General features: G+C 37.2%; 1 pseudogene; it reads right to left on the reverse strand.

Annotated features, from left to right (window-relative positions):
* Positions 1–51,870: 51,870 nt before the first annotated feature.
* Positions 51,871–102,125, reverse strand: LOC119868865 (annotated as a pseudogene).
* Positions 102,126–144,179: the final 42,054 nt, after the last annotated feature.

The following is a 144,179-nucleotide window of genomic DNA, read 5'->3' on the forward strand; positions in this document are numbered from 1 at the left end:
GTAAAAAATAAAAAAAAAAAATACAAGAAGTACTTTAAGGCCAGGACTACTAGACATTAGGCATTCAATCAGCAAGTAAGATAATGAAATAAAAAAGCTATTTTAGAAGATGCATACTTTAATTCTACACCCAAGCAATGGTAAAGACAAATATTTCAAGCATGAACTCAGAAAAAAAAAAAAAAAAGAAGTATTAGGAGACCAATGGCCCATTCATGTTCTATGTTATCTTTTTTATCACGGACAGAATAAACACAAACCTGTGTGAATCTTTGGAGACAACTTGACTACCCTTATAGGTAAAATATTTTCTTTCTGGATATGAAGGTAACCATGCATGCCTTGTAAAAATTGTGAGAGAATGTGTAAAGGCTGGTATTAAGGGAGAGAGATAAGATGGCAAAATGATGAAATAGAACCAGCTATTACAAAATGACCATTTCTGGCTCAGATGCATTTTTCTCCCCATTTCATTTCCAAAATTGTCCCCTTGTATCCCACTTTCTCTTAATTTCATGCAGCAGGGTTAGAGATCAATAGATATTGCTTTATAGAACATTCCTTTGTTGTGTGAGTATACAGCAAAGGGAATAAAGGAATTGGACCAATTGGGAGGTCAAACTTGGTAGCTCTTAGAGCAGAGTGATTTGGCTCTTTAAAATATGTTGTTCAAGGGGAGTTTATAAGGTTAATTACTGGGACATTATATCAAGCAGATAATTTTGGGGGGAGGACTTTATTCTATTATGCATATGTGATGATGTTCTAAAATGGATCAGCATTAGCTGCTTGTTACTTGGTTATCTATCAACATTTAAGAATAAAATATTTTCAGTTGACAATGTTGATCCAAAGATGCCTGCAATTTATAAAGGAAGGCAGAACACTGGTAACAAGTATAAAATACCATTGTATTTTTTAGCATGTCTAAATTTAAAAAAATAAAGCCTTCCCCACATATATTGGTTAGGAACTTTGGATTTTAACGAAACGGGTGACTCCAGTAACTTCCAAGACTGGAAGGGAAGGAGTGGTTATTATAGGACCCAGTGGAAATAAGTCTGGCAGGAGACTCAGCCATGCAGCAGGGGCTCACAGGGGCCCAGGGAATCCTTACAACTAGTCCTCATAGGAAAAATAACACAGAAAGCCGGAAAGTTTGTTGACTAAGAAGAGCTCCCTTGGAAGTTGAACTACTGCCTGAAAATACTAAAATAAGCAAACTCACAAAGCAAAAACACCCAAACAAACAAAAAACCCCCAAAACCAAAACAAACACCTCAACCCTGAAACCATCCTGTCAACTTCTGATTGGTTATTTCTACAACCAAAAGAACTCTATTGAGTTCTTTCCTATCATGGTGTATAATCAAGGTAGGGTTAAGGGCCTTTAATAATTTTAAGGGGTACAATTTGTGTGTGTGTGTGTGTGTGTGTGTGTTTAAGAGCTACAATTTGTACATTATCTAAGCTACAGATGACAAGTACAAGTTTAGTTACATAAGAGCAGACACAGTTGTTCAGCAACAAATCTTTGTATGCATGTCTGCTATGTTAGACACTGTCCTGCGTCCTAGGGATGCAACCAATAAACCTTGGGTAGAGGACCTTGGGCAAAGCTAAACCAATCACATGATTCCAACCAATATATGATTTTTGTTATCTCCTGCTATGACCATTTTCAGGGGCTTAATTTCTTTCTTTCTTTTTTTTTTTTTTTAAGATTTATTTATTTATTCATGAGAGACACAGAGAGAGAGAGGCAGAGACCTAGGCAGAGGGAGAAGCAGGCTTCTCGCAGAGAGCCTGATATGGGACTACTTGATCCTGGATCCTGGGATCACGGTCTGAGCCAAAGTCGGTCGCTCAACCACTGAGCCACCTAGGTGTCCCATGGGGGCTTAATTTCTTCCTTGCCTGTTTGGAGAGTGAAGTTACTCAAAGACAAGTTTTTTTAGTTTACATACTTTGTTTTATCTCCATTGTCAATGTATTATTATTTGTCAAGTATTGCCATTAAATGTCCTTACACAGGCACTGTGTGGCTTCTCAGCTTCCAGGCATCATGTTGCATCTTTTATTCTTCACTGCTATTACTTTAAATCGTGGGCATCCCCATAATGAGTTTTCTTTTTTTTTCCCTGACCCTTAAAGAAAACCCTTACATAATTTGCTGAACTCTGATCCCATTAACTTAAAATTTTAGTTATGAAAGGTCAAGGTGTTATAGTTGTCGCTTTTCTCAATCTTAGAAATATATGAGGTCAGCTTCATTCTCTGCCCCCAAAGGTGCATGTTAGTCAAAGCAGTATAAAGTTTGATTTTTTTAAGCCACTTATAATAGATAACTGGTTTAACTTGAGTATTCATTAAATTGATGGTCGTATATATGGTCATAAGCATGCCTGAATAGTTCAAAGTTCAGTGCTGGATGAGATGGAGTCCTAGAGTTTCTGTGTATCTCAGACACCATGCTAGGCACTAGAAGAGGAAAGATGAATTTAATACAATTCTAAAAGAGGAAGTCCTCAAAGAGTTTTGTATATATTTTTGATATCAGATAGTTTGAAGGACTAATAAGTGGCAAAGATTTTGCCTTTGAGGTTTATAATACGTCATTTAAAACTCTTCCTAGTGAGATATAGAAGTGTGTGGGATATAGACTGTGGAGTAAGTATAAGGGCTTGATGAAGAAAGACAGTTATAAGGGAGGGATTAAAACAATAAAGGCTGTATATTTTTCTTGTGAGAATAATTCCTTTCTACAAGAGTCTGGTTAAAAAACAAAACAATACAAAACCCAAACTGAAAACAACTATTGAAATGAAGATTTGAACATTTGGATGGGGATCCTATAATTTGTGGAAACCCCACATTTACATAATGCTCAATTGGAAGCTAACAAGGAAAAAAAATGTTAGGCAAGTGAATTATCTTTACAGGTTAATAAGACTGCCAGAAAGCAACTGAGAAAGTACTTTCAAGAGGCAAATTATTTAACATAATGACATTTCTTTTCATGCAAACCAAATTAATTTCTGGAATTACATTAGAATGCACTCCCCCCTCTACCCCCTTTACAAGTTTTCAAGCTAAATTGTGTTAGATCCAGAAAAACACTAAATAGCCCTCCTGCCTATCTTCATGAGCCTTTAAAATGAAAATGTGTGTGAATGAGAGTGGAAAGAGTGATGACACAAACCAAGAGAGCTAGAAAGTCGATCCATATCAAGGAGCAAGCATAAGGTCTGCACTGTCAGTAATTAGCATTCATACTGGGAAAGAAATTACATATTAATATACTGTGTGTTCTTTTATTAGGTGGCTCATTTTTTAACAGTGACATGCCTGTGGACAGAAATGTAATCCTTCAGAGAGATTTAAAAGGTTGGGTCTACATGCAATTCACCACATTAATCATGTGTTAGATCCAATAAATACCCATTGTGGGGTTTTTGTATTCATCAAGAGTTCAGAAGCAGTAACATGTTCTGTCCCCGAATTGTAAGAAAATAAAAACTGAACTAAAAGAGGAGGAATGAAGGACCTGGAGAATCAAGGAATGTTTCTTATTTATTTTCAAAATCTGTCTTCTATTTCTAATTGAGGTTAAACTTCAGACTAATCTTAGAGTCATCCATCTGGCTGATATGAGAGGTTTGTTGTTATTAATTAGTGTAGGAGGTAGGATAAACCAAAAATGTGTAACAATATTGGGAAATAATTTTAAGGATTTACTGCTGTTTAATCAGTGTTTGAAAGACATTTTTATGTCTGTTCAACTCTTGCTCCTGTGTATTGTATAATGCGTGGCAGTAAGAGAGAGAGAGAAAGTCTTTGTTTCTGATTATATAACACATTCCCACAGAAGCTTATGGTGCACTGAGTGTATAAGGCTAATCGTCTTTAAATGCTGTGGTGCATTTTCTGAGAATTAAAATGTATAAGGGCATAGGACTCCCTGTATAGTTTATCCTTTAAAAGATACTAACAGTGGAAATAGATCTTAAAGCACTGTTAATGAATCTACATTGTAGTATTGTTTAAAATAACATGATATGAAGCATGAATTGCATTCATACATGAAAATGAAATCTGAATGCATTCTGCTAATGGAAGGCAAAAGTCAATTGTCATTTAGGTCACTGTGTGACGGTAGGAAATCATTTTAATGAAGCTAGCCCTGTTCAAAACAGTTTGGATCTCAGCATATAAAAGAATATGAGTTCCCAAACAGGATTTCACTGGAGGCAAATACTATCAAGCAAGCAACTCAAGTGTACAGTAAAAGCTCCCACTAGCAAAAGGTTGAATAAGCTTGAATCAACAAAATAGATGGTTTTAAGTATTTTATTCTTCACATTTTTGATGACTTTCAAAGTAGTACCCAGCTGCCTGCACTGTGTGAACTTTGGGGGAGAATTATGCTCATCTCAATCCTTACAATAGTTAAAGACTGTGCTCCGTTTAACTAAGATTATACTCAAAGATAAACAATGGAGAACATGGAATTTTCACTGGAGAAATCAAAGGCTGGAGTGTATTAATCATGTCATTACTTAACAAGGTTTCCCTCCTCCTCCTCTTCTTCCTATCAGAATTTCTTCATCAATTCCCAATTCTACTCCCCGCCCTCCTTCAAAAATTGGTAACTAGACTATTAAGAAATGAAATCTTCAGCAAGCCTAAATCTTTGTGGAAGATTTAATGGTAATAGGGACTGCAGGTTCCTACATTTACAATATTTTTCAAAAGACAGCAAATTTTGGCAAGGAACTAAGAAAGTGCAGTCCTTAGTTCAATCTGCATTTATTCAAGGCCGTGCTGTATGCCCTTGGGCAATCAGAGAGTTTTGGAATGTGTGCCAAGTGTCATGTTATTGAGCTTGCTGCTGCCATCGGCTTCTCTTACCCAGGAAGGCTGTTGGGGAAGATGATGACTCCAGGGAAATCAAGTCAAGTTTATTCAGCGTTCAGTCTCAGGCTATTGGTTAAGGAGACAATGGGAGTTCTGGATACAAAGTCTCTTCATTCCTCATCTCTTCCTTTTCTCCACTTGGAAGAGGGAGACAGTTGAATCAGCATGGTCAAGTCTATTAACATGTGAATACAAAGAGGAAGAAAATATGTTCATAATAAGCCTGTGTATCAAAACTTTGCAGTTATTTTTTATTATGTAGATTTTGTAGATATGTTTTTGTTTAGGAATGGAGAAGAAAAAAATGTATTCAAAGTATACAACACTATCATATGCAAAATATATGGGCATTGCTGGGAGTTCTGCTTCCCAGTGCTTCTGTGGCATATTGGAGTTCAAAATATGTACATTAGTATACAAGTTAAAAAACTAATCAAAAAAGAGACCACCAACAGGCTTTCAATCCAGCTTAGACCCTGTGTGGTCATTTGCTCTTAGGGAAAGCTGTCTGACCTTGTTTGGCAAATTACTTTAATTCCTCTGTCTCAGTCTCCTCATCTGTAAAATGGAGGTGATAAAATTAATAGCATTTAATTGGATGAGGTGAAATATCTAAAGAGCTTAGCCTATTAGAACAAATTAAACATTTGTTATTAATAGTGCTAAATATTATAATAAAAACCAAATCATTACATTTAACTTTTATCTAGGTTGCTTTGTTTTGCAATAAAAGCTTTATGATTCTTTTTTCTGTCTGTCTGTCTTCCTCTGCACAAGGATGTTTCCTGTTGCCCAGCAATTTACATTAGGACCTATAGATGAAAATAACAGAGATTGAGTGTTTCACATTAAAACAAAAACAAAAACAAACTACCATTTTGGGGCCAGACTTGCATCTACAGGGCTTAATAAGGAGTTTAGAATTACCATGAGCCACCATTCCAGTCACCCTTTTTTGAGCCCATATAAAAAGTTTGGAGAGTGTAGAAAGCACCTTTAGGGTCAGCCTTGGAGCAGTGGTGGCAATGTGGGGGCAATATGGTATACTTACCTCTGTGCAAAGCCTAGCAAAAGGAGTCTTTAGATGAATCACATGGGAAGTTTAGGGACACCTACGTTAAAGGTCTTTGGCAGAGTTTTCATGGACTCTTTGAGGACTGTGTTCCCCAAATTTGGTAGTATAATGATACTTTAGTTTTCTGCAAATATCAAGTAAATAGCATGGGAGATAGCTGAGCTTGAACTACTCGAACCATATTTAAGGGAGCTTGGCAGCAAATGAGGGTGGGCTGTATCACAAATGGAGGATACTGAGGTCAAATGTAAGAGATTGAGCTGGACTCTCACTATAGGGAACTATGCAGTGAGACAGCCTGTGTGACTCTCTAAGAATGTATACATGTAAACCAGTACACAAGTGAACCAGCAACTGGATTCCTACCACTTGGAGGTTTTGACTAAGGGAAGCTGTCACACCAAGGGAGGAACTCTTAGCTATAGGGTATTAAGCAAGGGAACATTTGCTTTTTATAACATTTGCTTTTTCTACCTGCACCCAGCCGTGTGAGAGAGAAGAAGTGGTTGTGTTTCCATCTGTCCCCTAAAGCATGCTAGAGTTACAGAGATGAAAGATCAGGGAACATCCACCCCCTGCCCCCCACTTTTGGTGTCTTACATTAAATGTCTGGTCTACATGAGGGATGGCAGGAGTTGGAGGTTTTTAACTGCACTGTTTTCTCTATCTCAATACAGTGGTACTATCCAGAAATTTGCTTTCACTTCATAAGGGTAACTATATGCCCTCATAATTTTTGCTTTAGAGTTATATCAACTCTTCGGCTCTGTGCCACAATGTAGTTTTCAGGAACTTTTATTATCCAATTATCCTGCAGGAAATCATGTTGGCATACTATAATTAAGGGCATGATGCTGGTAGGACATGTAGAACAGATGCCTTGAGAAGATACATGACTGCTAGAGGATCAAAGAGAAATCTCTCAAAATACAGGGGTCTACAACTTCAGTGAAATTTTTGAAGCTCTAGTGGTCTGCGAGATTTCTGGAAATGCTTTCAGATTGGAAAGATGAGTCGCTAGACTTTTCTCTCCTCATCGATAAACCAAAAGTCATGCTTGAAGGGCTTCTTTGCATCTTGGGAATCAATATATACCACATATGACTCATTTACAGAAGCTGCTGGGGTGTTTTTTGTGGTGTCTAGAGAAAAAGATACAATTCCAGCTGGTCTAAACTTCAGTATAAGCAAGTCTTTCAACTTTCACTGGTTGGTGTATCCAATCAGTAGTGGTCAAAGTGTCTGAAACAAATTGAAATGTTCATTGGAGCCTGTGGTAGACAGAAGAATCAGAGTAGAAATACCTACAGTTTTGGAACAAAGCCATGCTTGTTGTTATTGTTGTTGTTGTTGTTGTTTCCAGTAAATAATTATTGTCTCTTTGAAAAACAGATCTTGCCTTGTTAATGGACGCTGACAGAAACTAAAGTGTGACCAAAGACTCAAAGTGACCAAGCAAGGGCATAACCATGCAAGCTGCCCGTTTTGAACTGTGTGTTATCTGGATCACAAGGCATAAATTTGGAATGCTCAGCAATACTCTTTTGTCAATTGAAATGAGATATATAGGACTGGGCCTGAGTGGATAGTGAAGGCAAACTAAGATGTGTGAGAAGATGATTATACTTCTGGGGTATTTGTTAGATCCTTCAGTCTCCTTTCTCTCAAACTATATTTATAGCATCCTTGTGGGTTCCTTACAAACAATTGGTTGAGAAAGAAAACATCTGAGCCTCTTTTATAGATGACTTTAATCAATATGATGGCATCGTTTATGTGTACTATGATATTGTCTTGCAATAGTGCCTTTGAAGAACAATGAAATAAGAAAATTTTTCAGTGAACAGAGTTTAATAATGTACATCATTATCTAACTTCAGAAAGGGAGTATGTCCTGAGATAAGTATGTATATTTATTCCTGGACAGTAGCAAATGATTTTGTTAGATGATCAGAGATTTGGAAGGAATGAGTTTGGAGGACTGGTGACAAAATTTGAAGAAGAATGGAAGTGAACCTCTTGGGCTTGTTTTATAGTATCTATATCTATTTATATCCATACCTATATCCTCTATCTATCTCTATATCTATCTATATCTCCGTCACCTCCCATGGGCTGTTCATAAGAAGAACCTCATTGAAAAGAAGGCTGTTAATAACAAGGACAAGATCATTTATCCATGCCTGTCTGCAGCCTTCTTCCCTAGCCATTTTGATATACCTTTTTTATTGGGCTCTTGAAAAAAAGTTGTCATGAGTGAAGAGGATGGTGGCTATGCATGAAGTTACCAGGATCTCTTGCCCTTTATCAAATCTCACTCAGCTACTCTCACTGCTAGTGTCAGAGTTCAATTCTGAGTTTCTGATAAAATATGTCCCTGGTGGTCCTGCTATTATTAGGGGAAGTAATATGTCTCTTAGGAATAGACAGATATTGTGGATTTTAAATTTCTTCCTATTCTGGCATGTTCTTTCAACATTCATAGCCTTCCTTAATACTTTATACAGCATTATTACAATCAAAACTGCTTCTTACTGGGGAGCTCCCATCACAGTGAAAGAACAAAGGCATAGTCTTTACAGTATGTAATTGTTTACAATGAAAGAAGCAAGACAATGGGCTAATACCTGTGGTAGTCACAGGATTTAGTATGTTCTCCCATCATCTAGAACCAAGAAATAGCCTATTGGAGATGCAGCTACAGCATTAGCTAGCAGATAACCTCTTATAAGTTTAAGGTACTGATCTACAGGTTGTGTTTTATGTATTCAATGGCCAATACATGGGGTTATTTCTTCAGTTGTTAGAATACTCAGATCTAGACACAAAGAGTAAAAGAGGGAGGGGTTATATCTCTGTATTATGCCTATTGATCCATTTATAAAAAATTTCCTAACTGTCCCTGTGATTCTGAATTTTAGTGGTTTAGAGGTCTTCTACCCACACAGGCAATATTTCCACTTAGCATTACTGCTGTTGTTCCAATAATTTGGAAGCTAAGATATTTTTAGTTCTTTGTTCTACTGGAGAACATATAGAAAAGGGGCATGGTGTTGGCCATGATGGTTGATCCTGATTATCAAGGTTTAAATATGGTTGCTGCTACACAGTGGAGAGAGGGGAGAATGGAGGGAACCCAGATTTTCCCCTGTGCTTCTTATCATATAAAGCCTGTCAGTTTAAGACTTCCCACAGTCTGGACACGAAGGTGGCTCAGTGGTTGAGTGTCTGCCTTTGGTTCAGGTCGTGATCCTGGGGTTCTGGGATCGAGTCCCACATTAAGTTCCTTGTAGGGAGCCTGCTTCTCCCTCTGCCTATGTCTCTGCCTCTCTCTATGTCTGTCATGAATGAATGAATGAATGAATGAATCAATAAATAAATCTTAAAAAAAAAAAAGAATCCCAACAGTCTAAAGTGCTGGTTGCATGCAAAGCAGTGATGGAATGGAAAGTGGGAAAAAGAAATAATAAATACAAACTGTGGCCTTATGATCATATACAGAAACATCCATCTTATCTTTCTTGCTGTGACCAGGACTTAAAACTGTGGGTCTGGGAGTTTGTATTATTATTCCCATGTATTTGCTACTTCTCCCTGGGGAGAGAAAACAAATTTTTCCACCCCACTAACTTCAGACTTACCTATTAATGTCTTTGGTCAGTGAAAAGTGAGAAGTGATATGAATTCATACTAGCAGAAATTTAAGTTAGTGTATGAGTCTCTGTATTTTCCATTCCATTTGCCATGAGATCAGTAATATTTCAGATAGAGGGTATCGCAACAACATGGATTTCAAACATTTCTTGGAGAGAGTTGCAGTTAACCTATAATAGATAGGTTAGTGTGAATGAGAAATCTTCATTGGTGGAACTCCTGAGGTTTTGGGGTTGTTTGTTATTGTAGTGCAATTGAGTCTATCCTGGCTTATATGGTGTATTTTTACTAATCTTAACAATCTAAAATTTTTTTAAAAGATTTTATTTATTTAATCACGAGAGACACAGAGAGAGAGAGGCACAGGCAGAGGGAGATGCAGGCTTCATGCAGGGAGCCCGACGTGGGACTCGATCCAGGGTCCCCAGGATCAGGCCCTGGGCTGAGGGCAGCATTAAACCACTGAGCCACCGGGGTTGCCCAACAATCTAAATTTTTTTATATTAATTTCCTTTTCCCAGTTTTCTATGAAGAGTGTGTTGGTAGTGGTTGACTATATAGGCAAGCCCACGGGTTATAGAATAATAAGATTGGATCAAATAAACCTAGATGAAATACCATTATCATCTGGCAATTCTGTACTCAACTCTAGATACAATAACTGATAATGGTGTGGTTAGCTGATGAGTATATATTTTGGTTATATAATAGTTGTATGTTAGAAGGGAGAATGCTAGGAGGTGGATGTTTAAATATGGAAAGAAGGATATATTTTGGGGTTAGGCAACTAAAAAGGTAGATTGTGATAGACATTTGCCATTTTTTTTCAGTTGTCCACATCTAAACCCACTCTCTATGTTTGTAATTTCTGTGAGCATAGTTGGGTCTGTCACCAAGAAACCTGAAAATTCCAGAGTAGCTCTCCCAGCATCTCTCAAACTATGTGCATGATCATATGACCTGAGCTCCATCATTTAGATGCACAATGCCAGACTTGGTTTTCAGAAAGGGGATTTGATAAGCCAGATTTTTTATTTTTATTCCAACAATATGGTAAACCTTTAACTAAAGCGTGTCATTAACAGTGGAACTTAAGTTGCTCTACCACCTACTGGCTTTGTATCCTGGGCTAATCACTCAACCTATCTGAACCTCAGCTCCTGGTCTGGAAGTTAAGGATAATGAGAATATGTCTGCATAGAGCCTGTGTGAGGAAAAAAAAAACTAATAATGCATAATAATACATTAAATGAGACAATGTGTGAAGCAAGGGCTGACTAATTGGGAGTTTAGTCATGCAGACAAGCAGGGATTGTGGGGAGTGCTCTTGAGAGTAGTGGTGACAGCAGCAAACCTGGGTTCCCAGGGCATCTGTTGCAGTGATGTTAGCTCCAGCCTCTGCTGTCCATGCCAGCTGTGGGGCTGTTTCTTTACTGGATGAGCTCTGTGATATGATGAGACAGTACCTCTGCAAAGGTTCAGCATGGTTCTCCAGCCTTCCTAATGATGCTGTGAACTGCCAGTTTTTTTTTTTTTTTTTTTTTTTTTTTTTTTTTGCCAGTTGTTTTTTAGTAAAGTCCTGCTTTGCCATTATTGCCAAGTCTGGTTTTGTTGCTTGGAACAAAGAGCTTTTGCTATTTTAATAGGCCTGCCTGGCTTTATTTCTGATGGTTAAAAAAAGCATGAATTTTAGAAATCAGACAAATCTGGTTTGAATCCTCCTGTGTCTTTTTACCAACTTAAGTGACTTATTCAAATTTCCTGAACTCTTTGAGCTTCTAGCTTCCTATCCTTAAATGTAGATAACAGTACTTTATAGGGTAATCATAAACTGAGTTAATATGTATTAAAAATGCCTATCACTGAATCTTACTTTTTAAAAACAAATTTATCTAGTATTTAAGAGAGAGAGAGAAGAGAGAGAGATGGAGCGGGCAGGGGGAGGGCAGAAGGAGAGGGAGAGAATCTTAAGCAGACTCCCTGCTGAGTAAGGAGCCTGACACAGGACTCTTTCCCACAACCCTGAGATGATGACCTGAGCCAAAACCAAGAGTTCGAAGCTTAACTGACTGAACAACTCAGGCACCCTGAATCTCACTTCCAATAAGCATGTAGGCAGGTGAATTTCTCCTCCCCTGCCCCCAACCAGTATAGCTGCCTTTGTCTCCTTCATGATGGAGGTTGGGCTATGTAAAATTATAAAATAACTATTGGCCCTTATATTGGGATGAGTCATAGAATCTAGAAAATGATATGCCTTTCAGAGGACATGAAAAATAATCGAAAAGGAAATTTCTCTAGCTTTACGCTTAACTGAGTAGAGGAATGGGGATAACATAGAATGAAGTGTGTTACATCTTCAGTTGCTTTTTGCTTGCATTCAGTGGTAATTGAGTCTGCATTATTTGTAATTTTCTGCATTATTTGTGTCAAGTCCATTAGGCAACTACATCATTAGTATCATATTCACAAGTGTTATCATGTAGTCACACCCAACAGGCACTTAATGGAAAAATCCAACTTTGAATCATGTGGGTGTTTTCTTTCTTTCTTTCATCTTGCTGATGATGCACATGCCTATGCTTGCATGCCCACAGATGCACACACACATGCACGTATGCACACATCATAAAACATATCGTATATGCCATGGTATCCTATTTATAGTCAAAGATTTAGCTATTGAGTGTGCCCAGGATAATGATTCAGTAAAGGCACATTAACTCACTTACTTTGAGTATTAGAAGTATTTTATTTGCTATTTTATGACTATTTTTAAAGGCATTACTTTAGGGCAGTAGTTTTTAAACTTTAGTGTGTGTAGAAATCATCAAGGAGATGACTAAATATGCAGATTCCATGGTCCACTCAAATGAGGTAGTATTATTATAGCTCTGCTTCTACAGTGTGGAAACTGAGGAACATAGAGGTGAAATTAGATTTGGCCACAGTCACTGATGCAGTCAGAATTTGATCCCATGTATTTCTTATCCTGACTTTATAATTCATAGAGCATAAAAGCAGAGTACTGTGCCCTCTGGCAGATAACTAAAAAGAAAGCCAGTTTTAGTAACTTTTTCTTAATCTAGTGGCCCGGGTAGAATTTGTTGGCTTTCATATATCAATTAGATCTTTGCTAATTTTCAATAGGGAATGACAGTTCATATTCTTTTACTTCTGTTTCTTCTATTGTTATACCTTTTCCTGAGCAAATGAAAACAGATATGAAATAACAGTACACCAAAGCAGACACTTGAAAGAATAATCACTTAAAAGCACTTGCTTATTTTCCCAGATCTGTCAAACCTTTCCATGCATTTAGGATTTAGGACTGAGAAATAGATCCTTTGGGACTGTTAAGGGATTATGATCTTGGGAAATTAATCCATAGTAAAAATGTGTTTACAGTGCTTGGACTTTCTTAAACCTTCATCTGGAGAAAATTTATGACTCTTCTCCCCTCGACTGCCTCATTTCCAGTTTTTTCATTACCATTGAATGCTTTCTATACACAATGACTTTCCACATGCTATCCTACTTAATCCTTATAGCATCCTGCAAGGTGGATACTATTCTTCCCATTTTATAGAGGAGCAAAAAATGAGTTTAGAGAGACTAACTTCTCAAATATCACACAGCTAATATTTAGCAGAGCTAATTTATAATTATTGACTCCAGTTCCATTTCACTCTAAAATCTGTGCCCTTAACTAGCAACACTAGTTATTTAACAGAATCCTGGGTTTTTATATTCTTGGGACAAGCCAGTAATAAATTCAACAATAGCAATCATAACAAAAACCTTAAACAAACAGATTTTATATCCTCCAGCATGTTATGGAGTTGCTTTACGGAGTAGAAGGTTAAACTTCAGTGGAATGGGAAGGTTGAGATCTCTTTATGACACAGTAACTGTTCTCATGGCAATGACAAAATGGCAGAAGAGTCGCACACAGGTGACAGGAGCCCTAGCACAGCACTCTGTTTGTGCAACCTTTATTAAATGGAGCCGTTGGCTACCACCTGCGGTTTTGTAGTTGTGCCTCCCACTGAGCACACATTTGATCTTCCGATTAATTAGGTGCACCTTGGCTAGAAGCCCACGATCAAGCATACATATTTCAAAGCTTAAACTGGGTTCCTCCTAAGATGAAAGCAGAATGTTTCAAAGTGCAGCATAAATCCTCATGTCATCTTCTTGGAAAATGAATGACATTAACAATATTAATTTATTGATAAAATAAAAAACATTATAAGGAAACGATGCACTTCAACTTTTACTTCTAATTTGTATTTTTATGACAAGATTTTTATTGGAGTAAAGTGGCGGTGATCTTTTTGAGGAGATCTTTAATTAGAACAGATTAATGTTGTCCCTTTGGCAGTACTAAGTAAAAAAATTGAACTCCCAGAGATATTGTCTCTAAAATGCTTAAAAGTCTATCCGCATTCTTTCTGAGATAGAGACATTGCATTGCTTTTAGTTTTTCTTAAAATTATTCAATATTTTGTAGGACAAGTAAGATTTCCCTATTTAATTGCTATTCTATCCAAAAGCAGTGTCACCAAGCTTCTTATTTTTTAACAGGTTCCAACTGTCTGAGTTGCCTGTTTATTCTCCCTTTCTTTGACTTTTTTCCAAACATGTGTCTTTCATCTCTGCAGTGATCAGCAAATAACCAGACAAGACTGTCTCCTCCATCTTACCCCTTTTCTCCGTGCTAAGGTAATCTCAGTGTGTTGTGTTTTCCTTTCTCCACAGTGGCTAGAGTACTGCCAGCATGTAAGACACTAACAACTCATTTCTAATCTTCAGCCACATAATTAACAGCAAGATGAATAGATAAAACAAGGATTCATTTGCACAGCCTCGGTGGCTCTCTTTGTGTATTATCTAGGAAGGATGATCTATATTTTTATTTTCCTGCTCATTTGCTTACCTTAATAGAGTAGCCTGACAAATGTGTAGTAGCAACCAGACATTTGCTCATCAACTCTGTGGTATAGATCATTCTTTGTTTAAACTAGTCTTTGTGGAACTGATAGATCCAATGGGGGCTTGCAGAAAACATCCACGAAGAATATAATTTGAATTGTCCTGTCTATCACCTCTTATCAGTTGTCCTTAACAAACCTTTTAGATTTATCCTTTTAGAGTTTTCATTACTATGTTAGAAGAAACTTACTAACGTAAATGCATTCTTGTTATAACAAGTGTAAAAAAAAAAGCCTTTGTAAATGGAAAGCTAATAATTCTCTCTGTTCCCCCATTTCCTTAAATAGAATACCAGTGCTAACAGCCAAGGATGCATTTATATTTCCATTTCCATGGATACATACATACACACATATATAAAAATATATAATGTATATATATATCCATGTTTTAATATTTTTACAAAGCTGAAATACTATATGTTATTCTTTACAGTTATATTTTGTTTAAAAATATAGCCATTCAGAAGTTGCCATTGCATAGCCAGGCAGTGTTTTAGGCACTGGGAATATGATCAGCAAGATGGATAACGTACTGTCCTCGTAAAGCTTATGTGTTAGTGAATCATGGCTATTCCTCAGGCCAATAGACACAGAACCGGATGATTTAACAAATGACTTCATAATCTTATAAATTTCCTTCCCTACTGTTAGATAACTACATATTTTCCACTTCTATAGTTATTGCCATTAATGCTATATTAAATGTCCTCATATAGATATTCTTATGTACCAGTGCTTTTTTGCTTGATAGAGTAGATTTTTCAGAACTGGAATATCTAAGAAAATAAACACATTCTTATCATTTTCATAAACATTATAAATAACTTTCCAAAATGTTGTATCATCCTTAGGACCAATGCTTCTGCCATTCAGGCATCCTCCAAAAATATGGAAGAGTGTGCATTTTCTTTCATCCAGGATAGTAGCCCTCTTTTACAGTTCACAAATTGCATTTGTGAAGAAAGGAGTACATTTTGAATATAATTTACATTTTCCTAGTTAGTAGTGAGATGGAGTAGCTTTCCATGTTTATTAGCCATTTGCTTTCCCTTAGACTCTTGTTAGATTTTTTCTCTGTTTCCTTCTTTTTTCTTAGTTTCTTTATATATATATATATATATATATATATATATATATATATATATATATATATGACATTCTAACCCTGTATGTCTTAAATGTGTTGCAAATATTTCTCCAAGTTGATTTGTCTTTTTATTGTGGTTTTTGGCATATTTTTTCACATAGAATTTTAAATTCTTCATGTAGTCAAATAGGTTTAATTTTCCCTCTATGATTTCCAGGTTTCCTCTCTTACTTAAGAAATTGTTCCCTAGGGACGCCTGGGTGGCTCAGCGGTTAAGCGTCTGCCTTAGGCTCAGGGCGTGATCCTGGAGTCCCGGAATCAAGTCCCACATCGCGCTCCCTAGATGGAGCTGTGAAGTTTCATGGAGCTTCTAGATCTTCCCCAAGTTCTATAATATAATCAACGGGGGTTAGGCAGCAATTGAGAATATTGAAATGTATTGGTGACTTCACTGTCATCAGTTTCTCATTAATGGAACGAGGAGTCAAATGCTATTCCCTCAGGGCTAGTAAATGATGATACCAATGCTGTGACCTCACTTTCTTCTGATGAAATTTCTGTGTTAATAAACATAATTCATGTGAAAATCTAAATTCCCTTTAGTTTGTTCCAAATATAATAAAGTAGCTTAAATTTTCTCTTATTATAAGGCTATATTGCTTTTAATCAAGTAAACATTATCTAGGGGCATTGCAAAGGCTACAGTTTATTTGTTTCTAACATGCCTGCTAGATGATTAAATTGACATTCACAATTTCAAGCTCACCACACCATAAAAATGACATGCAAGCTGGGTACTGGAAAGAATGAAAAGCCAGCTTATTCTCTCTTGAAGACATCGGCAAGCTTTATATATCAAGAACCCTTCAACTCAGTAGTTCTCAAAGTATGTGCTGTGAAATACTAGATCCAGAGGATGTAAGTTACATTAGTTTTATATACAAAAGAGATCCTGTGTCAAAAAGTTTGGCAAATGTTAGGTCAAATATATTTAAATATGGTTTTTACTGCAGGACTTCTCAGAGCCTTTGGCATACTTGTATGGATTATAGATCTCCAGTAGAGGAATATTATATGCAGTGTTTCTCAAACAGAGCTGTTGTTTCTTACTTTGGAAATACTATTCCAGCCTATTCTTTTGGTCATCATAAGCTTCTGTCTTTCCCAGTAAAAAGAAGATACAAGTATATAAAAAGAATAAGAATAACCTAATTGTCTGAATTGAATTAGTTTGGTATTTTATAGGGAAAAAATTGCTGATGAAAATTACTGGTTAATTATTGGCTTTTTGCATGACGTCTCAGTGCAAAGTTGTCATACTTTCCTCGGCTTACGACCCATTCTGCTTTTACAGTCGGCACTAAGTGGTCTTCTTGATGATGGGTCCAAAATCAAAACAAATCCCTTCCCTTCCAAAGTTGTACTCCCTTCTGTTTTGTTTTTTTTCCTCCTGAGGGGACCTTTCTAGATATATTATGAGCATTGAGTGGTTATGGGAGCAATTGCTTATTAAGGTTTATATTCTGTTATTTGAAACCTATTTTGCTGTGGTAGGGAAAACTACTGTAGGAATCTTTACTTAAAGGGATGGTTTTGCTTCTTTATTCTCTTAAATCAATATTATAATAAATTCTGTTATCTTTTGAACTTTATCTAACCCAATTATATCCTCCTGGCAGTCAGTTGGTTGAAAGTTGGTGCTTTTCTTTTTTTTTTTTTTGAAAGTCGGTGCTTTTCTGGTGGAGGTATTCACTGGTTCTGCAATTCAGCATTTTTTATTTTCTCTCTAGAGGGATGTTGACAAGTATGTTCCAATAATTAACCTGACCATCTTTGTTACTTAAATGATGGCAATAGTAAGTTCATGAGGAGAAGGTGGACTGACTATTGATATGCCCACCAAAACATACCAACACTTACTGTATTTTAGTATTCCTATGAAGATAAGTACTGAGGTCTAAAAAACCAGTAAACTATTTTTTTTCTCTTCTGTTTCCCTCTCTCTTTTCCCCCTTCCCTCTTTCCACCCCCTCCTCCCTTTTTTTCTTCCTTGAACTGTGGTAGCCCCACAACAGTTCATTAACCTACGACTGGGATGGCAACTTCAGTAGAGAAGTTGGGAGAGGGGGCAAGTGTAGCATTAGGGAAGCAGTGCGTTGGACATAGGAAATTTAAGACATAGGTGCCAGTTCCTCATTTCATTTTATAAGTATAAAGAACTGACAATGGTAAACATTATTTCATATCTATTCTCAATAGAGTGACATAAAAAAGGAAAGGTTCTGTACTATTTTCTCTATATTTGCTACTTAGAAGAAAATTTGCCAGCTTTACTGGCAACATGTTTATTGCTGTCATTGACAAACTGCCCTAATTGTTCTTAACTCCCTTAGTTTTTCTTGTCCGTAGACACCATCTATTTAGACTACTTTCTTCCCCTATTTTAGTTGTCTTTTTTATTTGCTCCCATGAAAAATTTTTTAAAACAAAGATACCTATTTATATTTCAAACACAATTTGTTCTATGATTTGTTTTCTTTCTTAACTTAAGAGCCAGCAGAATATAGGTATGCATAGCATCTATGAATAAAAGGGATATTTTATATTATCTTATTAATTCATAGTGATAAGTCAGGGGTCAGGAAACTTGGGTTCTTATTTCGGTCTCTGCCTGGAACTTACTGCTTTTTTCTTTTTAAAAAGTCATCGGCACTAATAATTTTTGGTCTGTTACATCTCGTAGGTCTACACAACTCATATGTAAAACATGGTTGGGGCTAGAAAGTATTATGCTAAGTGAAACAGGTCAGAGAAAGGCAAATACCATATGATTTCACTCGTGTGTAGAATTTAAAAAACAAAACAAACGAACAAAGGAGAAATAAAAGACAGACACACAAACCAAGAAACAGACTGAACAAGAAACAAGAAACTCTAGAGAACAGACTGATGGTCATCAGAGGGAGGGTGGGGAGGGAGGACGGGTGAAATAGGTGATGGGGATTAAGGAGATAACTTGTTGAGAAGAGCATTGGGTGATGCACAGAAGTGCTGAATCACTATATTGCATGCTTGAAACTAATATAACACCGTATGTTAAGTAATACTGGAATTAAAATTAAAAAAAGAAAATGTCAGAAATGACAGTATGGTCTTCTGAAAATAAGATAAACTAAATGTATTTTAAATATAGATAATTTGTCTTCCTTTAATACCATAAAAGTAAAATTACAATAAATTCCAATTTCAACATGCTAAAAAAAATGGAATGCTGAGTATAAAAGTTGTAATAAGATTCTAATAAAAATCTTACCTGTATTTTGCTTTGTGTAAACACATTATTTATTCATCACTTATTTATCAAGTGAATTCAGTGCCTAGAGTGTGCCAGGGCATATGGATACAATGATAAATAATATAAATTCCTATCTTGAGGTAACATATACTGTCAGGAATTTCTGAACCATCAACTTATAATTGTTATAAGAATTTTCCTGATCTAATTTTGTGAATTCATGTATATTTTAATAGTTTACTCATTGTTTCTTTTTTATTGTTTAAGTTCATTTCCTTATTTATTTATTTTTTGATTGGAGAGGATAATAGAGGTTGCATAATTTAAACATTAGGTTCAATATCCAGATAATATCTGGATTTCGAAGACTTGTTCATACTCTACCTCATTGCTATTAATGAATACCAACTTTGTTATTTATTGAGCACTACTTTTTTCCCCTTCAATTTCTTATATTTTCTCTTTCATATTTTGAACTCACTCTTTAATTTTTTTTTTGACAGACTTTGATACCTTTGGCTCAACCTGTCTTCCTATTGATTTTGTTTTCTAACTATCGCAAATTATATATTTCATCTGTTTTTTAGCTTCAGTGGAGAATTTTAGCTTTCACTCAATAATGTTTCCTTCAGGAAAATAATTATATATTGGGTTGATTTTTTTTTTTTTGGTCAAGGTATATGATAAAAACATATAATAAAACATTATAGAACATTTATATGATAAAACATTTTATATGACAAAACATTAGTTAAATGTTTATGGAACTGATTAACTGTCCATGTAATTTGCTTTCATTTCTCTGTGTATATGTGTGATTGTATGTGCAGCTTACAACCTCCATTTGCCAATATAATCCTGTGATAGATATTTTCTAAAGGTCATGCAACACACATAAACTAAATACATCACCATGGTTTTATTTTATTTGAAGACACCCCTTGAAGACTTAGAGGAATGTGCATGAATAGTTTGAAAATTGTTGCTTTAGGAACAATTTCCTCAAGAGATCATTGACTTTGACAGAGTCTTTCATTAGAATTAGGACAGTCGCCTTCAGTTTGCAAAATGTATTGGTGTGGAAATTGCCACATTGATTCATATAATAAAAAATTTGTAAGACTGACAGTGAAGACTGACAACATCTATTCATGGAGGAACAACTAGACACTAGCATTATTTCTTATACTATCCAGGAATATTTTGGTTGCAAATAGTGGAAACCCACGTGGGACTAAATTAAGCAAAAGATGACTTCTTAAAAGATAATTTTGAGAATGATCAGAAGTGAAGAACAATCAAGGTTTGGAAGGCAGGAGTTTGGGGAAGTTCCTCAGGGATTTTATTAGTTGAGATATCAGCTCAGCTGTTTTAATAACATGGCTCAAGATACAAGATTTATTTATCTCTTATGTAAAAGTGTGAGTGAGTAGAGTAGGTTTGGAGGGAGAAGGTAGCCTGATCTACATCATCAGGAGTCCAAAATTCCTCCTCTCTAGTGACTCCACCATACCTAAGCATGTTCTATTTTTTTTTCATGATTTATTCTGGATTACTTCCTGTCAGGTCTAAACTCAGATCCCTGGGATTAGGAAAAATGGGGGAGCAAGCTATTTCCTTATAAAAATGTGCCACAAAAGTTGGTCACATCAGTTTGACTCACCCGGTGGTTTTTGTTTGTTTGTTTGTTCTTTGTTTTTTATCTGCAAGCTGGGACTTGACTATTTTTTTTTAAACTTATGATATATATTATATATATCATAATATATATATATATTTATTTATTTGAGTTCAATTTGTTTTTCTTTCTGAATTTAGCCATGTTGCTACCAGGGAGGCTGGGAATTTTAGTCTCTAGCTGATAAGCCATGTGTCCCATTAAAACTTGAGAATTCTGTTGCACTGAAAGGAAGAATAAGAGAAAGGATAGCAGGGGTGAATTGCAGTCCCCACCACAGGACTTAGAATGTTTGAACATAATCAAGATTCTGTCTTTGCCACTTGCTTCTCCTTCTATCAATGAGCTTATTCTATCCTATTTTTACTACACGACATAGAGCAGAGGATATGGTTGTCAGTGGTTCTATGTTTATAGTGCCTCAGCATCAAGATCAGTACAATCTTTTAGCAGGTAGGTTCAACTATTTTTTGGTGCTTGTCACATTGCCGAGGAAGGCCACAATTAGAGAGGATGTGGGGTCTCAGGAAGGATAACATTCTTGACTTTAGCAAATATTTTTTACATACCCATGTGTCAAGGCAATGTTCTAGACCAGGGCCAAATTTTATCTGCTACATGATTTTTAAAAAAATAGGTTTTAAAATACTCTTTTATTAGAACATAGTCATACCCATTTGTTTACATATTGTCTGTGGCGGCTTTTGTGTTACAACAGTAGAGTTGAGTAGTTGTGACAGAAATACTATGTTCTCAAAGTCTAGAATATTTAGTATATGACACTTTGTAGGAAAAAAGTTTGCTGACATCCGCTGTAGATGTTGAGGATACAATGGTGATCAAGACATGCAAGGTCTCCATCATTAGCAGAAAATATACGTAGGATTTTCCCCTTGAGATCTAGTTTTTTGGGTGATTGCTGCTTCTGATTAAGGTGTCTGACAGAGCAAATGATCGATTGTTTACTATCTGCAAGGGCTTTCAGGTCTCTTTGGGATAGCCCTACATAACGTAGTATGTCCATACAAGGAGGGTTACAGCATTGCAACCCTAGGGCAGTGTCCTTATAAATTTACAGAAGAGATTTCACAGTCCTCAAATTACAAATTTACAGAAGAGATTTCACAGTCCTCAAAATAGCCTTTGTACCTTTGGTTATGTCTTTTACTTGGCTTCTGGTCCTTTTTGGTCCATGCATAATTCAAGTTATCATTTTGTTATATTATTTGCTCACATTGCCATTTTCTTCCTTCTATTTTCCATATGGCTTGTTCCATTTTTCTTGATCTGTATTCTCATGGCATGTGGATCATTTTGAAAATGGTCATGTCACCTGTGGCTAAAACAGTAATATCCTTTTTCTTTCTCATTTAAATATTTCCACTCTTACCATTTTGTTCTTCATTTTTCTTAAAATTTTATAGAAGTGAATTCAGAATGTAGAAATTCTTTCAGTTTGATTGAGGTTACTCATTACAGGTCTCACTCAATCTGCAAAGTAATGCAGTACATTAGTTTAACACTCATACGCCCTCCACTGCAGGATGACATCCCGCCAACATCTGATTATAAGTATCAAGATTAGAGCCTTCCTGTAACACAGCCACTGGGAGTTCTGAACTTGTCTGCCTAGAAATATGCTGCCATCAGGAGGTAGATAATTAATATGAGCAGAAGTAATGAGGTAGGGGGTAAAGGTCCAAGAGCCTTATGGCAGGAAAAATTTATGATGGGGGAAACTTTATAATGAGAACAAAGTGTACATTAGTAAATTTATCAAAGAGTTGAAATTGAAAATCTGTTGAGTATGGTGTGTGCTCATTGACTTCATCTTTAGTCCAATCAGGATGGAGAGGCTTACTGTGGCCTCATTTAGTTTATTAGCTATCAGCTTATTCTTCTCGACTTTGTACTTGACTCCCTCACTCCCTTCCTCCTTCTTTCTCTTCCTCCCCCTCTTCCCTTCCTTCCTCCCTTTCTTCCTTCCTTCCTTCCTTCCTTCCTTCCTTCCTTCCTTCCTTCCTTCCTTCCTTCCTTCCTTCCTCCTTCCTTTTTTTCCCTCCAGCCAGTCTGTCTTCTACCTTCCCTCCCTCCTTCCTTTTCTCTTTTCCTCTGTCCCTCCTTCCCTTTTCTCTCCCTTCCTTTCTTTCCCAAGTAACTATGGAGTGCTTACTGTGTGATAGGTTCTGAGCAAGATACTACTGGGAACATAACTGAACAATCAAGACATAGTCCTTATCCTCATGGAGTTTTTGGTTTCACAGGAGAGACAAACAATAAAAAAAGGCAGTTATTGGAGGGGACCATAGAAGTACATGCCAGGAATGAATATATATATATTTTTTTTAGTTAAAATTATTTAGTAATTATATAATCACTTTTTTTATTAATATGAATTTCATTAGTTCAGTGTTTTTCTATGAATGCCAATGAACTTTCTAAACGACAAGGTCAGAACTCTATCCAAGAACTGTAAAATGATCACCAGGCAGTATAATCATGGCCTTGTATCATTAAGTTGGTGCTTTGACATTACAACCAATTAAAACAATATCTTCTTTTGAGAAAACTCTGGTTAGCTTTACATTATTGTGTATAGTAAACTTGCAAATTTCTTTAAAAAAATTTTCAAAATAACTCAAAATTGGGCAGCCCCGGTGGCGCAGCGGTTTAGCACCTCCTGCAGCCTAGGGTGGGATCCTGGAGACCCTGGATCGAGTCCCACGTCAGGCTCTCTGCATGGTGCCTGCTTCTCCTTCTGCCTGTGTCTCTGCCTCTCTCTCTCTCACTCTCTCTCTCTCTGTCTCTATGAATAAATAAATAAATAAATAAATAATCTTAAAAAAAACTCAAAATTTTTAGGTTCCCCCAAGATTCTATTTCTTTGGCAACTAGTTACATTTGAGGGGCAGTTCTTGTACTTTCCAGTATGATCACTAGAGAGGTGGGAGGCTGGTGAATGCATCAGAGAGTGTGAATATGTCTCCAGAAATTGTTGTTGCCACTGATTACTTTTACCTAAGCAAGGGTGATGATGGCTAATAATAATACTAGTAGTAGAGATAGTAATAAATAGATCACACACCCACAGTGCTAAGTTATAAGTGCATTACATATACTAACTCACTAACCCTCACACCTCTCTCATCAGTTCCATTTTATAGATGAAGTTACTGAAGCCAACAGCTGGTGAGTGACTGACCTGGGGGATTTGAAAGCCAGGCTCTGGGGTACCTGTAAACACTATGTTCTACTTTCTCTGACTGCTGCATAATGTAGAGGGGTTTTCTGTAGTTAAGAGAAGAGGACAATTTTTGGAATTAAATGATCTGAGTTCTAATATCAACTCTCCATCACCATGCCTTTTGCCTTGGTGTACATAACTAAATGGAGATACTGAGTTATATTGACATTTGAAAAAGTATGTCCCTAGACAGTTTCTATAAAAAAAGGGCTTAGTAGTTAAAGCAGCTTAAAAAATGCTGCAAAGTGTATTCCTTTCTTGGCAAGTTAGAGTGTTCCAAATGTCCTGTAGTAAGGATAACTATCTAACTTTGAACCAATTCTTCTTAAACTTTTAACCAAAGGATGCCCTTTGGGAGAATAATGAAGGACACAACACATTTTAACACACTAGTTGTTTATGAAACTGTTTTCAGAAACTCTGAACCATATAATCTTTAATGTATCCTTCAACTTCAAAATTCCCATGACTATAAATACCAATTGTATATCTATATGCATTTTCTAGTCTATTTGTATTGACCTCCAGTGTTGACACCAAACTGACTGAGAGTTTGATGGACCCATATAATGTGCAATACTGTGGGTGGAAAGTACACTTTATATTCTTTGCAAATAAACACAGCCCAGTAGTATCAAATTTACAGTTTGAGGCCCTTCCAACTGGTTTTCTGGCATGTATAACTTATGTTCCCCATCAAGCTAAAGTAGAACCTGCCATAACCATAGCTTATTAGAAGGTTTAATGACAATAATTTTCTGTTGAAGTTAACTGATTTATAGTTTTGTTTGCAAATGGGTGTACATTGTAACATCCCTACAGTCTTGGTGTTAGTAATATAGTGTTCACAATGTTTGTTTCACCATTCATGGAGTTTTCTGCAAAGATCTGTCTCTTTAGCACAACAGTTTTCTTACTTTTTTTCCTAGCTGTTTCAGGATGGTTAGTTTAGAGCTATAACTTTAGCAGGTGGAACTTACTGTTCTTTGTGTATTTGTGAAAGCCCATACAGGGAGGACTTTCCTGATTTCACTGATTGAACTGTAGCCAAAGTTCAAGGCTGTAAACAGTACACAGAATTGCTTTAGACCAAGTACATTGAAGCTTCTTATAATACAGATATTGAGGGACTTGAGAATCTTTTTCAATTTCCACCCACCATCAAGAAATAAGAAATTGGAGTTGGTAGAAGAGTTCATCAGCACTTAAAGTGGTGAAATTGAACTTATTCAACCTATTATCCCCAAGTTTTACCCACAATCAAGGAGTAAGAAATTAGCCTTGCTAAGTAAAAAAAGTCTTTCTGCAGAATTGAAAAAAAAAATGGGCAATTTGACAAAGTGCCACTGTAATATGACAGGTCAGCTAAGACCTTTAGAAATGAGACACTATATAGTATAAATGAATTCTACTGGGGAAAAAACAGAAGAAGAAATATCTTGTGCAGAAACACTGAACTGGGTCCTTTTCTCATATAAGAATTTTTAATGGCTCTTATATAAGCATTGAAAAGAGACTCGATGGGACCAGTTGGCCTCTTTATGGAATTCTCAGCTGGCATACTCTTCCAGCTTTCAGTCAAAAATGTAACCACTAGTGACTTAAATTGAAATTCTTGACAGAGATTTCACGAAGTGTCTTCTCCTTCTTTGTTAAATACGAAGTACAGATCGTTAGCTGACCAGAGGCCCCTTCCATTTAGGATATTCTTTTCATTCATGGCAGGGCTGCCTTATGGTGATTATTCACCTGGCTCTATGGAGGGTTGGTATATTAAATTGATCTAAGAAAGATTAGTCATGTATTATCATAATCTGAAAGTGGGAGGGAGCAGAAATATCTCACAGAAAGTTACTGTCAAGGGAATTCTTTGGCATGATAGTGCAAGTAATCGGAATTCCATTTTCCTGCTCCATTACCTTCTACTTGCGTTTTTTCAAGCCAGCTACTCCACTTCTTATAGCTTCAGTTTTTTCATCTATAAAAGAAGAATTATGAAAATGCCTCCAACCCCCAGCAGGGGTTTTTATCCATTGTCAGGATAAAAAAAAGCATATTTGAAGCACTGGACATATTATTGTCATTCCAAAATCTTTGGTGAGGTTATCAGTGGCTGCAGATTCAAATGGTTTTCATAGCGTTTGTTAATTCAGGGAAGTGTAGTATTTTCAGTTGGTTCTTCAGCAGAACTTTTGTAGATCCTTCGGAAAAAAAAATACCACATTTTTTTTCCTGAAAGATAAAGCCAATGTAATTGTTGAAATTGTGGCAACAGCAATTCCCTCCATGGTTATAATGTTTCATTGTACCTAGGCTCTTAAAGTATGTCTTTTAGTTTCAGCTTATCATGGTTTAAGAACATCAAGAAGAGGAAGAAGAATCAGCATGAGGTTGATGGTTGAGTGGCAACTGTAATTTTCCATATAACAGAATCTCTGCTAATATAAAAGCTACCTTCTGGTTATGCAAAAGTTTAATAAAATATAGGCACAAAGTGGTGTTTTCTATTTGACAAAGAAAAGTGCAGTTGCAGAGTTTAGCATGTTGAGTTTTTCTTTCCGAAATCAACCACCTAAGGACCAAGGAATATGATTTAAAACAGAATTTCTGTGCATTCTTTTTTGATTGAACAAAACAGCTTGTATAGCTAAACTGGGTAGCTGCAGTGTAATTTGGTAATGTTTCTATTTGTTGAAGAAATGCTGAATGTTTGCAGGAATGGCAAGAAGCAAAACAGAGCCCTCATCTGTATGCAACATAGTCATAACATAAAATTATGAGCTCTGAGATATGATTTCTGAAAAGATTGAATTAACATTGTGAAATTAGAGCCCCCTCATTTACATAAATCTGGGGAATGCCATTGCATGACAAAGCTAACAATTTATTTGGCAATAGTGAAGAGTGAAGTAACATAGCATTGCATTCCATTCCATTCCATGGATCTGGCTCCTTGGTCAAAGTCAGGAGTAAGAGTTCACTCATTGTAGAAGGACCTGGGAGTCACTGTAGTTCAGATACCACTCCCAACTCAAAGCTTAGCTGAAGTGAAAAAGAAGTACCTTAGAAATGCTGTTTGAAAATTGATGAGTTAGTTGTGACATAAAGCTGCTTGAAATGAAAATTTCTTTGGGAAAGGAGTATAATTATCTGTTCGACATAAACCTTTGTAGCCTTTTAAGCTAACTATAGTTACTCCCAGGGGACCTCTGATTCCTTGAGCTTTCAAGAAAAAGAACCTGATGAGCACTGGTTGTTATACACAACTGACAAATCATTGAACACTACATCTCAAACTAAGTATGTAGTTAGTTTCAATTAGCCAAACATAAGTTGGCTAATTGAATTTAAATAAAAAAAAAAGATAGAAAGAAGAAAGAAAGAAAGAAGAAAGAAAGAAGAAAGAAAGAAAGAAAGAAAGAAAGAAAGAAAGAAAGAAAGAAAGAAAGAAAAAGAATCTGACCTGAAGGGAATTAGCTTTCATTTGAAAACCAATAATCTGCTGACATGTTCCCAGGTCATGTGATCATTTTAAATCCAGAAAATCTTAGTTAGAAAAAAAAATCACTTATATTTACAGAGGCAATAAGCTGGTATCTCTTCTCAAATAGCTGATATGTTATACTTAGGACCAAGTCCTTCCTTTTGTAAAGTTCTCTTAGTTTCTTAACTAATTATTAAGGGTGCAGGAGTAGAGGAGCAAATAATGAGCATGGAATGTAGAAGATAAAATGACAGTCATAATGTTACACTGTGAAGATGGAGGAAAAAAGGAGTGAATATGATAAGAATAAAGGTACATATGGGGGTCCTCTGGATTTGAGAGATCAGCTCTGTAGGGTTGGGGTGCATTGTACATAAGAGATAGGATACATCCCAATGCATGGCAAGAAGAGTTTGATTAGGGTGGTGATATCTGAAAAGCCAGAAGAGATTGATCCAAGTGGGAAAATGTGTCACTGGAATGAAAAACATTGAAGTTGAAAGTGAGTCTAATTCTTGCCCGCTGAGATGTTCACTTCTGCTTTCACCTCAGACAATTGATGTTGGTACTATAAGGTCCTATTCTACATTGAACTTTCTCCTATAGCATGAATTGTGTTTTCCCCATGGATTCTTTTTTACTGCCCAGGGGGCTGGGGCAATCTGTGCAACATTAATAAAAACAGAAGTTAAAATTAATAATTAAAGCCAAAATTTCTCTTCCTCCTGCCAAAACAATTCCTCACCATGAAATTAACAATTTAGCAAACAAACACCAAAACATAGCATACAACTAATAGGGATTTGGAAAACCATAGACTAGAGGTGAAATGGCTGATTTGCTCATTGTATCCTAGGTAAACTTGATTCTAAAGACCTGAATAAATTATAGTTTCACATTTTCTAGGGTGTGCAATTTATAAGTAAGACATTAAATACTGACAAAAGCCCTGAGCGCTATAGGAAAAAAGAGGATGGGGCAGTTAATTTTTAGCTGGAGGAAGGGACAACAGGAAAAACTCTACTGAGAGGGGGACATTAGAGCTGGATATTTAAGGATGAGTATGATTCTGTTTGTTAGGGAGACAATGAGTGATAGACATTTTAGGAGAGGAACCAGAATAGGCAGGGACAATGTATGAGTAACATATGAGCATTCATGATGCATTCACGGAAAACTAAGTGGGTTGATGTGGCTAGAATAGAATTTCAGAGTAGGGGAAAGGGCTAATGGAAGTTTGAAAGGTACGTTGGAGTTCTATTGTAAAAGATGATTGCAATTAAAGCATGCTGTTGATTTGGGATTTCATTAAACACTCAAAGAATTTTCAGAAGGGCAGTGCTCTGATCAGTCTCTGTAGAGTAAAGGATACATCTGAAAGGGTACAATCTGGAGAAAGGGATATGGATTAAGAAGCAATTGTTATAGTTTAGATAAAAGAATATAAAGGCACAGTGAAGGAGGAAGGGAATAGATTTGAACAGTATTTCATTAGGACAATCAGTCAGGCTTGGTGATTGACTAAATTTGGAAACCAAGTTAAAGAAGTAAATCCAAAGTGACCTTGAGGTTTCTGTCTCAGGGAACTGGTGAGTGGGCTAGTCATTTATAAAGATAGGGAGTGTAAGTAGAGGGAAATAGGGGCTTAGGGGAATTTTGAATTTAGTTTTGGACATGATGAGTTTTTTTGTTTTAAGATTTTATTCATTCATTCATTAATGAGACACACACACACACACACACACACACACACACACAGAGGGAGAGACACAGGCAGAGGGAGAAGCAAGCTCCATGCAGGGAGCCCGACATGGGACTCGATCCTGGGTCTCCAGAATCACGCCCTGGGCTAAAGGCGGTGCTAAACCGCTGAGCCACCCGGGCTGCATTTTTGATGCATATGGGATGGTTAGGTAAAAACTTCCAGTAGGCAATTAGAAGGTGGATTTGGAACCCAGGGGAAATCAGAGGTGGAGAATAGATATGGATGTCATTTATATAATAGTTGAGACCGTGCGAGGTAATAAAATCACCCAGACAGAAGGTGTAGACAGGTGTAGAGAGGAAACAGAAGTACATAAAGGGAACAACCTGATGAGCATCCGACATTTGCTAGACAATCTAAGGAAGAGGAGCCAGGGAAGGAAATTTAAAAGAGGTCAGAATAAAGTAATGTTTTGGAGAGTAATATAGAAAAGAGTTTCAATAACAAGGAGTGGTCAATAATGACAGATAATTGCAAGGAAATCATATTGGATAAAAACATGTTTCTATTTTCTTACCTACTGTGCTCAGTTGCCCAGTGGGCCATGACTAGCTCATACCATTCATGTCTGTGAAATAGAAAAAGGTCTTGGGGAGCAAAAGTGACCGTTGTGTGCATAAGACAAATGAGACCCTCGCACGGATTGAAGGCAACCCCTAGAGCTTGGCAAGCAGCGCTTCTCACTCCTCTTTGCCTAAACAATCTTATGTAAGACATCACTGTGCAGGGTCCATGCTACAAAACTGTATGTGGCTCTGGCTAACTGGGGCAGAGGCAGTAAATTGAATGATTGTAGATCTGTACAAGGATCCAGGAGAAGGAGATGGAGGAATTAAGGTGATACTGAACATTTATCTAAAATGGTTGCCCCTGGGTCCAGGAAAGATTGGGAATAATGTAAAGACAAGAAGAGACTGGCTGACTTGAGAAAATGAGGTAGGAAGTCAATAGAGAGCCTGATGAGATCAAAGAGCAGAGTTTCTAAAGATTGGTAGGGGTGAAAGAATTGATTAAAAGATCAATGGGAATGGATTCTGGAGCAGAAGTAAGGGTTTGAAGTGGAGGATGTCATGAAATGATGGGGTCAGAGTGTTGGGTGGTTCGTCAAAATATACATTGAAATGACTCAAGATGACAGGAGGCAATTGAATATAAAAGACAACTGTGATCCTTAAGTAATATGAAGGAGAGATGGGGAGGGGATGTCAGTGACAAAGAGCTTGGAATGACGTTAGTGTTAGTATATATAACCTGTTTCAAAACTTTAGCTGGTGCCTGAAGCTGAAAAAGCAGAAAAATAACTTTTTTCCTGAATGACTGGTTCAGTTTATAATTTAACAACTCTGAGTAACTAAAAATTCTTACTCTGGCTGTTTTTTGTTTGGCTATGAGTAAAACACAATAGACCAGAGAAAGGAAAAGGTAGAGGAAACCATGGAATTAAAAGTGACAGCCAGAGAGGGAGGTGGCTTTAGGAGAAATTAAAAGTTTTATAGTTATAATAAAAGAATAACCAGTTTTAAGGTGTACATTTTTTAAAAAATTTATTTATTTATTTATGATAGTCACAGAGAGAGAGAGAGAGAGGCAGAGACATAGGCAGAGGGGGAAGCAGGCTCCATGCACCGGGAGCCTGACATGGGATTCGATCCTAGGTCTCCAGGATTGCGCCCTGGGCTAAAGGCAGGCGCTAAACTGCTGCGCCACCCAGGGATCCCTAAGGTATACATTTTTTAATAGCATTGTTCTAGGTGACAAAACTGAGAGTGGGAATCTTGTGCTTTTCTCTTTGGAGGGTTTTCCAGCTCAACTAGACTTCTTGACCAAAATATCCCAACTGTAAGAAAATCTGGGACAATCCTGAAGCTTATTGCTCAGAAGATTTGATATTCCAACAACATTATGCTCTAACCCTTTGACTCAGTGCTTGAGGACTTCAAATACCAGTTTGCAGTTCCTCTTGGAGCAAGATCTTTAATCTGAATCTTTAGTTTATTTGGGAGAAATGAAAGCCTTGAGTTTACCTTGTCTTTCAATAAGGCACACACCTGAACAAAGCATTGATCTTAGAGAAAAGGAAAGAATGTAAACATATTTTTACAATCAAATAAAATATTATTTGAAATTGTTTGTCCCTCTCTGCTTCTTTGATCTTAAAAATGTCACGACAAAACAAACAAAAGAAGTGTCAAAGACCTAAATTATTCCCTTGTGTTCCCTAATACTCAGTGGCATACTAGTAAAAATAGTTCTGATAACAAATTTAATTTCTCCATTGCTATATACCTCAATATACAACAAAAAGAGCTCTCTTCTGTCCTTGGACTGGAGGAAATGGATGGATTTGGCTAAGTGAGGTGTGGACCTTAGTTGGGTTGTGGGGAGCTAGCACTCTGGAGAGGCAAGGTGCCACCTGGGTTGGAAGGAAGAGCTGGAGGAAAGCCCTTCCAGGAACACAACCTTTTTCAAAGTTGGATTAAGTAGAAGTCCCATCTACTGTGAACTGTGTTGACTTTACCCCACTGGCTTTGATATACTAAGTAAAAATGAATTAGAGGTAGCCTCTTCAAATTACATTTAATGTAGAACTATTTAACATAATACGATATTATTAAAGATATTAAAGATTGAACGATACCAACTATCAACTCTAGTTAAACCCAGTCTTTGTTACACTTACATATTTCTTTGAGATTAAGACAGTTTAAGGTTAAGGTACCACCTATCTAAGTGGGTGTTTGCCCTGGATCATTAGTTTGCCTGCTAAGTATTGTTGTTTTGACCATTACAATGGAGGAGATTTCATAAGAGACTTGTCAGAGTGAGATTCAGAGCTTTTGTCCAAGGTTTGACCTTCGAGCATTTGGAGAGTGAAGAGATAGTCATGAAAGCTCAGGGTTCTTACTTAGGGTGAATCTTAATATGTTGTTTCTAGATATAACTAGTGCACGTGCTGGCTCTGCTACCACCGTTTATCTGGCTGCATATTTTCCACATATACATATTAGACAACTGTAATCTCCTGGAGTTTAGAGGCAGAAATCCCCCTCCCCTCCTATCTCACATACTATAGCCCCTGCGGGGCAGGCAGGGAGGTGTGGTATTTTTCCATGGCCAGGCTGGGGTGGGAGAAGTTTCCTTCAGGTCTGACTCTTTCAGCCTCTAGGGAGAGATCCCAAGGTTCCAAAAACAAACAAGTCATTTTCCAGGAGTTTTTCATTCCACTTTTTTGCTGCCTGTTTCCTACAACCTGGAGATCTGGGTGCATATGCTATTGTTTTTGATACTAACATATGCAGTGCAATTACTTATTTACTAGGCTAAGAGTACCTGAGAGGAGATTCACTTTAGCCTTTTCAACAACTATTATAGTGTTTGTTACCAATAGATGTTTAGTAATTTTACCTAATTAAATTTAATCCCATTCCCATCCCATTCCTTGAGAGGATGGAGCTGAGGAAGAGATGATAATGATGATCACGATAAATTGTTGAAAATTTGCTATACTCTAGATGCTGTTCCAGGTGTAAACATACTGACCTATTCGAACTACAATCCTATAAAGTAGGTTACTGTTTCCTCCATTACAGATGAGGAACCTGAGGCTGATTAACCTGGTTAAGGTCATTTATCTAATAAGTGATAGAATAGGTCTGCTTAGATTGTCTGGCCTCAAAGTACAAGGTTCAAATTCTATGCTACATTGTGTCTCAAGAGATGGAAGGGCTGGTTGGAGAAAGTAGATAAACAACTTCAGTTTTTCCCCCCACATAGATTATTGTCCCATCTCCCCTTTCCCCCCCTATATCCAACTTTTTTTCCTTAGCATGTGACCTTGATCAAGTCCATCCTACCTTAAATAAACGTGCAAACTTCTCTTAACTATATACCTCTCTGTAGTTTTGCAGTGCCTTGAGAAGAATAAAACCTGTTACTTCTGGGCAACTGATTTTCCTGAGCTGAGACCTAGAGAATGTGTCTGATCAATCTTCATGAAAGGATGCTTTGTGAGATGGCAGACAACTGCTTTGAGGATATGTCCACAGCGACTGTATTGTGGTGCTTGTTCCTATAGGGTCTTTTAATGTGTTTTTAAATTATATGGACAAAGTGTTCACTAAAAACACTTATAAGGTGAAATAAAAACAATGTGTTCTGAATTTTTAACTCCCTGATGGTTGCTTGAACTGGTCCTGTGTCACATATCTAGACCTATGATGCTCCGAATGGCTGGAACATTTATTATTTTACCACTTGTTTGGCATTCCCGTGTAAATGCCAATGCAGGCCCTTAAGTTCCTGTTTCAATGAAGAGCAAGATCAACTTGGGAGATTCTCCTGGCTACATGGCATCCTCCATGCAATGGAATCTAGCAGTCTGTTAGGCAAATATAACTCAGAAATAGGATTTTTCATATTTTTGTATCCTTCAAGATTAAAATAGCAGCTGAAAAGTCCTCCCACCAGTTTCCTTTCCATCCAAACACAATACCAAGATACATGTCTGTATGTCCAAGGAAGAGGAGGAGGAAAAACTCCTCAGAAGACATTGTTTGCTGCTGTGACCTTCAGATGCTAAAATAAGTGAAGAGATTTATTTTACTTCTTCTTTTTTTAAAAAATATTTATTTATTTATTTATTCAGAGAGAGAAACAGGCTCCATGCAGGAAGCCCGATGCGGGACTCAATCCCAGGTCCCCAGGGTCACACCCAAGGCTGCAGGAGGCACTAAACCGCTGTGCCATTGGGGCTGCCCTTTATTTTTCTTCTTAATAAGAAGGGTAGATGTAGTTGATGTGGCAGCTAATAAGGAATATTTGAAGGCAAGGAATTAATGAAATTGCTAGAGAAAGAGGCTCTGATGATTCTAATTTTAGTGTGTTTTTTTCCTTTTTAACAAAATATAGAAAGAGCAGGCATGATTTGGACATCTATCGAATTTCTCCTAGACTCTTGGTTCTGTAAGTCTGGGATTTTATGATTTATTCTTATTTTTCTCAAACAGGGTAGATGGATGTTTGGGAGCAAACTTTTACGAATACTGTTCATGGAAGGTTCACTAAACTCCTTTTCACTTAATGATACAAAGAGAGGAAAAATATAACTTTTCCCTGGTAATGACTTCCCCAGTTAAGAAATGAATTAAGTAAGAAACTTTCCAAATTGTCATCCCAGATGAAACAAACATGGTAGAGTACAGTGACTCTAATGGATGCTTTCCTTGAACCTATGAAGGAACCTGTATTGGTAACCTATTTGGAAGAATGTTGTATGAAAATGGAAAACTTTTTTGTAGTTTGTTTAGTTAGAAGGCATAGAAGAAGCAGGAAAATGTCGACCAGAACTTTACATGCCAACTCACCGTTAATGTAGTGATAATAGTTGTCAATTAAGAGATCATGTGATATAAACGGATAGATTCAGAATACCTGGGTTTTAGCCTTAATTCTACTACTGACTAAATCTACTATTTTGTGACGTTGGGAAAATCACTTAACTTTCCTGGCACTGAATTTCTTCATTTATAGAATAAGTGTTGAATTAGATATCTTCAATGGGTCCTTCCCAACCTAAACTCTCATGTTTTTCACTGAGATGAAGATTATAATAATTTACACTAGTTAAACAGTTTATAGTTCAGTAATTTAATCTGCAAAAGTGAAAAAATATAATAAATTAGCTTAAACTGGCAAAATTAGGTAAATTATATGCAGTATAAATAAGCTTTAATAAATTGGAAACCAATCTTGTATTACCCAGTTAGGGACACTGCCACCCATATGTTCATAAAAACACTTTGGTTGTTTTATTGTTCTCTCTGGCAGTGCCAATCATAGTTAGCACTAATTAATGAAATTCCAGGGTGCTATTTGCCAGGAGGTTCATGCAATGGGTGAAGCAAACTACAGTGGCAAAGTTTCCATCATTTATATTGCCGTGACAATATTGGCTCAAGTTTCAGAAACAGTAATTCCAGCTCCTAGTCCCTGTGAGAACAAATGTAGATTGATTTATGTTCCCAGCCTCTCTAGCATATTGTCAACACTGAGATGGCTGCCAGAGCTCATCATACAAGGTGCTGACATTTTCTGGGAATCTGCTTGCTTTTACACATATTCTCTCTAGTACCTCACATTTGCACACATTTCTGTTTTTTTTTTTTTTTTAATTTTTTGCTTTAAGACTTAAGGCATGGATTATTTATATTAAAAGCAATCTAACATTATTAATCTAGTTTATGCCAATACAAAATATTTTAGGGTCAAGTCATGCTCAGGAAAGACCATAAACTTTTTTTTTTAACCCATGTTGTTATTACTATCAACATCAATTTAAACTTAATGGCTTTCTTTAGAATCATGCTTCCTTTTTGGAACTTCTCTGCCACACTTTTTCTGGCTTATTTCCCACCTGTGTTTATCACGTGGGACCTCTCTATTCGGGTCCATTTCTCTTATCCCAACTTTCATTTTTATTGTGGCAAAGCCTAGGTCTTTCGGGCTCTGTGGTTGCTCTCTGGTTCTAGCCATAAACATAGACCATCATATATATTGATTTTTTAAAAATTATCTCTGGAAAAGAAAAAGAGCCAGATAATTTAATTGATTGTTAGGGTGAAAGATAAACACATCAGCCTAATTATGTGGTATCATCTCTGTATGGGTGATCAAATTGAATAGTTTCCTCAGTTGTGTTGTGAGAAATCAAAGGTTATTATGTTGCAGATTTCCAGAACTTTTTTTTTTTTTTATTTATGATAGTCACAGAGAGAGAGAGAGAGAGAGAGAGAGAGAGAGAGGCAGAGACACAGGCAGAGAGAGAAGCAGGCTCCATGCACCGGGAGCCTGATGTGGGATTTGATCCCGAGTCTCCAGGATCGCGCCCTGGGCCAAAGGCAGGCGCTAAACCGCTGCGCCACCCAGGGATCCCTCCAGAACTTTTTTTTTCTTGGAAATGTAAGACATTTCAGTGCTTCTTCAAACCATTGAGATAAACTATGGATTCAACATGATCAGTTTTATGTATTGTGTTTCCAAATGGGAAAATGTTTTTTTTTTCCATTTTAGAAAAATTGAAGGGTAACTTAGGCAAAGTGTAATCTTAGATGTACAACTCAATGAAATTTTACAACCTTACTCCCACTCTGATCAAAATATAAAGTATTTCTCACTCTCTGGAAGAATCCCTCATCCCTTCTTCTAGTCTGTAGGCCTATACTTCTCTCTGCAGAAGGGCAACAAATTATTTTTTAAATGACAACAATTCAACGTTAATAATGTTTATTATCTGTTTTGTATTCTATTTTTTTCTGTCATTGCAGAATTGCTTTATCTTTAAAAATCCTCTTTCAGATTTTCTGCCTGGAAGATAGGATAGAAAATGGTTACCAAGTGTTGTGAGTTTTGTTACTTATTATTTTTTTTTAGGATGCATTTCTAGGGCTATTTCTTGTTGTCCCTTAACTAGGTTATTAACAGAGAGGTAGGTTCTTCTTTCTTGTGTTCTTTCTTCTTCTTCCGGGGGTCTGTCGGAGGGATGGCGGGAGGGGGGGAGGGAGGGGGAGGGAGGGCTTGGAGGGAGGGAGGTCGGGAGGGAGGGAGGGGGAGGGAGGCGGGAGGAGGGAGGGGGAGGGAGGGAGGAGGGAGGGATGGGGGAGGGAGGGGGAGGGAGGGAGGGGGGAGGGAGGGAGGAGGGGGAGGGGGGAGGGAGGGCGGGGGGAGGGAGGGGAGGGAGGGAGGAGGGCAGGAGTGGGGAGGGGGGAGGCGGAGGGGGGAGGGAGGAGTCGGCGGGAGGAGGAGGGGAGGAGGGGAGGGGGGAGGAGGGAGGGGAGGATGGGAGGGAGGAGGGAGGGAGGGAGGGATGGGGGGAGGGAGGGAGGGAGGGGGGGAGGGAGGAGGGAGGGGGAAGGGGGAGGGAGGGAGGAGGGAGGGGGTAGGGAGGGAGGGAGGTAGGGGAGGGGGGGTTGGGGAGGAGGGAGGAGGGCTGTCTGATGGAGGATGGAGGGAGGAGGGAGGAGTGGTGCGGGAGTGGAGGGAGGGCTGAGGTGGTTTCTTCTTTAAGGGAGGGAGGGAGGGAGGAGGAGTGGCGTGCGGGGAGGGAGTTCTTTGCGGGGGCGTATTTCGTTCGGTCTTTTTTCTTTCTTTCTTTCTTCTTTCTTTTTCTTTCTTTCATTCTTTCTTTCTTCTTTCTTCTTTCTTATTTCTGTCTTCCACCTTCCTTCCTTCCTTCCTTCCTTCCTTCCCTTTCTTTCCTTTCTTTTCCTGAAAGATTGTTTATATGTATAAAACGATAACATAGTTCCATTTGCCCATCAGCAGAGATTTTCCTGATTCATGCAGGCTATTTGATTGTTCAGTCTCTGGAGAGGGATCCAACTCTATCAAGTTTTCCTTTGGATCTTCATTTTGTTTGCAGTCAGCAACATTAAATTTTTAAGGTCCACTCAGACACAGGAGGGCACAGTGAAGTGAGAGAGCAGTATTGTATTAGAGGGACTTTGTAGAGGTGATTCAAGTATCTCTCTGGGGATCTACCAGAGAATGCCATACATTGATAAAGCAGGAGCTATGTGTGGGCTTACAGAGGCCAGAGTCAAAGCTTATTTGCTGCTGAATTCTGACTTCCCTCAGTCCTCAGTGTGGAGCTGCTGGCTCCTCCTATTAAATCTCTGGCAGGTCTAAACCCTGGTGGTCTCTATATATCACCAAATAATTTTGACAGTATTAATACCAGACACTTGTATCATACTTTTAGAATTTTTAAAAAACACCTCCCTATTTTATCTCATTATTTATTATGACAGCTTTGTAGAGTAAGTACTATAAGTGTGTTGTCCCTCTTTTATCATTATGAAACTGGGATTTTTAGGAAATTAAAGGCATCTCCCATAGAACAGGTCTTCTGTAAGTAGTTCGGTTCCTCACAGTCTGGGTCCACAGTTAGAGCTCTAGCGAATTTCTAATTTAATTAATGACTCTGAAGTACATATTAGTTATATCCATATATCCAGAGAATAAAGGAAGGCATGCAAAACATGCACAGGATCTTTCTATGGCTTGAATTCTAATACAGTACTCATAAAATGGGATTTATTTAGTGTAGTTCAATCTTGAACAGGTTCTCCTCCATCCATTTTTCATATGATTAGTTTTGAATTAATTCAGTCTGTGGTTTCAGAAATAACTTTTCCATGTGGCTATTACTGGAGCTTAGCTCTTACAGCATCCCAGGCCAAGAGCATTTTTAAAACCATGAGCATTTCAAATTGGATGCTATTAGGATTTAAGACTGACCAGAGCCTGGATTAAGATGATATTGGCTATAGTGGGCAATTGATAAATATTTATTGAACAGTTGCATGGTTCTAGGTATAGTTCATTATTATTAATTATTACTCAATAGCAAGAATAAGACCTTTGTTGTTTTTATAATGCCATTAACACAATAGTGAGATTTACGAATTCATAGTTTTACTCCAGTATTGGGGTTTGATCAGTAACTACAGCCCTTCCGAATTGTCCTGAAATTCTTGGAATAAACAGAGGCCTGTGTTAATGAAAAAACTGCAGGAGTGATATTTATTGGTAGATTAGCCATATCAATAAATTATTAAAAATGATAGCAAAGAAAGAATGAAAATTGCTACTCAGACCCTTTTTGCTTTCTCCATTTTGTGGAAATGTCATGGTTGATCTTCTTTTCACTCAGCCACTGGGTCTTAAGAACTGTAGATGGCATTCCAACCACAAAAATGATCGGGTTTGCTAAATTTAGTCATGGATTTTGCTTTTCTTAGCAGCACAAAATTATGTTGCTCTAGGAGAGCAGCATATCAGGAAAAAGAATCATAAAAACAAAAGCAAATTTCAAAGAAATAGAAAACAAGATAATTTTTTTTTCAGCCTTTCTTTATAAGTTCCACTACATGTAAGTTTACAAAATGCAATTTTGGGCTCATGAGTTAATCAAGAAATACTGTGAAGGCATTTGAAAGTATGGATAGTAAAAAATCTCAGTTACCATGGAAACAAGACACCATACATGAGAACAGACCACATCATATAGATTTAATTACAATGAAATGATAAATGGATAAAGGCAATTTTAAGCCTATTTGTGGCTAAAGTCCATTGAAAGTCCTGTTTCCAAGGAAACTTATGTCTAAAAACAGTAATAAGAAAAATTATGGAATAAGATAAACTACATTTGAAGATTTTGAAAAGATTACAGCAGCCTCATCAATTAAGAAGAACATTTCTAATTTTAACAGAATCACATTAAGATGAACCTAGATTTCTTGTGAGAATCATGAGCTACCCATAGTGACAATAGCACATGCACTTTCTACACAGAAACAAGAACAAGACACTTGTTTGATTGAAAAGTGTTCATGAATCTAATTTTTAGAATACAATTGGAATGGCATATTTAGACATGTTTTTATTTTGAAGTGAGTTTCGCTATGATTTGAGAGATCAAAGCATGGCGAGGAAACACAGCATGATCATGTCAGTGGATCATTTTGATTCCAAATGTTGTGTCCTATTACCAAATTTGCTGCTGATTTATGCATGTGTGTTTGGGCTGAGCCAACAAGAAACAGACCATCTGGAGGGCTCTTTTTGATGTAAAAATGAGAGGACAAAATATTCACTATCCGTTGTAGTCTCACTGAGAAGTGGATTTAAATCTAGGTGGCCCAGAGAGTCCTTAAAAGCACAGTATGTTCCAAATTTTAGGTCATGAGCAGTAAGTGTGTTAGCAGGGGGCATTAGAGTGGTAGCGAGCATCTATAATAGGAACTATAATATATTAAAGGAGCACAAAACTGCCTCCATCTCTCCCATTGTGGGATATGAATACACACAGAGCTCGAGCAAGGTGAGGGATAAGAAAAACGGATCTGGTGGGCTAATCTGCAAGCTACATTGTTAGAGTGCTGTCGTTTGACCAGAGTGGTCAGCTTCTGTGCATCCCGTGCTGCTGCCGATGCTCCGCATATCATAGTAGCAGTCCCTGCTGATTTGGACTCTTGCAAAAAATACCGTTTGAAGGCCATGGGTTTTGAAGAAGAACAGTATGGATTTGGATCTCAGATCTATTCTATTAGCTGCATGACCTTGGGCAAGTTACTTAAACCATTTTTTTTTCTCAGTTTCTCCATCAGGAATAATATCTACTATTGGGTTGTGAGTATTAATGTCAATATATGTAAAGCAGGTTTTCTCAGCCTCAGCACTATTGACAGTTTGGACCAGATAATTCTTCATGGTGAAGGCTGACCTGTGTGTGGTAGGATTTTTAGCAGTATCGGTGCCATCTATTCATTAGATGCTGATAGTCAACCTTTCTCCCCACACCCTCACCTCCCAGTTATGACAACCGAAAACTGTCTCCAGACATTGCCTATACCTTCTAGAGGTCAAAATTGTTCCTGGTTGAGAAGCACTGATATAAACTGACCTGCTAACAGTAGACCATAAATAATGGTACTTATAGATTATAAGTTTTTGTGAGAATATGGTATGTAGCATAGTGGTTAGATCAGGTTTAGCCACTTTAATTTCTCAGATGACTCATGTCTTTTTTCAGTTTTGAAAATTTCTCAGCCAACATACTTGTCATGTATTGACTTCTATTCTCTCACTTTTTTTCCCTCTCTAGTATGCCTACTAAATGAATGTTGGAATTTCTTTTTCAGTCTTCCATGTCTCTTAACCTCTCATATTTTTCTCTCTGTATCCCCTTATACTATGTTCTGGATGATTTCCTGCACAGCGCTCTTCTATTCCGGGGTTCTCTTCTGAGGGGAATCTTTTGTTTATCTTAGCTATTGAGGGTTTTTTTTTTTTATTTCAGTGACTGTAACTTAAAGAATTTTGTTTTCCACAAATACCTTTTTTTAAAAAGAGATTTATTTGAGAGAGAGAAAAGGGGGAGGGACAGAAGGAGAGAGAGAATCTCAAGCAGACTCCCTGCTGAGCATTGAGCCCCACATGGGGCTTGATCCCACAACCCATGAGGTTATGACCTGAGCCAAAATCTCTAGTCAGCCGCTTAACCAACTGAGCCACCCAGGTGCCCCCACATCACTTTTAATAGTATTCTTTCTTTTGGGTTTTGTTTCTTTTCTCCCCTCATTGGATATTATAAAATGACAATTATATTATTTTGAAGTCTTTCTTGATTGCTGTTATTGATGATGAAATAAGCCAGATGCGAAAGAACAAATATTGTATGGTTGTATTTAAATAAGGAACCTAGAATAGTCAAATTCATAGAGTCAGAAAGGAGACTAGTGGTTATCTGGAGCAGGGGAAGAAGGGACTGGAGGATTATTGTTTAATAGGTACAGAATTTCAGTGTGGGATGATGAAAACGTTCAGGGGATGGATTACGGTCCTGATTGTACAACATTGTGAATATACTTAATGCCACTGAACTGTACATTTAAAATTGGTAAAAATGGTAAAATTTGTAAAATTGGTAAAATGTAAAATTGGTAAATTTTATGTGTATTTTACCACAGTAAAAAGAAACACATTTTTTAAAAAAGGAAAGTCATTGAAATGTGAGTTCTTTGAGGACCAGTAATGTGTTTTACTCAGCCTAGTACCTTGTGTATAGTAGATGCTCCAGAATGTTGAATAAATAGACAATTATTGATTGATCGCTATGAACATACTAATTGTATAGAGGTGGATATATGTGTCACTTGGAGAATTAGAGTAAGTAGAAAATTCAATATTTCAAATTGCCACTCTTAAAATTTAACACTACTATTTCTTTTCTTGGTGGAACTATTTATTGTTCTGGTTTCATTTTTTCTTTTATTCATGGAAGTGACCCTTTTTATGATTTTATAGGTGCTTCTGATGTAGTCCTATATGTTCACTTATTTTGGAAATGTTTTTATGTTATTTTTTTTAGCTCTAGGTCTCCCTGCAAGTCATGAACAAATTTGGATATTACACTTTTGCTAGATGTAGGCTGGGAAATCTTATCTGTAGACTTTTTTCATTCAGGGCTCAGTGTAGATAGCTTATAATCATGCCACATTGTTACCAGGTGGAGCTCTGCCAAGGGGATTTTCCTGACTTGTGACTTTATTTAGAGACTTTAATTTCAGTTTTCTGTCAGAGTATTAGTGTCTCAGACCCCAGTGATTTCATTATACCCATCTGATTTCAATATTCTGTTACAAACTGTGTATTCCCTTCTCATTTCTGGCATCTGCAGAATTACATTTCTTGCTTTTAATATTTACTATTAATTTTAAATTGAAAACTATATATATTTTTCTAAATCTAGCATTTGAATATTTTTATGGTACTAGAAGGTGTTGGTTTCCTATGCCAGTTTAGTTGGCCATTTTGACTAGAGGTTCTAATTTCTATACTTCATATTCCAGTATCTGTAATACTAGAATAATGATAACATTCTATATTGTAAGGTTGTGAAAATTAAATGAGATAATGAATGTAATAACTTATTTACTGGACACATAGTAATTGCTCAGTGCACACTACTTTCATGTAAATCAGCTGCTGCACTGCCTGCCAAATTTCAGATACTCAATAATTTATTGCTTTAATCTGTAATTATGGTTGTTTGTATGTATCGTCGTCTCAGATCCATTCACAATTGGGAACCATATCAAGACTGGAAAAGTCCTAGCAAATAGTGCCAGAACTATTCAAATATTTCTACAATCTGCAAGGCAGTTGTTCTGAGAGTCGTCTCTCAAAGGGTCAGCTAAACTGACATATGTACTTTGACGAGGACAGTGGTTCTCAACTGCGTATGATTTTGCCTCCAAAGAAATATTTGGCAATGTCTGGAGACGTTTTTGATAGTCATGACTTAATGGGTAACGTCTAACTGGCATCCAGTAGAAACGACAGATACTGCTTAACATTCTGTAATGCATGGGGCAGCCTCCTGCAACAAAGGATTACCTGGCCCACAATTTCAGTAGTGAGATTAGATTAGATTGAGAAGCACTCATGAGGTTATTATACCTCTTCATGTTTTAAAATCAGTTAAAGCTTTTTTATTTAAGTTCAATTTAGTTAACATATAGTATATTAATTTGTAGAATTTTGTGATTTATCAGTTTCGTATAACATCCAGTGTTCATTCTATCAAGGGCTCTCCTTAATGTCCATCAGGCAGTTACCCCTTCCCCCACCCACTTCCCCTCCAGGAACCCTCAGTTTGTTTCCTATAGTTAAGAGTCTCTTATGGTTTACCTCCCTCTCTGTTTTTACCTTATTTTATATTTCTTTCCCTTCCCCTATGACTGTCTGTTTTGTTTCTTAAATTCCACATATGGTGAAATCATATAGTATTTATCTTTCTCTGAGTGTCTTATCTCAGCATAACACCCTCTAGTTCTATCCATGTCATTGCAGATAGCAAGATTTCATTCTTTTTGGATGGCTGAATGATATTCCATTGTATATATATTCCACATCTTCTTTATTCATCTGTCAATGTATATCTGGGCTGTTTCCATATTTTGGCCACTGTGGAGATTGCTGCTATAAACATTGGGGTACATGTACCATTCGAATCAGCATTTTTGAATCCTTTGAATAAACACCTACTACTGCAATTGCTGGGTCACACATAGTCCTATTTTTAGCTTTTTGAAGAATCTCCAAACTGTTTTCCAGAGTGGCTGCACCAGTTTGTCTTCTTACCAACCGTGTAAGAGTGTTCCCTTTTCTCTGCATCCTCGCCAACATTTGTTATTTCCTGGGTTAATTTTAGCCATTCTGACGGATGTAATTTTATTTTTAAACTATCTCAAACAAGTATTGTGTCTTGTATTATTCACTGAGTTAGTAGTAGGATGTTGATTGTCAGTTGGTGACCAAGGTCTGATTTCAAGGGGAATGTTTCACATAACCCAGGACTTCTTTGGCAATGCAGGGTGAAGAGCAGTTACCAAATTCACATATCTGTGTAGCAAAGAACTGAAAGGAAAATATTAAGAAAAACAAAACTACAGTATTACTAATGCAACAATAACAACTTACAGACAGATACATAATGTACATATAAAGACTAGCCACAGTACAAAAGGCAGTGGGATGTGGGTTAGTCTTTTAGGGAAAATGTGAAATTAGCGAGGGATGTCTTTATTTACTTATTTTAAAGATATATTTTTATTTATTAGAGAGAGAGAGGGAGAGCAGGGAGGAGGGTGCAGAGAGAATCTTAAGCAGATTCTGTGCTGAGTGCAGAGCCTGATGTAGGGATGGCTCTATCTCACAACCCTGAGATCACAACCTGAGCTGAAACCAAGAGTCAGAAGCTTAACCAACTGTGTCTCCCAGGCATCCCAGGATTTGTTTAGATCCTCAAGTAGATAGCATCTATGATTCATACTGCTAAAATTTCTAGAGTTGTTATAAACATAAAATTGAACTCTTCCAGGATCTATCTCTTCTTCTGAAGGCTCTTTGTTTTAAAATCTTTTTGTGTTTTATTTCTTTTCTACATGTCTTTGAGGGCAAGTATATTGCCTTATTTATTTATGTACATGCCTTAAGCATGGAACTCAATATTTAGAAGACAATAAATGTAAGAGCTTAAGAATAAATGGATGAATGACTAAAACCAATGCCTAGGTTTTCCATCATAGCTAGTGATATTTACGTATATACACCCTGACTAGCTGAAGCATCGGCGAATTCAGTGAGTAGCTACAAAATGGAAGAGAAAAATGTAAGGACAAATGGAAACACAGCCTCACATGAAATGACAAAACAGTGCAGGGCTGGAAAACATTGTTAGCAAACCAAAAAACTTGATATATAGCAGTCCAAGTTGAAATTTGAACAAAGACTGCAGTAATTCCTGTTGTCTTGGAATCGGGCAAACATCACTAGTCTCTGCAAATAGCAATGGCAGTCCCAAAGCCAAGAACATACTTTGCTAGTGTGTGTGCTAGTGGGGTCTTGAGTTTATGACTGTGTAAGCCAACCAGTTAGGCTTTTCTTAGGCAGAGATTAGCACAGCATCCAGTGTATTATATTTTCCATCAATTAGACATTCAAATAACAGCATCAAATCTCTAATGAACAAATCCTTTATTGCCTCAACTTGTGTTCTCAATTCAGAAAAACTGTATTATCAACTCAGATCTAGAGAAATATACATCTTAGGTGAAAAGTTTACCTGTTTGAATAATTTTCAGTCTTTTCCAGTCCATGATTTTTAAGATTCTGTTATTTTGTGCTCTCTTAATGACGATCATTTAATCTATTCTCACTTAAGATGCTGCCATATTTTCATCTGGGAATTGTTTCCTCATTTTACAGATTGCAGAAACTGTCTTTGAAAGATGAAGCAGTTTGCCTGAATAGTAAGTGGTAGAGCAGGAGTCTAAGGCCAGGGTTTTTTGACCCAGTGTCTTGAGCTTATCTCTTCATGACCAATATATAGCACATTTTCAGTCCTTTGGCAAAGTATGGGAACTTTGCATTTTCTATTTTTAGTTATTCACCATAAAATATATTTGAATATTAAACAATCTGTTTTAAATAATTAGTTATTTAGAAATTTCTTCATGCCATACAACACTGTACTACTAGGCATTGCATAATGTGAAAGAAAATGGTATCTTTCTTTCTTTTTTTTTTTTTTTTAAGACTTTATTTATTTATTCATGAGAGTCACAGAGAGAGGCAGAGACAGGCAGAGGGAGAAGCAGGTTCCATGTGGGGAACCTGATGCAGGACTCGATCCCAGGACCCCGGGATCACGACCCGAGCCAAAGGCAGACGCTCAACTGCTGAGCCACCCAGGCATCCCGAAAATGGTATCTTTCTTATGAAACAATTTTATCCCTTTCATGAACGTATTGGACAAATATAAATATACTTCTTTTGATAATTAACTTACAGCTTCCCTTAAAGATTTTTCATTTTAAAAATTCAAGTAAAATGCAGATATATTTTTGTAAAAGATTCAAATGACAGAGAAAAAGTAAAACACTTCTGCATCTTTAGTTTCATATCCAGATGTAGCCAGCTGAGCTAGTTATTATCTAGAGTCCTCAGCAACAAGTTTGCCTTCCTTTACTCTGTGATGCTGCAGCTGGGGCAGCTGGGGCTGTGTCTCTGCCAATGACATTTCCCAGACTGCTTTACCAGATGGCTTCCTTGAAGGTTTTTGTCAATAGGGAGTGGGGAGAGGGAGAAGGCACTTATCAGGTTTTTTTTTCTTCCCCATTCCATTTCAGTATTAGTCCCACCAGTGGTAATTTGCCCCAGTCTCCATGTTCTTTTGGCAGTTCCAGAATCAGCCTCAGGGACTCCTTAGAAGTATAGATGAGACAGATGGGGATCATCCCTATAAATGTCTGAAGCCTCCAGACACCTCCTTTATGTATCTGGATTCTGGTAACCCCATCTCCCTTTTGTTGCTCAGACCAAGGATATGGTGGCTTTTTCCTGCAGCTATTACATCTGGTTTCCCTTAGTGTTACCTCTGCATTCTCTTAGGCTTCTAACTCCTGTGTTAAAAAAGCTCCTTTGTCTGCAATGTAATAAATTAGTTTCTGTTTTGCTGACTGGACTCTGAAAAATATACCATTATGATAAGATTGATCTACATCCCTACAGATGTTTTCCTTTTCTCTTTTATTCTGTTTGATATTTTATTATTTTTATCAATGATTATTTTTGTGTAAAAAGAATGTGAAGGGTGATACTATAAAGAGACAGTAGTGAGTACAAACCTAGCTATGACAGAAAGGGCAGTACCACCATTGATAGATGCAGGCTTTCAGAAGAAAACCTGAGTAGAGTTTCTAGTTCATGATCTGGCTTTTGCTTCTCTGAGAATGTAGGCATTCCTGGAAAGGTAGGTGGGCAAGAATTAGTTTTGGAAGATGTAGGTCTCACCACAATGGATTATTGCTCATTGTCGTGAGCCAGGTGGTGATTTTTAATAGAATATAATCCTACTCTATATTTCAGATTTCAAATTCACATTGGCCAGGTTCCAGTTCTCAGAAGTTTGCAAAAGCAGAACTTTTTTGAGGGTGTAATGAGTGTCCTCAGCATATGGCCCATTCAGACATCTTGGTAATGATATCATAACATACTCAGCAAGTTTAACCTTGGTGTACACTATTCAGACCTGGACCAGTTGCCCTCTATGCAGCTGGTATATTGCTGTCTTCCTGGGGTCTTCATTCACCATTATCCTGGGATTCCCTTTGACTCTCTCATGTATTGAGTGTTCTGTTTCCTATATTTCATAACTTCCTTTTCCTTGAATTACTCTCTGTATTGCAGACTTTGAATATCTAAAAATAATCATATTCTATTCTCACATTTTTAAAAAGATTTATTTATTTATTTATTTATTTATTTATTTATTATTTATTTATTTGAGAGAGAGAAGGAGAGATAGAGCAAGCATGAGCGGGAGGCTCAGAGAGAGAGAGAGAGAGAGAGAGAGAGAGAATCTCAAGCAGACTCCATGCTGAGTGTGGGGCCCAAAGTGAGGCTTTGTCTCACAACTCTGAGATCATGACATGCGCTGAAACCAAGAGTCTGACGCTCAACCAACTGTGTTTAATTAATTGCAGGCACCTGATACTCACATTTTATTGATAGTTTGCCTGAGTATTGTACTGTAGATTGGATATAATATTTTTTTTCATAATCTTATAGATATTTTCCCACTCTCTTCTCGTTTCCAGTGTTGCTGTGAGAGGCCTAAAAGGTATTCTGATTTCTATCCTTTTCATATAAGCTGTTTTTTCCTTCTCAGAAAGTTCGTAGAATCTTCTCTTTCCTCTCATATTCTGAAAGTATGTGATGATATGCCTCAGTAGGAGTCTGTCTGTATATATGATAGGTCCTTTAGTCTGTATGCTCATGTCCTTGAATTCTGAGAAATGTTCTTAAGTTTTTTTTTCAGTGATTTCCTCCTCTGCATTTATTCCAATTTCCTTCTTTGAAGCTCCTATTACAGTATACTAGTTCCCTAATTTCCTAGATTTTCTCCCCCTTGTGTTTTTTTTTCCTTAATTAAAAAAATTTTTTTTTACTCTATTTCTATAAGATTTCCCCTGCCTTCTGAGTCATTCTTCCTTTTCTATCTCTATCCTTGGCTATTTCTCAAGAGAGAGTGTTGGAATAGCCATTTTTGGTGCCTGAGCAGCCTTCATAGTTTGCTTCCTGCCTCTAGCAAGTTAAGAGCCCTGGATGTGGCTTTCAATAGTCTCAGGTCTTTTAGTTTAGGGTGTGGCTTTCTTGCCAATTCAGCTCTCACATTTGATTGGATTTGTATGTATTAGATTTCATTTTAGTTCATATGACAAAAGCTACACCCACAAATATATTTTTTTCTTTTTTCCTTTTTCTTTTTTTGTTAAATTCTATTTAAATTCAGTTTGCCAACATTTGGCTCAGAGCTTGTCTCATTGTGCAACCTCCTTAATGTCTGACATCCCACAATTATTTTCAAGACCTGTCTCTCCCTCTAGACTTAATTACAGGTACTGCGAATGAGACTTAGGACCACAGTCTTCAAGTTCATTGTCTTTGAAATTTCAGTCTTGTTTTTAAGAGGTCTAAAGCTATTATAATTTCTGATTATTTACATGAGTTTTCTTCTTTATCCTCTAGAAGCTTAAGAAATCTCTTTGTCTCTCATGTTATACAAATTTACATTTCTCCCTCTCCATTGAGAGTGAAGCTCAAAACCATTTTTTTGCTGGATATACATAGATATTCTGCAGGCAGGATAAAGATTACATGTCAAAGATGTGTCTTCTTCCTCTTCAATTTGTACCCCATCATGTTCCTCTTCTTGTATTCCTGATATCCTTTATTTTTTATTACCATCTACCCATTTCTCTAGGTGTAATACTCAGGTACTACTCTTGACTCTTCACTAGCCCATTCACTGCATACACAATAATTACCACAATCTGATTATTTTTATCTCTTCCTACAAATTTGTTTATACCACTACAAGCTGTAAACCCCTCTCTCCTTGACTAACTATAATAGTCTTTTCATGGGTGACTCTGCTGTATGATTTATGCTCATCTTCAGCAAAGTTGTCAGTTACTTATCTGAATACAACTCTGACCTTGACTTCTCCTTACAACCCTTCAGTGACTTCCCATTGCTTACAAAGTAAAGTGGAAATGAGGTATTTGGGGTCTTTCATGAACTTATTCCTACCTACTTGTCTCACTTGGCTTGGTCTACTTTAGCAAAATACCATGAATTGGGTGGCTTAAACAACAGACATTTATTTCTCACAGTTCTGGAGGCTAGGAGTTCCAAGATCAAGGTGCTGGCAGATTTGGTTTCCAGTGAGGGCCCTCTTCCTACTTTGCAGATGGCCATCTTCTTGCTGTGTCCTCACATGGTGGATAGAGGAAGCTCTGGTGTTTTTTCCTCTTCTTATGGAGGCACTAATCCTAGCAGCAGGGGTCCATCCTCATGACCTCATCTAAACCTAATTACCACTGAAAGGCCTCACCTCCTAATATTATCACATTTGAGGTTAGAGCTTCAGATGTTTTGGGGGACACAAACATTTAGTCCATAACACTACTTCTTCAGTTCATCTCCCCCAACTTCATGCCTTATAATTCACACTTAGATTGGAACTGTGTGTTTGTCTTAGCATACCTCATGCTATTCTACCTTTCCACATTTGTTCACTTTTTTCCTTTTGTCTTGAATGTTCCTCTTACTTTCCTTCACATGAATATTCTTACCTCTCTTTTAGAACTCAACTCAGGCATTATAATTTCTAGGAAGCCTATACCTAATATCCAAACTAGGTCAGTTTCCCTTTTCTTTGTACTCTCTCAGTACCCTGAGTCTTCCTTAATTCCCTGAGTATTCCTCTTGCTCAGAAGATACCCTGTTAAATTGCCACTATGTGTACCTGTTGTTCCCCTCTAAATATTAAGTGCCTCAAGTACAGAGATATTATTTATGTTTTTATGCCCAGTTTTTTTTGAATGGGAAAAGTTACATTTTTAATTTAATTAATTATTTTTTTATAAATTTATTTTTTATTGGTGTTCATTTTGCCAACATATAGAATAACACCCAGTGCTCATCCCATCAAATGCCCACCTCAGGGCCCATCACCCAGTCACCCCCACCCCCCGCCCACCTCCCCTTCCACCACCCCTAGTTTGTTTCCCAGCATTAGGAGTCTCTCATGTTCTGTCTCCCTTCCTGATATTTCCCACTCATTTTCTCTCCTTTCCCCTTTATTCCTTTCACTATTTTTTATATTCCCCAAATGAATGAGACTATATAATGTCTGTCCTTCTCTGATTGACTTACTTCACTCAGCATAATACCCTCCAGTTCCATCCACATCGAAGCAAATGGTGGGTATTTGTCATTTCTAATGGCTGAGTAATATTCCATTGTATACATAGACCACATCTTCTTTATCAATTCATCTTTCGATGACACCGAGGCTCCTTCCATAGTTTGGCTATTGGACATTGCTGCTATAAACATCAGGGTTTTAAGCACAGTGCCTGGTCCATAGCAAGCTCTCAAAAAAAATTTGTTCCTAAACTAACTAAATATATCTTTAATCCCCACACCAACCAGACGTGTTTTATTTAAAATAATACTTACTTTAAAGTGAGTAGCTTTAAAATAACAACTGTGAAGCAAATACCAAAAAGACCCTCTTTTAATTAGAAAGTCTGATTAACTTCAGTATTAACTCAAGTTCTCAAAAACCCATTGGAGAAAGCCAACAGGTACATCAGAGAAAAGCAGGCAGCTACTGACAAGTCTCTGGTGGAAAAGTAAGTTGCATACTTATACAAGATGCTCTAATGATTATCAAGGCCAAGTTTTGTTTATCAAAAATAGGTTTCAGGATATGCCAAGGCAATCATATGGACACCTCCATCAGTACAAAGATATAACAATGAAGTTTAAGGGTATAGAAAAAGCCAATTATGATAATATACACAATCTATAACAAAAGCCTTTAAATCCTAGAATAAAATGGGAAAACCTCATGAATGTAACACACACAAAATTAGGCTAACACTATGTGGAACAACCCTGAACATTTTCCCAGTGATTAAGCCATGAAGTAACAGCTCAGGATATCATTAACAGGTAGTCTTTACATACAATATATAAAAATTAGAGTAATTTTTTTTCTACTCAATTTTCATTTCTTCCTTTTTCACCTTTTCCCTAATTTTCTCTAGCAACTTTTTCCTTTGGGTAGACCAGTTGAACATGAAAGGTTTGGAACCTAAAGTGAGTATCAATGTCTTATTGGAATAGCATTTGGGAACTACAATCCAAGAAAAGGCAGATTTTAACTGAAGTGACTTGATGAAGGTCGGCATCCATTTTCAATGTGACAATGTCCTCCATGTTTATCAGTAGGTTAGTAGCTTCTCTTGACTGGGTCACATCACCCATCATGATACCAGTGTGCTCCATGGTGAAGTACTGCAGAGCTATGTGCACAAACACCCACCTGTTTAAGCTTCTGGTAAATATAAAACATCATTTTAAATCATTTCAGTAAAATAAATGAAAAAACATTGCATTTCTATTGGCCTGTTTTGCCTCTTAAACTCTCTTGGCATGTTGTTCATGACGGAAGACACAACAGTTAATTAGTTGCTACTCCTTAGGCTTCAGTATTTCCCACTCTTCAAGCCTCGGTGCCTTTTTTTCAGCAATAATTATTCTTCATTAGCATCACCACTGCCATGGGAACAACACCCCCAGGGATTGGAGTGATGTAACTGGTTTTCCTTCTGACTCAAAATCCACATTTCCAACTGATTGGATTTAGCCATTAGGGGATCTTGAACTCTATTTATTCCCACATGGGTGACTACTGCTCCCTCCTTGATCATATCTTCTGTGATCATATTTGGACTGTCTGCAACAGAGACCATAATGTCTGTAAGAATTGTATGTTTCTTCAGTTCTTTGGGAGTGTATTGATGAGATATAGAACAATGGCATTGCCTCCAGGATATCCATGCACTCCATCTGTGTGTGATAGAATTGCAATGGGCATTCCAACATTTGACCTCCAGCCACAATCATGTTCTTCCCTAGAGTTGGGATGCTAGTTCATTTAATTATTTCCCAGACATTGCATGGGGTAGCCAATAACATGGAATACTGATCCAAACACATTCCTCCTATATTAATTATATGAAAGCCATCAATAACCTTGTCTGGAGAAACAGCATTGCAGATCTTTCTCTCCTCAGTGTGCTCTGGAAGAGGCAGCTGAACAAGGAGGCCATCTACATTATCATTATTTAGATTATTGATTAAATTCAACAGTTCTTCCTCTGAAATTGACACTGGTTTCACAATTGTCTCATTTTTTATTCCCACCTCTGTAGGTACCTTGGTTTTGTTGAGGTCCTAGGAGTGACTTGCAGGATTCTCACCAACCAGAACCATGCTCAGGTGTGGCCACTTTGTTGCCCAATGTCACCCATTCTTCCACCTCCTACTGCACTTCCTGCTTGATCTGCTGGCAAGTTTCCTTCCAGAAATGATAACAGCTTAATTTCCAACTACCAAGAGGTGAAAGGGGTGGTGCAGAGGAGGTGCCAGCTCTGCATGAGCCAGAGCAGTCAAGTAGCTAATGTGGACTTGAGGAAAGAAGCAGTCATCATCCACACTGAGTAAATATATCATTTTACTTGTGTTGTTGATCTGTGTTAACTACCCAAAGCATGCTGAACATTTTCCTGGTATCTATGCCTGTAGTTTACTTTAATTTTCCATGTTGAGATACTTTATGTAAACATTATAAATTTAAAATAGTTTTGACGTCAGCACTCTTTTTATAGTCTCAACATTACATTTATAGCATGCGTGAGTTTATATGCCGAGACTAATGGGTCCTATTTGGAACATTAAAAAATTTTACTTTAGCTTTATCAAGAGGGCATTACCCAGTAGATTCTTAAATGTTGACTAATGGCTTGGTGAGAGTAGCTTCAGATGTGCGAGGTACATAGTAGCGTGTTAAAAGGACAGTTGCTGAGATCAAAGCTAAACAGTGTAGCTTCTGGAGTGTTTATATCATCCATATCCTATAAAGCTAGTTTTGGAGAAGTAAAACATTAGACATTTTAATCAATATTTCTTAGAGTAAATCTCTGAAGAGATGACAGCAAATGAGAACCCATCTCTGGCAAAAGTGAAAGGAAAGTGGATCATTTTTTTCAAAGGAAGTAATGTGTGGAAAATGCTTTTCAACGGTAAAGTGGTATACAATTGCTTACTCTTGAAATCACTATGATTGTTATTTGGGTTAGTTTGAAAGTCAATTGCCTGTCTCAGCCCAGCCAAACTACTAGGTCTGCCATTTTGTCCCATGACTCAAGACAAGCAAATTCTATATGCCATTTGTAATGGACTTTATTACTAGCTATTGTTTCTAGCTAACAGAACACTTTTTCTCTTATCCCTCTGCTCCTTTCCCCTATTATAAAAAAAACGCTCATGTCTGGACATCCATTGTCACTTAGGCCTGACCCAGCTTAATTCTCCATTTTTTTTTTTTTTTTTGGCCAGAATAATTTGTTTGGGGGATCTAAGCAGAGTCAATCATAATCCTTCCCTGGGATGTACATATGGGTGTTGGAGACAGACATTCTTTTTTCTATGGGTTTTTGGGATGGGGCATTATAGACTTTGATGGGCTTTTTTTTTAAATATTTTATTTATTTATTCATGAGAGAGAGAGAGAGAGAGAGAGAGAAGCAGAGACACAGGCAGAGGGGGAAGCAGGCTCCATGCAGGGAGCCTGATGTGGGACTCGATCCTAAGTCTCCAGGATCAGGCCCTGGGCTGAAGGTGGTACTAAACCGCTGAGCCACCCGGGCTGCTCCTGATGGGCTTTTTGATGGGCCAACTTCCTTGGATGCATTGAAGAAATCCATGGGTAAATTTGTAACATGATAGAATTAGAATAATACACAGAGAAAATCAAACCTGAGAGATGGGGCAAGTAAGAGAGAGTGAACTAATAATATAATTTGCATTACTTGATCCAATTTTGTCTGAACCTAGCAACCTCTGAATTAATTAGTTTCATGGATTAATTCATCCTTTTGTGCTTAAACTATTTTTAGTTGTGTTCCTCCCCTTGCACTGAAAGTCTCTGACAAATATACCATTCTTGTCTAGGATATTTCAGCCTCCAATCCCTGAGACCTCATTTTTTTTTTTTTTATTAGTCTGTATTCCACTTTCTAATTGCATGATGTTTTGGTGGTGAAATATAAGGATACTGAACTAGATTACCTGAGCTTGACTCTTCTACTTATTAGATATACTATCTTGGGCAAGTTATTTAACCTCTTTAAGCTTATTTCTAGATCAGTAAAATGAGATAATTAATTATATCCACTTTTGGTAAAGATTAACTGAGTTAATGCTTATGAAATGTTTAGAAAGGGCCTGATGCCTGGTACTAGTTCAGTAGGTGGTAGCTATTTTAATATTGTATTCTAAAACAGAGAAAAGATAAAATATTTATGTTTGTCTTTGTTGTCTCATTTAAAATCGTTAGATTTTTAAGGGATAAAGACCTTGCCTTTCTGGCTTGCATAGATTCTGGCACCTTGCATAATCATATGTTCATGATAAGCATTGCCCTAGTTTACTTGTTCCCATACTACATAGTCAATATGAAAACCTATCATTTGTAACCTCCTTCCCAGTTTGCTTGCCGTGATCCATTTCTTGATGCTTAACTTCTCTTTTGACCTCATTATTTTCTACTTGACTCAAGGTTCTTGCATAACTGTTCTTTTTCCTCTTGACTATGATTTTTATTCTACTTATTATGATGCTGTTTCAACCCACCACCCTTCTCATTAAAACCCTTAATGAGAAAGGCTTTTGCTAGGCTTACCCAGATTCTCTGAGCACAGTCATGGCAGCCTTCAATAAATATTTAGTTACGAAATCGTAGAACACAGCCAAGCCATAATATTCTAGGCTTACAGTGAAGGGGAATTTACTACAAACTGATTGTATGACCTAATACAGGCTCTTTAAACTTCTCAAACTTTGTTATTGGCTGCTTGGTGTCTTCTACAACCATTAATTTTCCTTAGTGGTAAGTGATTTGAAAGTATTTTTATATTAAATTAAACAAGGAGATATTATTGAATATAAAAGAAAATTTACATAGTTTTAGAAGATGAAAACACACTAAAGAAATGTCTTCATTTTTCTGTGTTGGGCCTAAGAACTCAAATGCCTTGGGAATGTAAATGGTGGGACATAAGTTACTGTTCTTTGCTGTTAAAGATACCTCTGTGGAAACGTTTGAGAAGAATAGTACAGTACTGTAGATTTCCTTTGTCAATGTTAGATGGGTTTCATGTTCGCAACACCAGAACTTAATAATAGCTACCATTTCTTATATGCTCAAATTCTGCTGCATACTTTACAATAACATATAATTTCATATTCAGAGCAAGTCTATTTTACAGAAGAGGAAACTGAATCTTAAAAAGTTAAATAACTTGAATGAGGTTCTCATAACTATTGTGTGTTGTGACTTGGAATCAAATCCAAGTCTGTAAAGCTCAACTGTAGTGCACAGCCTATGAGAAATAATTCAGAATAACCTCATTCAAGATGAGAAATTTATGGACAATTGAAAACATCAGCTTCCATTAATAAGGGCCAGCTTGAGGTCTTATAGGAATTTCAGGGTAAAAGGAAGAAGGGAGAGAAAGAAATCAGAATATATGTGCATGCACACAACATTTATATGTATATAAACCTATATGTAAACAGACATGCACGTATGTGTATGTATATAAAACCACTTGCTTGAATTGTAAACTATCCCCATATCTCAAAATTGAAATGATTATCATTGTACCTTCTGGCAATTCAGTTTTAAAACCTAGCTAGCTTTTGATTCAGTAAAGGATGCTGTGGGATTTGCTTTGTGTAAGTCATGTTCTATACAGACCTCAAGCACACACTGGTGAATATAATGACTACCAAGATCTTGATGGACAATTATCTGTCAACACTGTCCCCTAGGATTACAGTCCTTCAGTTAAAATCATTGGAAAAGATCAAATAGCTTACTTTATTGTACATTATTTACAATAGAAAATTTATAAAATCCCTTTCCTAAAAGCTCTTTGATAGAGCTATTTACCACCATCATATTTCCTTCTCTTTTTCTTCGTTGCAAAGGTTGAGTTGGCAAGAATTTTATTTCACTTTGCTATACTATGGGCCTTTGGTGCATGTTCTTATTTATTTTGGCAAGTGAACCATTTTGTCTATTTGGCTTAAAATGGTCCACTATACTGTGTGATAGACAGCAAGAACGTGGGCTAGCGTATTTTCTATTGATGCACTTGATCCTCATTGATCTATATATGCAAAGCTTAATGAAAACTTCTAAGCATAAAAGCTCATCTGAGCTTCTAATGTTAATATTGATTCTATTTGTGAGTGCTAGTGCAGAGAGTCAGACTGTGTCTCAAAAAATATTCCATGGAACACATACTAGTATCCCAAGATGCTTGTGCAAAGGGTTTCAATGGTCAAATGAATTCTGGAAATGCTGTACAACTGTATCTTGTCTTAAAGATACACACCACAATTAGTATATGAATGTCTCATCTTGCAATTAAAAGAATAACTAACTTTGTTTTACACATTTGTTCAGATTTGAAAGTATTGGTTTTCAACTTTCTGTGGCACTATTGTTCTTTGAAACATACTTTGGGAAATACTTATCAGTACTCACTGGCTTTTAAGTCCCGTTGAAACTCGGTTAGAATTTATCTCTATTATTTGGGTAGCACATTTGTCCTTCATAACCCAAAGATTTCTCTTTTGGGGGATATATTTACTTCATAATATTTTTGTTAAATTAAGTAAGTTAACACATCTAAGTAAGTAATATGATACTGGCATAAATTTTAGTTCACCTACTTCTTAATACTTGCCTTCATTTTCTTTAAGCAGCTCTTAAAATTTCACTTTATGAATGATTCCTTCAATAATTGATCTAGAAAGATGCTGTAAACCTAAACTCATTTGAAGTAAGTGTGCCCTTCTCTTGACTATACTTTCAAACATCAAACACAAAATGCATTTCCCTTTCAATGCTTACTCTGCTTAAAAACAGATCCACTTTTAATGCAGATGTGAAAATCATATGATTCCAGGGAAGGGAGTTCAGGGTTCAACTTCTGCGTTTTGCACCTGACATTAGGTTCGTTAGGTGGACAAATGCTAAGATTGTCAGAGAAAACTAAAAAAAGTCCTTTTAAAGCTGTATTAATCAGCATAGAAGTAGCAGATAATCCTTGTATATATATGTCTGAATAGGGTACTATCATTTGAAAAAATAAACTATAGCTACAGCCTGATAGGTTCTGAGATACCAGTTTTGCCTTTGGATAATGATTGTGACTGCCATCCACCCTGAGTATCTCAACCTGCTGAATTCGCTGGCCCTAAAAACAAGCAGGCTATAAAAATAAAACTGGAAGGAAAACTGCTTTTCTTTTGTAAAACTGCTTGTGGTTCTGGTTGTTTGCCTTCAAGAAAAACCTAAGGAAAAAAAATTCCAGGTAAACAAATATACCTCATTTATGATGCTGTTTAAGAAAGAATTTTAGGTGGCCTGAGTGACAAGCATTGGCTCATATCTCTATGATGCTGAAAGGGAGTGCAGGTACCAGAAGGAAAACAATTAATACCAGTGGGTCAGGAACACAATAGAATTCTGAGGATGCTGCATTGAGGTTCCCATCAGTTCATACAAAAGCAGACTTCGATGCAAGAGATATTCACCTCACATTGGTTGCCTCCACTGTTTTCTGCCTTTCTCTTTTCATTTCTAGGTCTTGACTCCCTCAGAGGAGTCTGAGAAGGTCTCAAGATAATTCTGGGAGGACAAGAATAAATCTCACCTAGCAGATTTAAAGCTTTTTGAAGTTAATCAGAATGGTGAATGTATGAGGAAAATCAACTTTGCTCTTACTAAATTGTACTCTATTTCATAGCACGACCTTGAAGTGTTACTATGCCAGAAGACACACTACACTGTTTTCCATTGAGAATGAGAGAAAGTGGTAAAAAGTGTGAGGAGGGAAGAAATCTTTCTATTCCTTATGAATACCCTTAATGTTTATCCAATTGCCTGAACATTTGCTTTTGATCAACTCGTTTAAGCACATGTCCTCTTTAATAGAGAGAAAATATCAGGGATTATGAGGAGTTAATGTTAATGTTGATGTGTGATCACTGAGATGTAGTTTAACTGGCAGTGTTGGCTTTGAGTACAGGCTCTACCACTTACTGGCTGTGTCACTTGATCTTTGAGATGCAGTTTTCTCTAATTAGGTACTGTACACAGTATAGTGCTGTTACGGATATTATACTTGCTTTTCCAGCACTTATCCTGCTCCCTGGGAGTAGGCTTAACATCATCCCCAGCTCTGTGTTTAGCCTGTATTTGACATAGTATCCCTTGCCACAAAGATGGTTCAGGGATGAGCAATGACATGAGCCAAAGTCAATCAGTGCATGACATTGTACTGGCCTCTGTGATTGGTTAAGGTTGGTCCTATCAGAGTGATGTGCAGCTCATTTGCATAAGATACATCCAGGTTAGTATTGTATACAGGTGAAAAGTCTAAAATTCTGTAGCAACTTTTTTACTGGAAGATAAAGCATGTACACAGAAGTAGAAAGCGAATGATAGGAAATAAAGACTGAGCTTGATCATATACTTCCAAAGCTTGTCCTACCTCTAGAATTTCTAGTTACTTGATAAACAGATTCCCTTTTGTTTAATCCAACTTGAATTGTGCTTCTATTATTTGCAAAATAAGGAATCCTAACTCGTAAATGTACTATAAGTATATTGTATCTGACATAGCTGTCAGATAGTGACAATTAATATGGAGTAAAATAGAGAAAAGGAGAGAGAAAGTATTGCACTGGGGGTGCTGAATAACTACAACTGAAGTCAGGACAGGGCTGCTGAGAAAGCAGCCTTTAAATAGAGACCTGAAAGAGGCAAGTGAGTAAGATGGAAGGTCATCTGGGAGAAGAGTGTTCTTGGCCAATGTAAGAGCAGATAGGTGCAAAGGTCTGAGGCAGGGCTCTGCCTGGCATGTTCTATGAACAGGAAGGAGGCCAGCATGAATGGACTATGGGGAACAAATGGAGAATAAGTGATAAAGTCAGAAAAGTAACATATGGTAGTATATTGTGAAAGGTCAGTAAGCCATTATAGGGGTTTTGCTTTATTCTAAGTTTACAGGATGGCAGGCCATTGAAGAGTTATGAGTAGAAAAGTGACATGACATCATTTAAATTTTTAAAGGATCTTATGGATATTGTTTTGAGTATAAAATGGGTGGAGTGCATGCTAGTGGCAGGTGGAGGAATGGCAGAAGCTGAAAAGCCAATTAGGAAGCAATTGTGGAATCCAGGGAGTGAAGGCAGTCTCTTAGACCAGGATGGTGGAGTGGAGGTCCTAAGAAGTGGACAGAGTCTGACTGTATTATGATGGTAGATTTTAGATTCACTGTTGGATTGAATGTGAGGTGTGAGGTTAATAGGCATGAAGGATGACAACAAAGATGCTTTTGTACAGTAGGGCTGTGATAGTTAATGAAATAATTCATAAGGACCTGGCACACAATAAGCTATTGACTAGTAGTTATAGAATAATAATAAATATTTAATACCATTGTCAAGGACTTTGGCAACACTATAGGCATAAAGGCAGCAACAGATACCTTTAATAATAGCACTAGTAAAATATAATGTCTTTTCATATATTTTTGTCATTGAAGCCTTAGAAAACCCTGAGATAGGTATGTTTATCACCACATCATACAGGGAAAAAAGCAGGGATGTGATGGGTAAATTGGTTTTGGTCATAGTTCAATAGACATGGTTATCTAATTTCTTTTTTTCCCATATTTTTTTTATTGGAGTTTGATTTGCCAACATATAGCATAAACCTAGTGCTTATCCCATCAAGTGCCCACCTCAGTGCCCATCACTCAGTCACCCCTTCCCCCCGTCCACCTCCCTTTCCACTACCTCTTGTTTGTTTCCCAGAGTTAGGAGTCTCTCATGTTCTGTCTCCCTCTTTGATATTTCCCACTCATTTTCTCTCCTTTCCCCTTTATTCCCTTTCACTATTTTTTATATTCCCCGAATGAATGAGACCATATAATGTTTGTCCTTCTCTGATTGATTTATTTCACTCAGCATAATACCCTCCAGTTCCATCCATGTTGAAGCAAATGGTGGGTATTCGTCCTTTTAATGGCTGAGTAATATTCCATTGTATACAAAGACCACATCTTCTTTGTCCATTCATCTTTCGATGGACACCAAGGCTCCTTCCACAGTTTGGCTATTGTGGACATTGCTGCTATAAACATTGGGGTGCAGGTGTCCTGCCATTTCATTGCATCTGTATCTTTGGGGTAAATCCCCAGCAGTGCAATTGCTGGGTCACAGGGTAGTTCTATTTTTTAACTCTTTGAGGAACCTCCACACAGTTTTGCAGAGGGACTATTCCAGTTCACATTCCCACCAACAGTGCAAGAGGGTTTCCCTTTCTCCACATCCTCTCCAACATTTGTGGTTTCCTGTCTTGTTAATTTTCCCCATTCTCACTGGTGTGAGGTGGTATCTCATTGTGGTTTTGATTTGTATTTCCCTGATGGCAAGTGGTGCGGAGCATTTTCTCATGTGCTTGTTGGCCATGTCTATGTCTTCTTTGGTGAAATTTCTGTTCGTCTTTTGCCCACTTCATGATTAGATTGTTTCTTTGCTGTTGAGTTTAATAAGTTATTTATAGAGCTTGGATACTAACTCTTTATCTGATATGTCATTTGCAAATATCTTCTCTTATTCTGTAGGTTTGTCTTTTAGTAGTTTTGTTGACTGTTTCTTTTGCTGTGCAGAAGCTTTTTATCTTGATTAAGTTCCAATAGTTCATTTTTGCTTTTGTTTCCCTTGCCTTCATAGATGTGTCTTGCAAGAAGTTGCTGTGGCCAAGTTCAAAAAGGGTGTTGCCTATGTTCTCCTCTAGGATTTTGATGGATTCTTGTCTCACATTTAAATCTTTCATCTATTTTGAGTTTATCTTTGTGTATGGTGTAAGAGAATGGTCTAGTTTAATTCTTCTGCACATGGCTGTCCAATTTTCCCAGCACCATTTATTGAAGAGACTGTCTTTTTACCAGTGGATAGTCTTTCCTGCTTTGTCGAATATTAGTTTCTGGGTTCTCTATTCTGTTCTATTGATCTATGTATCTGTTTTTGTGCCAGTACCACACTGTCTTGAAAGAAGTCAAACTCTCCCTCTTCATAGATGACATGATCTTGTACATAGGAAACCCAAAAGACTCCACCCCAAGATTGCTAGAACTCATACAACAATTCGGCAATGTGGCAGGATACAAAATCAATGCCCAGAAATCAGTGGCATTTCTATACACTAACAATGAGACTAAAGAAAGAGAAATTAAGGAGTCAGTCCCATTTACAGTTGCACCCAAAAGCATAAGATACCTAAGAATAAACGTAACCAAAGAGGTAAAGGATCTATACCCTAAAAACTACAAAACACTTCTGAAAGAAATTGAGGAAGACGCAAAGAGATGGAAAAATATTCCATGCTCATGGATTGGAAGAATTAATATTGTGAAAATGTCTATGCTACCCAAGGCAATTTACATGTTAAGTGCAATCCCTATCAAAATACCATGGACTTCCTTCACAGAGTTGGAACAAATAATCTTAAGATTTGTGTGGAATCAGAAAAGACCCAGAATAGCCAGAGGAATATTGAAAAAGAAAACCAGAGCCAGGGACATCAAAATGCTGGATTTCAGGTTTTCTAATTTCAGATCTGGATCGTGTGACTCCATATACAATTCTACTTTCACTATAGCATTCTGCCGACGTTCCTGTTCAAAGGTCAGACATTCTTCTGAGTTCATTTTTAGGGAAAGTGGTAGAATTGAAAGCAAGCCATATATTTTCCTATATTTCCTATATTTTCTTACTGTGATGTACCTTTATAGGTAAACCCTTATTTAAGGGTTTTCACCCATGGTTTTGTAGAGATATCATCATAGTGAATAACAACTGGATTAATACTTAGTGTCAGGCATTGATATTATTTGCATTATTACATGGAGTACGTCAATTTAGTTTTTCAGAAACTCTCTGTGTCAGTGAATTGATCATGGTCCAATCAGGAAATAGAAATCACACCAGTAATTTAATCTAAATAATTATTAGGGCAGCCCCAGTGGCTCAGCGGTTTAGGGCCACTTTTGGCCTGGGGCGTGATCCTGGAGAGCCAGGATCGAGTCCCGCGTCGGGTTCCCTGCATGGAGCCTGCTTCTCCCTCTGCCTGTGTCTCTGTCTCTTTCTCTCTGTGTCTGTCATGAATGAATAAATAAAATCTTTTTTTAAAAATAAAGAATTATTAAACTACCAAAAGGTGGTTAACAACTAAAAAGGGTAAAAGAGGCCTTAAAAAACATAGGTAAGATGGGGGGCTTGGCAAGATGGCAGAGTAGGAGGACCCTGAACTCACCTCATCCCATGTTTACAACTAAATATCATCCACCTCCAAGCCAATGAACTGGAATGCAATTCAGACTGACAGAATGTAAATATAGAAAAGAAGCTGTGTCTGAAAGTTTAGGAAAGTCAGAAAGGTAGAGGGCAGGGTGCCTGCCCACAGGAGGGAGGGAGTTGTGTGTACACAGAGAAGGCTGAGCAATGGGCTCTCACACCAGGGAGCTTACACAGGGAAAATTAATCCCCATAACATTTGGCTTTAAAAACCAGAGGGGTTGAATTTTGTGAGTTTGTAAAACCAGTGGGACTTGGAGCCTGGAGCTTTAAAAGTCAACTGACTTAGCACTGGGATAGCCTAGAGGGCAAGTGATAGCCGACTTGCTGTTCTTAAAAAGACAACAGAAAAGACTGGCATAGAAGAGTGGAGAGGCAACATAAAAAGAGCAGTTCACACAACACAGGGGCCAAACAGGAGACATATCTGTTTATACTGATTTCTGAGTGTGTTAGGGGACTTCTCTGAAAATGAGGGACAGGTGCCATTTTCTTTCCCCATACCCCCAGCATAAACACAGGGCCATCTCCAGGAGGTGGAGCTGCACAGATACTTGCTACCTAATCTGCTAGTCGTGTGCTATGCTAAGTTGTCCTAAGGATTCACCGACTTTAAGCCTGCTACCTCAGGCCCTGGGGTTAAGGCAAATTTTGTTAAAGCTGCATGTGTGCCCTCCCCACACCCCACCCAACCACTCGGTGCAGTGTTGCTGCCCTGCACTGCATGCAGTGTCCAGCCACCATGCCACACCCATTCTTAATGCAATGGGCCTGGCCATGCCCAGCTATCACTGCATGCCACATTCAGCCTTGCCTCCTGGGTACTCTGGTGCATAGCCTCCAGCCTCTGCAGTGCCTTTTGGGATCTAGCATAGGATTAGTGGCACAGTGCAAATTTTGTTAACACTGCCGCCCCACTCCCAAGTTCCCAGTGGGTATGCCAGAACTGGTCTGTTTAGGTCCCACTAACAGCACAGAGAACAAGCACAGCCCACACTAGGCAGTCAGAGGGTACTGAAAGGAAAAGTGATTCAGATACAACAGCATAGCATAAAAACACACATAGGATACTCTCTTGAAGTGCCAGCTTTTGGTGAATAGGGGACACTGAACTCCTGGGCACTCCAGGACCTCTTCTTTATAAAGTAACTACTTTCAGGAGCAGAAGATATAGCTGACTTTCTTAACATATAGAAACATACACAGAGAGGCAGACAAAGTGAGAAAACAGAAATTTATCCAAATGAAAGAACAGGACAAGGCCATGGCCAGAGATCTAAACAGAACAGATGCAAGCAACATGCCATATAATAAATTTGAAGTAATGATCATAAGGATATTCACTGGACTTGAAATAAGAGTGAAAGACAATAAGTGTGACCCTTAACACAGAGATGAGGAATAACAAAGCAGAGATAAAAGGATTCAAAAAATGAAATGAGAAGCATGCTTGATGGAATAAAGAGCAGGATAGAAGAAACAGAGGAATGCATTAGTGACTTGGAAGATTAATGGAAAGTAATCAAGCTGAACAAAAGAGAGAAAAAAATTATGCAAAATGAAAATAGACTTAGGCAATTCAGTGACTTCATCAAGTGTAATAACAGTTGTATTTTAGGAATCCCAGAAGAAAAAGAAGAGAGAAAAGGGGGCAGAAAATTTATTTGAAGAGAAAATAGTGGAAAGCTTCCCCAGTCTAGGGAAGGAAACAGATATTCAGATCCAGGAGGAACAGAGAACTCCCAACAAATTCAACAAAAGCAGACCCACACTAAGACATATTATAATTAAATTGGCAAAATATAGTGATAAAGGAACAATTTAAAAAGCCATAAGACAAAAAGAGGCAGTAGTGTACAAGGGAAGACCTCTAAGGCTAGCAGAAGATTTTTCAGCAGAGACTTTGCAAGCTAAAAGGCAGTGACATGATATATTCAAAGGGCAGAATGGGAAAAATCTGTGGCCAAGAATACTCTACCCAGCAAAGCTTTCATTCAGAATAGAAGGAAAGATAGGGTTTCCCAAACACATGAAAACTAAAGGAGTTCATGATCACCAAGCTAGCCCTGCAAGACATTTTAAAGGGAACTCTTTGAGGGGAAAGGAGCACTAAAGTGACAGCATAAAGGTAGGAAACAAAAAAGTAGTAAAAATGATTATTTTTGTAAAAAATCAGTCAACTCAAAAAGTAAAAGGATATAATATATAATAACATTTACCTAAAATGTGGAGAGTAGAGGAGAAAAGAATGTGTTCAAATTTAAATGACCATCAACTTAATATAGACTGCTATATGCAGAAGAGGTTATGTGCAAGCCTAATGGTAACCACTAATCAAAAACCACTAATGAATATACAAAGTATAAAGAAAAAGAAATTCAAATATATCACTAAATAAAATCAGCAATATATGAAAGAGAGAAATATAAGAAAGCATCAGAGAAAAACTTCAGAAACAATATCTAAACAGTAAATGCCAATAAAAAGGCAATAAGTACATATCTATTAATAATTATTTTGAATGTAAATGGACTAAATGCTGTAATGAAAAGACAAGGTGAAGAATGGGTACAAAAATAAAGGGATCCCTGGGTGGCACAGCGGTTTGGCGCCTGCCTTTGGCCCAGGGCGCGATCCTGGAGACCCAGGATCAAATCCCACATCAGGCTCCCAGTACATGGAGCCTGCTTCTCCCTCTGCCTATGTCTCTGCCTCTCTCTCTCTCTCTCTCTGTATGACTATCGTAAATAAAATTAAAAAAATTAAAAAAAAAATAAGACCCATGAATATGCTGCCTATAAGAGACTCATTTTAGACCTAAAGACACCTGCAGATAAAAAGTGACAGGATGGAGAAACATGTATTATGCAAATGAATGTCAAATGAAAACTAGAGTAGCAATACTTATATTGGACAAAATAGACTTTAAAACAAAGACTGTTACAAGAGTCAAAGAAGGACACTATATAATAATAAAGGAGACAATCCAACAAGAAGGTATAATAATGTAAATATTTATGTACCCAACATAGGAGCACCCACACACATAGAGCAGTTAATAACAAACATAAAGGAGCTAATTGATAATAATGCAACAATAGTAGGGGACATTAACATACCACTTACATCAATGTACAGATCATCTAAACAGAAAATCAATGAGAAACCAGTGGCTTTGAATGACACACTGGACCAGATGGATTTAACAGACCTATTTAGAACATTGCATCCTAAAATAGAAGAATACACATTCTTTTCAAGTACACATGAAACATTCTTCAGAATAGATCACGTTAGGTCACAAAACAAGCCTCTACAAATTAAAAAAATTGAAGTCATATGCATATTTTTTAAAGATTTATTAATTTGAGAATGAGAGAATGTGAGCTGGTGGGAAGAGCAGAGGGAGTGAGAGACTCCCTGCTGAGTGTAGATCCTGATGTGGGGCTCGATCCCAGGAGCCTGAGATTGTGACCGCTGAAATCAAGAGTAAGATGCTCAACTGACTGAGCCACCCTGGTGCCACTAACATGCATCTTTTCTGAGCACAGTGCTATGAAACTAGAAATAAACCAAAAGAAAAAAAATCTAGAAAAGTAGAAGTTTTTCTATTTGCAAATGACATGATACATACTGTGTACAGAAAACCCTGAAGACTCCACCAAAGACTGCTAGAACTGATAAATCAGTATAGTCACAGAACACAAAATAAGTGTACAGAAGTCGGGTTCATCTCTATATATCAATAATGTAACAGCAGAAAGAGAAATTAAGAAAACAATCTCATTTATAATTGCATCAAAAAAGATAGCTGGGAATAAACGTAACCAAAGAGGTATAAGATTTGTACTCTGGAAACTATAAAACACTGATGAAAGAAATTGAAAATGACACAGGAAATGGAAAGACAGTCCAAGCTCATGGGTTGGAAGAACAAATATAGTTAAACTGTCAATACTATCCAAAACAATCTACACATTTAATGTAATCCCTATCAAAATGCCAACAGCATTTTTTTTTTTTTAATTTTTATTTATTTATGATAGTCACAGAGAGAGAGAGAGAAAGGCAGAGACACAGGCAGAGGGAGAAGCAGGCTCCATGCACCGGGAGCCTGACGTGGGATTCAATCCCGGGTCTCCAGGATCGCGCCCTGGGCCAAAGGCAGGCGCTAAACCACTGCGCCACCCAGGGATCCCCCCAACAGCATTTTTAACAAAACTAGAACAAACAATCCTAAAATTTATATGGAACCACAAAAGACCCTGAATAGCCAAAGCAATTTTGAAAAAGCAAAACAAAGCTGGAGGCACCATGATTCTGGATTTCAAGTTATATTACAAAACTGTAGTGATCAAAACAGTATGGAAATGGCACAAAAGTAAACACATAGATCAGGGGAACAGAACAGAAAACCCAGAAATAAACCCACAGCTATGTGGTCAGTTAATATTTAACAAAGCAGGAAAGAATATCCAATAGGGAAAGAACAGTCTTTTCAACAAATGGTGTTGGGAAAACTGGACAGCAACGTGCAAAGGAATGAAACTGAACCACTTTCTTATACCACATACAAAAATAAATTCAAAATGGATTTTGAATCACCTGAATGTGAGACAGGAAACCATAAAAATCCTAGGAAAAAACCAAAGGCAGTAACCTTTTTGACATGTACTATGGCAACTTTTTTCTAGATACATCTCCTGAGTCAAGGGAAACAAAAACAAAAATAAATTACAACTAAAGAAAAAGCTTCTGCACAGTAAAGGAAACAACAACAAAACTAAAATTCATCCTATGGAATGGGAGAAGATATTTGCAAATGATATATTTGATGACGGGTTAGTTTCCTTAATATACAAAGAACTTATAAAATGAACACCAAAAAGAAATAATCCAATTAAAAAATGGGCAGAAGACATGAACAGATATTTTTCTAAAGAAGACATAGAGGCAGTCAGCAGACACGTAAGAATATGCTCATCATTTCTTATCATCAGGGAAATGCAAATCAAAACCACAATAACACCTCACACCTGTCAGAATGGCTGAAATCAACAATACAGGAAACAGTAGGTGTTGGGGAAGATGTGGAGAAAAAGGAACCCTTATGCACTGTTGTTGGGAATGCAAACTGGTGCAGCCACTGTGGAAGACAGTATGGGGGTTCCTCAAAACATTGAAAACAGAACTACACTATGATCCAGTAGTTGCACTACTGGGTATTTACCCCTAAAATATAAAAATACTCATTCAAAGGGATAATGCACTCCTATGTTTATGGCAACATTATTTACAATAACCAAATTATAGAAGCAACCCAAGTGTCTGTCAATAGATGAATGGATAAAGAAGTTGTGGTGTACATACACACACACACACACACACACACACACACACGTATACCACATACACACAATGGAATATTATTCACCCATAAGAAAGAAGGGAATCTTCTGTTAGCAAGGACATGGATCAAGCTGGAGAGTATAACGCTAAGTGAAATAAGTCCATCAGAGAAAGACAAACACTATTTGATTTCACTTATATGTGGACTTTTAGAAACAAAATAGACAAGCAAAGGGAAAAGAAAAGAGGGAGAGAGGCAATGCAAGAGACTCTTCATTATAGAGAACAAACTGGTGGTTCTCAGAGGGCCAGAGGCAGATGGATGTGTTAAACAGGTGATGAGGATTATAGAGTGCACTTGTTGTGATGAGCACTAGATGATGTATGGAATTGTTAAATCACTATACTGTACATCTGAAATCAACATAACGCTGCATGTGAACTAACTGGAATTAAAATAAAAACTTAAAAAATTAGAGGGAAAACAAATTCAGAAGCAGCCACTACTTCTGAGAGCGAGCGAGCAGGAAGGAACTAAGAGTGTGGAGGAGCCCCACCCCACCTCCAGGTTGAGATTCAGAACACAGAGAAGGACCAATTACACAATGTGTTGGGTCCAGTGCAAAATGACAATGAAATTTCTTAAATTATTGAAAATTTCAAGATGGCAACATCAAAGCCACTACACAGGTTGCATGATCATGAAGATGGCTGTCACTTGGGTCATGGCTGCCACAACCAGGCTGCTGGAGGCAAACAACCTTGACAGAAGGTGTGAGCCAGAGTTGGCCTGTAAGAGAAACCTGCTGAGTGGCCAAGAGACCTTCTAAAAGGTGTGAGTATGTTGGAAGTTATCTGTAGGAAAGGCCTATAGAAGTTTTCTGGAGTTTCAATAGGTCAAGGTTTTTAGGAAGTAACTCCTGGGCTACAGGTAAAACTTTCTGGAGAGTGAGCACACTGGGGCCTCCCAAACAGTCTTGGTACCTGTAACATAGGTGGGAGAAGAAGCCTAGACTGGAATCAGGAATGAAAGCTCCTTTCTCTTGTGGTCCCTCCAGTATCCTCCATTGAGAAGCCTTACACTATGTCAGCTTAGCAAAGGAGAAATGTTGTGTGGTCTAATTCCAGTGTCACAGGGCATGGCAAAGAAGGGTAGATTTAGAGTAATAATGTGATAACTGGCACAGGCAAGTATTTTTATTACTCCTGTTACAGATGAAAAAACTCTATTTCAGGAAGTTGGGAGCCTCCAGGTTGAAAAGTTATTTGTAATTCCAGATTTCAGAACTGTACCACTTTGCTACATTGCACTGCTTAAATGGTACTTTCATGAACTTGGCCACCTTAATAGGTACTAACTACAAACATCCTGGGGGTATAGGGGACTTGGAACAAGAAGCATAAAGTATTGGGAGGCAAGTACATTGTGAAAGTAGGCTCAGATAGAACGTCTTGCAAGAAACAAGCCACAAGAAATGAACAGCAGGAGACTAAAAGATATCCTTTTATTGTACCCAAGGACAACCAAATAGTTGGTGAAGGGAAGCTTCTTTTTGTAGAAACATAGAACTATATCCATCTAATATATGAAATGGACAGCATAGAACTTAAAATATCATCAGTTTATAAACCCTAATGATATATGGATAACTACTAATATCAAGAAAAAAATCAAAGATTATATGCTTCCTCATGGAAGCATACATCATTTTTGACGTATTATGCTAAAAATCTGTACACCAGATGAAGCCTCTAGATTTAATTTCTCATTTCCAGAAAATCCAGAGGCTGAGGAACATGTTAAAGGTAACTACAAGCATGAAGTAACCAATATCCAAAGTGTGTACAACTATAGGACAAATGATCTATGCTTTTCAATAAATAAATTATAAAAATAAAAGACAGCAGAAGAACCTATGAATTGGAAGCTTCAGAGACATAGAAACCAACTGTAATACAAGGACCTTATTTGGATTGTTAATTGAAAAGCAGTAAGAAAGAGCAAAAACTATAAAAGCAAAACTACAGGCATTTAAAACATTTATTTATTTGCTTTTTTTTTTTTTTTTTTTTAAGTAGGCTCCATGTCCAACTCATGGAGACCAGTATGGAGCTAGAATTTATGGCCCTGAGAACAAGACCTGAGCTGAAGTCAAGAGTCAGATGCTTAATTGACTGAGTCACTCAGGCATCCCAAGAGTTGGAAACATTGGATAAAGCTGTAGAATACTTGTTTATGTTTAAAATGTGACAATGGTATTTGTTTGATACATACTTTTTAAAAATTCCTATAGAGATACATAATGAAATGTATATGATAAATATATTGTAATTTGCTTCAAAATAATTGTGTGGAGAGGCATTGTAGGTGAGGGGATAAAGAAAAACAAATTAGGTATTGATAATTATTGAAACAGGATGATGGGATTCATTTTTTGGGGGGAGATTCATTTTTATATTCATTTTATATCTCTACATTTGAAAAAAATCATATGAAAATAATGATAAAATGATAATGAAAACATTTTTCTTTTGCAGAGTAATTTTATTTTTTATTTTTTATTTTCTTTTTTAAAGATTTCATGAGAAACACAAGAGAGGCAGAGACATAGGAAGAGGGAGAAGCACGCTCCCTGCGGGGATGCTAGAGACCCCCTAGCATCCTAGGTCTTTTTTTTTTTTTTATTAAAGATTTTATTTATTTATTCATCAGAGAGAGAGAGGCAGAGACACAGGCAGAGAGAGAAGCAGGCTCCATGCAGGGAGCCCAATGCGGGACTAGATCCTGGATCTCCAGGATCACACCCTGGGCAGAAGGCAGCGCTAAACCGCTGAGCCACCCAGGCTGCCTGCATCCTAGGTCTTGATCCTAGGTCCTCAGGACCATGACCTGAGCCAAAGGCAGACTCTGAACCACTGACTCACTTAGGTGCCCATAATTTGACTTTTTAATGGGATTGTATAATTTGCAAGTTGCTTGCTATCTACTTCTAGAGCTGAGAGAGAAAATATGGCATTTCTTACTATAGTAGAGCCATAATAACCCTGTTTTTATAAAAGGGAATTATGTGGAAGGACTAATAAGGATTTGTTATAAAAACTTAATAATCTACCTTTATGTATTTGAATTCTTTTATTTAATTAAAAGAAATCAAGAGAAACCCTCTTCCATAGAAGTGAAGAGATCCCCCTCCTTTCACTTCATAGGATCCTTGATTCTGAGGCCTGCCTAATCTTAGCCAAGCTGATGCAAGAGAGTGTTTCACAAGATTTCATCACAATGTCCAGCAGTGCTTTTCTACTGCAGGGGACTTGAAATGGAGGAGAAAAAAATGTAAATTTTTCTATTAATTAAAATGTTTCAGGCAGCCCAGGTGGCTCAGCAGTTTAGCACTGCCTTTGACCCAGGGCGTGATCCTGGAGACCCAGGATCGAGTCCCACATTGGGCTCCCTGCATGGAGCCTGTTTCTCTCTCGGCCTGTGTTTCTGTGTGTGTGTGTGTGTGTGTGTGTGTGTGTGTGTGTGTGTGTGTCATGAATAAATAAAATCTTTAAAAAAAATATTTCAAGCAAGTAATCTTTTAGGGTATTCTTAGTCTACCAAAGTCCTCTTTATATCTTGCTCCTCAGTGTACATTTCTGAAAACAAGTCAACAAGAAGCAATAGCGACATCAAGAGACTTCCTTCCGTTCAGCCCCAGTGCTGTTTAAAACTGTAGGTGTCATTTTTTTTTACTCTTCTCTTGGTACTTGCTGGGCCTGCCATAGTTTCATATACTCATGTGGTGTTGGTTGAATTGAATTATATTATGAATTATACAGCAAGGTGTCATGAGAAGACCGAGTTTCTAGTCTGTGACTCACCATTGAGTTGTCATGGGACCTGGCATGAGTTATGTCACCTCTCTGGGCCTCAGTGTCTTCATCTGCAAAATTATGGTAATGCAGTAGAAAATCACTACGAGCCTTTCCAACTCTGACATTCGATAGATAAAAGGGTCAAACTTATAACTTCTGCTTAATATGATAATATTTAGGATCATAAATTGTGTTTTCTCCATATTGTTCCCTTTGGCCTCCATTTCCTTTTCAAGGCTGGGTCCAGGAAAAGTTTGCATCAGTGCTGAGATCCTAAGACGACGGGAAGCTTTTGTGGAAAAAGGCTGACCAAAAATCAGATGTTGCCTCCCAGACTCCTCAATGTCTTGATCCTACTTAAATTTGACAGAATGTCCAAGCTGCTCCATGGAAATGGAGTGGAGGGAAAAATCCCAGAGGTGAATGTAATTTTCTTTCTGCCACCAGACAGAAATGGAAACATAGTAATAGTAGAAAATAAGATTATAGTTTGAATAGTGTGTCCATTGCATATAGCATTCAAAACATTCAGTGTAACTCTTCCTACATCAGCTGCTTGTTTTGGTGTCCTATAGAGACAGTCTAAGTGGCGGTAATAAAAGAGATTTGACATTCTGTAATATAAAGTGCTAAGGACTGAATTGTATCCCTCCAAAATCCGTATGTTGACTGGACTCATGTACCTTCCAGTGTTTGGAGATAGGGCCTATGAAAAGGTGGTAAAAGTTAAATGAGATCATAGGGTAGGGTCCTAATCTGAAAGGTTTCTATAAGAGGAGGAAGAGACACCAGAGCTCTTTCTCTCTCTCTCTGCAATGTGAGAACACAGCAAGAGGTGGCCTTCTGCAAACCAGGAAGAGAGACCTCACCAGAAACTGATTATGCTGGTACCCTGCTCTCTTCATTGGCTTCCAGAACTGTAAGAAAATAAATTTCTGTTTTGTTTTTTTTTTTAAGCCATCCAGTGTGTGTATTTAGTTATGGCTGCCTGAGTAGACCAATATGTAAAGTTGGGACTGGTGATAATTACATCTAAGGGACTGTAAATAAAATCAGTGCCTTTGATTTTGCTGTATACTTCCTTCCTCTTATTTAGAACCTGGGAATTTTATTATTTTTTAATTTTATTTATTCATTCATTCATTCATTCATTCATTCATTCAAGAGAGGCAGAGACACAGGCAGAAGGAGAAAGCCGGCTCCCTGCAGGAAGCCAGATATGGGACTCAATCCCTAAACTGGGATCACACCCTGAGCCAAAGGCAGACGCTCAACCACTGTGCCACCCAGGTGTCCCAGGAATTTCAGATGCAGGATAAGGTGAATTGTATCAGGTGTGCTGACAAGGGGGTGAAACTGAAGAGCAGTGGGACTAAGTGGGGCTTGTATAACTATTTTGTGGGGAGTTCTCCCTACCTGGTACAAACACATGTACACTTCTTTGAAATTCCCCTAGAACATAGAAATTTCTTCATTTAAATTTCTCTGTTTAATTCTTGCCAGTGGCCTACAAACTATCTTGTCATAAGCTGAAATCAAGAAAAATGTGCTATAACTGTAAAGCATGAGGCTCTCCTCTATTTGTGATCACCTATATTACTTGCAAAATGGAAGAGAATGGTCTTGGACAGACTAGCACAGAATTTTGAAAAATCACCTTATATTTTGCCTAAATTACTAGAATAGTTGTTTGCTGTTGTCATTTTTGGTAGTATATATATATATCTCTTTATATTTACATTATATAAAGATTCTGTTTTCCCATGAATAGACTCAGGGCAGGGGAGAGAAATCAGCTTCAGAAAATACTGGTCAATAATAGAAGTTGGTCTGTTGTTATTAAAATTCAGCTTAGAAGAATCTACAGGAAGTTTAATCTGTCTGTAGAAAACTGGTTGTATGTAAAGCCTATGGCTGTGTGAGATCTGTTTTTTTTTTTTATCTTTATTTATCCAATAAGCAATGATTAAGCCTCATCTTGGTTATATGTTCCTTTTGCCTTGTCTGTGAGATGGTCATCATGTCCCTTCTGATTCTGGTCATCAGGAAATCACAGGGTCTTCTCAGGTTTTGTTCATTGGATTTTCGTCCTCGACGCTTCTGTGTAATACTGCAGCTCAGTGTGTGTCAATATTTAAGTTGAGACCTCTGGAAAGAGCTCTAATTTCTTATATCACGCTCAGGGATGATTATCATGGCCCAAGCTCTTTGTGTGACCTCTGTGCCCTGGTATCTTAAAGAAAGATTGGATGGCATGATATTGGCTCTGATGATGAAGGTTACTAAAAATGACAAATAACTGACCCTTTAATAAGATTTAACACAGGTTTATTGGGCTGTGAGGTTGTCAGTGGTAATGAGATTTTATTCTCATTTTCTCACATCTCTTAATTTACAGCAGATTGGAAAAAAATTGTTTTTAAGGGCTACCAAAAACAAGATTCATGGCTTCTGCTCATGGATATCTTAAGCTCATTAGAAAATTATGAAGATGCATAATGCCCAGGGTAAACTAAAGACTCATAAAACATTTTGCTTAAGGTAAAATTGATTTCAAATGTGCTGGGGAGTGAATATTAGTTAGCCTTAGATTAATTCCCTTTAGCTTGGAGAGTACATTGTATGAGGCAAGGTAGTTCTTTAAATTAAAGATGGCATAATTAAAAGTGCAATAAATTGAAAGAATTACTTTATTTGATATAATTTCTATGCAGTCTGGTCTCACTGTCTGATTCTGTTATGGCACTGCCAATGAGTGGTGACGACTAGGTACTGATTTTCAACTGTATTATTCTTCACTGTAATCACCCTTTATTATAACACTTATCTGCAAGGGTACATCGATCAGAAAATGCCCATTAATTACACCACTAATGGTCAGCAAGTGAGAGGATTATGCTAGAATGAATAGAAAACGAGCTGTAAGTACCTTTGGGATAGTCACTGTAACTCTAGCAGTGGTACTGCGGGTAATGCTGAATTGGTAGGCAAAACTGTCTGCCTGGAGCCTGTGAGTGACAAGCATTATTGACCTTTCATTTACTTGGAAAACTGCAGGAGCCTGAAGCCTAATATTAACCAATGATACTCAGAGCTTCTCTGGCATGGCAAGGCATGAGGAGTGTAATCCCCTGATAATCCACAGAGATGAAGATGTTTCTAAATGACATAGTTTGACTCTGCTTCAGGTTTTTGTTTGTTACCTTTCTGTTCTGAAGATGGATGAAATTTTAAATGTGAGCCACAAGCTGTTTATACTTGAATATGAAATACGGAAAAGAATAATGATTTTTAATAAATTGTTTCCAAATACCTAGCAGGTTAATGTGTGCATTTATGGAATATGCTTATATTGATTTTTCTTACTTTATGACTAAAGTAATTGTCATATGCCTTAGAAGTATTATAATATCCCTTAGAATTATTGTAATGTTTGCTAATATGCCTTAATCTAGAAATTATCCAACTCTGACCCCATTGGTATTGAAATTACACTTCTATTTTTTAAAGATATATTTAGTGCTTAGAAGGATCACACTTGTCAAATTTTGTCCTATACTTGTGGCATGGGGTATATAGTTGGCATAAGTTTTTAAATGTCATTGAACTTGAAAAATTGAAAGAAAGGAAGTAAGATGATTTTCAATAGGCTTTAACAAAGAAATGGGAAGTATAGAATCACATAATTAGATAAAGAAGAAAATGGATAACTATGGGCCATTCACTGGAGAATTTAGTGTGTAAATTAATTTTAATATTTGAAGTAAGAGTGGGAAAAAGCAGGCAGGAGAGTTGGAAACACTCTTGAAAAGAAAAAGAGCGACTTTTCCTCTGTATCCAACTTCATTGCTAACATAAAACAACATTTTGGGTTATTGAGGTGAGTCAGAAGTAGCACCCATCAGAAAGAAGCAGCATCGCAAAATAAATAAATGAAGACACAAGTAACTACAATGCTAATCTTAAATATCACTGCCCTTCACTAGTCTCTTGACTGAAAAGCAGGAAAAACTAAAAATAACCATCTGCCAATTAGTTTTTTAAAAAAAAACAAAAAACGAAGCACTCAGTTTTTCAAGTCATCCCTTGCACCCTTTGCCAAACAACTTTGATTTTATTTTCTTTCTCAGATAGCGTGAGTGTACTGCTTGCTTTTGGCATTGAGAACACTATGCTTTTGTCTCCCATGGATGCCAAATATAGGGCAAATTAATATTCAGCATACCTATTACTCAGAAATTAAAGTACTATTACATTTCTTCAGAATGATGTCTTTTATTACAAAGATACATTTAATTAGGCATTTAAAAATGAAGTGTTCCTTGAAATTTGGATGTAATTTTATTATTTCCATAATTCTCTTGCCAAATTAATTAGATATTGTGAGCCAAATGTATAATTTAAAATCATCAGATTAATGCAAATGACATTTTATATATAAAATTAAATGGGAGAGTTTTAGAGATTTCTTAATTTAATCTGAAAGGCAATTGTGAAATAGCTCTCTATCAAAATTAAAGATGTTATTTAAAATTAATTCTAAAGCTAAAGGACAAACATTACTTCAGATTAAATACTAAAGGACAAAGATTAATAGTGAAAAATCTTTAATTAGTAAGAAGGAATTGAGTGGAAAATTATTAACTTGTCCCTTCATAAATCTTTAATACTAATTGATTAGTGCTTTATATTTAAAGATATAATCACCAGAGTGTAAATAAGCAGTGTAACCTTTCTTAATAGTGGGCTATAATATTCCGCCAGACACTTGAAAGACACTTTCTTCTGGAATAGTCTCTTCTAAGAATATTGGAGCTGTTTTATTTAAAAAGCTAAATTCTTGTGAACTTTAGAATCACTTCCTAACTTTGAATCTCTTTCTGCCACAAACTATTTCTCTGCCATCATATTATTTCAAAAATACTAAATTTACCTCTAGTGTAAAAAAAAAATGTGGGCATGCCTGGGTGGCGCAGTCGGTTAAGCATCCAGTTCTTGGTTTCAGCTCACGTTGTGATCTCAGGGTCAGGAGATCTAGTCTCCTGTCAGGCTCCACACTCAGTGATGAGTGATGAGTCTGCATAAGATTCTCTCTCTCCCTCCACCCCCCTCCCTCCACCCCACATGCTCACAGGCTCTCTCTCTCTCTCAAATAAATAAATGAATCTTTAAAAAAAACATGATTTCTCAGACTCTCATCTGTGATTTCTCAGACTAGGTAGTCATTTAAAAACATCCTTAAGAATTTATTCTTAGGGGATATTAGGTGGCTCAGTCAGTTGAACATCTGCCTTTGGCTTAGGTCATGATCTCAGGGTCCTGGAATCGAGCCCAGCATCAGGCTCCCTGCTCAGTTGGGAGCCTGATTCTCCCTCTCCCTCTGCTGTTCCCTCTGCTTGTACATTCTCTCTCTCTCTCATTCTCTGTCAAATAAGTGAATAAAACCTTTTTAGAAATTTATTTTTAACTTCTTAACAACTACATTTTATTACAGAAGCGTCAATACCTGTCCATGTTCATGCTGCTCAAAATTTTTGAATTTTTGAAACTTACTGCTCTATTAATAAGCATAACTGGGGATAATTTTCTCATGATCAGTGTTCTAGAGACGTCCAAATAGTAAGGATAAAATAAAAACTTGAATGTATTTTAATTAGCATATAAAGATTTGAAGAAATGGAAAAAAGTTGATTCCATTGTAATGTATGGAAGAACTAAATTTGACAATGCAATGTTTCTGGTGGTCTCTCTCTAGGAAAAAAAAAATGACTTTAAAGAGACCATTTCCAATAAGAATGTGTCACTTCTTTGATTCAAATATTATTGTCATTACTTTTTTCAGGACCACTAAGCAAAATGGCACCCCTTTTGGTAATTATTTCTAGAAAGGAGTTCAAACATGTTTGAACATGTGAAATTCATTCAATCACTCAATAATATTGAATGATGTGGGTTCAGGCTGAGGACAATATCCTGAGGACAAAGCAAACTAGTACTATTGCTCCAATTTCTTCTATTGGCTGATTGGCAATCTTAAGGAATTGTCATTTGGTTAAGAATAACTTCAATTCTTCCTTACTAGTGAATATTGCCTCTCAGTCAAAAGACCATTTAGAGATGTTACAATGGTCATATAATCTAATTCAGTGATTTCCAAAGTGGACTGTGGTTCCCCCAGTGATTACACAAGATGAAGAGATAGAAGAATAAAATAGAAGTTCCATTTACATGGATGTGGCAGCCATAGGTTAGCTGGTTGTCAAAATCATTAATTTTTTTCCTGGCACACAACAAGATTACATTTCACAAACTCCCTTGCAGTTAGGTGCATCCACATGATTGGATTCCATTTAATAGTACATGAGGTGAGTGACGTATTCAACTTCTAGGCTTGACCCATAAAAACTCACATTGTTCTCATAAATACTCTTTTCCTTCTGCTGGTTTGATGGATGACATAAGCATAGTGGCTTCAAAAAACCATTTGTTAAAGATTGTGGAGCCATTTGTAAGAGAGTTGCCATAGATAAGGAATATAGTTTTTGATATATATGAGGAAGAAATAAACTTTTCTTTCCTTTTCTTTCTTTCTTTCTTTCTCTTTCTTTCTTTCTTTCTCTCTTTCTTTCTTTCTTTCTTTCTTTCTTTCTTTCTTTCTTTCTTCTTCTTTCTTTCTTTCTTTCTTTCTTCTTTCTTTCTTTCTTTTTTTCTTTCTTTCTTTCTTTCTTTCTTTCTTTCTTTCTTTCTTTCTTTCTGCTAATGTTACTTTCATAATATTGTTGTGGATGTTTTATACCATAATAATTTATACTATAGTATGTGTATTATTTATAAGGAAGCATGTGCATATACTGGCGGGGGGGTATACTCATTTGTTTCTTTCACCTTAAACTGTATATAGTAATAAAAAAATTGTGGACCAGTGTTTTAATCAATTCTTAAATTGTGTGACTGGATGACATATCTGTTTGATTCTTTTCATTTTTCCTTTCAGGAAATATTTATTGAATAGCAGCTCCTATGTATTAGACAGACACAGGCCTAGACAAGGATGATAAAATGATGATCAAGTAAATATACATGGTTGCTTATCTCTATAAAATCTACATTATAATAGGAAAAAACAGGCAAAAATAAGTAAGGGAAAATTTGATTTTTAGTGGATAATTTTTATGGAAGAAATGAGTAAAGCCTTGAGAATAGAAAATAATGATAGTCAGGTGGTGTACTTAGTTTATACAGGATGATCAGGAAAATCCTCTTTGAGAAGTGGCATGTGAGATGGAACTAATAGTTAACTGAAGGATAAGGATCAGAAGGGAATTCTGGCAGTAAGAAAATAGTATATGCATAGACATTTTCTTGGACTTGAAGACAAGTGTGGCCAAGACAACATGACTGAAGAGAGAGAATGGTACAAATGTTACAGAAGCACATGGGGATTTTAATTTTTTTAATCTTTAATTTTTTAAAAGATTTATTTATTTATTTATTTATTTATTTATTTATTTATTTATTCATGAGACACAGAGAGAGAGAGAGAGGCAGAGACATAGGCAGAGGGAGAAGCAGGCTCCATTCAGGAAGCCCAATGTGGGACTTGATCCTGGGACTCTGGGATCATGCCCTGAGCCAAAGGCAGAGGCTCAACCACTGAGCCACCCAGGTGTCCCTAAATTTTAATAAAAAAAAAAGATTTTATTTACTTGAGATCGAGTGAGAGAAAGTGAGCACAAGCTGGGGCAGGGTGGGGGGTCATGCAGAGGAAGAGGGAGAAGCAGACTCCCCACTGAGCAGGGAGCCTGATGTGGGGCTCTATCTCAGGACCCTGGGATCGTGACCTGAGTGGAGCCGGAGCCGAAGGCAGATGCTTAATTGACTGAGCCACCCAGGCACCCCCATAAGACTTACTTTTGAATTGTATATGAAGAATTGAGGGAAAGAGTAGAGCCAAGGGTGACTCCTAAGACTTGGTTTGAGTAGTTGAGAATTGATTAGGCCTTTTACCAAGATAGGAAAGAATGGGTTTGTGTGTGTGTGTGTGTGTGTGTGTGTGTGTGAAAACAAGTTTTAGAAGGAAAAAAAAAGAGTTCTTTTGCATATATGAATTTGAGATACAAAGAGGAAACCAAATATAGGAGTCAGGAGGAGAGGTCTGGGAAGGTGGCATAAATTTGAGAATCATAGACATAATAATTTTATTTAAACCCATGGTATTTAATGAGATCATTTAGGGAGAATACAGAGAAGAAAATGAGCACAAGGCACACTTCTAAGGATCTCAAAATGTAGAGAGAAGAAAGCATAAGCCAGCTAAGGAAACTGAGAGGAAGCAGTAGAGATGAGTAGACAAACAGTGATGTCACTGAAGTTAAGAACAATGTTTCCATAAAAAAAAAGAAAAAGTGGTAAAACCTGTTGAAAGGTGCTGAGAAATTCAGCAAGATAAGGAAAGAACATTCCCACAAACCTTGGCAGCGTGGATTTGACTTCTGCAGATGTCCTTTGAGACTTGACTGGAATAGTTCCTGTGGAAAGAGGAAGAAACCAGTATTGAGAGGAGTTCATGATGAATAGGAAGTAAGGAATTAGGGAATGTTGTGAAAACAACCCACTTAGGGAGTTTGACCATAGAGGGGAACAAGGAAATGAGGCCATGTCTAAACTAGTATATGGGGTTATGAGAATCAAAAAAGTAAATTATTTATTATGTTATTGTGAAAATCATGGCAGCAACCATAGCATATTTGGAAATAGTGGAAATGGTATGGTAGAAAGAAAAATATGAATGATGCAGGAGATTGGAGGTTGAATGATGGAGACAGGTTTTAGGAAGAAAAGGGAGAATTGTTACCAAGGCCACCAGTGGATCGGTCCAATGGATTGACCTTTTATGGGGAGGGATACTGAAATGGGAGAGAAGAGACGGATCATTCAAGTTCAGTCAGTTTTTAAGGTGAGTTGTGGGAGTAGGAGGGCTTTGTATGTAATGGCTCCAATTTTCTAGTTGTAGTAAGGGGCAGGTTTAGTGTGGAGGAAGGAGGAGGAATTGTATAGGAAGAGAGAAATAGGATGTAGGCAGTTTTGAGTGGCAATTGATAAAGTGAAATCAGTCAGCTCAAATGTGATTTTTTCCCCCAGAAACTGTCAGAACAGAATGCTATGAAAGCTGTTAAGAATTTGTGGGAGTAGCTGATGCAGTTTTAGACAATAGATGTTAGAGTGAGGCTAAACCTGGATTCAAATTCTGCCTTTATTCTTGACAGTGTGACCCCAGGCAAGTCATTTTGTTTCTCTCTCTTTTTAAAAAAATTTTTTTTTTCATTTTGTTTATCAGTTTTCTTCTCTGTAACATGACTATGACAATGCTTATCTTGTTTATAATAAAAGTTAAATGAGTTAGTGTATATAAAGTCTTTAGCAGAAATAAAGCCCTTAATAAATGGCAGATATTGTTATTATACATGGATATTTCCTTTATACAAGCTGTCATAGGTAAGAGTCCTTTGTTTGTTTGGACCTTTGATCATTTTCATTTGCAAGATATTTTCTTTGCTATGAATTTAGAACAAACTATTTGTATATTTGGCAACCTATTTGTACAAAACAGTATGCATCGCCCTGAATCTCTTTATGTCCCAAGTCCCCATCCTCAACAACTCTAGAGGATTGCTCTGTTTTGATGGAGATAAAGGACAAAAGGAATCCCATATTCAGTTGCAATTAAGTAAGGAATTATTTCTGAAGAGATTAATTGATGAGCAGATTTTTGCAGAGAAGCAAGATACTGATGGAGAGAGTAGAAATGAATTTGTAGGCCACTGGGCGTGTGTGTGTGTGTGTGTGGGGGGCGGTGGCATGAGGAAAGATACGGAGATGAAAATGAGCATATCACTTATATGAGATAGCAGGCAGCTATTGCTGGGGAGAGCAGAGAGGCTGTGGTGAGAGGTAATGAGAAATGAAGGTGGGATGGGATCCTGGGGGTGTAATATTAGTGGAAAGGGCTGAAGGCCAGGGAGGGCTTGGGGTGTGCATAATAAGTGACACTGGAGCACCACAGACTGCTGAGCAGGCAAAGGACCTGAAGAAAATGAAGTTAGAGGAAAATCATTAGAGCATCTGTGAGTAGGTGGGATCTGATGAAAAGAGACTGGAGGCAGAGAAACTGGCTCAGAAGCCATCACTGCAACTCGGATGTGGGCTGATGAGGACCCTGGGCTGGCTGCCTATGCGAGTGGAGAGGAAATGGTAGATTAAAACGGCATGATTTCAGTGTTTGTGGGAGGTTGTGTGAAGAAGAGTGAAGAGAGCAATAAAAAATAACTCAAAACTTGAAAACTACAAGGGAATTCGGGGGTTATGGCGATACAGTATTTTGAGAGGAGGGTAGCCTGGGGGCAATGGGAGAAGAGAAGGGGAATGTTTTAATAGGGTAAATAAGACCAATGCATAGCTGAATAAAACTTACATTTGGATTACAATAGTGAAAAACCAGGACTGGACAACACATTACTATTTCAAAGAAGGAAAAATAATAGGAAGAAAGACTATGTGGAACACTCTCCAGAAATTGTAATCTGGGGCAGTCCCAGGCTGTATAATGTTTCCGTTCCATTTTGCCTATAGATGTAAAACAATGTGCACAGGAGAGATCATGAGTTGGCTTTGAGTTCCCTGGCTCCCTGTTTCTCTCTGTCTTCCCTCTGTAGGGTTTACCTCGAGCCTCGGTGTGTCAGGCCTGGGAACAAGAGGAGCAAGTTTGCCAGGAGACTTTGGTACTTCGTGAGACAGCTCAGAGGTTCTAACAGCCTCTCTGCAGCTGGCGAGTACAAGATGAAGCAAGGTGTTTCTGAGAGCTGGAATTGGTCCAGGAGTTGTCTTGGATGCCACTGGATCACAAGGTGCCATGGCCCAGGGTCTCTAATGATTGACAGGTGATGAGCCCTTAGCACAGCTAGCTCTATTTGGTCCTTTGCGGACACTGATATTTCACTTGTCGTCACTGAAACGTGGCTCTCTTTGCAGTCTATGTAACTAGTGTGGTCAGCGTTAGAAGTAAAATCTCTTGCTTATAAAAGGCTTCCATGAATATGTTAGTTTGGAATGCCTTTCTCAACTTGCTCTGTGCACAAAGAGAGGAAAGGCGGTGCCCTTTCAAGTTTAACCAGATCACAGAATGACTGTTATCTTTAACACTTTTAAGGTACCCTTAACTGTGAAGTAAAGTGTAAATTAGCAGGAAAAACATGTTTGGTTTCCTGACTAAGAGGGAGAAGTTTCAACAGTTGACATCCAGCTGATTTTTTGGTTTTGGCTCATAAGTGTTCTGTTTTTAATAGTGCTGACAAAACTTCTGAAAGTGAGGCATATAGTGCATAAAAGAACACAAGTCCCCATCTTAAAGAATCTTGTTGGATTAATTTCCTACAGCATATATATGTTTTGTTTATAGAATTTATTAATAATGTGCATCTTATGCACCTTTTTTGTATTACAGAGATACATATATATGTAGCAGTATAATGTTTGCATCTTTTTCAAGTTCAATCTCCCAATTTAGTGAACTTTAATATTTTCTAATTATGTTAACTTCTTTTTTACTCAAAACACGGTAAATTGTGATTATTTTACTCCATTAAAAATACTTTCAGATGGTCCAAAGATTTAAATTAAGTGCGCGTGTTATGTTGGTATTTAATTACATGCTTGAGATTTCTATTGCCAGTGAAAATATTTTACTCTCTTTAGAAATAAATTTATACTTCATATTGATAGCTTTAATAAAAAATGGTATATAATGAGGCATAAAGAGCAAAACAAGGAAGTTAATATATTTTGAATCTGAATTTGTAAAGAATGCCCTTTCTAAAGATTTAACCCAACAATATTAATAAATGTAGATGAGGAAAAAACTGGTTTAAAAGTGAGTGAATCAAAGTATTTTAAAAAATAAAGTGTTTCCTGTGTCTGACCAGCTGTCTGTAGGATTAGGCTGGGACTGGAACACATACCTAAGGTGTGGGCAAGTGAAGTCTTTGTCTTCAAACGTACTAAGTCACCAGAAAGCACATTCCATCTGCTCTGTTCATACATTGGCCACATGGACCAGAAAGTGTTTTTCACGTGCATTCCACAGTTTTCGGAAGCATCTTTCAATGTAGTAGCTCTTTGAAATTAAGTGTGATTTTGACAGACAGGTTTCTCTGTAAAGCAGGGTGAGAACTTCTTACATGTGAATTGGAAACAGACTTCCCTTCTTCAAATCACTTTATAAGGATTTTCATGTTTGTGTTAAAAGGACAGTGGGGACAGCTTCTTATGTAAATGGCCTCAGAGTTTCGGTGGAGACTATGCTGAGTACCCTGGTACTGGCTGTCCCTCCAGTCCCGCTAGTTGCAAAGCCTTCTCCAGCACCAGCTGCTCTGCTGTCCTCTGGGAGCTTCACTGACACTCCCCGAATGGAGACAGATAACCACCAGCCCTCTCTGCTCAGCTCAGGAAGGTCAAGTTCAGCACACACATTTCCAAACCCCTATTCTAAAAATCTTTCTGGTGAGCTTTCCAGAAAAGGTTTGTTTGTTTGTTTGTTTGTTTCCCAAATATGGAGAATATCCAAAACTAAGATTCTGGGCTTGAAAATCTCACATTTAGGAGCTGAGAAACACAGGAAGGAAGATGACCTTCCATTAGAGGTGAGTCTTTCAAAGTTGGAGGAAGGGTGACTGGTGGGGAAGTTGAATACAGAATAAACCCAAGGAGATTAAGAAAATGTGGAGTTGGGATTTGACACTGTTGACCCATGGGCCTCCCTTCTGAATGGTGATCTCCAAATCTGATCTTAGATATTCTTTATTTTAAAGCAGACGTGAAAACATCATGCCTTGTTCCTCAAAGGAAGTCCAACTTCGGAGTTATTTAAGACTAGTTTCCTACATTTTTAACATTTTTCAAAGTCTGCTCGCCAAGCCCAGACCAGTCCAGTATTTTCTTTGTTAATAGTTCCGTTTACTGAAGTAGGTGGACCAGTTCCACCATTGATTACCTTTTGTATCCTTTTGTATGGAAATTTTTTCTTTCTTTCTTTCTTTCTTTCTTTCTTTCTTTCTTTCTTTCTTTCTTTCTTTCTTTCTTTCTTTCTTTCTTTTTCTTTCTTCTTTTCTTTCTCTCTTTCTTTCTTTCTTTCTTTCTTTCTTTCTTTCTTTCTTTCTTTCTTTTTTTTTTTTCTTTTTTTTAAATATTTTATTCAGGCACCAAAGGGATAGCTCCTCCCAGACTGACACCAAGGCTGGCTACCCACATGTGAAGGATGACTGAACATTAATTTCCAACCATCATTCCTGGAGATTCCCTTTCTTTTTAGTCTCTTCACACAAATTTATACTCTTCCCACACAGTGGCTGCTCTTAGAGAATTTGAGTATAAGTCCTTGGAGGGAACTAGCAATATTCCTTATCAGAGATGTCTTAGAAATGGAGATCTCTGTTTAACCTGCGTTCTTGGAAACTTTCCACACTATTGATATTTCTGAATGGAGGTGTAAGAAAGTGCTAGAGTTTTTTACCCCCTATGCTTATGAGGGATAAAGGGGAAAACAAGAGTCACCAATTTTCATATCAGGATTTTTTTTTTAACAGCAAGTGACAGAATGCCCAACTCAAACTGATTTGGAGAGTATTTGTTGGCACATAAAAATAAAAAGTCTGGGCATAAAGTTGCTTTGGGAAAGACAGGGCTCAGATGCTTTTTACCAGGACAGCATTTGCTCTCTTCATTTCTTCATATAGCCTTTTAGCATTGGCTCCATTCACTGCTAGACTGTGCCTCTCTGGTGCAGCATCAGCCTCATACCTTCTCAGATTCAAGTACAAATTCCAGTATGCTGTCAGCCATTCAGGCTAAGGTTCTGAGGCTATCTCTGCTTGGACCTGACTGACTCAGCAGGAGTAGTGTGCTCATAGATAAATGGATGCCTGTCACCAGGGGAAGGAGATGATGTGCCTAACCAGGCTGGGGCCATGTCACCCCAGAAAATGGAAGACAACCTGGCTTTGCAGCATCCATGTGGTCTATGAATGAAGGAATGATGAGTCCCTGTATGAAGACTGGAGTGCCACTAGCAGAGTAGGATGAATGGAATCTGGAGATTTAAAAATCATAGTCGTCTATTCTGACCCTGTAGTACTTTCTTCTGAAAGTATGTTTAGGAAGAGATTTAATATTTTACAAGACCAAGGTAGCTGTATAATGAAGTTACATAATGAAGAACAGTTTCTACCAACTGCCTCCTCACTAGAAACTTAAATTTTTTTTTTTAATATACTACATTGTACAGCTCAACTGTATATTAGATTCACTGATGACAATGCAACCACCAAACATCATGTGTATGATATTCTGGGAACAAGTGTCAGATCTGTGTGTTTATAACTCTCTTTACAACTAACATGTAAAGATCAACAGAGATCATTAGAAACTTTTCAGATACCTGGAGTGACAACACATGGTCTGAACACATTAAAATTGCTATCAAATTTTTAGAAATGCAGAAAGGACAAGAGAACACAATGAAATGAACAAAGGGAAATTACAATAGATGCTGAAATTATACAATCCATCATGTAACAGTTTTGTCTTATTCCAAGAATCCTTTTATTTAAAATGTTTCTCATGTCTAAAGAATATTGTCCCAGTATTTCTTAATATAAACCTGTGGCCAGAAAAAGAAGTCTTAGATTGTGCTGACATCCTATTTATTCGTTAGATTTCACTACTTCAAATGAAAATCTGCAACTGTCAGTGTTTCATCTATTTTTTTTTTCTTTCTTGGCTTCTCTGAATACTGAATCAGGCTTCTATCTCCCCTGTGAGTGAGATTTGTTTTGTAAACAATTGACATAACACTGTTGACAGCTCAGACAGGTCTTAGAGATTCAGAGGGAAGAAAATTGGCAAAATCTACAAGGGTCCAAAAATGTGCAATGTATTTCATGATGATGTTTTATATTAAATTTTGCTATTTGGTCATCTTAAGTAGAGCACAGACACACACACACACACACACACACACACACACATTGTATTTGATAGAGGGCATTAGGACATTTGAATAATCAGGATATATATACTTTCTACACAGTATCATTAGGTAGAGTATCTGGATAGAATGAAGTTAATTTAGTCAAATGATTAGTTTTATTTTTTTATCCCATAGAATCACTGTGCTATTGAATGGAACCAACCTAATTTGCAAGTTATTTTGGTGTCATCTAGGGTATAATGCCCCTGTCCATGAAACAATTTAGGTTTGATAATTTCACCATTTGAAGAGCTGTGTCCCAGATCGACAGGTTTTTTTTTTTTTTTTTTTTTTAAGGCATAGTTGGGCCAAAATAGAATTTGAGTGAAAGAATTGAGTGAAAGAAATGGCACTATAATCCAAGATACAAAATGGCATTGTGGTACCTCTAAGTGTACTTTAAGGTACAAGGGAGATGGGAGTGTACTTCTGGGGAAAAACTCATAAGTATTACCTTATGGCAACTATTTCTTTAATGAAAGAATAAATATCATCTTTTATAACTAAGACTGTAGTTAATATATACTGCTGTCTGTTTCTCTAGTTGGTCCAGGGAAATCTATTTATCTATACCTATTTGTAGAACTAGCATCAGAGTCACTAATAAGTATCTATTGAGTATCAGCTATGTAAAAAAACAAAAACAAAAACAAAAACAACCCAAAACAACATCTATGGTAGGCCAGAGTATTGGAAAGTTGCAGAAATATTTCTATTCTTGGGAGGCTTTAAGAGAAGTTGGGAATAGGAAACACAAATAAAGCATAATATTAATACTAAGTAGTAAATTCCTAATTCATCGTATAGATTAAGGGTCAACAAATATTTTTTTTTAAAGGACCAGATAGTAAATATCTTAGATTTTTGGGGTCATATGGTCTCTGTGTCAACTATTCAACTCCATTGTAGCATAAAAGCAGCTATGTAGATGAATGATCATGACTATGTTTCAATAAAACCTTATTTATGGACACTGGAATTTGAGGTTCAAATGATGTTCATGCAGCATGACATACTATGATACTTCATTTGATTTTTTTCAACAATTTAAAAATATAAAACCCATTCTTAGCTAGAATGCTATACAAAAACAACATGGGACAGATTTGGTCTGTGGACCATAATTTGCTGGTCCATGGCATAGATAGTAAATACTCTGCCTTGTTGGGGAATGAGAAAGTAATATATTCATTGTTGATGTTTTTCGTCTTAGAGTTAAGTTAAATACTCAAGGCTGTCCATTTGACATTAAGATAATTAGCTTCAATCTCTGGTATTTTTCAATTAACTAACTGGTTGCTTAATTATTTCCAGTGGAGGCTCGCCTGGTGAGGGCTGGAGCTCAGATATATTTGTGTATGTCATTGGGTAATGGTTTAGTTGGCTAAGCATAAGGGTTGTATATAAGATAGCAGTGAGAGAAAATTGAAAAGGTGAATGTGAACCAGACACCTTTAAATGCTGCCTGAGTGGGCCATGCTTCAGGAAACTGGTGCTCTGGAGATTTTTAAGTAGGGGGGGGGGGGGGATAATCTGATCAGAATTGTGCCTTAGATGATTGAGAGTTTAGACCAGAGAGATGAAAGGAAAGGTGGATAAGAAAGCTAACATTACTGAAGATCTATTATATGTCAGAAACTTTCTACAGGTTTGTTAAATAATTTTAACTGAAGGGGAAAATCAGTTTGCAGAGTATTGCAGGAATGAGAAAAGAAGGGAAAGGTGCTAGAAATTCTATGCTCTTTTGTTTAGATTGAATGTGCAAAATAATCAAACAAAAACTCTAGGTTTTCTTTTTTTTTAAGTAAGATTTTATTTATTTGAGAGAGCATGAGTGGGGGGAGAGGCAGAGGGAGAAGCAGACTCTCTAATAAGTGGAAGGCTGAAATGTGGGCTCAGTCCCAGAACCCTGAGATCAAGGTCTGAACTAACGTCAGATGCTTAACTGACTGAACCACTCAGGCACCCAGAACTGCAACTCCAGGTGACTGAAAGGAGGAGTTTTGGGGAAGGAAGTTTGGGTTGGGAAACATGTACATAGCCAAGTAAATTAGCACAAGGCCACCACTCAAGTTCCAAGAGATTCAGCTGAAAAGTCATTGCTTTCTTAGTAAACACTGTCTAAAGATGATTTTACAAACTGTTGCTATTTGGCTTAAATTACTAACAGTTGTTGTCACTTCATTGACAACAATGAGTATGGGAAGGATTGGTTACATTTTGTGGATCAGTGAATATGTTTGAATAGCTAAAAAATTTTTTAAGAAAATTTTCCATGTCTTCATGGCAGATGAATACATACACATACATGAAGAGATTGTCATACTGAATTTAGTAGTTTCAGAAATTGGATGTGTTACAAGCAGTAATTGTTTTAGTTCAGATTTAAATATGTCAAAATCTGTATGTTTAACACCTTCCTTTGTTTAACATATGCCTCAGACATATTCTGCTTTTTATTTCCCTAACATTTGGCTTATGAATAGTGAAAGAAGTTAGGGATTTGATTCACAGAAGCCTTCATTGCTTTAGTTTGCTCACTTGTAGTACCTATTCTTTCCCAGAGTAGAAAATCTTCAAAAGAACAGTTTCTTTGTCTTTTTCACTGATGTGGATCTTTCCCCAAAAGTTCCTTGTGTAATCATGGACACGCTCTCACTGTTGTACCAGTCTTTCTTCTGATTGGCTCTTCTGATTGTGTCAGCTCTGATTATTCATACCACAACATATTCACATCTTCCAATTTAGAGAATTAATAGTGATTTCTTATGATGCTCTCCTTCAGCAGTTTACATTATTGGCATCCATGGATGCTGAGGAAGACTGGCTTGGACTCAGCTCCTGACATTTTAACATTTCCAAAATATAGGAGAATCACACTCCTCTCCTGAGGAGATAGAGTGCACATAGAAGTAAGAGCGAAGCTCACCCTTTGCCCTATAAAGCCAAAGAAGCGATTTCATGCATCTGTTCCTTTCTTTCCCCCTCCTTTCTCCTTTTCCTTTTTTGCTGTCTTTTTTTTTTTTTTTTTTCCTTTTCTCCACTCCTGAGCTCATTACAGGCAGGCTTAGGTGAGGAAAACAGAAGCCACTTTAAATATTCCAAGTGGAGAGGGTTTTAATGCAGGAAAACAGAGGCTCTCATAGTTGTTAGATAGGCTGGGGGCACAAAAATCAGGGAAGCCACTATTCATGGTGTCTACACCAAACTAGAAGATTCTCAAGCAGGTTCTTCTTCCACAGCTGCCAGAATAACGGCTTCTTTTTAGTTTGCCAGGACACGCAGATACCTCTCCCTGACAGATACTAGCCTAGAATAATATGAGGAAAGGAACTCTGGGAAATGTAGTCTCTCCACAGTGCCTCCCCGACCCCCAGTAGAGGATAATATAGATGGGGATGACATGTCATCATGTTGAATACTCTAACATATTTGCTGAGTCCTCTGTCAAGCCAAAGAGTGATGAATGTGATCATTTCTATCCTCAAGATGCTCACAGTCTTCTTAAGTTGACCACATATATGTTAGCTTTCTAAGGCAGCAAATTTTGCTGAGCTATTACTCCAGGACAAATCATTGCAGTAGAACCATCTTGCAAGATGGATTATTAATGAGCAGGGTTGGGTCAATCATAGCTCATGTCAATTCTCCAGATCTTAACAGCTACTTACAGTGGAAGCTTGACACACAAACAATGGCCAGAAATATAAACACTGTATCACAATACAAGTAGTGTAATGCTACTAAATTTTTAAGGTGCTTTTAAAGATATTAATATGATTATTAAATCCCTTTCAGATGATAATTTGAGGATAAGTTAATTTCGCATTACAATATCCCCTTTGATTGGGTCAAAACTCCCATTTATAAGTAGGGTGAAATATTAAATGAACATAACTTCATAAAACTTCAGAGCAGCTTTGTTCCTTTCAGCACCATCTATTGATACATTAAAAAGAACAAGATTTGGTGCCGAGAGATTACTTAGAATTCAGTGAAATTGGTAAATTTCCAGTTAGTTCGGTCAAGTATAGACTACCTTGCCATTGAAGCATATGATATGTTGAAAGATAGGCACCCCTTACAATGGAAAATTAACTGTGTGAATTTAAGTTAGTCATTTCAAAAAATTATATATTGTGTCTTTCAGACTTAGTTTTCTCAATAAGAATCATAGTAGGGAAAGAATTCAGTAGTGGAAAGTTATATTTAAATGTTCTTGTGGCAGCGGTAAATGAGGACACTTATGTGCAAACAGTCCTCAATTGTCCCCATTGCTCGTGTGCAGGATAACATCTTAGCCCCACATCATGGCCTCAACCCAGCCTCTCTGCCCTCAGATCATATCAGCCTTCTTTTCCGAGTCCTTCTTTAAATTTGTCATCTCATAGCTTAAGTGTTTTTGTAAATGTTGTTTGCTCAGATTGAAACTCTGTAATCCTCCCTTTTTCTTCTCTTTCATCTCTCTTTGCACCCTGAATCCACCCAATTTCTATTCATTTTTTAATACTCTCAGCCCTGCCAAGTGTTGTCCCCTTTGCATTTCCATGGGATTCAGTGCTCATCTCTGTTTTTCCACTTAAATTTTTATTTTGCTGATTTGATTTCTTGGAAGTTTTCTGTACCAGACTAAAAGCTCCTCAAAGGCAGGGACTGTTATTGTGCAACTTGGCAGCCTTCGAGCTGGCTAGAACTTCCAACACACAGGAAAGTTTCATTAACTGATAAATGAATAAATGAACAAAGCTTGGGAGCAGGTAACTTCTAACCACAATGGTAAAACGAATGAAACAACTAGCCTTATCTTTATCTCCCATTTAATTACTTTATAATTATAATAGTATTATAACCTTTTAAAATCATAATTCTACAGAAAGGATAGGAGTTATAGATCTTTCATAATGTTTTGCCCAGTGGCTCATATTCTATTGGGGTGCCCTGTGCATTCAGCAATGCTTATAATAATGAACTAAGCTGGCCAACATATGTATTTTTTTCCTTTCAATTAATTTATACTCCTTAGTTTACTTTGCAAATCTAGCTGCTGGGAGAAGCTCTGATGGTTATGGGGTTAAAGAGGAAGCAGTCATAATTTTTATTTAGTGTTTTTCATATAAATGTACCTCATTATCTGCTGTACCTCATTATATATGATCTTTTTTATGACCATTTAGTTCTTCTTAGCAGTCCTGTTTTTATTCTGTTATGCTTGCTGTCTAAACTCTCAACTTTATGACTCCATTACCCCAGCTCACTGCTGCCTGCTGTCCTGCTCCCACTGCTGAGGTGGATAATGTAGCTTTGCTGTTGCCAGGCCGGCATTTCTAATAAATTCCTCACATACAGATAAGGCGGTGGCGTAGGGCACAGCAGCTCGGTGTAATGCTTTCATATCACATCACTAGACTCTCATTAGATACTTGTGAGAGAAATTACCACTGAGGCTTCTTCAGGCACAATAGCATTAATGAAGTTAGGAAATGACTCCCACAGATGTTTGACACTCAATCAATCCTACTTAATTTAATTACACTCCTGAATGAAAGACAAAAGAGATGCTCTTGTAGTCCAACCCTTGCTTTTTATTTTCTCATACGCCTTTTTTTCTCCTTCTGACTTACTTAATCCTTGCTGAGAAATGTCAGTGTAATTAAGTTATAATTATATAAGAGTGGACTTTGTTATAATACTTTGTACATTTACCACTTCTCTCCCCCTACCAAACTACAAGTACATGAGAGCTCTACTATGTAAATAGAGTGGAGAAGTGGGAAGAGATTGGCTCTTATAACCTTGACAGTTCATCCACTTCTTATAACTCCATAATTAAGGATACTGATGACACTGAGCACTTATGACTTTGTCTTCAAATTTTGTTCAATAACATATTTTCAAGGGCTTATTATTTGGAGTTAAATAGATTCTGAGAAAATTTTCTGGCATCTTTTTTTTGGCAGTCTTAAACCGTACAATAAACTTACAAAGTACCAAAGTTGATGTAACTGATACTATATTGTACTTTGTTACAAAGTGCATTTACATATATGGCTTCCTTTAATATTCATAATGACTTGGTACAAGGGGTATAATGTCACTTTAGAGATGAAGGCCTTAAGACAAAGAGTGGTTAAATGATTACCTTGTTCAAGATTTTACAAGCAGTAAGACTTTGACTTTCATTCATTCATTTATTCATTCAACTAATAAATAATGATTGTCACTAAACATATGTCAGGCAGTATTCCTGGCTCTGAAGAAATTGCCAGGTAAGTAGATGCCACAGAACCTTGTGATTTACTACCTGGATAGAGCTGTACAATGGAGACAGTGGGAACAATTGAGGCAACTCACCAGAGCATGATGAGGGGTAGTGGAAGGAGAGCCAAAGGATTCTAAAAAGTCTGGAATATATATTGAAGTTAGTGGGGATTATTGAAGGATTTATTTTTCTCATGAGTTTGTGATCAATTTGAATTTTAGAAAGAGTCAATCTCATTTAAATATGGGTCACATCAAGAATGCTTCACAAGGTCACTGCTGCTGCCTTACACAAGGTAGTAAACACAGGAAGAGAAGCAGGAGTGGGAGGGACAGTTCTAATTTTCACACTGAACGTAGTTTTCTTGCCTATGGGACATGCAGGTCGATACATCAATGTGTAGCTTAGTAGACTACCTGAGCTGGAGTACTGGTTTGGTTGCTGTTACTGTAGAAGTGGGGATTAATAAACTCTCTCATTGAGAATGCATAGAGTGGGAACAAAGAGGCCCAAAGTAAGCATGAAGCCCTGAGGGCTACAATAGTGAATGGCCCTGATCCCTCAAGAGGAGATGGGTCATGCAGGTCCCTTCTCCACACACTAACCCTATGCCCTTGGGGAGGTACCAGGATTAGGCGAAAGGGCCTTGGTTTGGGTTCAAAACTCTGAGATCTTGTTCTTGCTCAACTAATAACTTCCTGGTGGAACTTAGAGGAAGGGACCCCATTCCTGTCTCTAGAGGTGAAGGGCTTATAGCAGGTTCCTTTCTGAATCTTCCCACTCCAGTATTCTGTGTGACAGGGTCCTGGAGATTGAAGCATTAAGATGAAATGTAAAGCCTGAAATAAGATGAGCTCTGTGAATCCTTGGCATTTAGATCAGAACCAACTTTTCTCTGGGTGAAGAAGGTTTTATATGGACTAATTTATTCACCCATAACCTGGAGCTTCAGGCATCTTCTAAGAATAATATGTGTGAGGAACTGCTCATTACCTCCCCCTTCTATCTCATTTAATACTCCTTCCTGGATTGATTTTCTTTTTTCAATTGGCCAGTGAAGTGGGAAAAACAACCAATAATTAACCCTTACAAAAAGATCAAGTATATATAAATGTTATACATACACATATGTACATCTCTATATCTATATTATGTATATATCTAGGTCTAGATTTAGATAGGTAGAGAGTCATCACTTATTGAGCACTTACTATATGCCAGTATATCTACAATATACCTATAGTAGCTCATTTATTCCTCATAATAACCACATGAATTAGGATTTATTTATTTACTTATAAATAAAAGATTTTATTTATTTATTTGAGAGAGAGCATGTGTACACGCAAAAGAGAGAGAGAGAGAGCATGAGCGGGGGGGGGGGGCAGAGAGAGAGAGAGAGAGAGAGAGAGAGAAAACAGGCTCTCTATAGAGCAGGAAGCCCGACCACGCGGAATTCTATCCCAGAACCCTGGGATCATGACCTGAGCTGAAGGCAGATGCTTAACTGAGTGAGCCACCCAGGTGCCCAAGTTAGAAATTATTTAATCCATGTTTCAAACCAAGTTTGATAAAAGTTCAGTAGCTTTTCAGTTATGGCAATATGGAAGAAGCAAGATAAAAAACAAATCTGACTCCCAAATCTGTGCTCTTAACCATTATACTATATTGCCTTTAAAAAAAAAAAAAGATTTTATTTATTTATTCATAAGAGACACAGAAAGAGGCAGAGACACAGGCAGATGGTGAAGCAGGTTCACTGCAGGGAGCCTGATGTGGAACTTGATCCCAGGACCCTGGGATCACACCCTGAGCCAAAGGCAGATGCTCAACCCCGTGAGCCACCCAGGTGCTCATATATTGCCCTTAATATTGGTTATATTAATAGTAACTTGTGCTTTAGGATAATAAATTCAAAGAAACCCTATTACTGAGTATCTGACTTAGGTGGAAAATGGCAGTAATAGAAGCAACATTCAAATAGCTTATCTGAAGATTTTTGACTTTTTGCTAAAAAGTTTTTGTAGTCTTTTATATGATGCCATATTTCATCGTTTTATCTTTTATATTACTAAGGAGACTGTGATTTTGATCTAAGAGTTTTCTCAGAAAAAAAATAAAACTTTTCTCAAGGTTTTTCAAATATTTATAATATCTGCTTGTAGTTCTTTGAAAATAGTGTAGCATGGCTGATCTAACCATTTCCCTCCCTAGTCTGAAGTTACTGTCTATTTCTTGCCCAATTTTGTCTCCATGTGTGAAAGGACAAAAGACTCAATGGGGGATTATTTTGCTTTAGAGGTTCCATTACAGAGCCGTGACCTGGTTTCTATGAGGCATAGCTTCTCCCCCCAAAAATTTACATGGAGATTAGGGTTGCCAGATAAGATATGGGATGCCTTAGTTAAATTTGAATTTCACTTGCCCATGGAGCATGTAGAATTTAGGATTCCTTCCACATCATGTAGAAGGCAAGGCAGGCTCAGGCCATGAACTTGGGCTGTTCTTCTGCCTAACCAGAACTCTTAGCCATTTCTATTCTGTCAATGACAGTGTCACTTCAGAGTTTTAGACAGGGAGGAGATCAAGTCCCTGTTTTCAGCCTTCATATCAAATTCTCTGATTCTTTCCTTGCTCCTCCCAACTTGGGTTTTGCTTTGGAATGGGTAAGTGATTTTTCTCCCACCTTTGTCTCTCCTGTCCCACTTCTATTTGTTTACTCTTCTGTCCTGGATAGAATTCACCTATTTCCTTTCAGGGTGCTATTCTTCCCTTTCCCCTTCCCCATTGTCTAATGGACAAATGGTTGCAGGAGAAGAGTAAAAGACACATGGGCTCAATATTTTAAATATATATTATAAAGCTAAGCTGGGGATCCCTGGGTGGCGCAGTGGTTTGGCACCTGCCTTTGGCCCAGGGCGTGATCCTGGAGACCCGGGATCGAATCCCATGTCGGGCTCCCGGTGCATGGAGCCTGCTTCTCCCTCTGCCTGTGTCTCTGCCTCTCTCTCTCTCTCTCTCTCTCTCTCTGTGACTATCATAAATAAGTAAAAATTTTAAAAAAATTAAAAAAAATAAAGCTAAGCTGATTCAATTCATGTGACATGGCCAATGCCCAAAGCTTGAGAGGCATCATCTAATTCAAGAAGTAAATTAAAAATGGACAAGTAATTGAAGAATGCAGGCTCTGGAGCTAGACTACTTGGGCATGCCACCTACTAGCTATATGACTTTGGGCAAATCACTTAATTCACTGTTCCTCAGTTTTCTCATCTGTAAAATGGCGATAATAGTATTTCTCACATAGGATCTTTACAAAAATTAAATGAGCTAATGTACCAAAAGCTCTCTGGCGCACAGCAAAAACTCTTTGAAAGTTGATTATTATTATACTTTAAGTCTCAAAAATATTCTATGAGTTATTTATCTTTATTTTTTTCCAATTACTGTTGGTGGGAATGTGAACTGGTACAGCCACTCTGGAAAACTGTGTGGAGGTTCCTCAAAGAGTTAAAGATAGAGATACCATTTGACCCAGGAATTGCACTCCTGGGGATTTACTTCAAAGATACAGATGCAGTGAAATGCCAGTACACTGCACCCCGATGTTTCTAGCAGCAATGTCCACAATAGCCAAACTGTGGAAGGAGCCTCGGTGTCCATCGAAAGATGAATGGATAGAGAAGCTGTGGTCTATGTATACAATGGAATATTACTCAGCCATTAGAAACGACAAATACCCACCATTTGCTTCGACGTGGAGGGACCTGGAGGGTATTATGCTGAGTGAAATAAGTCAGTTGGAAAAGGACAAACATTATATGGTCTCATTCATTTGGGGAATATAAAAATTAGTGAAAGGGAATAAAGGGAAAGGAGAGAAAATGAGTGAAAATATCAGTGAAGGTGACAAAACATGAGAGACACCTAACTCTGGGAAATGAACAAAAGTAATGGAAGGGGAGGTGGGCAGGGGGTTGGGGTGACTGGGTGATGGGCACTGAGGGGGGCACTTGGCGGGATGAGCACTGGGTGTTATGCTATATGTTGGCAAATTGAACTCCAATTAAAAAAAAAAAACAATTACTAAGAGATGAGAAAGCTGAGGTTAAAAAGTGCTCCTTATTCAAAGTTATGTATCTACTAAGTAGTAGAACAGAGCTTGTTTGCTGAATTACCAAGTTATCTTGTTTGGTTGTAATGGAAGTCATGAGTTAATTCTTCACTTCTCTTTAAAACCTCACAACTTACCCAAGATTAGTCTGATTTAGACAATCTCTTACCTAAGAGAGCTATAGGATTTCTGATATTTTCAGGTCAGATTTTTAAAGTTCCCCTACTTCCCAGAGGATGGAACTTTATTTGTTCATTATATTACTTAACTCCCCTATGGTATTTTATCATAGTCATTTGTTTGCATGCCTGTTTTCTCTACAACAATGTGAACTCTGGAGGGTCCAGACCACTGTCTTCTTCAACTTGGTATTCCCAGCTTCTAGCAGATGCTTGTTGAATTATCTTCAAATTTGTTTTTTTGAAGTTACTTTTTAAATTTTCTTTCTTTTTTTTTTTTTACTTTTTAAATTTTCTTAATTTCCAATACTGTTGGCTCCATGATGTCCAGATAAATCCACTTGTTAATTCCACCTACCAACTAACTCTGGGGCAGTATCAAGGAGAACAGAGCTGGAGGATATTTGTATGGACTCAGTGAACCTTGCAGATGCTGCCTAAGATCTACAAACAGACAAAGTAGGATGCAAACCCGGTTGAGCTATGTGCAAACTCTCTAGTCTTTGGCAAGTCTCTTAACTGACCTTAATTTCCTTTTCCATAACGTAAAGTTGGTAATTCTTTTTTATAGTGCTTTTAATTAATTAAAAAATTCGTATTCATTAGGTACCAATTATGTGTAGACACTGTAATGGCAGGTGGACTTGAGTATCTGTCTCTTAAAATTTCCGGAGGAACTCCAAATGCCTTTTCTGCCAATCAGTACGTATTGAGAAGATAGCATAAAAAGTAGCCTTTTCCTCTGAGGAGAGGCGGGCATCTTGGGACAGTGAGCTTTTGATTGATAGGGACCAATGGAGCTATTTATGTCACCATAAATTTCTTTAGTAAATTGCTTTCTTTCACTATCACCACAGTTACATCATAAAAAAAAAAAGCCAAAAGTTTAGATGGAAGATTTTGAATGGTATCCTATGAGTAGTGGAAAGGCTTTGTAGAGTGTTTGCTTTTGACAACTCAGCCTGCAAAATGGTGAGTGGAAAAGATTTAGTGCAAGGTACTATAGTTCCCCTGTGAAGTTTATAGTGATTTGTACTAAAATGATGGCAATGGAATGGAGAGGGAGGGGTGATCATGAAATACTTAGAAAATATAATCAAATCTATTTGGAGTAGATCAGATATAGGTAGAGGTTAAGGGAAAAGGACTCATTGACAAATGTTACCCTTGAGCAATAGGAAGGTAGGTAGACCTAGTTATTGAAACAGGTAACACAGAAGGAAGATCAAGTTGACTGGGAAGTTCATGAGTTTTGTTTGAACACAATCAATTTTATGTGTCTGGGATGCAGGGAAATGGAGATGTTAAAGAAGCAGGATTTGCCATAGAGCTAGTGGTATATTGGGAATTTGATAAAGCTTAAGAAAAAATGCAGGAGGGCCAGAGCCCCGTAGTTGCTAATTGCAGTCCTTCCATTGCTCTTGCTGGGGCAGGTGGGCAGCCGAGTTACCAGGCACATGCCTGATTGCACACAGGGACCACTAGATTGGGAATGGGCCCAACTGGCTAGTTTTTTCCAACTTCAAAATTCAGGACAACAGATGAGGATTTCAACTTAGATAATCCAGAGTCCCATAAGCAAAAGGGCCTAAATCTGGAAAGAAATAAGCCATTCTGTTTTAAGTGTCTTAATATAATTAATATTCAGGCACATTGTGTCACAACCATGATCATATGGCATAACTATGTGTCTTACCAATCTTTCCAAAGGGATTTCATTTTCTTCCCCCTTTCAGTGCTGTGTGTATTGTCAACCTCCTCTATTTAATAAAGGGACATTTTACATGAAACACTCTATTCTGGTCCTTATGTGTTTGATTAGTATTATATATTCTGACTATTCCTAATCTTCCCATTCGTAGGAAGTGACTAATTTGAGAAGGCAAAATGTGCAATCAAAGTCTTAAAAAAAATGGTGATAATTATATCTCTTGTGTAGGAGTAAAGCACTATCTATTCTGAAAATTGAGTGAAATTACACAGCAGTATCAGGGAACAAATCTGTCCTATTTATAAATTAAGAGTTGATTGGTAGATCTTTAGCACTTGCATCGAATATTAATAAGCGAGGCCTAGTGTCTGAGCACTGGGTCATTATTTTATTACCACATTTGCTGGCACAAGCAGGCCCACTCTTAAAAGTACAGTTATGAGACTCAGGGGATTGATAAAAAGATTGGAAATAATGACAATTAAAATGGAGCATGGCATAGGTTATTGCGGCCCCAGTTTTACCTCCCTCTTTGTAACCACACTCTTAGCTATGTGAATTTACAGTTTCTTCTCTTCCTTATGTGACTTGGCCCACACAATTTGCTTTGGTCAATGGCATCTTAGCAGGCGTGACATGACTGAAGACTTGAAAAGCCTTTGTTCAATTGGGTTTGCTCCACTCTACCTTCACCGTGATAAGAACACATTTTGGTTAATCTTGTTCTCCTGGGATGATGAGATATGGAGCAGAGCCAAATGACTCCTGATAATACAGCTTAGAGCAGCCAACCTTCTGTTGACCCTCAGTTCTATGAAAAAAAAAAATGATTGCTGTTTTCAGCCCCTGAGTTTTTGCGTGGTTTATGACGCAGTGATTAGGTGGCATTATTTAATGAGTACAGAGAATTGCAGACTCAACAAAAAGACCTTAGCCAATGTTAGTAACTAGCAACCAAGGGGTAAAGGAGAGAGAAATTGAGAGAAAGGGAGGGATAGAGAGAGAGAGAGAGAGAGAGAGAGAAGAGAGAAGGGAGAAGGGAGAGAGCTTGACATTGGATCAATACATAACTCAGTGCCTCAGTGTAAAAGAACACAATTGTTCTGAAGTTGAAGGGTAAACACTGAGGAAAGCCAAATGGTTGGCACATGACGAATAGAAACACGAATGTACCTAGAATAAAAGATTCAAGAGAATTTGAAGTTAAGGGAAATAACCAGTCACCAATTTGTGCATGGCCTGGGCAGCAGGAGTTGCTGAAGGAGGATTCTCTATCCCTCCTAAGGTGAATCTTCTTAGCTTTCTTTTGTCCTCTTTCACTTCAGCCCCTGAGACAGTTGTTCCCCTGAGGTAATTTGGATTTCCACCTCCATCCACAGGAAATGTCTGGCAATGACTGGAGACATTTTTGATTCTCATGACTTGGGGCATCAGTGCTACTGGAATTTAGTGTATAGAGGCCAGGGATGCTTCTAAACATCCTGCAGTGCACAAAGACAGCCCCCCACAGAAAGAATTATCCAGTTCAAAATGTCAGTAGTCCCAAGGTTGAGAAACCTTGTCATAAGATATAATGGGTATGGCCTGGCCCTGTGAAATCTCAAAAGTCTAACCAGGAAAGAAGACTGAGCAGAAGTCAGACAGAATTTTTTTTTTTCCCATGCTCCAGATTCACTGCCAGGCACTAGGTATATGAAGATTAGAATATTACGATGGGAAAAACAGTGGGGAAAAGAAATAGAAAACTCTGTAAAGAAACATACAATTACAGAATACTATAAAGGAAAATATCTGGGGGCTTATTAAAGGAATTTGACTTAGTCAAGTGGGCTAGAGAAGATTTTACCAGTAGGTGGTATTTTAACTGGTACCTGAATGCCCCTCTATTCCCTGTCCTCCATTTCTTTTGGTAAAACATTTTCCATATAGTTCTCAGGTCAGTTTATTTAAATAAACAGATACTAAGTACCTACCATGCCCCTAAAGTGACAATCTATATTTAGGGTCCGTTTTAGTAGCCAGGGCTCTGTAAATTTATTTACTGATTCTCAGCTTCAGTTTCCTCATCTGTGATGTGGGGATAATAATACTACTACCTCATCAGTTGTTTGGAGAATTAAGTCAATTGATGCATGTAAATACAGGGCCTGATAAATATTCTTTTAATCATTTGCTGAGCGCTAGAGATGGAAAGATGAATACAAATGATCCCTGCTGTCAGTGAATATACAGCCTGGTAGAGGAAAGGAGAGTAAACATATAATTGCAATGATGTGATTAATACCATAGAAATAGATCCAGCTTGCTATAGAAATGCGGAAGAAATGCATCTTCTATAGGGGTCTTTCTCTCTAACCCAGGTCATTCTGCTGAGCCCTCGATCTGTATATCAATCTGTGTAGTGGATATCACCCCTAGATGTTCCAAAGGAAACTCAGGCACCATTATTTATCCTGTTGCCTGAGGGAGAAACTTGCATGTCATTTTAATGCCTCAACCTCATTGTTGCCCAATCAATCACCAAGTCTGGCAGCTTCGACCTCCTTAATATCTCTCACAGCCAGCTGCTTCTCTCCATCCTCACTGTCATAAACTTTGTTCATAACAACTTCATCTTCCTTTAGATTACTGCAGTTGCCTCCCAGTTGGTTTTCTTTCCTCCAATATTGCTCCATCTACCTTGTTGTCTACACAGCAGCCTGGGGGATCTTTCTAGAGCACAGAGCTGATAGTATTATTCCCCTAATGAAAACTTAAATAGCTCCCAGTTGCTTTAGTATAAAGTCCAAGCTCCAGAGGCAGCATAGGAGGCTCTTTACACACATGGCTTCTCAGTCTCCTGTTGTGTTGTCGCAGCCCTGTTGTCAACCAACACTTCCACATCCTGAACAGTACAGCAGTCGGTGAATGTGGCTGTGCTCTGCCTCTGTCACTTCTGGGCCTTTGCTAATGTGCCTTCAATCTTTTTCATCCTGCTTTGATAGGGACTTGATAGTGACTTCCTTACTTAAGACCTGGAAACCTGGGAGAAAGGCCAAATGCAGTAACTTACTGTAGCATTTTCATTTGCAAAGAACACCTGTGAGAGATCATTTTCCTCCTCATGCTCTCCCCACCCTATATTCTTTTCTTTTTGGTGTGAGTGTGGGAATTCAGTTATCTGAATAGTCTTTTATTTTTTTTTTAATTTTTATTTATTTATGATAGTCACAGAGAGAGAGAGAGAGAGGCAGAGACACAGGCAGAGGGAGAAGTAGGCTCCATGCACCGGGAGCCCGACGTGGGATTCATCCCGGGTCTCCAGGATCGCGCCCTGGGCCAAAGGCAGGCGCCAAACTGCTGCGCCACCCAGGGATCCCTGAATAGTCTTTTAAAGTTTATAACTTATAATAAATTTGAAAGTAAATATGGAAGAGCTACAAAAATAAAGCATTTAGTTCATCAATTTTTTTAAGATAGGAAAAATATAAGACCTGCTTCAGATCTATACTCCTTTTTTAAAAAAATATTGTATTAATATATCATAATACCACTCTCTTAAGGGTTTCGGCAAAACAGCAATCACTACATTCTTTCTGCCAGAGCAAAGTATGTAAAGGCCAGTTACTTCTTATTAACCCACTCTTTGATTATGTCATATATAGTGCCCTTGGTTCTATTATCTAGGACAATTGATAAATACTGTACGTAGTTCTCCTTCACATCAGATTATTAACCATCTGAATTGCATATATGACTTCAACTAATTTTTTTTCTTATCTCAGAGACTAGGATGATTATTGCTTATTTTGGTTTTCTAAATTTCAAAGTACCTACTTAGGGAATATCTCAGTTACATTCTCTGAAAGCAAACCTACTTAGGGAGTATCTCTGCTTACATTCTTTATATCTGTAAATTTTCAGAGAATAGTTACGTCAAGGAGCTTCACCTTTATATTTTGGACTTCAGTCAATGGTCTGATCAGATTTATTAAGTAAGAACATTTGACAAAACACTATTAAATCACACTACTACTTAAAATTTCAATGCAGTGCTTAATTGAAAAAAAAAAATTAAAGGACCTGAGAATAAATGCTAAAACTCCTCTATGGGTCAGAAATCTAGTTAATGAGAATCAAAGTCCTTTCTTAAAGGACAGTTATCCATAAGTAGCTTAGCTAAGTAATGATCATGGGAATAATACACTGACCTATAAAAAAGGAATTAATTGCATTTTCTCATCTTCGACTGAGCAGATACACATAAAAAAAAAAAAAATCCACCACTGTGTTTTTTCCAGTGTTCAAAGCTCAAGTATCTCAGTTAAAAATTTTATGCGACTTATGTTTCAATGTGATCATCAGTGATGAGTGTGATGCTCATATTGCCACACAGTTATTTGGAATAGTTTCCACTAGTATTCTTTGTGCTGTAATTGTACATTGGGCATGTTAAGGGAATAAGAGTATACCAAATTTTAGTAGATCATCGAAGTTATATTTTAAAAGTAATATAACCCGGGTGGCTGAGGGAAGGTATTACTTACAGTCCCATGATCTAATGGCCCTGGGAGTTGGAGTATCTGGGCCACCAGAGAAGGAGTTTTCTGATCTATAGATGGAAGTAGGTTTATGTGGAAGGAAGGAAAATGGTGGGCTTTGATAGTAGGTTTTATTTAGTTTCCTCCTGAAATAGGACACACATTATTAGTGGGGATATCCATTATCTCAAAGACCATGCTCTCTCATCTGCATGGGTAATTTATCTGACCTAGATTTTTTTTTTTTAATGAAACAATATTCCTGGCCTTATGTTAATAGTGAATTTGCCCCTTCTTGCTCTATATTACATTCCCTCACTCATATGTAGTAGCTGACATGTGCTATAATGCCCAAATAACTTTTCTTTGCTTCAGATTTCTCTCTAGGCTTTATAGAGGCATAGGGAAAACTTCTCTTTTCTCTGAAATGATAAAAGAAATGGAGAGGAAAGGGGAGGCATTATAGAAAGTTTCTTCTTTCCTATAAAGCTTGTCTTCACTCTCTACTATGTCCTTAGCCTTATTAACAACTCTTTTGTTTACAGTTATGACTTCAATCCATTTCAGTTATGATCATTATCTCACACTGATTATTGTATTTTACCAATGTTTGAAAGTTCAGTGCTTGACAAGACCACTTGAGATATATTAGGTACTTAATAAATTTTTTTTATTGAATGATCAAGGTATATCTGGCACTAGAAATATTGTTGGCATTCTATGAATAACAATGGTTAATATTTTTCAGCACTTACTATGTGCTAGACACTGTACTAAACACTTTATATAGATTTTCTCCTTTAAGTTTCATTAATTGACCTCTGAGTTGGATACCAATATTATCCCCCTATTGTAGGTAAGGAAACTGCAGCATGGAGAGGTAAAGAAATTTCCTCTAGGTAATATGCAACTTGTCAGTGGTTGAGATTAGAGCTCTAGTGCCCATACTCTTAATTTCTATACCAGATAAATGGAGATGGATATAAATAATTGTAATACTATGATTAATTACAATGATAGATATATGTACTTGGCCCAATTGTAGCACAGAGGATAAACGATCAGATTTCCTTGAACAGTCAGGGAAGGTTTCCCAGAAAAGGTGAAAAATATTGGCAGGCTTGCACCTATGGTGAGAACACTTGACCTAGTTCTCTTTTTGGCGTTGCCATGAAGATTTAGTGGATTCAGTGGACATCCTGTAAAACATGGCCAAACTCACTTGTTCCTGTTTTTTTTTTTTTTAATTTATCTGTAAAAAAAAAGGTTAGATCAGATGACATCTCATCTTAAATATTGTGATTTAAAGTGAATTCTTTCACTAGTATGTGTGCTTTGCACACAATGTAGACTCATAAACATCTACTGAATTGCATTACTTTGAAATAGAGGGAATGCATCCAGTGGCTAATACTGCTGTAGCTGAAGCCATCATCTGTCTAAACAGTTATTCTTTCATTATCTTACTTAGCTGTTGTACATTAGTGGAGTTTACCTGTGTAAATTACCTGTGTAATATTCTAGAACCAAGATGGAGTCATTCCTGCCTGGGGTGCCACATCAGCATACTAAAACTTAGATAACTTTTGTGTCCCTATAAGTGCTCTGCTTGACCAGAAATGTAGTATATCTAGTCTGCTAGTCCCCAAACGCCAAGCCAACTTGGCTTTATACTTTCGTTTCTTCTCACCCCAAACAAAGTTGACTATGTGGCTTCAGTCTGTTATTTTCTATTTTTCTCTTCCTTATTCTTTACTATTCGTCTTACAGAAGTGTCTTGCCTTCACTCCATTTTGTAGTTCTCTGAGAGTCTTTTTTATGAAGTATTAAAGTTTGTTTTATCACCTAAATTGGGGATCGCTGGGTGGCGCAGCGGTTTAGCGCCTGCCTTTGGCCCAGGGCACGATCCTGGAGACCCAGGATCGAATCCCATGTTGGGCTCCCAGTGCATGGAGCCTGCTTCTCCCTCTGCCTGTGTCTCTGCCTCTCTCTCTCTCTGTGTGACTATCATAAATAAATAAAAATTAAAAAATAAAAAAATATCACCTAAATTGTTTTCTTTTAATCAATTTTTAATAGTTTTTGGTGAAGAAGAATGGGATCCCAAGCTGACTGCTAATGGACCATGGGACAAGCAGATGCACAGGCCAGCTGCCTGCATCTGCAGAAGCTGGTGAAGCTTGAGAATTCCAACCAGAGTCAGCTTTCCCAGATCTCTGCAGTGCCTGGTTGAGAAAGAAAGGCAAAATTCATGTTGTCGCTTCTTTTCCAAATCCAGGCTCTTGTGAATATGCTTTTAGAGTGCCCATGGTTATCAGTCCTTTCTCTCCCCGGAATAGCTATTGTCTTCTATTGTGTCTTGAATTTGCCCTGAGAACTTGGCTTGGCTTTCTGTTTACCTGGGGCACACAGATTGTTGGTTTTTGTGTGTATAGGCAACTCAATGGTCAGGTTGCATGTTTTTTCTCTACCTTTGGGATGTAAATATTCTCTGCTCTATCTTCTCTGGGAACTGAGGGCCATCTCTTTGAAACACAAACTTTAAGGAGGTAATTCTTATCAAAAGAAAAAAAAGAGGGGTGCCTGGATGGCTCAGTCAGTTGAGCGTCTGACTCTTGATTTCAACTCAGGTCATGATCTCAGGGTAATAGGATCAAGCCCTGGATCAGTCTCCAACCCTCAATGGGGAGTCTGCTTGAGATTCTCTCTCTCCCCCTGCCCCTTCCTCTGCTCATGCACACACATGTTCTGTCTCTCTCTCTCTCAAATAAATAAATATTTTTTAAAAGAAGGAAAAGAAAGGGAAAGGTTATTTGTAAACCAGGCAAGTGAAAATTCTTAAAAGTCTTTTTTGGTAAATATTGGTAAATTTTAAGCCATGTGAGCAGGTAACCTTGTTGCCTGGTAGACTGGAGAGACCTTGGGCCCTGAGGCTTCTGCCTCGCCCCTCTTGGGATGTCACCAGAGGTGTTTAGTCTCCTTGCAAGTAAAATATTAAAGGACAGACCAGAGAGTGGTTGACTGGTACAAGTGAAGAATTTATTAGAAAAAGTACACTCGGGATGCCTGGGTGGCTCAGCGGTTGAGTGGCTGCCTTTGGCTCAGGACATGATCCCAGAGTTACGAGATCAAGTCCTCAAAGGGGAGCTGCACCCTGGGCTTTGGGTTGTTCTCTTTTTATTGGTAGTTGTTAATAAGGGGGTGGAATATTTATTATTTAGGGAGGGGATTTTTTTGGGAACAGGGTTTCATGCCTCTTCTCCCTTAATTGGTCAGAGTCTCTGGTGTCCTTTGTCTTGGGAGTGTGTCCTTTGATCTGGCTCCTGTAGCCTTGTTTGTGAAATGCTGCCAGAACAGGCTGCTAACTTTCCTGATAATGGGCCTTGACTCCCCCTTTGCTGGTCTCCAAGAATCCTGTTAAAACCTAACCTGCTTGCTCTAACAACCTTAACTTCTTATATCTGCCAGAAACATAATTAGGACTCAAGTTTTTTCAAATGAATGACTTTTGCATTATCGTACCTGTCTCATAGCTAAAACTTTAAAGCAAAAGCTGTAAGATCTCTATTTGGGTCTGTATATTTATGTATGTCTATATATATTTTATAGTTGTGGGATTTTTTTTTCTATCTTTGGATGGTACTGACAAAATTAATTGTAAAGAGCTCTTTTAATTGGCTTAAAGAAAATTGAACATTTATATAAATCAAGTATATTCTCAGAAATAAAGAAACTAACTCAGATGTTTTTCAAATTCACATTATCTAGGTTATCCTTTGGTAGATGAAAGTTACCTTGTTGGTTTAATTAAAGCAGGCATGTTTTTATAGTTATCATGATTAAATATAAAACTTTAATTATAATTAGGTTTAGTAAAAGTCAAATAAGGTTATGTTATCTCTGTTTCAGAATTTGAGAGCAAGAAAAATAAAAATGATGGTTAGTTGTTAATGTCCCATGAAATTTTCATAAGTAATCTAAACATAATTTTTAAGAACAAGTAAATTTAATAGATATAACTAAAGATAGAAGTTTATAATGAACTTTTCAACAATAGTTATACTTTATGATATTTCTACTTAAAAACAATTTCCAAAATCTTTTAGGTAACTTGAAACCTTACAGTTATACTGAGGTAAATTAAATGATAGATATTTATCAAATATCTAGGTCATTTCTGAATAAGAAAAAATACTGAAACATTAATTACTGGACATATGCAGATTACCATTTTGATTTCTTTTTATAGAGGAACTAATGATATTGAGGCCTACTAGTAAACATGTTTAGTGCCACATTGAAAAATCTACTGTGAAGAATATACTTTTAGAAATTATGAAATGCATTTATAAATTTGCCAATCTACAGAATACTCATGTGACAGTTGACAATTGCTTACGTCTTAGTTTTTACTAGGAATTAAAGATTCTAAGGGTTAAGAATCTAATTAATATAACTAAAACTACTAGAAATAAAAAGGGAAACATCTCTATGAAAGGAGACTAGGATGTGTTTTTGGTAAAAAAAGGTATGAGGTGTGGATATGTGTTCTTGTGAAGAGAAAAGAGAGTAATTTTGTCTTAAAATAAAACAACTGATTGTTCCAGAACGAGAAAGAGGAAAACAAACAAACAAACAAAAAAAAAACAGGACAAAACTTGAATTTATATAAAGTAGTTGTAGAAGTTTGTGGAAAAGGAATCTTGAAAAAATAATGTTATATGTGTTCCAGCTGGCTAAGATTGAAATGGATTTATTTAACTTTGTTTTGTTTTGTTCTTAGTTTTAATGTCAAAAGTACATTGGTGCAAAATTAGAATTTGGTTCTCTCCATGTTAAAAGGACAAAGTTATTTGGACTACTGGTTTGCTCTTGATCAGAAATTATGAAAAGCTTTTTTACCTTTTGGGTAATCTACCTGGAAAGCAATGATTCTGTGTCTTACCAAAATTTACTATGTTTTGGGTTGTCATTATCAGATCTTTGATTACTAAAGAAAAGCCAGTTTTGTCAATGTTAAAAGAGCTAAGTTTTGTTCACAACTATGTAACCATTTGTATTGCCTTTAAAATCTTCTTTTGTCACTTTAGTTAAATAGATAACTAAGTATTATTTCATAATGATCTATGATCCTATTTAAGTGTATGTTCAAACCTGTTGATGTTTTCCCCAAATCAAATTCTGAAGGGAATTTGGTCTTCCTTCTTTCCTTCCTTCCCTCATTCCCTCCCTCCCTCCCTCCCTCCCTCCCTCCTTCCTTCCTTCCTTCCTTCCTTCCTTCCTTCCTTCCTTCCTTCCTTCCTTCCTTTCTCAAACTATTTTTAAGATTTCCCAGAGGGTCCCTGGAAAATCTCAAAGGATTTCTCTTTCACTTAGTAAGGAATTAAACTGATTATGTTTATTTAGCATGTTAAATTACATGGGAAGCATTATCAAATAAGAAGCAATGCTAAATCTTCTTAGGTTATATTTGTGTGGATGCATGTAATTAATCTCATTGTTCTAGGCATTTTATGAAATTCTTGGAAATCTGATACATCCCGGTATAATGCTATCAGTGATATTTCCAGTTATTAAAATATTGAAAACCACAGAAATTTCCTTCTCCATTCTATTATACTGAACTTTTATCAGATCTTTAACCATGAGCATTTTTAAGTCTTTTGTCATTTATAAACAGTGTTTTTCTCTGATGCTTTTGCAAAAAATCTTTTGTCATTTAGAGTCAGTGTTTTCTTCTGATGCTTTTGCAAAAGTGAGTTTAAGTACTCTTGACCACTAACCACTGTCAGATGACAGTGTCAAACCTTGGGTGCATATTTCACAACTGAAGAGGGCTCTACCAAACATCTGGTCTGGGGTTAAGTGTTAATGCTGGAAATCTCAAAATCAAATTGACCAGGAAGAGGAGTAGCCAACGTCAGGGAAAACTTCATCCTAAGACGTTGGACCAAGAATGCTTCTTTCTATTTTATTTATTTTATTTTACTTTACTTTATTTTATTTTATTTTATTTTATTTTATTTTATTTATTTATTTATTTTATTTTATTTATTTTATTATTTTATTTTTATTTTATCTTATTTTTAATGGATTTATTTATCTATTTGTTTATTTATTTATTTATTTATTTAGATTTTATTTATTTATTTATGAGACACACACACACACACACACACAGAGAGAGAGAGAGAGGCAGAGACACAGGCAGAGGAGAAGCAGGCTCCATGTAGGGAGCCGGACATGGGACTCCATCCCAGGTCTCCAGGATCATGCTCTGGGCTGAAGGCGGTGCTAAACCACTGAGCCATCTGGGCTGCCCTCTTTATTTTAACCTTCCCTGTATAACCATGCTTTTCCTAATTCTTACCTGGTGAAGGTCTTCATGATTCTTTGTTTTATCCTTTTTCCTGGTCCTGTCCTGAAAAGATAATACCATTGTTCACATATTTCAGGCAATTGCAAAGGAGGGTAATCCAGCTTCCAACCAACTTTCTTTTAAAAGATTTTATTTATTTATTCATGAAAGACAGAGAGAGTGAGGCAGAGACATAGACAAAAGGAGAAGCAGACTCCCTGTGGGGAGCCCGATCAGAACTTGATCCCAGGACCCCAGGATAAACAACCTGAGCCAAAGGCAGATGCTCAACCACAGAGCCACCCAGGTGTCCCATTCCAACCAACTTTTGGATGGGCTGTGATTTTGGTGATCCTGTAGTTCTTTCTGCCTGTTACAAACTTCTCCCTGATTTCCAGTGCCTCAGTTTTTCTGAAACAAGCTCTCTGGAGAAACACTTCTGGGGGAGTGGAGACACAGTTACATGAAATAATAAATAGTCCAACTGGCTTAAAGAAATATTCGTGTCTTCAGGATCATTTTTTGACTTACTTGATTCTAACTGGTTTGGGTCATGGGGCTCCTGGCTCTAAAGAGATCTCCAGGGGCATTGTTTTGCTGCTAATAATTATTATTGTTTCCCTAATATACTATGTTCTCTTAAAAGTTTTAGATGCATGTGGGCAGCCATTGGCTGGCTGATAGATATTCTCTCTCCAATTGGAACAACAAAAAAGAACAGAAGAATATTACCAGGTCTAAGAACAAAAGCCTAACATTTCTCTTGTGAATACTACGCTGAGACCTGGAGGGACAATAGTGGCTGAGAGTCACACAAAGATTGATCTATGTGATTAAACTTCTTGAATGGGAAGGGGAGTGATTAAAAGGCAGAGGGGAGGGGCTATTGAAATAACTTACTAGGCCTAAAATGGAACTGCTCCTCAGCCACATCAGCAAACCAAAACGTATGTAACTTTTGTGTCCTTGTTAATGCTCTTCTTGACCAGAAATTTAGTCAGCCAAACCCAAATGCCAAGCAGACGCTGGGCTCTATACTTACTTCCTTGTTCATTCTCACTCAATGTTGTTCCTTCTCACCCAACAAAGTGAGCCCAGCCATCAAATATTTTCTATTTTTCTCTTCCTTGTTCTTTATTCCTTATCCTACAAAAACTTCTTACCTTCTGCCACATTTTCCAGTTCTCTGAAAGGAGACTCTGCATTCCATGAAGTGTTAAAGTTTGTATCACCTAAATTGTTTTCATTAATAATTTTTTTAACACTTGTAATATTTCCCTCTTGAAATCACCAAATACACAGATCATATTCCAGGCCATAACATAATTCACAACCAATTTTAAAAATTGAAATAATACAAAGCATATTTTTGGCCATAGCAGAATTAAACTAGAAATCAGTAACAGAAAAATATTTGGAAAATATCCAAATATCTATAAATTAATATACTGCTAAATAACTCATGAATCACAGAATACTCAGAAAGTATCTTAAAGTGAATAAAAATAAAAACACAGCTTATCCAAATTGTAGAGCTAAAGGGGGCTTAAAGGGAAATTTATAGCATTAAATGTTTATATTAGAAAATGAGGTTTTTAAATCAATAAGTTAAGCTTCTACTTTAAGAAGACAGAAAAATAAAAGTAAATTAAACTCAAGCAAAGAAAAGGAAGAAAATAAAAAATAACAAAAGTCACTAAAATTGAAAATAGTAAAGCAAGAAAACAAATAACACCAAATATCTACTATACCATTACACTCCATACCGCAAAACCTACTTCCCTGTGAAAATTGTGTATCATCAACAAGTATATCTCAGATATGATTACTACTGGTATCCAAAGGAGGCCATGGCTTTTCCCTAAAAGTAGTTTAAAAAAATGATAATGTTTCCTCTCTCCAAGGCAATTGAGATGAAAAACTGGCCTCATTTCCTATAGATAAAAGGATGGACTATGCCCCTTTGAAAATTCACTTCCTGACATTGAATCAGCAGTTCATAGTTTATTCTCTCCTATGATTTAATACATGTCAATAATATGCACTTTAGTCAGCTTTCTCAGAAACTCTTCTAGTGATGAAATTATAGATTGTGATCAAATCAAATCCCCCAAGATAAGCACACCTTGGAAATGGCAGAAAAATAATAAATCTCAAACAGTCAAATTTGGAATTCAGCAACAATAAACCATGATGTTCCTGTATTTGGTGATTTCAAGAGGGTAATATTACAAGTGTTAAAAAAATTATTAATGAAAACAATTTAGGTGATACAAACTTTAACACTGCATGGAATGCTCAATGACCAATAGAGTCATTATACTTGAAAGAATTTTTTTTTTTTTTTTTTTTTTTACTTTCTTAGTTTGTATCACTGATGGTGCAATGACAAAAATACTGTCTTAATCAGTTTCTGGTCTTGTAAGTGGATGGTGTTTGAGGTTGTGCTGGTGTGGTCTGAACTTCTTAGTATGCAACCTTGGAGAAGCCATAGAAACTGAGAGTTTAGGTGGGAAAGGTTTAATAATTTTATTCCTTAGATACGTTGCATTCTTATTTAATGTCTCTCTCTCTCTCACTAGACTGGAAACTTCATCATGGTACAGAATGTGTCCATTATACTCAGTATTTATCTTCAGGACCTAGGAATAAAGGCCTGGCGTTCAGTAGACACTTAAAATATTTGTGAATGAATGAATAAATCCTACCTTGGAAGAGGTTTATCATTATCATTTGTTATTTTGATACAGTGTTAATCCATATAAAATTAAGAAAATTTGGTCCATTAAATAAATTAAATTAGCTCCTATAGCTTCCATTATATTTTGCTCTCTAATTTTTCACTTCCCAAATGTATGGATCCCTGAATTGTTTGTGTTTAATAAGTCTAATTTTTTTAATTTAATTTTTTTAACAGAAAAAACATACATTTACTGAAACTAGTTTTGGGGTGGGTGGGTGGGTGGATCACCGGGGATCTTCCAAAGAGAACTGGTTGAAGAGACAGCACTTGTCTAGGAAGGAGCGGGTGCTGGGCCACAGACCCTATCTCAGACCCAGTTTCTTCTTCTGCTTCTTGCTACTCCATCCAGGTTCCAGTCCTTCCACATACTCTTGTGCAGCTTAATGGGGTGTAAGTCCACATACTTCCCATTCATCTCATGCATGGTGTGCATGTAGTCACTTTGGTCCTTAAAGCTGACAAAGCCATACATAGCCCATGGTCTTGCCCGTGCACTTTTCTCGGATCACCTTAGCCTTAAGGAAGGATGGGAAGCAGCGGAAGGCTCATGCCAAGATGTATCATTCACTTCATTGCCCAAGTCCCACAGAAGATTTGGGAGTCATCTGCATCTCACTCTAGCAGGCTGGAGTCCTCCCAGCCTCTTCCAGCTGCTATGTGAATGCAGCGTTTCAATTTCTCTGGCTTTCCTTTCTTCTTGTCCTCTCACCCAAGGGCTCCAGGACCTCAAGAGCTATGAGGCAGGGGGTGGTTCAGGCCCTGGGGGCTGAGGCCGTGGACTCAGGGACAGGAACTCAGGAATGTGCAGTGGGGGCAGTAGGTAGTAGCCTGGAGCTTCTTAACTAGGGCTACACTGGGCCCCGGTTACTGCACTTTATTGGGCTTCAGGGACCTATGTGGTAAGTGCTTGAGTATATTTTTCTGGGCAACAGATTCTTAGATTTTATTGAATGTTAGAAGTCACTAATCACCCCTCCTCCAAGTGTTAGGGACAATTAAATTAGCCAGTGCTGGACATATTTGAAGTGTTATTTTCAGTATTATAGCATGGTGCAGAATAAAGAAATGCTTAATTGGGAAATAGGAAATTTGAGTTCTCTTACCTTGTTAAAGTCTCTAGTCTGATTATGTCCCAATATTATTATAATTAAAATGAAAAACTTAAAGACGATAAAAGATAACCTCTATGGGCCCTTGTAGCTTGAATGTTCTTATGTTCTACATCTGAGTCACTGGCCTCCCTGTTAAATTTGTAGAACCTTGTATTTGTTAATTAGAAGCAAGTCTCTACTGTTAAGGGAAGTTCAACTTTGGGTTCTTTATGAGCTGTAGATCATTACCTACCACACCTTAAAAAGTTGTCATTTGTCAACTTGTATTCCTGCAGGTAATTTTAAAATTTCTCCCATTTTCCTTAAACTGAAAGAGATAATTTGTCTCTGACTTCCTGGTTCTACCACATTGCAATTTGATTTTTCAATCTTATTTCCACAGTATTAGACTCTCTGTAGTGGTGCTTCTTATAATGTGGTCCAGTGACTCTTAAGAGTCCCAAAGATATCTATGGGGGTTTAGTTTTGACTATCTGCATAATAATACTAAGCTCTTGTTTGCCTTTTTGCACACTCAACTTCTCATGAATATCTGGTAGAGTTTGATATTACAACCGATGGAATGCAGATATAAGGATCCTGCTTTTAGTAAGCTAGGTGTTGAAGTTATTTGCAGAAATGTAAACTAATGCTACTAAATTTTTTGAGGAAAATAGTTATTTTTCATAAAAATATGTAATTTATATTGATATTCAATTAATTTATTGTTTTAATACATTAACAAATATTTAAAAATAATCTGTTTTAATTATGAACACAGTAAATATCCAAAGGTATAACCCACATAACCAAAAGTTCTTTGGGTTCTCAATAGTTTGGAGTATAATAAGGTCCAGAGCAAAAAGATGTAATGGAAGAACTATAGTCAAGTAAGAGCAACATTTTCACTCTAAACCTTCATCTTACTTGTGCTGTCCTTTAGAGGAGAAATAACATGGCCCTTATTTTCCCTATTTGAGTCTTAAAGAGATAGTGCACGTCACCAAGGTAAGGTGGAAGAGTTAGAAGAGGAGGACAACAGGTAGAGAACTTGCTGGAAACTAACCTTGCAACTTTTGAGCATGTAATTTCTTCCTCTGCCCCCAAACTCTCCCTTGCCACAGAGATGATGAATGATTTTAGTTTCAAAACACTGCACGGAAGTCAGATTATCAAGTAACTGACCCATAGCCTTCTATAGAAGGCTGCCATAAAAAAGCCTAAAGATACTACCTTGTTAGGACAGTTACCTAACCTAAAAGGGTTTATACCATGAAGGTCTATAGCAGATTACTTTATTTATTTATTTTCCTGGAAAAAGAGCTGTTCTCAGGAGGTAGTTTTTTTGAGAAGGAAATATGCCTTGTCTTTTCACAAATGTTTCATTGAGGAATATTTGAGCCATTTTTATATAATCACCATTTGAGAAGGAAAAAAAGTCCTAGAGCTTTCCTTGCCAGGTAAGCCCCATCTATGAGCAATTACTTTCAGGTTCTGAGTACTAACAATTCCCAAGGGCTTGTTGGAAACATTTCTATTATTGTTAATGATGAAAATGCTTGGCTAGGGAGTATATCCATTTTCCTCTTTGTCATTTATAATCGATTACTCGCAGTATCTGTAAGTGGAGAGTATATTTTTATGACAGTTGTGCTTCAGAAAGAGAGCACAAATCCTGAGTTATTAGTGATTAAGTTATGCCTATCTATAACTTGCCCATTTTCAAGGGAACTGTGAAAGTAGAAGGTATTTTTTAAAAAATCATGTATTTTCTCTGTCAAATTATTTTTACTGTATTTTAAAATAAATGGAAGGAAAATCTGCCAAAAATATGTTACTACTAGATATTGGAAACTCAAAGCTATAATATTATATATATATATATATATATATATATATATATATATACACACACACGCACAAACACATATACATATGTGTGTACATATAGAATATCAAACTGTGACATCTTTGATAAGATGGATTTTATCTGTGATAAGGCATCTTTTAGATGACATTGTTTTCTTTTGGAGATCTGCTTGAGGAAAGTAAAAAACTTATAACTACCTTTTCTGGTACTTTTGAGAAAATAAAAAAAGAGGATTCAAAATTAACATATCTCAGTTGCTTTATTGGCTTGACATCTCAAGCTCTTGAACTCAAAGGATCAGTTAGAAAATATTTTATGTGTCAGATAAAGGATGAATATGAACACATATGAATCTCCCAGAGTATAGGAAAGAATTAAAATTTAAAAAGAATGAGAGAAGAAAACAAATATGAGAGGTAACTTGGCAACAAAATAACTAGATATTAAAATGTTTTAGGTGGTTTATTTGAATAAAAGATAAAGGAAATTTAGATGTGAATTTATTACACTCTAATGTAATTTTGGAGCATGTCATCATGAACATGGGTCACAGAATTTCTTGGAATTTTGGGGTATGAAAGCTGATAACAAGAAAACTTTAAAAATTTAATGTTGAATTAGTTTGGTGAAGGTTGACTTTAGTGGAAGTGAGATTGAAATGTGAGTACAGACACCCTTGTTAACAACCCTCTAGGGGTAAAACATCACTTCAAAATGGCTTATATTAAAAAACAAAACAAAAACTTTGTTATGTAGAAAGAAAACCCGGGAGAAGAAATATTATAGCTATTTAAATGCTATCCTGGTTAGTAATGTGGCTAGTTTTGGAAAATCAGTTTGATTTCTCTGAAGTCTTTGCTTTTAACCGTGTGTGTATTATTATTGTGTCAATATAAGTAGCAAACTTGGAATCTGACAGTTTTTGGCCAGTTATCACTAAAATCCAATTATGGGCTTTTATAGCAAGTGTAATCCTCTGTTAGAAGCCATGACAAAATGAAATAGCAAGTAAAAGAAGTATTTGTATGCATAAGAGCTGTGCTCTTATCTTCTTACAGAAATATGATTTAGAAAAAAAGTTAACGGTATGTTACCTAATCCAATGATGAATTAACAAGACCAAAAAATACCCCACAACTTTAAGAAAGCAGTTTCTGAAACCTTGGAGAAAATATTGGAGGTGTCTATGGGCAGATATAATAAATAGAAATGAAGGGTTCTAAAACAAGATTTTTTTGACTGTACAGTCATAGTTGATCTCAGGAAGGAAGTTGAGGAAACATTGAAAGAGATCAATGTGTCTGTACAGAGAGCTCTTTGAGCTTAGACATAAAATGATCATGTACAAAAGAGGCACATGCCAAGGACAAACACAAAAGAGTGGCACATATCTAAGGAACGGGGTCAGGAAGGCTGAAGTCCAGAAAGACTTTGTGAGAAATGCTAATAACTACAAAAGTCCTGAAAAGGATGTTTGGAATAAGCTGAAAAAAAAAGGGGGGGTAGATTGAAACTCAGAGAAAATAATATAATGTTGAGAGAGAGCAGAGAGAAAGCAAAACTTTCTACTTTTTTTTCTAGCTCTATGTCTTCTGTCAAAGGCTAAAATTTATTTATTTGGTGTGAATTTAATGAATATAGTCAGAATTATTTCAGAGACCAAGTGAAAGGATTTATGCAATGGTGCTCTAACCTGTAAAATCACTATGAAAATATTAATTGCTATGAATATTATTATTATTAATTTAATTGGGTTGCCTTAGGATTTTCACTTGTGCCCAACCTTAGACTCATTTCACCCTTTTGAAGAGTTAATACCTGTTGCTCATTCCACATGAAATTGTTTCTTAAAGAGTGTCGTAAATATCACACCGTTCATCTGACCAATCAATCAATGTCCTTTAGCTTTCCCTTCAACAAAATCCATATTGTGACTACTTCACCACATTTTCATTATTATCACTTCTCACTCACCTTAGTAATGATGCATGTAAACAAATTGATGGAAAAGTCTTACTGCAATCTGACCAAGGCATGACTTTATTTTTATATCTCACTTCTGCTAGACTTTTAAAAAAGATTTTATTTATTTATTCATGAAAGACACACAGAGAGAGGCAGAGAGACATAGGCAGAGGGAGAAGTAGGCTCCCTGCGGGGAGCCCTACGTGGGACTTGATCCTGGACCTCAGGATCACGCACTGGAAAACGCTCAACTGCTGAGCCACCCAGGCGTCCCTTCTGCTAGAAATTTTATTTCTGGATGAAAACTTGGTGATATTCCCTGGCCTTTTTCATTTTTCTAGGATGATTTTTCTAAAATAATTGATAGTTTTACTATCTCTTTAAGCTGTGCTCACTTCAGAAGTTAGAACATCCTGCTCTTGGTAGTAATCAAAACCCTGAACTTTTAAAAAGTCAAACCTTTAATACGTCCCCAGTCAGACCCACTGGGACAGGTCCTCTACAATAGGAGAGGAGGACACAGTCCTTTTCTCTTTCTCTTCCCCTGTTCCCATCCCAGCTGAGTAAATAGTTTCAGGCCCCTCTGGGATGGGTGTCTGGAGAGAGAGGAGGGAAGGGAGGGGTGTGGTAGTTTCAGAACATGGTCATAAATTCTTTTCTGCTCTTCCTGTTCAGAGGTATGGTATAGATGCAGTACCTTCAGACCTTGGAAGGTTTGTGACTGTCTTGTTCAAGTGTAGCAGAAGTGGTGTTTGAAATACCCCAGTCATTCAAGTCTTCCCAGCTGAGGGTCCAGATAACATGGAGCAGAAATAAGCTATCCCCCTTGTGTCCTGTCTGACCTCATGACTTGCAAAACCCATGAGCATAATAAAGTTGCTGTTCCATTATGTCACTAAGTTTAGAGTGACTTATTACACATAGAATAGAGGGCAAGAATTTTCTTGTACTGAACTTGAACCAGGTACCTAATATATTATTTTTGTAGTCTCTCAGTATGGTCAGGGTTTAGATTTGACTCTCTCCCTCAAGTCATTTTTAGAGACTCCTTTTAAGTCCTTGGTAGTGGCAATTCGTGTGATATGAGAAGAGGGTGGGACAACACAGTCATATCTGAAGAATTCTCCCTCACAAAAGCCTCTCTCCCCCACTTCCCTCTCTTGCACCATATCTTGGAATGGGTGATCGGTTCATGAGTGAAGGGTGCAAGTCAGGAAAGAGGCTCTGAACATTTCCTCATAAATTCAACTTAGCAGAATCTACTCACACTCAATTTGCTAAGTACCGGCATTTCTTCAAGAGTCCCATGGTAAGATCCTATTAAACAATTTAATTTGGTAATTTTATTTTACTTACAGAATTCATTGGAAACCTTGTATTTATAGGACCATTATTGATCAGCAGGAGTCATTTATGCTTGTTCAATTATACTTGATGCAATTTAATTTTTCCTGTGGTTATATTTGACAATTGAGGACCTATGAAGGACGTAGGTGGCATTTCTTGCAAATCTCAAGGGCTTACTGTAGGTGTTGGGGCAAGTACAGAAACAATAGTGAAACCACTGCTCTCTCTTTTCTCTATGGCCTGGTCTGCCAAGCAGTGCCACTCAAGATGAAGAGTGTCAAGAAGGGCAATTTACTAACAATTTACTAACTGCCAAGTGTTTGGACTCAGGAGCATTCCCATTGTTGTCACTTCTGTAATTTGCCTGAATGGCTATAAGAAATAGTGCCTGGCCCAGGACCAGGAACATATTAGGTGCTCAATATATATTTGTTTAATGGTTATGAGTAAGGGTGTTAGAACAGAGGTGGCCAAAGTTTTTTTGTCAAGGGTCAGATGGTAAATATTTTACGCTTTGTGGGCCATATGATTATCGTCGCAACTAGTCACCTCTGCTGAGGTAGTGTGAAAGCAGACATAGACAACGTGTAAATGAATGGGCATGGCTGTGCTCCTATAAAACTTTACTTAAAAAATAGGTGGTAAGCCATTTTGTCCATGGACAACCCCTGCGTTGCAGTCGGACAGATCTAGATTCTTAAGTCCAGCCCAGGTATATGTTAGCTATGGGGTTTTTGTGGGTCATTTATTCATCTGTGCATAGGTTTTCTTATCAGTAGAATGGGGGAAATCATTCCTTCTTTGCTATCATTATAAGGATTATATGAGCTATGTCCATGAGGCAGTTAACATAGTATCCAGGACATCCTAAGCATTCAGGAGAGTAGTTGTTACTATAATAATTTTTCCTGTGCTTTCTCAAAACCACGAAGTACTGGCCACTTCCGTAGAGTAGATTCACATCATTCCTGCTTTGAGTATAGTATTTGTCTTGCTCTATGGGGAACTAGGGATGCTCAGCTACAGAGACTTCTGATCCACCTGAATTACCCCTAAGTCTGATTCTGAAGGAGGGATCAAACCCTTTGAACACCACCAGACACCCTCACTCCTTTAGGAATGTCTCTCAAGTTCTCTATTTTTTTTTTTGTCCTTACTGTCATCGATTTAGTTTAGTTCCTCATTACAAGAGCCTCCTTGTTGTGCTTCCATATACTGAACTCTTAATTCCTCAGTTTACCCTATACTTCTCCACTTAAATTATCTTTTTAAAGCATACCATGACATCTCTCCAGTAGTTAAAAATATTGAATTGTTCCTAGATGACTGTGGAATTAAGTGGCAATCTCTTACACTGGCATTCAAGATCCTCTATCTAGTTCTGATCTGCTTTTTCAGCTTCATCTCACATTTTTACTCCTGATATAAAATCTATATTCTAGCTTTACCAGATTACTCATATTTGTCTTTTCATCCTAAAAAAGTCTCATATTTTCTCTCTTATGTTTTTATATTCCTCTGCATTCATAAATGTATTATGATTAGTCGTGTAGGAATCTCCAGCTAAACTGAGGTTCTTGAAGATAGGGGCATTTTCTTTGTCTTCAAATTAATGGAAAAAAAGTATTTGGGACTGTCAAAAAGGTAAAATAGAAAGGTCAGTTGCAACAACCTCCTTGGGAGGGTTCTTTGTGAGTGCTACGACTCCTTATAATCTTCTTTAGAATCTCATTTTCTGAAGTCAAAGTTGACTCTTAAGCAATAGGATGAAAAACAGTATTTTTATATCCTAGGAAAAAATACTACATATGTAGGTTGAGTTGCTACATCTAAAAACCTCTTAACCATTCTTCCTAAAACTGATGGAAGTTTCATTTCTATTTCCTATGCTATGTACAAATCTAATATGACACTTAGCAGACTTCATTGTAATTACTGTTCACATATTTTTTTTTCTGCTAGATTTGGAAATCCTTAAGGGTAGGAATCAGGCTTTATTGTCTTAGTATAATGCCATAGTAAGTGCTCAAAAAATTTTGTTGGATGGATGAATGGATGAGTGAATGGTTAAGTCCCCAAGCAATATCCTTTTTAATTAAATCTATTAAAACCACATGTTTAGTTAATATGTTCAAATTTCTTTCTGCTTTTAAGTGTTAAACAAGTGAAACAAGGAGCATTTAAGATGACAAACATCTTCAAACATTGCTTTATACTACGAATAGCTTTAAAAAATCCTGGAAACCAAACAAAAAAGCAATTAAGGAAAGCAAATTGACATGAAAGGTTGAGTCACTAAAGAAATAATGGGAGAATTATTTTATGTGTGTAGATGTTTAATACATAAATGTCAGTCATTGCCAATAGCTTTCCATTCTGCTCAACTTGAAGCGCTTACGGTGTTAAGTATAAGATGTTGGGGAAACAGGAGATAGGCAGATGAACTCCTGTTTCAGAATGATGTTCTCAGATTAGCTAAATGTGTAATTTTTAATTATGATTAGCCCTATTCACTTCACATTTGACAGAAGTAACAAATGCTTCAGAAGTGTCAATTCAAAATCTGCTTGCTTTTTCCCCCCTGTGAAATGCTGAATGTTAATATTTTATGCAATTCAATCCATAAAGTATTATTTTTGGCTGTACATGTTATTAAAAAATAGAACTTATTTTGTTTTGAGTATATGCTAGCCTTTAGTTCATGTTTTTACTCTTAAGAAGTCTGATTTTTTTTTGAAATCTGATATTTTTTAAGTAAATCATAGACACCCTGTGAATAAAATGTCACCATCAATTAAAGAATTTTCAATGTCCATTGTATTTCTTTCTAGCATAGAAATATCAATAAATACCATTTTATAAGATTTGTCTTAAGGATTTTACCTTGAAAAAAAAGTATTTTGCTACCCTTCCTTTCTTCGTTGCTGTATATAGTTCTTCAAGTTTAGAAAGTTAGACTTTCTAAATCAGATATTTTTAGCAGTTCTCAAAACTTTAGGAGTTCTATACCATTTATTCTAGGCAATATAAATTTTTTTTTTCAAAAGAATTTAAAAAACTCATGTGGTATTTGGATACTAAATGGTGCTGTTTAGCAACAAAAAGAAAAAATAGAAAAATGACCCTCCCCTCCAAAACCTCCACAGCCAAGCCAAAATTGTTTGATGAGCCTGCTGGAGAGGTTTCAATAAATAATTCTTTATAAGGACCAGCTGACTGATTATTAACATAGATAAACAAAGCAGAAACCCACAAACTGAATTTAAATGGAAACTCATGCCTCACTTAATTAAGTGCTCTACTCAATTGCATGCCACTGCCTTGTGACTGAAGCTACATCAGAAGCATTGAAAACACTATTGATCCTCTTGAAAAACTGGGAGACCTTGTGGTAGTCTTTCAGGTAGATTCAAGGAGGTGGCTGTCGTCATGAACAAAGAATTGAAATTCCATGTCAAGGGTTGAGGTTGGCATGTTAGAGTGGGAGAGAAGAAAATGCTGTTGGAGCTCTTGCTTGGCAGAGATTATGAATACACAGAGCTCTTTTTTTTTTTTTTTTTTTTTTTTTACCAAAACACCGTACAAGCACTTACTCTTTGATCCTTTCCCTCTCTTAACAAATTACTATGTCTTTTTTTAAGAATTGTGAGGACTGAAAGTATAGACACTAAGCTGTTTTTGGAAGCTTAAGGAGCCATTGTAAACAACAAAGCTATAGGCCAGGCACCCAGAACTTTGAATATTAGCCTCAAGCACCTGTTCTTAAAAAATCCTCATGAAAACAGCAAGAGCAACCTATTTTCTCAATTAGATGACTGAAGTTTTTCTCACATTGTCTCAAATTCAATTTTTAAAAGGATTTTATTTATTTATTTGAGAGAGAGAGAGCACAAGTGGTGGGGAGGGACAAAGGGAGAGGGAGAAGCAAACTCCTTGCTGAGCAGGGAGCCTGACAAGGGACTGGATCCCAGAACCCTGGGATCATGACCTGAGCCGAAGGCAGAGATTAATCTACTGAGCCACCCAGGCACCTGTCAAATTTTTTTTTTTAAGAGAGGTTTCTGTAAAAATGTTTGGTATGAATGTATTGAAGAAATAACAATGTTTAGTTATTCATAAGGCACTATATATGAATTATAGCTGGACTTGAAAAACCATCATAAACTTTAAGCTGGCTAAGGACAAAGTCGTGAGAAGTGTAATTTTCTCAGAGCCTTCCCACTGTCTTCCTCCATGTCCCTTCTGTGTCCCATTCTTCAGCAATTCTTTCCTGATGCTGGGTCCATATTTCTCTGGATTCTGCTGAATCCTGACCTTGTATTACCCTTGGATAATTCCCACACTCAGCAATGTTCAGCAGTGTTCAGTGTTTAGGAGTTTGGATCATGGGGCAGACAAATCGAAGTCTTAAAACTGTGTGCCCCTTATAAACTGGGTGATCTTCAGTTTCCTTCCGTAGTCTCTTTAAGCCTCAGTTTCCTCATCTGTGTAATAATAAATAATAATAGTATTTACCGGATCATGCACATAAAGACTTAGCTCATATACTTGGAAAACTTTAGGTACAAAATAAGTTCTAGTTATTTCGTTGTGTCCTCTCTCTTTTCCTCTTCTCTTTTTCTTTTTTCTTGGTGCTATCTTCTCAGATTCTCCCAACTTTCTCTGATAATTCTTACTAACTGCTGATGAAGATTTAATGGCAGATACCTAAAACTATCTTCAATTAAAAAGAAAAGCTTCCTAATTTGTGGATAACTTAGCCACTAGTTCTTGAGTCTCAAGTGCAAAGACTTGACTTCATTAGAATATTTAACTCATTACACATGCAACGTCTTTTTTTGTTACTTATTTCCTTAGTTTTTTAACTTTTCCATTTCCCATACACTAGTAGTGCCCACTCTAATGTATTAAATGTGTATCCTTCTGTTTGCATTTTTGTAGTTTATGTATTTTTAAAATTTGAATGTATTTTAATTTATGTAAATGGTATGCTGTGTACTAGATTTCATTCACTGTCATGCCTTTTTCACTCACAGGATTTTTTTTTTTTTTTTAATATCCAGTTAAGTTGTTATCTGTGTTCAAGTTCCTTATCTTCAACTGCTTATTCAGAGGTGGACACCAATTCAAACCAAAGGTTTTTTAGCAAAAAACTCCTGAAGGTTGAGGGAGTGAATTTACAGTCTCGCAGTGTCTCAAAGTAGAGCCCAAAGCTTTAGGTTCAAGCCCCATATTTCTTTAAGAGAATTTGATTTATCATTTAAAAAGAAATCATATGGCCTTTGCATTCTGTTTCATAATATATCCATGTTTGTTTACTATAAAAATAACATTTTGGATTGCAGTTAAATTGTTTTAACTTTTACTTTCACTAAATCAATGCAATTGACATGCCAGGAAGATGCACCTTATTTTTTTTTTTTTCTGGGAGATTTTCCATACTTTCTCTATGCTGCTATGTATTCCAAATTTGAAAGGCATGGTCTTAATCTAAAATAAGCAGTTTCTAAAAGTGGGGTTTCAGGCAAAAATTTGCTTAAATGACATTGAGTAGTACTTACACTCTTTCTTATTAAGAAAGGCGGCCCTAATAAGTATACTTGGCACTGAAAACTTGAAGTATGTCATTTCCCACAGTAAACTGCTGAAGTTACTGGATTCTACTGTAACTCGGCTGTAGTAACATAGGATAACTAATCATGTTCCTGAAGGAACACTCTTCGAAAGAAGCCAAACCTTTAGGAGATTTGCTAAGAGATGTCTGTAGAGTAGCACCAAGACATGTCTTATTTGGGGTTTGACAAGCCTCCTCTTCATTTCCATTAATGGTTCCCCAAGCCACCCCAAATTAGCATATCATCTAAGTAATAACTTCAGTTACCACCCCTTCCAACCAGATGGCTTCCTGCAACTATTTCCTTGCCTGACCCTCTGGAGCCACCACTGCATTTCTACTTTTGTACCTTTGTTAATGTTGTCCTAAGCTTTTCGTTTCTCTCTCTCTCTCTCTCTGTCTTTTTATTTTTACTGTTCCTTCTTTGTGGTTACCTATTCCCTTGTGCTTTCTTGGATTTTGTTCATCATTCTATTTCTCTGAGATCCCTTTCTTTTAAAAATTTCTTAATTGAGCCCTTTTTATTTATTATTGTTTCATGTGTATTTATCTTAATTGTCAGCTGTCTTACATTTTTTTCTGAATCTCTTTTGGCATCTAGCACAGAAGGGATATAGTAGATGATCAACTTCAATAAGTCCTTATTGTTTGATTGAATTGCCTTACCTTAGAGTATTTGGTTGAATTTTCACTGCATATACTCAAAGCCTTGGCACTCAAAAGTGTGGGTCCAGGACCAAAAGCATGGGCATCACTGGGGAACTTCTAAGGAATGCACAATCTGGGTCCTACCCCAGACTCTATGAGTCAGAATCTGCATTTGAAGGAGATCTCCTGGGTGATTCAGATGCACATTAAAGTCGAGACAAACCTAATGTTCTTTCAGACCCTGAGTGTCAGTAGGCTAAAAAATTCTACAGATACTCAAATGTCAGCATCATTAAACATTACCAAAACTTAAAGAATTTGAGAGAAGATGAAAGTTCAGAATATCTTTTTAAAGTTTGATATCTAGGCTATCCCTGTGGACAAAATCTAGCCAACCCTCTGTTTTTGTATGGAGTTAAGAATGGTTTTCATAATATCAAAAGATTGAAAAAAAAAAGAATGTTGCATAACACAAGAATATCATATAAAATCAAATTTTAGTGATGGTAAATAAGGTTTTATTGGAAGAAAGCCAAACCTTTTTTTTTTTTTTTTTTTTTTTTTTTTTTTTTTTTGTAAAGTGTGTATGGCTGCTTTCATACTCTAAGGGCAGAGTTGAGTAGTTGGACAGAGACATTACGGTCTGCACAGCTAAAACTATCTACTCTCTGGTCCTTTACAGATAAAGTTTGCTGGCTCTTGATCTAGATTCATGGTGCTTGTTTATATAGAATGAGCTCCAGCTAGATTCTAGTTCAACTTGTGGAAAAGCAACCATAAACTTTATATGTATCTGCAATGTAGAGGAAGGGACACAACTGCATTATAAAATTATGTGCTATGGAAAAATTGTTTTGAAATGTTGCAGGATTATTATCGTGTGGGATAATGGGGCTTTCTTTTCTAGATAGTCATAGGAAGTAAGAAAAATAAAAGTGCTTGAAAATAGTATGTCATTGTCATTTGGAACTCAATAAGCTATTACAGTTTTGTCAGGTCCAATCTCCAAGGAGGTAAATGAAAATATATATCTTGGACAATCTGACCCCTATCAACATCATGCATTGTGGTTACTCTGACGTCTGAAGAAGAGCAATTCCGCTCTGTCAACTTGGTGACTCAGAGTTGCTGGTAAAGGTCACTCACTCCTTTACCTTTAGCTACTAGATATCAGATTAAAATTAAAGTGAGGAGGTATGGAGAAGGTGTCCTACATCTTCTGTCAAATTAGCCTAATCCTCATTAAGCTGTGCTGCTAATTCAGCATCTTCTAAGGGCTTCTGACACTATGAGAAATGTCACCCTATGACTTTAAAGGACTTAAAGGATGTGAGGCTTCTTGGTTTGAGTCAATTCCTCCTTGATACATCCTGGGGCTTAGAGGGTATATGTGCCCTTCTTAGCTGCTTGCAGGATCACTGTACATCTTTGTATTTTAGGAATAGCATGGCAGGCAAGTTGATTGACTGAATAAAACATAAGGCAGGAGAAATCCGAAGGCTGCCTGAAGTACTTGTGTTCTTATATCCTTCACATGCAAGATTTGTTAGAACAAATGAGCAATACTGTAAAAATAAATGTAATGTAAAAGGTAATAAATTACCAGAGGCTGCACCTTCAAAGTTAATAAACAGAACCCCACCAGAAAGAACTAATTGCTGAGTTTTAAGCTCCTGCTTAAAAAATACTCATTTTGAAAAGCTGTATTGTTTAGTTGACAGCTTGCTGGATGGTAATCAGAAAAGCGTGGGTTATGCTCTTCTCACTAGTAAAATACTTTGCAAGCCATTCTATTTCTTGGTAATTCAGATTCTTTTCTGAATAAAGTAGACTGAATACCTGACTTCACACAAAACAAAATGAAACACAATTCTGTGATGATAAATAGCAACCACAATAGTGTTTGGGTTATTTTAGATGAAAGGTTTGAAGTTTAATCAGTCATATATATACACACACACACACACAAATAAAAATGGAAACCCTCAATTATTTTACTTTTATCTTGCTCCTTTTTTTTTTTTTTTTTTTTTAGTGGGGGGATTAGAGTAGGTAAAGAAAGGGAAAATTGATGGGGGATACAATATCAAGCTGGAAGCACATTGGAAATTATAGCTCCAGTTTTCCCAGTCTTCAAGAGCTGGAGCTGGGGATGGGGCCACGGGGATAACAATGATCAGGGGGGAATTGATCATTTCTTGTGCTAGCCTTTATTACAGAAGTCCAGGCAAAGGCAAAGTCTTCAGCCTGAGCACTACTGCCTCTTGTGCGGCTCTGCTGCTTCTCTGTAGACCCCGGGGGCCTCAGGGAGTGCTGTCACTGCTTGGTCAGGTGCTCTGACTGATGCAGCAGGCCTCCAAGTGCCAGAATTGTGCAGTATCCCTGGTGAATTGGGAGGGAATGTCTCTCTTCTCTTTGCTAGATTGTTTTTGGTACATTTTTCTTGGTTCATCAAAATTTTGCAATTTTTGAAAAACCCTGACAATGTTTACTTATATATTTTTCTCTCTCTAAATTGGAACCCAAATGTGTTCCTGGGTCCAAAACACAGATGGGTGTCACCAGTAGCTACAGTGAACCAACATTCCCCTCCCCCACTGTGTTACCAAGCCCATTCATTGTGCCTTGCTCTATGACTCCCTGGAATAAATGACCATCTGTGAGGTTTTTTCAGCCCCCACACAGGTTCACCTTCTTTACCAAGTCACAATGACTTTTCATTTCCAGACTCATCATAGCCTCAGCAATGAGGCTTCCAGCTCCCATTCAAATCTATTTTGACTAGTCCACCTTTCTGCTCTACTAGACGCGGCCAGACATATCTGACTGTCAGTAGTGGACACAACTTTAGCTCAAGCCAGGTGCTTTGTATGGGCCAGAGAATTTCCTACTGCTGTGCACACCATTTTTCAATGGAGAGGAGGATTAGTGTTTCCCCCCCTCTCTGTGAAACCCAGGAAGCTTCAAATAATACATTAAGTTGAAGCAGACAGAAGATATCTATTTGAAGTGGTGGCAGGGAGAGCTGTCTTGCTTATTGAGTACCAGCTATGCCAACTATGCGTCAGGCACTGCGCTCTATGTTACCTAGTTTAATTCTTGAAGCAATCTGCTTTTGTTTTTACAGTTTATGTTAGGAAACCAAGATCCAAACCAAACCAAATGAAAACAAGCAAACAAAAATTTCTGAGACTGAAGGTTTCAATAATTAGACAAAGTTTATATAATTAGAAAAATGGAAAGGGTTTCAAACCCTGATCTGTGAGACTGCAGAGCCCATGATTTTTTTCCACTCTAAGGTTTTTGAAAATACTTATATATCCTCCCTATTTATTTTGAAAATTTATATTAGATTTCTCTCTATATTTGAATTCCCTTGACACATTTTTTCTCATTGCATTATTTTAAGTGACATACTCATCTTTATTTTATTTTATTTTTTTACCAGAAACTTTTCACAATTATCTTTGTCGGGAAGACTTGTTGCAGTGTTCAGCCCAACACTGAAGGAGCCGCTATTAAAACAAAAAAGTCTAAACAATACTATCGTGCTCAACACCTTGTAGCTGACAAAAATTAGCTACTCATATCACTGGAAGGGTAGGCCTGGACATCTGCCATTTCCATTAGCAGGAGATGCTTCTGCCCTGTGATAAATGGGTTCCAGTTGTCTTACAGCATTCAGGCATCTACCGTGCTCAGCCAGGAGACCATCAACCCCTTTATCAAAGTGAGAAGTAAGAGCTAAGTTAATGCCAAAAGAGAACAACAGGGTGTGCAGTTTGGTTCATTGTACTCTAAGTCTGTGGACCAGTAGGCTCATGTCGTAAATATGTTCCTGACAGCGCCGTGCCTGGAACTTCAATTATAGAGACAATGAGAACATCTCCAGCACAACTGCTTTGTGTACTCCGGTATTGTTCTTGATGTTGTAACAAAGAGAATAAGTAATTAGTGGCTTTTTGTGCTAAGTGCTTTAGCAGCAATTTAGTTGATGCTTTTGAAATTTAATTGTTTCAGCGTTAATAATATATTTTTTGGTAAATAATACAAGTATCAACTAGGGAGACTCTAAGGATAGAATGGATAGGTCTATCCCATGGTTCCCTTGTAATCATGAGTATTCGAATCCATGTGTAATCAGTTTTAAGATATTAATTTTTTTCATATAATTTGTCAGGGTCAAATGCATGAAATCAGTTAATGTGATTGATAAGAAAATCAAACAGCTTATTAAATATTAACAGATTATTTTATTTTATTATTTTATTCTAGAAATATAAACAGATTTTAAAACTTCAGCACTGTGCATCTTTATCTCTGAAAATTTTTATGGATATGCATAAATATGAATAAATACTTTTTATGGAAAAATTTTTACTTGCTTTGCTCAAATCTAAATAGTTAAGAATAACTAAGCAAGACTTGAAGTATTATAGTGCTTATTCACAAATATGTACATAGTTAAAGATGATAATTTTTCATTATTGTTCCTTTAATACACAATATGAAATACTTTTCATGATTCTTTGATGTCAGGTATGGAAAATATTGGTAATTATTTGATCTCTTGTTATGGGAATGCAACTTACATTTTTTTTTATTGGTAGAAATTCACAATAAATTATAATTTCCCAAGAGTCCATTTCACTTCACAGAACTTTGTCATTCATGTGCCTTCAAAATGACAAAATATTTAGAAGTTACCTATCCATGGACATACTCTCAAAGTATCCTGCACAATAGACTATCTTAAACTATGTATTTGAAATTCTGCAATCCGTGATTTATACAAAAATTATTAATGAAGTAATGTACAGTTTTATGAGTAACAGATAAAATTCCATAATATAACAAGACAATTTGGGATGTACTATTTTGTTAAAGAAAAAAAAAAAGATACTTTATGTCTGGTACTCATACTGTTCAATTCATAATGTAATTCAATTATTAGTATTAGAATTTTATTTTTTTGATTCACTGCCAAGAAATATTAAATATTCTTCCTTTCCTAATAAGAATGTAGTTCAATTTTGGGCAGCCCGGGTGGCTTAGTGGTTTAGCACCTGCCTTCAGCTCAGGGCCTGATTGATCCTGGAGACCTGGGATCAAGTCCCACATCAGGCTTCCTGCATGGAGCCTGCTTCTCCCTCTACCTATGTCTCTGCTTCTCTCTCTCTCTGTATCTCTCATGAATAAATAAATAAAATCTTAAAAAAAAGAATGTAGTTCAATTTCATTTTACTTTTCAAAAATAAGGGTATTAGGGAAACTTAGCAAATAATCAGGGGTTGCAAACTCAAATGAATTCTGAGACCAGGCAGGTAAACTAATCGGGGAAAGCCATCGAGTTTTGCAATAGCAGGGAGTAATAAATTCAATAGAGAACTAATGAATGCATGTCTCTTATAAAGGTGTTAAAACCAAAAATACTGTTTCGCCAAACAAAATCTGACCATAAGATAATTATCTAAGGGGTCTAGTTTGTACTCCAGGAGAGATTCAGTGAATTGCAATGTTGCTGATTAGAGACAAAGCAAAAAGGAGGCCCTGCTCATTCATTGATTCATTCAATTTTCTTTTTAATGCTTATTATTTTCCTACCCTAAACAAAACTCCAGCCAAGGAGTATTCAACATTGAACCTAAAGAAATGGCCCTATTCCAAGGGACTCTTATCTCTTGACTCGGTTCAGGATTGATTCTACTAATCCATGTTTTGAGAATTTTTGGAATTAATTCCTAACGGTTTTGTATAACTCTATTCATGTTCTATGGATTCATACATTTGTTATCCTAGTAATCTATACCTACTTAAAGAAATAACTCAGATATATATGTGTTGACTTTATCTAAAACCAGCAACTTCAGTAATGACGGTCTACGACTTTGTCTATAGGCTGACAAAACATCTGCTGGCAATGGAGAGGCAACAAAGAAAAATGTGCTTTCAGTTCACACACACACACACACACACACACACACACACACACACACACAAATGTTCCTAATAAAGTAACTTTAAAGACAGCTTAATCTTAGCCTGTAGTACTTCTCTTTCAGTACTTAGATAATCAAACTTATGAAATAAATTTTTGGAGATCAGATCATGTGGATTAAAACGATTCTAAACTTGAACATGGAGCACAATGTCAGAAGCAGGAAGCTGAAATGCCTTTAGTAACGGGCAGTAACTAAAAATATATGTGACAAGGCTAGTAGAATATCACAGGGAATGTTGAGACCTTCAGGGGCCTGACACACAATGGAGTCTCAGAATTGCTTAAAGACATCAATATTCCTTTTTCAATAAATAAGTTTTTTTTTTTTTTGCCAGCTAAAACAGAGCACTCTGAACTGAACTCTGGTTACATTTTTGAAACTTAATTCTCTCCACCGCCTTTCTAAAGCATCAGTCTCTAAAGAGTAGTTGTGAGTTTAAAAAAAATTACCAGTATTTTCTGGTTTTGAGATAGAAACCATTAATTAAAGGAGCAATTTTATTCCAGAACTGCAGCATTTGACACCAAATCCATAACAAGCTTCACCAGTACAAGGTTTTCTTACTACTGGGAATCACTTACTCAGTTAAAACCTACCTCATACTTTCAACTACCTGGAAAAGAGAGAGGGGAAGAGAATCTGTTACACTTAAAAAATTAAAACTGACATAAAAAAAGAACAATCACAAGGTCTGAGCTTGGCTTTTATATTTATGGGGAAGGAGTATTTTCTTACTATTTAGGAAGTGAGGATTTTATGTCCCCATTTCAAGTGCCTATAGTCTTTTTAAAATCAGAGAAAGCTATGCTTCCTCAACCTGGCATTAAGGATTTTGCATTTGGAAGTGTGATATTTTAAAACATTGTTGCTTATAGGAATCAGGAAATATATGACAGAAGAATCACTCATGCTACCTACCAATCCTTTTAAGAAATAATATCAAAATCTTTTCATGAATCATTAAATGAATGCATTTATCCTAAAAAAATGAGACCATCTCTTTGCTATAAATTTTCATTTCCTTAGAAAATAGAAAGATCAAAGCATTTCATTTTGTAAAGCATGCATTAATGACCACTATGGTTATCAAAAAAGATTTTAAACCACTGTGTCCTTGCCCTTGACAACTCACAAAGGACCACTTTATATGATGTGGTTCTCCCAGGAATCTGGGATACAATCAGTAATTGATTTTGCTGAGAGATCTAATTGTTTGATAAAAGCATTATTTCATCCTTTAGAATAGTAACCTTGGGAGAAGAGGTCTTGACCCTTCTTCTTTTACGGACCTGAGGAGATATTTCTCTAGATTGAATGGTACTGCTTGGTTGACTGTTTCGAATTAATTGATTGGTTAATTCAGCCAAGTAGCCAATTTCTTTTTCTTCTTTTTTATTTTCTTTTCAGTTGAGTTGATTTTTGCCTGAGCAGACTGAAGAAGTAGGCTTCAAGTAGACCAGAGCCAGAATTTACATTTTGCTCAGGTGGAAGAAAATTGCTGAAAGCTTTATAAGCTTTTGATCAGAACTTTTTTCATAAAGCCATATTTTTAAGGGTGTGAAAAATTCCTTAAAAACCATCCTTAATTTAGCATATCCTAAAGTGAACTTCTTTTCACTTTCAAATCTCAAATCTGCTTCTTCCACAATCTTTTACCATCTATGCGTCCCTTGGTGGAACTGAGCTATGATTCCATTGCTCTCCTGCTCAAGAGTACTCACTGGCTTCCCACTGCTCATGAGTCAAAGTAACTCGAGGATCCTTGTAACCTGGTAGTGATTTGCTTACGGTTCACCAAGAAGTAAGAAGACTGTCTCTTCCACGGTAACACATATAGACTACTTGCTTTTCTCTGAAATTATCCTACCTCCATGTCTTTGCTTACCTGGTTCAGCAGATGCAAATGCAGGTCTTCTATGAACCAACCTGATAATTAACTCAGTACACATTCCTGGTTTGTGTATTTCTAGAGCCTCTCCAGGCCACTCTTGGAGAGAACCTCTTTTCCTTGTTTGTTTGTTTGTTTGTTTGTTTTTCTCCTTTTCTATTCCTTTCCACATTTTACCCCAGACCACCTATGAGCTAGGGCATATCCTAGCTCAGTTTTTCATGCAGCAGGGATTCAGGGCTTCTGCCTGTGTTTAAAACTCAGTGTTCATAAGGAAAAGCTCAACTAACCTTGTACTCATGTCACTATTTCTTCCCTACAGGACTGACTATACTTTTTCTGCATTGTTCAGAACCCTGTGGGTATGTGTCAAGTGTTAAGTACTCACATTATTAGTAATGCCAAAGGACTGCAGAGATGGAAATTCTCTGCTGCAAATTATACAAGTTCTCAGGGATGCTAACCTTAAAATAAATTGAGATGCAATTATCATCACCGTTAAGATAATAAATCTACAGTGGTCGTTATCTTGGACATGAATGAACTAATTTCTCTGAATTGTTTATGCCTCTGGGACACAGTCTGGAGAACAGAGGAATATTGGACATCTGCAGGATTGGAAGCACGTACACCATTCAGAAAAAAATAAAAATGATTCTGTTTACTTCAATGCATCATGTGGCCTGGATTCAATGTTACATTAACTTCAAATCCACAAATGTACATCAGCCTTTGTGTTCAACTGATTTTTTGTTGTTGTTGTTGTTTCTCAAAGGAGAAAATATTTGACTCTGCACAATGCACAATAATTTGACTTATGCCCAAGGCCTAATGTTGAGTATAAACTTTAAAGCTCTTTACCTGACAACTGAAAATACCTCTCTGTTACCTCAGTGATGTGCTATTTATCCTGTCTACTTCAAGTGACCTGACTAGGCTGAGATAGAATTCTCTGTAAAATTTAAGATCTCAGACAAAATTGACCTCAGGATAATTAATCTGAATTGAAATCAGTTGTTTTTTTAAAAAAATATTTTATTTATTTATTCATGAGAGGCACAGAGAGAGAGGCAGAGACACAGGCAGAGGGAGAAGCAGGCTCCATGCAGGGAGCCTGATGTGGGACTCGATCCCAGGTCTCCAGGATCACACCCTGAGCTGAGGGCAGACACTCAACTGCTGAGCCACCGGGCATCCCTGGAATCAGTTATTAATTAATATGAGACTGTGTTTAAGAAAATGATATTTATAATTTCAAATAAAAAGTATTTAACCTATTGCATCAGGGTTAACTTGGTGATCCAGAAAAATTAGCTACTACTGAGATAACTTGATCTAGGCAGAAATTTCTGTTAACTGTGGATGCCATCACCTTTGAAGCAGTAGAAAATTGAGCCTCTGAGCATTTGCTTATGTGGCTTACAGTAAAATGGTAAATGAATTGTACTGAGTTGGTAGGATTTTTCTGTGACTTTTGAGAGAGCATTTTTCCCCCAATTATTTATCACTTCCAGTCTACCAGTCAAGAAGGTTTTGAAGATCCCATTAGGCGATTTGGATATTCTGGGTTTGGGTTAACTGGACTTTGCCTGGTGTGCTGGGGAACATTTTTATTTTTTATTTTTTTTAGTTTAGTTTCTACTTATTCCGTATATGTATCGTCGTAGCCAAAAACTGTCCAAGAAACTTAATCTTGCAGTCACCAGAAAGTGAAAGGGATTATCAAACTCTGAATTTTAAAAACCCCAAATCAGTATTTTGGTTTATTTTACTTGTTGCATAGAAACAGAAATTTGTTATTTGAGACAATGTGAGCCTTCTCTGAATAAACTGTTTCTTGCAAACTCTAGCTCTCAATAGCTGTCGTGTATTGAGGGATCCTATCTTGTCCAGTGGGCTGATGTCAGAGAAACACCTCATGGTATTTAGGGCAACTTAGGCTGCTTAGAAGGAAGGGGTTCTTGTTCACTTAGAAACAGTTTATGAAATTAGATATAAAAGAAAAATGCATTGAGAATCACAACACACTATAGTACTATGAAGTATGATTGCTTTTAATGACATTTGATGTTTTTTCTACACATAGTGCTTTTTCCATAGTTCATATTGCCTTGGTAGAAAACAATCTATATTCATGATGAACATAAGCCTGGGAAGTTCTTATTTGCATAAAACATGGTACAGAACCAGAATTCATGATTCAAAGTGTCAAAAACTGTAAATAAAAACAATCACAGAGCTGTGGCAAAATTCACTATTCATATTTCTACATACATAAAAATAATCTTCTGTGCATTAGAAGAGCTTCCAGTTTCCTCTGAGGTATGACAGTGACATGCTGGCACCATATTCTCACCTTCCACTCACGCCTCCACACTAACAGTCTTGCTCATGGCCCTGCAGTTCTATTGAAATTGCTTGTTTTAGCTCCCAAAGATCTCTTCTTGTTCATTCCAAAGGATGTTTGATTTGTCTGCATCATTTTTGCAGAGCCTCATCTTGGACCCCTTTCTTCCCTAGGCTTTATGACAGCATACCCTCTACATATTTTTTTGGTCTTCCTCCTGTCCCTTTTGTTATTCTTTTTCGGTCTCCATCAAGGTGACTTTTACTCTGCCCACTGTCATTAATGTTAGACCTTAAAGGTTTGACCTTAAAGAAGCTTGGCCTTCTATTCCCTCTGTATGTGTTTGCCTTAAATGACCTGTATCTCCTCTCACGACATCATTACCATCCATATGTTGATGGATCCCAAAGCTGACTTCTCTCCTGGTATCAGATTTAGATGTCTGTTATAAAGATCTAAGGGAGGGTTATCTGATGAGCACCCATTTTTTTAAGGGATGGTCCTCCCTTTCTATCCATAGGTTGAAATTGTGTTATTGTAGGGCCCTTCCCTGTAACACATTTTGTCCAGGGATGGATGCTTGATCTAAACTTGGCCAATAAATTTGTGCCCTGAGATTTCTGGGTTTGAGACTTGAGGTGAGGACAACCTCTCTTTTGAGATCCTGTACAGGTCATATGCATCAGTGTCATGTTAGATCCCTTCAATTCTGATTGGTTGTTAAGTATTTTAAGATAACCTCCACGTGCAGGGTACGAAGCCTGGAGGTGCAGGCCGCTATGTGTACTCTTCTGTAGACCATACAAGCAGAGAAGGTCAATCTGTAAATCGGAGATGGTTTATGTGAATTATATCTCAGTAATAATTCTTTTAAAAAGTTTTTTTTTTTCTTTTAAATAAGAGAGGGGGCAAGTTGAGAAATGACAGCAGTGTCCTGAAGGCATTAGGTCCTTGAATCTTTTGGTCACTGAGGTAAAGATACATCCTTTTCCCAGTACATTTCCAATAAAGTGTGCTCTCTGCTAAAGCTAGCTTGATTGAAAACTGTCACTTTTAACAAAAAAGATCCTAGTTAATGAAACATTCTGCTGCCTACTGGACATTTCTTCTTCCATGTCATGTACCCCTAATTCTCTCTAACCCCCTACAGCACCCTCAGCTTCGAGCCTGCTTCTCTTTCCGGGGCTCTGTAAATGGCATTACTTATTCAAACTACTGAGCTGGTCATTATCTTTGACCCCTCCTATAATGTCATGCCCTCCCATCCACTGGGGTAAATTCTGTTATTTTTCCATTTATTTCTATTGTTGTTGTACCACATTAGTCCCTCCCACAATTTCTTTATTGGATCACCTTGTCTTATTGTTCTAGCCCTGTCATCTTCCTATGAGTTCTTACCCTAGAGCAATGTCTTTCTTTGGCTTTACAACAAGGCCCAATATCCTTGGCTTCATATTCAGAACTCTTCATGATCAAGCTTACGGCTGCCTCTCCAGCCTTATGTCCTATTACTACCTGTGTTCATATGGTTCAGTATGCATGAATCACACTGAAATGCATATAGCTCCTCACCTTCCTTCCTCTATCCCCATCAGAGCACCTTGAACTGTAATTGCCTTTTTACCACTAGTCCGTAAGCTCCTTGAAGGCAGGGATAATTTTCTGCATTGCATTATTGTAGTGTCTTAACACATGGTCTGCCCTGCTTCATGATAGGCATTCTGTAAATATTTGCTGAACATTTGTTAGTAGGGTTCTCTGCTGCTGGGTAGAAGTGCAGAGCACAGGAGCAGATATTTGAACTTTTAAGTCAAGGACAGAATTCCTTTACATGAACCGAATGTTGAGAGGGAAGCAAGACTGTAACTCTGGGTTCAGTCTTTCATGAATTATCACTTGGTAATCTTAATAATCTTGAACACGGAGCTCTTCACGCACTGATTCATGTTCATCTCTCAGGACAGGCATTGATTCTTTGACATGTAGCTAGTCAAGTAGAATAGATTTTACTGTCTACAGCTGGTGGCATTTTTCTCTGTGCCTTCAGTTTTTAGTTCCTTGACATTTTTTTTTAGATACTGCTGCTTTGATTTTTCCAGGACACTGCAGTATGAGGACTATTTGGATATTAATGGCAACAGCTGTGCACATGTGAGAAAAATTAACTACTTAATTGCATTAATACAAGCCTCTCGAGGCTCAGCGCTGGGTTCATATTGGAGTGATTGGAGTGCCTGGATGATAATATAAATGTGGTAGATCATTAGAGATTTACTATTGTGCTTGATTTCAAACCACTCAGGCTTAAAAATAGGAGGATGCACGGAGATGTTTAAAGGCAGATGGTTAGAACTATAGAAAATCTCAGCTCTTGATAAGGCTCATAAGTCTTCGGTTATACCAGTTGCACAGAATGTGTAATAAATTGTAACTGAGATGTGGAGTCATCTTGCCCCTTAGGAATTAGGTAAGACCAGCTGAACTCTCATTCTTTGTCATGTGGAAAGTCCATTGCTTTTTCTAAGAGCACTGTCCATTCCCCAAAGTCTTCTGGTTTGATGGTCATGCAATTCCAATGTCCTGCCTCTACTGACTTCTTGACAGTGGCACTGTCTTACAGTTGTTCCTTTATCTCTGACCTACCATTGTTACCTCTGACCCCAGTAGATGCACTGCCTCTTATTGATTCTGTAACAAGTACATCCAGAGCCAAGTTATTGAAAGTGTATTGTTGAAAGTTGGAATCCCATATTAGTCATTCTTGCTCTTAATTCACTGTGGAGCTTTCTCATTGGCCACACCACCTGCTGAGGATCTCACTTCTATCATTTTGTGATGCTTCTCTCACCCCCTTCTTCTGGATTGCCTCTGGGAATTTGGATTTCTCACTCAATTGGGCAACGAAGTCCAGCTCTCTCATCTCTCTCCCCCAAATCTACCTCCTTTGCATATCTGAAACCTACCTGATAGTTGGCCATAAGAAATAGACATGGACTCATTTAGAAACATAAAGGATATCCTGCCATTTCATTTTCCTTTATCAGGATTCATCTTTATCAGAATTAGAATGCTTGTAGTTTGAAGCATTCTATTTTATGTAGCATATGTAGTTTAGATAATAGAAATGTACCAATGTTGGTTCCTTAGATTTTTCAAATATAAAATGAGAACCTTTGGAAAAGCTAAAACTTGGTAAGGAGTATTTTGGAATTCTTTCTGCTACCTTTGCAACTTTTCTATTAATCTAAAATTAATTTACATAAAAGATTTATTAAAATTCTTAGAAACATCGGGCACATAAAAAGCTATATAGATTTTGGAAGTTAAGAGCCCAGGATCTAAGTCAGACACATCTAAGGTCAAATATCAGCTCTAAGACTTGTAAACATAATTGGGGCTGATTTTGACTAAAGCCATAATCATGTTTTTAAATATCTCTCTGCACCCTCTTAAGTAGCAATGGCAATTTTAAATCAAACATAGAAGAACATGTACAAACTGGGACTATCTGGAACATATTACTCTGAGTCACTGCTTTCACATCTGTGAAATACGATAATAATCCTTATTTCATAGGATCGATTGAGTGTAAAATGGAGAAAATTTACGTAGGGTGCTTGGTAGGGAACTGGATACATAGCAACTGTCCAGTAAATAGTAGCTTATGTTATAATTATTGAAAGGAAGGTGCTGCACTTGTCCCATACACATTTCTATCCCAGGATTTATCACAGTTTATCATTTAATTACTCATCTCCATTAGTAACCTATGAGTTTCTGGGGGCCAGGCATGTTTTCTTGGTCACCATCATATCTCCCTAATTAGCATGACTGCCTGTAGCAAATATATAATGAAGATTTGTTGGTAAATAAACATTTTTCCTATGACCATGAAAACATCTTACAAATTACTTTTCTGGAATCTGTTGTTGTTATGACAGTTCTCTTCTGATTGTAACATCTCAGCTGGGCTGTGTATTGGGGGATCTTTTCATTGGCTCTGGACACAGCTTCCTGACCCCATGTACAACATCACTTTGATATTCAGTTTCTTAAAGGGTGATTCTGCTATGCTTTCTTAATGAGAAAGGTCATTTGGACCCTGCCACTGGGGACATTTTCAAGTTACTGTGTCTCTCTTCAAAGTTTAGGCTAGAAAACATTAAAACAGATGGTGGTACTTGGAGGGTAATTAATTTTCCTTTGGAGAAATAATCGCTTTCCTTAAAAATAAATTAATGCCTCCATCTTTTTCTAAGAGGTAATGGTTTAGTAAATTGAGCAATGAACTCAGCTGACCTTGACCAGGATTTAGGGAGAAAGGAGAATTTTTTTGTGATTCTGCCCCTTTCTGGTTGTGTGAATGTGGAAGCTTCACTTCCTTGGGTTATTGGGAAGATTAAATAAAACAGCATTTTAAGCACTTAGCAGGTGCCTGATGTAGAGTGAGGCTGTAGAACTGTTAGCCAATATAATTATTAGAGGTAGAAAGGGGACATTATTAATTGGTCTTGTTGACTTTGTAGGGACACTGACAGTCTCATCAGAGTATAACATATAAAGTGCCATGAGCTTCTGGCATATAGGCTCCATTCACACACATGGTATTTTTAAAATTAATTATTGATTAATGACCAAATGATTCTCCTCATTTCATGTTCTAGCAAATCAATGGGAAACAGTCAAATTTCCCTCTTCTTTCTGGACAGCAGTATACACTGGCTAACTGATGACATTGAACGCAATATTACCAGGAGCCCATGTTTTAATATTTAAGGAATGCTCTGAATATATTTTTAAGAGTTTATTGATATTAAACTTTCCATGTGTTTATATTCCAAATTTTCCATATTTCCCAGCTTTGAACTTTCAGCAATTTTTTGATACCAAGTATTCTGTGAAATAAGATCTTATCTTTTGTTTTGTTTGTATTCGTGAGCGTATATGTAGTTGTTTGCCATTTGAATTTTCACAGTTATTTAAAAAAATGTAATCTAATGATACTGGGCAGAAAGTTATTATGTGAACATTCTCTTGAGCTTCTTCTGGGTTAAGCTTCTTCCAGGGGCATATTTATTGGATAGAAATTATCATGGTAGCTGTAATTTAGCATAATGGAAGATATATTTTAATATCTCATTCAAAACAGGAAGTGATTATTTTCTATAAAAGTGTGTTTTAAGCTCACTTTGTCTTAGCACTTTCTTAGTGAGAGAATTGCACTAGTAAAGTGGCTACAGAGAACTGCATGTACTGTTCAGCACAGATTGCTCAAGGCTACAGGAGTAGCATGATTTTTTTTTTTTTCAGAGTATCAGAGGGGAAAAATGCATTCTTTTGAATTGTTTGACAAAGACTATTTAAAGATTTGCTCAATCAAGTGCATAAGGGAAGACAGAGAAGTAGAAGCAAGAAGCAGAGCTCCTGGTATAGGTCATCACTGGTCCTTCTACTACTAGATAGTGTCAGTCTATGACACAGGGGAGAGGACACAGGGTGAAGCCAAACAATATCTCTTAACACACCTGTTAAGGTGGAGCTTCCCTATGAGAATGAATTGGAAATATATTGGTCTATAGAGTAAACTGAATCTCATTCTCATTTTCTTTTTCCAAACTATGGAGCAGTAATTCTCAACAAATAGCAAATCAATACCATTTGTCATCTTAATAAAGTTCCGAATCAAGGAACCCTTTCAGATACTGTTTTAGGAGTGTAACTAGTACCTTGACCAATGAATACTGTGGAAGTCATTACTTAATTAATTGTTTGTTTTGTTTTAATTTCTCCTGCCTTTTTTGAAATGTATTCAGTGAAAAAAAAAAAAAGGTCTTTTTAGGCCTTTGTATGAAATTTTAGGCAGTTCCAACATTTTTCTGAATATTCTTAGATAATATAATATCCTGTGTTCAATTTAGCTATGGGTTAGAAATTAGGATTTCTAATTCTATATATTGATTACATCTTCAATATTTATTCAAAGGTAAGATTCCTGAATCCCTTTTCTGGGGAGTGGGGGGTGGTGCAGCTGCAAATTCTGTGTCTGCCTTTGGAGAAGGTGGTGTATGCGGTCCTTTGTCTCACTACCAATTCTCTTCTCTCTCTTCTCCCAATTTGTTAACTGAGGATTTGGGTCTCATTAGGCAGGTTCGGAGAAGGGGAAGGAGAGGGGTAGAGGGGATGCAGGAATGTCTCATTGACCAGATGTTAGTAAGTTGACTTTGTGCTTATTCTTGCTGGACTCTCTTTAGGTTGACAATTTCTCTCTGGGTGATTCTATGAGATTTTTTTGGAAGCTCTGTATCTGAGCCCACCTGCAACACAGTCAGCACCTTCTCTACTGTGGGCTTGCTTTTGAATTTCCATCCACTCTGCTTTTCTGGTTACCTTTCTATAAAGACCCTCCATTGCTTCTTCACACTCAGGGTGAAGCTCTCTTGTCAAGTTTCTTTATAAAATCAACCTAGATTTTGCTTCTGCAGAGTTCCATGTGGGCCAATGTTGGATGGTGACCTTGAAAAACATATGTCCATATCCTGACCCCTGGAACCAGTGATTGTGACCTTATTTGGAAAAGTTGTTTTTGCAGATGTAATTAAGGATCTTGAGAAGTGATCTTTTTGGATTGTCCAAGCATGTCCTAGTAACAATGACCAATGTCCTTATAAGAAGAGGTAGAGGGAGAAGAGACACAGAGGAGAGGGCCATGTGAAGACTGAGGCAGAGATTGTAGTTAGGCAGCTGCACACCAAGGAAGGCCTGGAGTCACTGGAGACCAGAAGAGGACAGGAAGGACTCTTGGAGGGAGCACAGTCCTGCTGACCTCTGGAGTTCAGGCTTCTGGCTTCCAGAAATGTGAGAAAAAAATTCCCGTTGCTTAAAGCTACCAAGTACATGGTATCTTGTTATGACAGCCCTAGGAGACTAGTAGACACATTTTGGCTGGACATTACCAGGTCTTGTGCAGTTCCTGCTTAGACACAGCCTTCCACTCTGCCAACACAGGCTCTTTAGCCAGCCTCTCCTCTGGCGATTTCCCAGGCTTGTAGCTGGCACCCTAGTGCACACCCCAAACTCCAGGGACCAATTTCAAACTCTTCACGTGGCTTCCTTTGAACATCTCTCACTTGACTTGAGGTGAAAGGAGAGACAGCCCTGCTTACCAAATCCATTTCCTGAGGGTCTTGGAGCAGAGCTTAAGGCACAGTTAAATCCATAGAAATCCTCTCCAAATCTTTTCTCTATGTTTCCTTTCTTAACTATTTATTTATTTATTATTTATTTAATTTTTTCTTAGAGATGCCATCTTGAATCATCAAATTTGTTCTTGGTCACTGACTTTGAAAATTGAATCTTCATATCAGCTGCCTCTTGCTCAGTTAAAAGTACCCATTTAATAGTGTGGGTTACATGCACATGTAGATATCTGGAAACGTGTGAATCCTATCTACCTATCGGAACCATGGGAACCATGGTGCTAAAGATAAAACCAGGCAATAAGAGTTCTTACAGAATTCTATTTTCAAGAGGCCATTTTCTTTGTATTATACATATAATAATGCTTCAAAGGAGCTGCTATTTGGTGGTGGTCTGGGCTTTGCAGTGCAGCACAGAAGCTCTGGCTGTCAACGGCACAGTGCTCATGGCAGTCCACATTCTTGTTGTCCTAGGTAGATGCACTGTTGCCCTAAACCTTTTCCTTCAGAGAGTGTTTTTCCCAGTTAAACTACAACTCTTGGCTCCTGCAGCAGAAACATTTGTGCCTCCCTTCCCAGGTTCCACCCACATCTCAGCCTACCTAAGACTGGGTAATTCTAATTTGTGTTGTTCAGGAAACTCAGCAGGTCCTTGTTGGCTCTGGGGCAGCTGGAAGAAGATAATAAAAGCTGCCACTACCTGCCAAGCCTGCTTTCTTCTCTATTGGCAGAGGAAGCAAACAGCAGTTTCCTATGAGGACAGGCACCACAGGAGAAAGAGCTCATGGGAAGTAGAAGAATTGTAGGTGGGGAGGTGTCTTAAATAGCATTCCTTATCCTAGGCCTACCATGAAAATCCATAATGACACAGCTTAGAATTACTCTCTACTACTGACTTAGCTGGCTTTCTTATCCTGTCTAGAAACTCATGCTGCCATTTTAAAATACGTTAACACAGCCTCACCATTATGAGGCATTCTTAGGACCTTGGAAATCTTACCACTTCTCATCTCTCTTGGAGGTTTCCTACAAAAATCTACATGTGTGAGAAATAATATCCAAGTCCAGACAAACTTCTCCCTTGGGTTGCCAACATTGCTTACTTAGGGGCACTTCTAAAACCTACTCCTATGAAAATTC

Source organism: Canis lupus, chromosome 13 (assembly GCF_011100685.1).
Source record: "Canis lupus familiaris isolate Mischka breed German Shepherd chromosome 13, alternate assembly UU_Cfam_GSD_1.0, whole genome shotgun sequence".
Taxonomy (NCBI): domain Eukaryota; kingdom Metazoa; phylum Chordata; class Mammalia; order Carnivora; family Canidae; genus Canis; species Canis lupus.